Source organism: Heptranchias perlo, chromosome 12 (assembly GCF_035084215.1).
Source record: "Heptranchias perlo isolate sHepPer1 chromosome 12, sHepPer1.hap1, whole genome shotgun sequence".
Taxonomy (NCBI): domain Eukaryota; kingdom Metazoa; phylum Chordata; class Chondrichthyes; order Hexanchiformes; family Hexanchidae; genus Heptranchias; species Heptranchias perlo.
Window position 1 is genome coordinate 1,953,283 of NC_090336.1, and position 144,179 is coordinate 2,097,461.

Sequence of the window (144,179 nt, forward strand, 5' to 3'; positions counted from 1 at the left end):
GAAAGCCCTGACATCATTCTCAATAAGAAGTTCAAACCCAGGCTGTGCCCATAATCATGGGAAAGTCCTGAATCCATACACCATATCCTCATAATATATAGCAAGCACTTAAATAATGGACAGTGTGTATTCCAAGGTTGCAACACACTTCATGAGGCCAAACCACAACAGTGAAGCTTGAGTGGTTTACTTAGTCACCTTAACCCAAAGATTGTTATCGTCTTCAAGATAGCTTTATATCACAGTTGAAATTTTTAATCTCTTCACGCTTTCCCGTTGGAGTTTTACTGTCAAGGTTAGAAGGTAAGAAATTAGAAGGCAAGAATAGGATTGGAGCATTCGACCCAGCCAGCTCAGCTGGCCAGGCCCTACTTTCAGAGCTCGCTTTCATCTCTCTTCAAATGTGACACAAAGACTGTGCCCTAACTTCGCCTGAGTGTGATTAAATGTACAGTGCGGCAACCTCATCCATAAAATTCTGCCCACTGCATAGTGCAGTCCTTTTTAATCGCACTGTCCTTTCATCTCTGGGACTGGAGTTTGAATGTAACCCAGACGGATGGGATAAAAGTCTCTTCTACTGGCTGTGAGGGTTCTACATGAAATGCGTATGAGCAGTGTGGGTGGATCCAGGGTTAGGGGTTAGGGGGTTAGGGTTAGGGTATGCGGTTATGGTTGGGGGTTAGGGGTTAGGGTTAGGGGTTAGGGGTTAGGGTTAAGAAGTTCTTAAGGGGACGCAGGCTTTATGCTTTTTTTGAAAAATTTACAGTATCTTTAAAGACCAGTGTGGGTGGATCCAGTGTACAAAACCATCTCCACATATCACACAGAGACCACAGAATGGCTGGTGAAGGAAATGGGATTGTCTTCTGGGATTGGGCTGATGTACATTGTTGGGATCGTTACTCTGCACCTAACTGAGCTCGATGCTCCCCAAAATGGGAGGCGGTTCCATTTCCCAGCGCTAATATCCTTTGTTTGATCAGCTTAAAAGCTCACCATAAAACAAAAGAAAATAGTTTTATCTTCCAGGTTACAATATGTCAACGGGTGGCTTGGGGACAGTGTAAAAGGAGATTCCTAGCTTTATTTCAGGAGCAGAGGAAAAAGGCTCAGACAGCAGAGTCTCCTGAACCAGACTAACACCAGTGTCACTGCGAAAGGTTACACAGGTAGATTTGAACAAGTACAGAGGCTAGAAGTTATACAGTGGAGGAGGGGATTGTAGATGGTCGTCACAGTTTGAGTGCAGACACTGATGGAACAATGAGGGTGGAAAATGAGGGGAGGGCCACGTCGGGAAATAATGAAAAAAGAAGCCATTCTGAGGAATAGAGCCTCAAAAATCAATAGGTATAAGGCCAGAGTCTCAGAAACAAAATCAGATGGAACTCCAACGATGGAGAGGGAGGGGGGATTTGCAAGGATGTAAACTGCAAGGACAGACAGGATGATGTGGGGTGGGCGGGGGGGTTAGCTTTTTATGTGAAAGTGGAGATGAGGATCACTGAGAGACAACCCTGATATGGTGCATTGGGAGACAGGATCGGTAACGTGAAGGGACAAATCAATTGGGTCTGTTAGAAGTCAGGAAAAGGGATGAAACTTTACAAATTTAAGTAAAGGGAAAGTGTGAGGGATTAAAGATAATTGTTTTGGCAAATTCCAGTTTATCTCAGCGATAAATTGGGAGAGTTACACATTGAGTGGGAGGACCGAGAGCCCAGTGTAGATTTTGTGCACCAGTGGCAAAGGCAGGAGTTTTTTTCCAGACCAAACAAAACTACTGAAAAAAGGCTCAATTTTTCAAATCGGAATTTCACAATACGGTTCAAATAGAAACATCATGACTTCCCTTAATGTAACGATTCAAATAAAGCAACTGAAAAGAAAAAAAACCAGTCTTGTCAGACAAAATCTCTAAAGCAGGACATCCCAATACGGGTTATGTGTTGCTAGTCAGTCAATAACTTTGCTGCGATTCACTGCAGTATCTCAGTGATCAATTAGAAGAGAGGTCCCAACTGACTGGTCGAATTGGGAACTGACCAGTTCTGGAAGAACATGCATTCTTTCTGTGTTCTATTAAGTGATCTCTTGAAAAACAGGGTGGTCCAATTAAAAAACAAATCCTAGAAATTTTGGGGAGTGTTTGAACACTGTAAACATTCTCCCCTCCTGATATAGGCCCATGCTGAGCTCCAGGAGAGCTCGCGCTCCTTGGGAGGGTCAGAGGAGCCACACACGTTGGGAGAAGAGGCCTGACACCTGATGCCCACAGGTCTGGGACTCTGCGGTCTGCTGCATTTTGTGTGTGGGTGTGGGAGAGCGTTTGTGCCCATTTTGTGTCTCAGCCTCTAGTAGGCCCCAGATTTGGTGAAAAATTATTTCAACAAATACCTAGTGCAAACTGTGTGGGGTTTGCCTCGAGTCTGCTGTTTTTAACTTGTGCATCTACTTGGAATGGGAGCAAGTGATGCACCATGGGTTAGGGTTAGGGGTTAGGGGGTTAGGGTTAGGAGTTAGGAGGTTAGGGTTAGGAGTTAGGAGGTTAGGGTTAGGGGTTAGGAGGTTAGGGTTAGGGGTTAGGGGGTTAGGGTTGGGGGTTAGGGGTTAGGGTTATGGTTAGGGGGTTAGGGTTAGGAGTTAGGAGGTTAGGGTTAGGGGTTAGGGGGTTAGGGTTGGGGGTTAGGGGTTAGGGTTAGGTTTAAGAAGCTCTTAAGGGGACGCAGGCTTTATGCTTTATATTGCAAAATTTACAGTACCTTTAAAGATTAGCAATGTTTTTAAACAGGTATTTTTTCAGTATTTCTGAATTATTTTTGAGAGAATGTTTTGTTCGCATCTTTGTTACTCCTTAAGGTTAATGCTGTTTTTAAGTGCCTCAAAACAGTATTTCATGGCTGAGGTGGTACAACATGTAAGAAGGCAGGTCAGGGAGATCGGTGATCAGCAGATCATGGGTGGAATGTTCCGGAGATCCCAACACCGCTGGTGGTGCCTCACACACAATGGACAGCTTATTGGGAACTCGCGGGCGCAGTTCTGACCATTCACTTTCCAATAGGCTGCCCACTTGTGTGTGAGACATCACTGCTGGCATGGAACTTACCCCTTATCTGTGGACCTGTCGACCAATGCAACTGCTTTAGCTTGTTCTGGGCGAGCAGGGAGCCAGTTGGAGAACACTGCCATCTACAGCTAGCTGGCAACATAGGGACAGCACACAGAGTAAGAAAGATCTTGCAATTCTAAAGCACCATTTACCACCTCAGGACATCCCAGTGCTCTTCACAGGCAATGAATTACTTTTGAAGTGTGGTCGCTGTTGTAATGTGGGAAATGCGGCAGCCAATTTGCGCACAGCAAGGTCCCACAAATAACAATGAGATAATGACCAGATAATCTGAGGGAGTGGGACTAATTGAACAGCTCTTTCAAAGACTTTACATAGGCAGGACAGTCCAAAGGGCCTCCCTATGTGCTGTAAGAATCCATGATTCCATGATAATGTGTTTTAGTGATGTTGGTTGAGGGATAAATATTGGCCAGAACACCAGCAGAACTCTCCTGCTCTTCTTCGGAAAAGTGCCATGGGATCTTTTACACCCACCTGTGCACATTCCCTTCACTTCCTCAAAAAATTCAATTCAATTATTCAAGAGTGACCTGCCTTTTACAAATCCTTGCAGAGGCTCCCTGATCAGCACAGAACTTTCTAAATCTTCACTCATTTCATCCGTGTTACGGGCTCTAGAAATTTATCCACAAGTGAGCTAAACCCAACTGGCCCAGGAGTTCCTAGCCTATCCATTTTAGTCCCAACTTTTTAATATTTTTGAACATTTGTCTCTAGTGGTGACTCTTCCATGTCCCTTTCAAGTGCTCCTACAGTCCCAGCGTCATCTTCCTCTGCAAAAACTGAGATCAAATACTTTATAAACAGCTCCACCATCCCCTCGCTCTCATGTACAAGATGGCCTCCTTTATGTCTAGTGGCCCCATCCCTTCTTTTAAATTTCCTTTTTACTCCTACCTATCGATAAAAATCCTAGCTATTCCTTTTATGTTGACTCCCAGTCTGTTTTCTTACATAAGAACATAAGAAATAGGAGTAGGAGTAGGCCTTACGGCCCCTTGAGCCTGCTCCACAATTCAACAAGATCATTGTTGATCTTCAACCTCAACTTCACCTTCCTGCCTGATCCCCATATCCATTAATTCCCCCCGAGTCCAAAAATCTATCGATCTCAGCCTTGAATGTGCTCAATAACTGAGCATCCACAGCCCTCTGGGATAGAGAATTCCAAAGATTCACAACCCCTGAGTGAAGAAATTCCTCCTCATCTCAGTCTTAAATGTCCGACCCCTTATCCTGTGACTATGCCCCCTAGTTCTGGACTCTCCAGTCAGGGGAAACAATCTCTCAGCATCTACCCTGTCAAGCCCCCTCAGAATCTTATATGTTTCAATGAGATCACCTCTCATTCTTCTAAACTCCAGAGAGTATAGGCCCATTCTACTCAATCTCTCTTCATAGGATAACCCTCTTATCCCAGGAATTAATCTAGTGAATCTTCGTTGTACCGCCTCGAAGGCAAGTATATCCTTCCCTAGATAAGGAGACCAAAACTTTACACAGTACTCCAGGTGAGGTCTCACTAAAGCCCTGTATAACTGCAGTAAGACTTCCTTACTCTTGTACTCCAACCCCCTTGCAATAAAGGCCAACATGCCACCTGCTTTCCTAATTGCTTGCTGTACCTGCATGTTAACATTTTGTGTTTCGTGTACGAGGACACCCAAATCTCTCTGAACACCAACATTTAATAGTTTCTCACCATTTAAAAAATATTCTGTTTTTCTGTCCTTCCTACGAAAGTGAATAACCTCACATTTCCCCACATTATACTCCATCTTCCACCTTCTTGCCCACTCACTTAACCTGTCTATATCCCTTTGCAGACTCTTTGTGTCCTCCTCACAGCTTACTTTCCCACCCAGCTTTGTATCATCAGCAAACTTGAATACATTGCACTTGGTCCCTTCATCTAAGTCATTAATATAGATTGTAAATAGTTGAGGCCCAAACACCAATCCTTGCGCTACCCCACTAGTTACAGCCTGAAAATGACCCGTTAATCCCTACTCTCTGTTTTCTGTCCTTTAACCAATCCTCTATCCATGCTAATATATTACCCCCAACCCCATAAGCCCTTATCTTGTGTGACAACCTTTTATGTGGCACCTTATCGAATGCTTTTTGAGAATCCAACTGGTTCCCCTTTATCTACCCTGTTAGTTACATCCTCAAAAAACTCTAATAAATTTGTCAAACATGATTTCCCTTTTCTAAAACCATGTTGTCTCTGCCTAATCATATTATGATTTTCTAAGTACCCTGTTACCACTTCCTCTCATCCCAGGAATGAATCTAGTGAACCTTTGTTGCACCGCCTCTAAGGCAGGTATATCCTTCCTTAGATAAGGAGACCAAAACTGTACACAGATCTTACCCCCCTTAGCCTTCCCAAACACTCTTATTGCTTCCATTCTGTACTGATTATAGCTCTCAATTTTCTTCTATATTAGCCTAGATTAGGCCTACTCCTCTCCACTACTGGCGTACTCTGGCTGCAGTATACACGATTTACAGGATGCACTGCAGCAACTCACCAAAGTCAATTCGACAGAATCTCCCGGCCCCATGACCGGGAAGGACACAGCAGCAGCATTAGGGGAACACGGTCATAGCCAAGTCACACATATCCATCCTGATTTGGACATACATCATCTTCATCGCCATTGGATCAAAATCCCGGAATTCCTAACCTAACAACATTGTGGGAGCACCATCAACCCAAGGACTGCAGCAGTTTAAGGGGATAGCCCGCGAACACTTTTTCAGAGTAACTTGGGAAAGGAAGAAAATGCGGCCTTGCCAGCATCACCCACATCCCGGGAACAAGTAAAAGGCCCCTAAGATATGGAAAGGGGCTACAGAAATTGGGAATGTTTACACTGGGGAAAAGCCTCCAGGGTGATCTTATTGAGGTATGAAAAATTTGAAGGAGTTTAAATTAACTGAAACCTAATCACGATCACAAAATCTGCAACAACACGGACTGCAGCGGTTCAAGAAGGCGGCTCACCACCACCTTCTCGAGGGCAATTAGGGATGGGCAATAAATGCCGGCCTTGCCAGCGACGCCCACAACCCGTGAACGAATAAAAAAAAAACAAGTGCAAAGTAGGAAAGACTTGCATTTATATCGTGCCTTCCATGACCTCAGGACGTCCCAAGGCTCTTCACAGCCAATGAAGGACTTTTGAAGTGTGGTCACTGTTGTAATGTAGGAAATGCAGCAGGTCCCACAAACAGCAATGTGATAATGACCAGATAATCTGTTTTAGTGATGGTTGATGGATAAATATTGACCAGGACACCGAGGAGAATTCATAGAATCATAGAATCATAGAACGGTCCACAGCACAGAAGTAGGCCATTCGGCCCGTCAAGTCCGTGCTGGTTCCCTTACTCTTTTTTGAATAGTGCCTTGGGATCTTTTATGTACACCTGAGAGGGCAGATGTCTCATCTGAAAGACAGCACCTCCGATAGTGCAGCACTCCCTCAGTACTGCACTGGAATGGCAGCCTAGAATTTGTGCTCAAGTCTCTGGAGTGGAACTTGAACCACTGAAGTTGGTACAGACTTGAGCTCAGAAAGGGAAATATGACCAGAATGGTTTACGTGGCGGTCAGTGAATATAGAACAGACTGCCCAGGAAGCCAGTGGAAGCAGGAAGTGTTAGCACATTTAAGAGAAGATTAAATCGACATTTGGCAGAGAAAATGATCAAGGGATATCAGAAATAGACAGCGTAGGGTGGTTTTCCCAGATAAATGGGCAAAACCAGCCAGATACTGGGGTGGAGATCTCCACCTAATTAATGCCATATCCTATTTCCCAGCCCTAAGTGTGAAAAGCACGAGAAGAACCTGCCAGTCTACCTGATCCATGGAACCGAGGTTAAATGATCTCAAACCAAGTCTACCTGCCTTTTAATGAAGGTCTCAGTGTGTTCTATTCCACTATGCTCTGAACTCTGCTGCCTGCTTGCTGCTTTTTCTAGCTCTCAATGTGTTGCAAAGGCTCATTATAAGTTCATAACTGCCAGCCCCATTCAAAAGTAACAGGCTGTCATATTCATAACTGCACCAACTATGAGGTCTGTATATGCTTGAAAATCGTGTGTTAGATAACCTCTGAAGCCTGTTACTCGAGATATGACAACAAACTTTGCATGTAATGAAATAGATTGTTGCTGCAGGTGGGTGTTTAAAGTCTCGTGTATTTTTCCTAAAGTGACAGAAAAACAATACATTTGTCACATCCAATATAGTGATGTTTTGTGCACCCATCCAGGGACCGTGCTATTGGAAGACAGAGAGTACGGATAATCGGCACGTACTCGAATTGGAAGGAAGTGACTAGTGAGGCTCGATTTTAGCACCCGCGATCGGGTGCGTTCCTGGCGGGGGAGCTACGAAAATCGGGGATTCCCGGGGTGGGTCGGGAGCCCGGCTCCAACTCGCCCCATTTCCGGGTTCCCCAGTGACACGCTGACATGCGCACGCAGCCCCCGCATGTGGGACTCCCGCCGTCAATTAAAGCCAGCGGGGTGCCACTTAAGGTATTTATCTAGGTATTTCAGGTCGTTTACAGACCTGATTAATGTGATATTTTAGGAGGGTTGGGATTTTGCAAACAACTGGGACTGTTTCCCGTACTGGGGGAAGCACTCCCAGTTCAAATGGATGTGTTGCAACCTCCAGCCTGTGGCAGCTGCAAAGGTCCATTTGACAGGTTGCAGGGGGAGACCCTCACTCATTGCAGGAGGCCACTCTGTCACTTTGGACAAAATTTGGCCTCCACCACCGTCCTCCTAACAATAAAATTCACCAACTTGCACACTTACCCCGGGGTCCAGAGACATGTACCTACCTTGCGGACCCCCTCAAATGTGCATCTTCCAGATGGGGGCCGCCGTAGCTGCAGTCATGACCTCCTCGGAGGGCGAACAGCATCACCAGCCTCGCCGGCCACGCCGTCCACCTCTGACACGTGGAGCTCCACAACACAGTGCTGTGACACATCCACCTGCACAGCAGGAGGGAGGGCAACCGCAGAGAGAGATGCGTCGCAGAGTGCACTACCTTCGCCACAGGGTCCACAGACCGAGGCTCAGCTTCCTGGACCTCTCTGAGCAGCAGTGCACACGGAGGCTCAGAGTCACTCGACATGTAGCCGTGGACATCTGCAGCCTCCTTCATGCCGAGCTGATCCCGGCTGGCCCGAGCAGCATCTTCTTACCTGTCGCTGTCAAAGTCACCACTGCCCTCAACAACTTCTCCTCCGCATCCTTCCAGAGTGCCACCGGGGACATCGCCGACGTCTCTCAGTCGTCTGCACAAAAGAGCCCTGCAAATACACCTGCACCCACTCTGCAGTGACACAATGGGTGGCATCAGTGGTGGGTCCTCATAGTGATACCCAGGAAAGGACATTATTGCACAAACCAGACAAGATTTGCAAAGACATGGCAGTAGTGGTGACAATATAATATGTAATGTGAGTTGATCAGAAATTAAATATAAGTAAAAACCATGACATACCCTCAAACACCCTTATGCATCCCCTTCATGCTCATGACACGTTTGCCTTACGCTGCCTACTGCACATATGTGATGCATGCCCTGTGGCTGCAGCACAGGTAGTGGCAGGTTGAGTGAGGCTGACTGTGAAAGAGATGCATGAGAGGGTGAGTATGAGATAGAGCCATGAGATTGTATGAGGATTGGGTTGAGTGGTAGTGGCGGGATGAGTACTGGCGAGGTGAGTAAGTGCAGGTAAGATGAGGATGAGGTTTGAGTGGGTGTGAGGTGTGATGTGACAGAGTAGTGTTGGCAGTGCAGAAGGAGATGTGGGGTGGGGGCGGTGATGTGGCAGACGGAGTTTAGGGGAATGAGTAAGTGTACTCACTTTGGATGACCTGGTTAGGTCATTGCAGCGCCTCCTGCACTGTATGCAAGTGGGCGATATGTTGGTGGTGCTGGTGACCTCCTCTGCCACCTCGAGCCAGGCCTTCTTGGTGGCAGAGGCAGGCCGCTTCCTCCCGCCCATCGGGAGGGAAGATCTCTGTCCTACCCCTCCTCCTCACCCCATCCAATAAGAGCTGGAGTGAGGCATCATTAACCTGGGAGCAGCCTTCCCCCTGGGCTGCTCCATGCTGTAATTTTTCCTATTTCTTGCAGCATCAGTCAGTGGAGGACTGCCCCTTTAAATAGAGCTCCTCCAGCTGACAGACCTTACTGTGCATGCGCAGCCCGCCCGACGCACATCCAATATTTCACACTCCTCCTCCTTAACTACAATGTCTACACTAGTATTCATTAAGAACCTTACCAACATCTTCTGCCTCCACACATAGGTTACCTTTTTGGTCTCTAATAGACCCTACTCTTTTTTTAGTTATCCTCTTGCTCTTAATGTATTTATAAAACATCTTTTGGTTTGCCTTGATTTTACTTGCCAATATTTTTTCATGCCCTCTTTTTGATTTCCGAATTTCCTTTTTAATTTCACCCCTGCACTTTCTATACTCTTCTAGGCTTTCTGTAATATTGAGTTCTCGGTGTCTTATATAAGCTTCCCTTTTTTGCCTTATCTTACCCTGTATGCTCCTTGTCATCCGGGGGTTCTAGATTTGGTAGTCCCACCCTTTTTCTTTGTGGGAACATGTTTACTCTGAACCCCTTGAATCTCCCCCTTGAATCCCTCCCACTGCTCCGACACTGATTTACCTTCAAGTAGCTGTTTCCAGTCCATTTTTGCTAAATCATTTCTCAGCTTAGTAAAATTGACCTTTCCCCAATTGAGAACTTTTACTCCTGTTCTATCTTTGTCCTTTTCCATAACTATGCTAAAACTAACTGAATACAGCAAAGGCTATGGGCCCCGACAACATCCCAGCTGTAGTGCTGAAGACTTGTGCTCCAGAACTGGCTGCGTCTCTAGCCAACCTGTTCCAGTACAGCGACAACACTGGCATCTACCCGACAATGTGGAAAATTGCCCAGGTATGTCCTGTCCACAAAAAGCAAGACAAATCCAATCCGGCCAATTACCGCCCTATCAGTCTACTCTCAATCATCAGCAAAGTGATGGAAGGTGTCATTGACAGTGCTATCAAGCGGCACTTACTCACCAATAACCTGCTCACCGATGCTCAGTTTGGGTTCCGGCAGGACCACTCGGCTCCAGACCTCATTACAGCCTTGGTCCAAAAGATGGACAAAAGAGCTGAATTCCAGATGCGAGGTGAGAGTGACTGCCCTTGACATCAAGGCAGCATTTGACCGAGTGTGGCACCAAGGAGCCCTAGTAAAATTGAAGTCAAAGGGAATCAGGGGGAAAAATCTCCAGTGGCTGGAGTCATACCTAGCACAAAGGAAGATGGTAGTGGTTGTTGGAGGCCAATCATCTCAGCCCCGGGGCATTGCTGCAGGAGTTCCTCAGGGCAGTGTCCTAGGCCCAACCATTTTCAGCTGCTTCATCAATGACCTTCCCTCCATCATAAGGTCAGAAATGGGGATGTTCGCTGATGATTGCACAGTGTTCAGTTCCATTCGCAACCCATCAAATAATGAAGCAGCCCGAGCCCGGGTGCAGCAAGACCTGGACAACATCCAAGCTTGGGCTGATAAGTGGCAAGTAACATTCGCGCCAGATAAGTGCCATGCAATGACCATCTCCAACAAGAGAGAGTCTAACTACCTCCCTTTGACATTCAACGGCATTACCATCGCCGAATCCCCCACCATCAACATCCTGGGGGTCACCATTGACCAGAAACTTAACTGGACCAGCCATATAAATACTGTGGTTACAAGAGCAGGTCAGAGGCTGGGTATCCTGTGGCGAGTGACTCACCTCCTGACTCCCCAAAGCCTTTCCACCATCGACAAGGCACAAGTCAGGAGTGTAATGGAATACTCTCCACTTGCTTGGATGAGTGCAGCTCCAACAAGACTCAAGAAGCTCGACACCATCCAAGATAAAGCGGCCCGCTTGATTGGCACCCCATCCACCACCTTAAACATTCACTCCCTTCACCACCGGCGCACTGTGGCTGCAGTGTGTACCATCCACAGGATGCACTGCAGCAACTCGCTAAGGCTTCTTTGACAGCACCTCCCAAACCCACGACCTCTACCACCTAGAAGGACAAGAGCAGCAGGCACATGGGAACAACACCACCTGCACGTTCCCCTCCAAGTCACATACCATCCCGACTTGGAAATATATCGCCGTTCCTTCATCGTCGCTGGGTCAAAATCCTGGAACTCCCTACCTAACAGCACTGTGGGAGAACCGTCACCACACGGACTGCAGCGGTTCAAGAAGGCGGCTCACCACCACCTTCTCAAGGGCAATTAGGGATGGGCAATAAATGCCGGCCTCGCCAGCGATGCCCACATCCCATGAACGAATAAAAAAAATTATGATCATTACCACCAAAATGCTCTCCCACTGATACTCCTTCCACCTGCCCTGCTTCATTCCCTAAAACTAAATCCAGAACTGCCCCCTCTCTTGTTGGGCTTGCTTCATACTCCTGAATGCAATTTAAGAATTTTGTGTTCTCTATACCCTTCACACAGTTTGTATCCCAGTTAATATTAGGGTAGTTGAAATCCTCTACTGTTTTTGCACTTCTCAGAAAGTTGCTCTTCTATCTCCCTCTGACTGTTTGGGGGTCTATAGTACATTCCCAGTCGTGAGACTGCCCCTTTTTTGTTCCTTAGCTCAACCCATATGGCCTCATTGGATGATCATTCAAACATATCATCCTTCCTCACAGCTATAATTGTTGAGTTGAGGTCGAAGATCAGCCATGATCTTATTGGATGGTGGAGCAGGCTTGAGGCGCCATATGACCTACTCCTGAACCTATTTCTCACGTTCTTAGGAAACACTTCTTCACACAAAGGGTTATAGAAGTGTGGAACTGTCTCCCACAAAAAGCAGTAGATGCTAGCTCAATTAATAATTTTAAATCTGAGATCGATAGATTTTTGCTAGCCAAGGGTATTAAGGGATGTGGAGCCAAGGCGGGTAAATGGAGCGAGGGTCCAGATCAGCCATGATCTAATTTAATGACAGAACAGACTCGAGGGGCTGAATGGCCTACTCCTGTTCCTATGGAACAGGGGCTTCTTCACTATAGAAACATAGACCTTGGGAGGATCTGATTGACATCTTTAAAATGATGAAGGGAATAGATTCTGTTTGGGTGGATAGGATATTTGAGCTAGACAGGGAGTGCAGGGTAAGGGGGCATTAATACCAAATGAGTAAACATAAACTTGGGCTGGATGCCAGGAAGTCCTTCTTTTCACAGTGTCATTAATCTCCTTCCCTCCTCCTGTGGCTAAGTGTAGCACCCAGCTGAGATTAGCTAATTCAGTATGGACCAGGATCAAATCTGGGAATTCTGTTTGGCATCGATCAGTGCCGTGCTGGACAGTGCCTTGATCCACACAATCCATCAAATTGTACTACACTGAGAAATGAATAGAATAGAAACAATCTCCTTGAAATCATTTAAATCAATGTTTATTATTCATTCGAGACACCCCAGGATTATCTTTAACAAATAGACATATATGTGCTCCGAAGGAAATGAATAAGAAAGCCAAAGCAAGTAGAGACAAAGATGGTATTCATTCGTTTTAAAATTTCTATCACAATTCACAATTAAGAGCGCTCGCTCTTTATTCTAAAGGCGCAATTATATTGACACATTTGCATTGATGACAAGTGGTTTTGTGTGCATATCCCTCTGGGAAAATGCAGTATTCTATTCTTCTAATGGTAATATTTACAGACATTGTAATTGCATTCACATTCTTGGAATAGGATGTACTCCATGAGCATCATTTGGCCATCTTTACAATTGGCTTGTGCAGTCATTTTTGTGAATTTCTTTGGCACGCAGCAGCCACAGTGTGTTTCGATCTTGTCTGTCACCCTATTATACCTATCAATTAGAAACAGCAGCATCAGTCATTTCATACAGAAGAAAGAGACATTCAAAATTTCACCTTTGCTGCACATATTTTGGTTTTCCTGGGATTGACTGAACAGTTCTTAATGGGGAAAAGAGATCATAAGGATGAGTGATTCTGCAAAGCTGTATACCACTTCCAAATTTTGTGCTCAAAAGCACCTGAATTGTGCTCCACCTGACCTGGCCCAGGCTCTATTTCCAGGTTCAGGTTATCTGCACAGCCCAGCACTGCCCCAGTGCAGGCCTAACTGAGAGGCCTGCAGTAACAGAAATGGCTGCCGGCTTCAAGGCTTTCTGACTGCTGACGTCTTGCTGACAAAAAAGGTATTTTCATTTTTGAGCCCTGTCTCAGATCATCCGATCTGAGGGTCTTGGGTGCAAGCATTATAGAATCATAGAACGATACAGCACAGAAGGAGGCCATTCAGCCCATCCTGCCTGTGCCGGCTCTTTGAAAGAGCTAGCTCTTAGGCATTAAGGGTCACTAACCTTGGGCACTGCTCTGTTTGGGCCTCTGTCAAGTGGAGACCCAGGAAATAAAATGGGGCAGGAGTTGCGGTGATGTCTGTGTCCTGTACAATCTATCTCTATGCTCAATGGGACTCTCGATGGAACTCTCTCCCACAAAAAGCAGTAGATGCTAGCTCAATTAATAATTTTAAATCTGTGATCGATAGATTTTTGCTAGCCAAGGGTATTAAGGGATATGGAGCCAAGGCGGGTAAATGGAGTTAGGGTAAATGATCAGCCATGATCTCATTGAATGGCGGAACAGACTCGAGGGGCTGAATGGCCTACTCCTGTTCCTGTAACAGGGGCTTTTAAGCACAAGCACACCCCCCGGCCCAAACCACTGGATGAAGGAGTGCAGAGTAGAGGGGGCAGAGACCCATTGCTACAGGTTTCCAGATCTCTGTTTTGTGCCCAACAAATCAATATTCCCTGGGCACAAAGCAGAGGAAAATCAACCTTCTAATGTTTAACAATCTAATTGGAATAAAGAGGGAAGAGCTACAAGAAAAACAAGAAAATTGCCAACAAAACATGAAGATGTACTTTCAGCCATCCTCTCTAGGTACTACTGCTGTAATTTGCCTGCAAAGTACCATGTTTGTGATTTGACTCTGGGCTGATTTTGTTGCTTTATATAATTCAATGGTTGTCTTCCATAAATTACTCAAAAATATTTGTGTACCTTTTATATGAAAATGGTTAGAGATGTTAAAAAAATAACCAGTGGCTACTTTCACTTAACTGCTGTCAAGCCTGTACAGACCTCCTCACAGGGGCTGACCAGCACATGCAAAGTGACAACTCACACACATACAAATGGGCCTGATTTACATTTGTATGAGTGTGAGCAGATCACTTTACAAATGTGCTATTGGACCCACTTCATGCTGTGTGCACAGCTTTTCTAAAATCCAGCACAGGGAAACAGGACTTAATCAATTCGGTATTACATCGAGTTATATTGAAACTACAGGCCATTCGGCTCAACTGGTGTGTGCCAGTATTTATGCTCCACACGAGCCTCCTCGTTCCCTACTGCATCTAACCCTATCAACATACCCTTCTATTCCTTTCTCCCTTATGTGTTTGTCTAGCTTCCGTTTAAATACATGCTATTTGCCTCAACTACTCCTTGTGGTAGTGAGTTCCACATTCTCACCACTCTCTGGGTAAAGAAGTTTCTCCTGAATTCTCTATTGGATTTATTAGCGACTATTTTATATTTATGACCTCTAGTTTTGGACTCCCCCACATGTGGAAATATTTTCTCTACCCTATCAAACCCTATCATTATCTTAAAGACCTCTATCAGGTCACCCCTCAGTCTTCTCTTTTCTACAGAAAAAAAGTCCCAGCCTTTTCAGCCTTTCCTGATAAGGATATCCTTTCAATTCTGGTATCATCCTTGTGAATCTTTTTTGCATCCTCTCCAGTGCCTCTATGTCCTTTTTATAATATGGAGACCAGAACTGTGCACAGTACTCCAAGTGTGGTCTAACCAAGATTCTATACAAGTTTAACATAACTTCTATGCTTTTCAAGTCTATCCCTCTAGAAATAAACCCCAGTGCTTGATTTACCTTTTTTATGGCCTTATTAACCTGCGTCGCTATTTTTAGTGATTTGTATATCTGTACCCCCAGATCCCTTTGCTCCTCTACCCCATCTAGACTCTTATTATCCGAACAGTAAGTGATCCCCTTATTCTTCCTATCAAAATGCACCACCTCACACTTATCTATATTGAAATTCATCCATTCTGCAAGTTTATTAATGTCTTCTTGCATTTGGTACATTCTTCCTATGTATTAACTATACCCCCCAATTTTGTGTCGTCCACAAATTTTGAAATTATACTTCTGATTCCCGAATCAAAATTGTTTATGTAAATTGTGAACAACAGTGGTCCCAGCACTGATCCCTGTGGAACATCACTTCCCACCATTTGCCAGTCTGAGTAGCTACCCTTAACCCTACTCTCTGTTTTCTGTTTTGTAGCCAACTTGCTATATTCATTTCTCAAAACTACTGGGCAGTCACTCCCAAAACCATACCGCCTGGTTCAGAACCAGACAGTTGGTTGGCCTGGGATGACTGCTTGAAAAACAAAGCCATTCTATCTGGGATGTGTGGGTCTGACAAGCCTTAAATTAAAACCAAATAGCACTTTAATACCACAAAGCCAGCAGAAGATGTACGAATGGAGGAGGTTTTAATTGTGATGCTAAGTAACCAGAATGTCCCATATGTGTGTTTTTTTCCTCAAATGGAGCACTATCATGTATCATCAAATAGCTCTACATCAAACTGATCTTTAAAATACAGCAAGGGAGCAATGCCGAAGGTGAAATATAATTGGAAATGCAACACTATATCAGATTTTCCAAGTCTTTATCCTGATATCTAAACTCCTTGAGGCCAAGTTTCCTGTTGTCCTCCTCGCTATTAGGAATGTGGAAGGGGGCTCTTCCCCACCTCTTAGTTGAGCCTCGACTCTGGCCAAGTTCCTAGAGTCAGGGGCCGGGACCATTTACGGCGTGGCTGAGTGCCTGACCCTGATAGTGGTGAGGGTGGGAGAGGTGGGAAATTGTTGCTTCCCTTTGCTGCAGCACAGGCTGGTTTGCCCGCTAAAGAAATTGAGAGCGTTTTAAAAGTTGCAAGTTTTCAATTATTCTGGTTTCTCTAATGTAAATCGATTCCTCTGCAATCAGTTGCACGAAGGAAACTGGGATTAAAATTTAACCAGCCCCCCTTTCCAAGGCCCCAAACAGCGCTGGATGTCAGGTGTCCTTTGCACACACCACTGCTAGGCCACAAATTACATATTTCCCTCATCTACATATCATGAAAATATGTACGTGGGCGTATTATGTGACCAGCCCTCTTTCTGGGGGAATTTTTGATGGGCAGGAAAAGAGTGGGGACTTGCCATTAGATGGTCCCAGCCCACTTTGCACTCCCAACTGCCCAGATTACACTGCTTTTGCAGCAAAAATTCAGGCTCCTTATCCGTGACATTCTTCAGATTCATCACTCTGGATTAATCAGAGCTTTGACTGGAGTATTAGAGGGAGTGGCTCTCTTTAAATACAAAGAACTCAACTTATTAACATCTTTCAATCAACATAGAGCTTCCATAGATTAGAATTCAATTCAGTTCTTTGGAGGCAGTTAAATCCACTGTCTGAGTTAACTGAAGTATTTAACTCATTAATAAATATTTGTTGGGTTGTTTAGAAGGAAGAAAAATGAACTTGCATTTATTACAATGCCTTTCATGTCCTAAGTTATTCCAAAGTGCTTCACAACCAATAAGTTACTAATTGAAGTGAATCACTGTCATGCATGTAAACACAGCAGCCAATTTTTGCACAGCAAGGTCCCACAAGCATGATGAAGAAGAAGGTGATGAGGAATGGGTCACACAGCAGTCCTTGGAGCATGATCCTGCCCCACGTTTCACTGCCTCAACGCTTACAGTGTCACTCCCTGCGGCACATGATACTTCACTCCCAGGAACCAGCTCAGATACCTTCAGCTAGGTGGAGGGTGGAATTTAAAATCGGCCCAGATTTTGGTGGAGCAGGGCATCTCACGGTGTACCCTGTTAGTTAGACTTGTTTGTGCATTTTTAGGTCTTAACATTTTTTGCCCACCAAGTTGTTGGAAGTGCGAACTGATACTGGGGTGTGCAGCGAGGGTAACAGGGCATCTAGGACCTCGGTGAACAACGGGACAGTGTGTCTCCTTAAGGATCGAGAAATAAACAGGATGGACTGAGAAGGATGGAGAATTAGAGCGGGTGAATTCAATGTCAAATCAGGTACAGAAAGAGAAATAAAGAGAGGGAAGGAAAGATTGGATTAAGAGAGAGAAAAAAAGAGACAGAAAGGAAAAGGAAGAAAAAACAAATAAATTTGACTTTGTTAAAATCTTCAACAATAATTCACAACCTGAAGGAATGAGACTCGACACTTTAATTGCTCACTTTCTGGGCCAGAGAGGTTGATTGGCAGTCATTAACAATTATCATGTCATTAAAAGGGTACTTACACTATTAATTACTGAACTTTCTGTGGCGAGTTTAATGGACAATTAATGTGCAATTCAGCAACTTCATAAAAATCACTGGTTGGTTAATGGCGAGATGCCGTTTTCGCGAAGCTAACGGCCGAGCAGCACGAATCGTCCAGCAACTTGTGGCAATTCGCAATTGATGGGGTATAATTTTTCAATGGATTTGCACTTTAATAATGGCGTGCGTCATTCACACGCCGTTACTTTTTCAGCAAAATCTGAGCCATTGTGTTTAGTGAGGATGTGGCACTGGGTGACTCACAGAGCATGAGGGAACTGGAGGAGTGGGAAATGGATGGGCCACCTTCCTAGCAGACAATGAGGAGGAGACTGCCCCGGGCTTCAGAGTCGTGGGACCCAGAACTCCTGGGTACTCACCTGAGAAGAATTTTCCCAGAGCTTCTCCTGCTCCGCTGCCATAACTTTGGTGGCAACATTGTTATGCGTGAGTAAGCGGGATTTCTGCCAAACTTCTGTTGAAGTTACAGCATCAGAGTGGCAGAAGCTCTGAGGAGATTGACCCTCTATGTTATATACTCCAGCACTGCTTGACTGTTTTAAACTGCACTGCTGTGTTAACACTGTTACTTTAATGAGAGTTGATATCACTCGAGCAAAGATTCCTTACATGCTTTCTGAATTACAACGCCCTTTGCAACGATTGAGAATGACTTCTACTTCGCAATCATCCTTCCTCAGTGCGACCGTGTCTGCAATAATTGTACACACAGCTGTGAATGGAAATTAGGAAATTGTAAAATAAATATCTTAAGGAATACTTTAACGACGTTCAGGCACTGATTAAAATATCTAAAAATACAGGGCTAGGAATAGGGCCATGTAGTGTCCATTGTATGGGCGCTATGCGGGCTCCTGAGGTCCCAAAATGGCGTCCGGGATGCGCAGACAGGCTTCTAGCATTACGTGCGCCGGACAACATCTTGGTAAAGGGGTTCGCGCAGACACAGATAACGAACGCCGGCAGCATGTAAAGTGAGGAGAATATGTGTTAGATCAGTGTGCAATGCTGATTTAAAGAGATAGATACTATTTTGGCATTCAATGCTCCAGCCAATGCATTGTCTTAACCTTGACCAGCTGAACATGTCGGAGACGGCCTGGAGGACACCCCCACCTGCACTATTTAAAGGGACCATGCAGGATTTACAGATTAGTTGCTGGATTAGTACTTCTGGCTGCTGATGCACTGGTGACTGTTTTTGGACATCTTGTATACTTGAATACTACGACAAGGAGACATAGCCGAACATTTAGAGCCAGGAATTGCAGGAGTGAAGTTAGGAAACATTTACACACACAAAGGGTGGGAGACATTTGAAACGCTCTTCTGCAAGCGGCAATTGATGTTAGCTCAATTGTTAACTTTAAATCTGTGTTTGATGGATTTTTGTTAACCAAAGGTATTAAGGGATATGGGGCTAATGCGGGTAAATGGAGTTAGGTCACAGATCAACTGTGATCTGATTGAATGGCAGAACAGGCTCGAGGGGCTAAATGCCACTGCCATTGCTGCCTTTTCTGCACCACCTCCTCTTGCAAGAAAGCGGGACATGAGTCAGTCAGTGTCCTGCAGGATGTTTGGGTGATGTGCCTGTCATGGTTGAATAGCGTGTGTGGCCTGTGAGTTGTGAGTGTCTGGCTTGCAACAGTGGTAATGTGTGAGGGCGAGAGGAAGCATCTGATTGGAAGAGTTGAGCACTGATTGAAAGAGTTTGTTGGTAGGTGGGTGACGAGGGTGTAGTGCGAGGAGCAGTGGATGTGGCTAGTGGTGCAGTTGGTAGGAGATGCCACTTGGCAGTTGACCTCTCTCTCTTTGACCACTTGTGTCAAAGTATTGAACTTCTTCCTGCACTGCATCCATGTTCATGATGCTGTGCGCCTGACATTGACTTCATCCCCTACTGCCTCCCACTGCCTCTTGAGCATATGTCTGGATGTCCCTCCTTCTGTCCACCTCTTGCACCAAGGCTTCTAGTGCATCAGCAGAGAACCTTGGTGCACGCTCTCTCACAGACCTGGTACCAACTCAGATCGACAGATTGGTGAGGTCTGCTTTGCAAATTGGAGGATGTGCGATTTAGTGGTGCGCAACCTTTATTCAATGTTTTAATGTAACTCATCAGTTTGTAAACATAGGGACGGGAGCTGCATCTGTGTTTTACTTTTGCGATGTCTGATCTCTGTCAAGACTCCGTGCGGACCCACATCTTATATTTTGCACCTAAGAGGTGGAGGCTGCCTTTAAGAGGTGCGAGCAACTCACGCGATATCTGGGTCCTACTGCTGGTGAGAAGCACAAAGCTACTGAGAACATCGCAGACAGGCCTGGCTGCTGCGCGACAATCAGGTAAATGACCAGGCAGCAGGAATCTCACGTGCTGCCCGCATCGGAACCACCAGGCATGGGCTAATCGCGCACTGCATTTAATCCACACATATTCTTAACAATTATTACATTTCATCAATTTATTCATAGGGACCACTTTACGTTCAGTAATTTGAGTTTCTGGGTGGAACTTCCAACTTTAGCGAGGGTGTAAATTGGGTGGGAGCCGATCGGTTGGCAGCTCTATACCCTGGGCAATTCTCCTTTCCATTGAAGTCAAATCAGGGAGCGGCTGATCCGCTGCCGCCCGTTTTATGTCCTCGCTCTAGTTGAGTGTTCCGCCCCCTGTTTGCACTTTTTAAACCTCTGTCCTCAGATGATACGTGGGGGGAAGTTCCACCTTCATCGCTTGAATGGTAATCTGGGGCAGCATTTCGCCTGGCCATGGTAGAACCCACCCAACTTAACAGATAAAGTGAGAGCCAGAGTTACATCAAACCTTTCACATCACAAGAATGGTCATTGAAACATTTCCTGATTTGTGTGAAGAAACTCACAGGTAACAGGTGAAAATTCCTTTTAAATGACAAAAAAAACCCAAAATCACGTACTGTTGCAGTCATATATTTTGCAGCATCCATTCGCATCATATCCTATTGGTATCTGCAAACAAACACAAGTATTTAAGTTCCAGTAACCCCCACGTAATGCTTCACGAGAGATGTTCTCAGCTTTAACCAGGATGCACTCTTGTGGCTATCCCTTCCACTTGAATCCGAGATAAGTCTGACATTTAAATTGTATAATTTAAGTGTTTCCAGATGGTTCTACTTGTGTTTCATTATGAGGTAAAAGTAGGTAAATTTTTTTTTATTCGTTAATGGGATGTGGGCGTCGCTGGCGAGGCCAGCATTTATTGCCCATCCCTAATTGCCCTTGAGAAGGTGGTGGTGAGCCGCCTTCTTGAACCGCTGCAGTCCGTGTGGTGAAGGTTCTCCCACAGTGCTGTTAGGAAGGGAGTTCCAGGATTTTGACCCAGCGACGATGAAGGAACGGCGATATATTTCCAAGTCGGGATGGTGTGTGACTTGGAGGGGAACGTGCAGGTGGTGTTGTTCCCATGTGCCTGCTGCTCTTGTCCTTCGAGGTGGTAGAGGTCGCGGGTTTGTGAGGTGCTGTCGAAGAAGCCTTGGCGAGTTGCTGCAGTGCATCCTGTAGATGGTACACACTGCAGCCACAGTGCGCCGGTGGTGAAGGGAGTGAATGTTTAGGGTGGTGGATGGGGTGCCAATCAAGCGGGCTGCTTTATCTTGGATGGTGTCGAGCTTCTTAAGTGTTGTTGGAGCTGCACTCATCCAAGCAAGTGGACAGCATTCCATCACACTCTTTAACTTGTGCCTTGTCGATGGTGGAAAGGCTTTGGGGAGTCAGGAGGTGAGTCACTCGCCGTAGAATAACCAGCCTCTGACCTGCTCTCGTAGCCACAGTATTTATATGGCTGGTCCAGTTAAGTTTCTGGGAAGAGTAGATACCACCAGTTGAAGAACCAACACAGGCACGATGGGCCAAATAGCTTAATTCTCTGCTGTAAATTCTATGGTGTTTCAGACCCTATATTTATTGGATTATACTTCATGTTCTGCAAAAATAGGGCAGTTGATGACCCAGCAACTGCATGCAGACTCAAAGCAGTCACCGCAGCATGACAGGTCAATGGTTTACACCCATGGTGCTCAGATCAACACTGGAAACATGATTACAGCACCATCTACAGGCCTCATAGGAAATGGTTACACCGAAGCAGAACAGATCGGTGTGGACACATTTAACATGAGAATGTCCTTAGGAGGATATTTACACAGGACTTTTCAATGGAAGGCATGGAGAAGTACTGATTTTAAAAGTACGATAGATAGACAGTACAGCACTTACACAGTTCTGATCTGGTTTAGGCTCATCGCAAGTTTTTGTAACGTTTGTTTTTGTCAGCAGGCACTGGTGATCTCTGTGGACACAGGTTCCAATGACTTTTGTACAGTTGTAAACCTCCAGGATGACACTTTCGCCAGGCTGTGGGAAGAAAAGATTTGATTACTCAGTGAAATGGATGTTTCCATGTTGCAGTAAGTTCTAGGGTTGACATTCTGTAATTACCTTGAGGTACTTTCCATTTACGAAGCACTCTGGAAACAAATTACAAAAAAATTATTTTCAGCTTCAATAAAGTATTATCGAAGTGCACGGTGCTCATAATACAGCCCAGGGGCTAATGGCAGCCTGACTCCTTGACCTGTGCCTCCTGCTGGCTTTGTTGCTCCAATCACTAATCACAAATCACTAAAAGTAGCGACACAGGATAATAAGGCCATAAAAAATGCAAACAAAACATTCGCGTTCATTTCTAGAAGGACAGAATTGAAAAACAATTGAAAATTGTTAAACTTGTACAGAACCTTGTTTAGGTTTATTAGGATGATACCTGAACTGAGAGGTTATACCTATCAGGAAAGATTGAGCAGGCTGGGGCTCTTTTCTCTACAAAAGGGAAGATTGAGGGGTGACCTGATAGAGGTCCCTAAGATTATGATAGGGTTTGATAGGGTAGACATAGAGAAGATGTTTCCACTTGCGGGGCAGACCAGAACGAGGGGCCATAAATATAAGCTAATCACTAATAAATCAAATAGGGAATTCAGGAGAAACTTCTTTACCCAGAGAGTGGTTAGAATGTGGAACTCGCTACCACAAGGAGTAGTTGAGGTGAATAGCATAGATGCATTTAAGGGGAAGCTTGATAAACACATGAGGGAGAAAGGAATAGAAGGATATGCTGATAGGGTTAGATGAGGTAGGGAGGGAGGAGGCTCGTGTGGAGCATAAACACCAGCATAGAGAGTAAGGACAGAGGCGACAAGAAATATATTTATTCAGAGCATTGACTCAGGCAACAGTTGAGATTGAGACCATTGCATCTTTTAAAGGAAAACTGGATAAACATTTGAAGCAGAGGAAGATGCAGGGCGGTGGGATTCGTTATGGATTGTGTAGAAAAGAGCTAGCATAGACACAATGGGCTGAATGACCAGCTTCTGTGCTGTAAACTTCTGTGGTTCGATCAGAGAGTTTGACTCCTCAATTGCTCTGAGAGTCAAACTGCAGTTACACTTCAACAGCAGTGTGGATATGAAGTGAAACCAAAGACAGTTATATTGTAAATGCGCAGTTGGAAAAAGCTAATTAGGTGCCTGCAGGATTCAACAATCCTCCAGCATTATCAGGAACAACAAAACACTCCGGCATCGCAAAAAATAAATTGGAGCTACCTGATTTTGACTTTTTGCTGAGAATGTCTTTGTGATTATGCAGGAGAAGGTAGCAGCAGAGCAAAGTATGTGCCTTGAACACCTCTACTAAATCTCCCCTTAACCTCCTCGGCTGTGGAAAGAAAATCCCAGTTTCTCTAATCAGAACAGCACTCAAACAAGGACGCGAGCCCTGGATCCTCAGAATAAGGGTATTATGTTCCACTGATTGAGCTATCCAGGATCCATTTAAAAGGCCGACTGATACCTGCATATCTAGTGACCAAAAGCTCTTAAAGTGCTCTTGACATACTGTCACTTCAAACTGATCGGACGGACATGTGGGGCAGCAGTGGGGTGAAGTCAGAATGTCTCGAAATCAAAGACATTCAAACTCTGAGTAATACGTTTCTTTACCAGGATCAGGTGTATTGTAATAGTGAGGTTCTTCGAGAAAAAAAGATTCAAATTTAAATTAACATTAAAAATGAAGGAATTGTTGGGTACTCATGTGTTTAAAGAACAGATGGGACAAAAACGAAATAATTTCCTACAAAAAAAACTGAACGATACAAACTGCCAAAGGTCATTTGTTAGAATTCCCAAAATTTTGATAAACAGGAACTAAACTGTCCAGCTGACCTTGAGTGATCTCATGAGGTCGGCTCATTTATATAATTTGTACACAGGTCGAATCACTCTGGCCCAGGTATATATAATCATTGAATGATTCAGCACCGAAGGAGGCCATTCGGCCCATCGTGCCTGTTCTGGCTCTTTGAAAGAGCGATCCAATTAGTGCCATTCAACTGCACTTTCCCCAGAGCCCTGCAAATTTTTCCCCTTCAAGTACTGATACAATTCCCTTCAGATAGATATTATTGAATCTGCTTCCACCACACTTTCAGGCAGTGATTTTCACCAGGTCATAAAAAATCACTGATTATAATTTTGAACAACCCGAATAAATCTCCTCTTTACCTCCTCTGCTCCAAGTAGAAAATAAAAGTTTCTGCAGACAAAGGAGAATCCGAGCGAGGACTTTGACCCTGGGTCCTCAGATTATAAGTCTGATGCTCCACCGACTGAGCTATCCATATAGGGAGCGTATTCAGACCTGCCTATCTAATAATCCAGTCGCTCTTAAAGGGCTCCTGACACACTGTCACTTCAAAATAATTGTACTTGTGGGGTAGAAGTGGGCCAAAGTCAAAACCTCTCAAAATCAAAGATATTCAAACTCTGACTGACATGTTTCTTTACCTGGTTTATAGGAGTAGGGTATTTCTCCTGGAAAAGAAGCATTAAAATTCAATTAACTTTAAAATGGATGGAAATTGTTGGGCACTCACATGTTTCAAGAACAGATTGGACAGACACTAAATAACTTCCAACTCAAAACTGTAAAATTGTGTGGGCGCGATGTGGCCTCCTGAGGTCCCAAAATGGCGTCCGGGATGCGCAGACAGGCTTCTAGCGTTACGTGCGCTGGACGCCGTCTTGGTAAAGGGGTTCGCGCAGACACAGATAACGAACGCCGGCAGCATGTAAAGTGATGAGAATATGTGTTAGATCAGTGTGCAACGTTGATTTAAAGAGATAGATACTATTTTGGCACTCAATGCTCCAGCCAATGCATTGCTTTAACCATGACCAGCTGAACATGTCGTCGACGGCCTGGAGGACCCCCCACCTGCACTATTTAAAGGGACCATGCAGGATTTACAGATTAGTTGCTGGATTAGTACTTCTGACTGTTGATGCACTGGTGGTTATTTATGGACATCTTGTATACTTGAATACTACGACAAGGAGACATAGCCGAACATTTAGAGCCAGGAATTGCAGGAGTGAAGTTAGCAAACATTGACACACACAAAGGGTGGGAGACATTTGAAACGCTCTTCTGCAAGCGGCAGTTGATGTTAGCTCAATTGTTAACTTTAAATCTGTGTTTGATAGATTTTTGTTAACCAAAGGTATTAAGGGATATGGGGCTAATGCGGGTAAATGGAGTTAGGTCACAGATCAACTGTGATCTGATTGAGTGGCAGAACAGGCTCGAGGGGCTAAATGCCACTGCCATTGCTGCCTTTTATGCACCACCTCCTCTTGCAAGAAAGCGGGACGTGAGTCAGTCAGTGTCCTGCAGGATGTTTGGGTGATGTGCCTTTCATGGTTGAATAGCGTGTGTGGCCTGTGAGTTGTGAGTGTCTGGCTTGCAACAGTGGTAATGTGTGAGGGTGAGAGGAAGCATCTGATTGGAAGAGTTGAGTACTGATTGAAAGAGTATGTTGGTAGGTGGGTGACGAGGGTGTAGTGCGAGGAGCAGTGGATGTGGCTAGTGGTGCAGTTGGTAGGAGATGCCACTTGGCAGTTGACCTCTCTCTCCTTCACCACTTGTGTCAAAGTATTGAACTTCTTCCTGCACTGCATCCATGTTCATGATGCTGTGCGCCTGACATTGACTTCATCCCCTACTGCCTCTTGAGCATATGTCTGGATGTCCCTCCTTCTGTCCACCTCTTGCACCAAGGCTTCTAGTGCATCAGCAGAGAACCTTGGTGCACGCTCTCTCACAGGCCTGGTACCAACTCAGATCGGCAGATTGGTGAGGTCTGCTTCGCAAATTGGAGGATGTGCGATTTGGTGGTGCGCAACCTTTATTCAATGTTTTAATGTAACTCATCAGTTTGTAAACATAGGGATGGGAGCTGCATCTGTGTTTTACTTTTGCGACGTCTGATCTCTGTCAAGACTCCGTGTGGACCCACATCTTATATTTTGCACCTAAGAGGTGCAGGCTGCCTTTAAGAGGTGCGAGCAACTCACGCGATATCTGGGTCCTACTGCTGGTGAGAAGCACGAAGCGACTGAGAACATCGCAGACAGGCCTGGCAGCTGCACGACAATCAGGTAAATGACCAGGCAGCAGGAATCTCACGTGCTGCCCGCATCGGAACCACCAGGCATGGGCTAATCGCGCACTGCATTACATCCCCACATATTCTTAAGAATTATTACATTTCATTAATTTATTCATAGGGACCACTTTACGTTAAGTAATTTGAGTTTCTGGGTGGAACTTCCAACTTTAGCGAGGGTGTAAATTGGGTGGGAGCCGATCGGTTGGCAGCTCTATACCCTGTGCAATTTTCCTTTCCATTGAAGTCAAATCAGGGAGCGGCTGATCCGCTGCCGCCCGTTTTATGTCCTCGCTCTAGTTGAGTGTTCCGCCCCCTGTTTGCACTTTTTAAACCTCTGTCCTCAGATGATACGTGGGGGGAAGTTCCACCTTCATCGCTTGAATGGTAATCTGGGGCAGCATTTCGCCTGGCCATGGTAGAACCCACCCAACTTAACGGATAAAGTGAGAGCCAGAGCTACATCAAACCTTTCACATCACAAGAATGGTCATTGAAACATTTCCTGATTTGTGTGAAGAAACTCACAGATAACAGGTGAAAATTCCTTTTAAATGACAAAAAAAAACCAAAATCACGTACTGTTGCAGTCATATATTTTGCAGCATCCATTCGCATCATATCCTATTGGTATCTGCAAACAAACACAAGTATTTCAGTTCCAGTAACCCCCACGTAATGCTTCACGAGAAATGTTCTCAGCTTTAACCAGGCTGCACTCTTGTGTCTATCCCTTCCACTTTAATCCGAGATAAGTCTGACATTTAAATTGTATAATTTAGGTGTTTCCAGATGGTTCTACTTGTGTTTCATCATGAGGTAAAAGCAGGTAAATGGGAAGAGTAGATACCACCAGTTGAAGAACCAACACAGGCACGATGGGCCAAATAGCTTAATTCTCTGCTGTAAATTCTATGGTGTTTGAGACCCTATATTTATTGGATTATACTTCATGTTCTGCAAAAATAGGGCAGTTGATGACCCAGCAACTGCATGCAGACTCAAAGCAGTCACCGCAGCGTGACAGGTCAATGGTTTACACCCATGGTGCTCAGATCAACACTGGAAACATGATTACAGCACCATCTACAGGCCTCATAGGAAATGGTTACACCGAAGCATAACAGATCGGTGTGGACACATTTAACATGAGAATGTCCTTAGGAGGATATTTACACAGGACTTTTCAATGGAAGGCATGGAGATGTACTGATTTTAAAAGTACGATAGATAGACAGTACAGCACTTACACAGTTCTGATCTGGTTTCGGCTCATCGCAAGTTTTTGTAACGTTTGTTTTTGTCAGCTGGCACTGGTGATCTCTGTGGACACAGGTTCCAATGACTTTTGTACAGTTGTAAACCTCCAGGATGACACTTTCGCCAGGCTGTGGGAAGAAAAGATTTGATTACTCAGTGAAATGGATGTTTCCATGTTGCAGTAAGTTCTAGGGTTGACATTCTGTAATTACCTTGAGGTACTTTCCATTTACGAAGCACTCTGGAAACAAATTACAAAAAAATTATTTTCAGCTTCAATAAAGTATTATCAAAGTGCACGGTGCTCATAATACAGCCCAGGGGTTAATGGCAGCCTGACTCCTTGACCTGTGCCTCCTGCTGGCTTTGTTGCTCAAATCACTAATCACAAATCACTAAAAGTAGCAACACAGGTTAATAAGGCCATAAAAAATGCAAACAAAACATTCGCGTTCATTTCTAGAAGGACAGAATTGAAAAGCAATTGAAAATTGTTAAACTTGTACAGAACCTTGTTTAGGTTTATTAGGATGATACCTGAACTGAGAGGTTATACCTATCAGGAAAGATTGAGCAGGCTGGGGCTCTTTTCTCTACAAAAGGGAAGACTGAGGGGTGACCTGATTATGAAAGGGTTTGATAGGGTAGACATAGAGAAGATGTTTCCACTTGCGGGGCAGACCAGAACTACGGGCCTCAGATATAAGATAGTCACGAATAAATCAAATAGGGAATTCAGGAGAAACTTCTTTACCCAGAGAGTGGTTAGAATGTGGAACTCGCTACCACAAGGAATAGTTGAGGTGAATAGCATAGATGCATTTAAGGGGAAGCTAGATAAACACATGAGGGAGAAAGGAATAGAAGGATATGCTGATAGGGTTAGATGAGGTAGGGAGGGAGGAGGCTCGTGTGGAGCATAAACACCAGCATAGACCGGTTGGGCCGAGTGGCCGGTTTCTATGCTGTACATTCTATGTAATTCTATGTAATCATGGCTTGCCCAGCTGTGGGACATTGATCACAGTGAGATTCAGTGCTGTTCCCTTTCTCTTATTCTTCAGCAAAAGAAGTCAGAGCCTTATCTGAGTCGCCAGACAGCAGGTGACATACCCTCTTAAAATAAGACTATTTAAAATAGCTGCAGTTTTCTTTCTTTTCCACTTTCTATCTGTGAGGAAGGTTAGAGGCCGGGGGAAGGGGTAATGGGGAAGGAAGAGCTTAGTAAGAGGTTAGATGAGAGTTAGATCTTGGATAGGGTGGTGGGTGGGGAAGAGATTTGAAAGCTGCTGGATTATGCTGGAATGGAGATGGGGCTCAGATTCAGCAGGATAATGCCAGGGATGGTAAACTGTTATAACAAGAGTCTTGAGATACTGGAACTATTTTCTACTGGAGCAGAGAACGCCGAGAGAAGATTTAGTAAAGATTTTTAAAATTATGAAGGATTATAATAGGGTAAATAAGGAAAGGCTATCTCCTCTGGTTGGGGAGTCAGTGATGAGTATTCATCAATGTAAAATTGTCACTAAGAGAGTAAGGACAGAGGCGACAAGAAATGTATTTATTCAGAGCATGGGATGCATTGACTCAGGCAATAGTTGAGATTGAGACCATTGCATCTTTTAAAGGAAAAGTGGATAAACATTTGAAGCAGAGGAAGATGCAGGGCAGTGGGATTCGTTATGGATTGTGTAGAAAAGAGCTAGCATAGACACAATGGGCTGAATGACCAGCCTCTGTGCTGTAAACTTCTGTGGTTCGACCAGAGAGTTTGACTCCTCATTGCTCTGAGAGTCAAACTGCAGTTACACTTCAACAGCAGTGTGGATATGAAGTGAAACCAAAGACAGTTATATTGTAAATGCACAGTTAGAAAAAGCTAATTAGGTGCCTGCAGGATTCAACAATCCTCCAGCATTATCAGGAACAACAAAACACTCCGGCATCGCAAAAAGGAAATTGGAGCGACCTGATTTTGACTTTTTGCTGAGAATGTCTTTGTGATTATGCAGGAGAAGGTAGCAGCAGAGCAAAGTATGTGCCTTGAACACCTCTACTAAATCTCCCCTTAACCTTCTCGGCTGTGGAAAGAAAATCCCAGTTTCTCTAATCAGAACAGCACTCAAACAAGGACGTGAGCCCTGGATCCTCAGATTAAGGGTATGATGTTCCACTGATTGAGCTATCCAGGCTCCATTTAAAAGGCCGACTGATACCTGCATATCTAGTGACCAAAAGCTCTTAAAGTGCTCTTGACATACTGTCACTTCAAACTGATCGGACGGACATGTGGGGCAGCAGTGGGGTGAAGTCAGAATGTCTCGAAATCAAAGACATTCAAACTCTGAGTAATACGTTTCTTTACCAGGATCAGGTGTATTGTAACAGTGAGGTTCTTCGAGAAAAAAAGGATTCAAATTTAAATTAACATTAAAAATGAAGGAATTGTTGGGTACTCATGTGTTTAAAGAACAGATGGGACAAAAACTAAATAATTTCCTACAAAAAAAACTGAACGATACAAACTGCCAAAGGTCATTTGTTAGAATTCCCAAAATTTTGATAAACAGGAACTAAACTGTCCAGCTGACCTTGAGTGATCTCATGAGGTCGGCTCATTTATATAATTTGTAAACATGTCGAAGCACTCTGGCCCAGGTATATATAATCATTGAATGATTCAGCACCGAAGGAGGCCATTCGGCCCATCGTGCCTGTTCTGGCTCTTTGAAAGAGCGATCCAATTAGTGCCATTCACCAGCACTTTCCCCAGAGCCCTGCAAATTTTTCGCCTTCAACTATTGATACAATTCCCTTCAGATAGTTATTATTGAATCTGCTTCCACCACACTTTCAGGCAGTGATTTTCACCAGGTCATAAAAAATCACTGATTATAATTTTGAACAACCCGAATAAATCTCCTCTTTACCTCCTCTGCTCCAAGTAGAAAATAAAAGTTTCTGCAGACAAAGGAGAATCCGAGCGAGGACTTTGACCCTGGGTCCTCAGATTATAAGTCTGATGCTCCACCGACTGAGCTATCCATATAGGGAGCGTATTCAGACCTGCCTATCTAATAATCCAGTCGCTCTTAAAGGGCTCCTGACACACTGTCACTTCAAAATAATTGTACTTGTGGGGTAGAAGTGGGCCAAAGTCAAAACCTCTCAAAATCAAAGATATTCAAACTCTGACTGACATGTTTCTTTACCTGGTTTATAGGAGTAGGGTATTTCTCCTGGAAAAGAAGCATTAAAATTCAATTAACTTTAAAATGGATGGAAATTGTTGGGCACTCACATGTTTCAAGAACAGATTGGACAGACACTAAATAACTTCCAACTCAAAACTGTAAAATTGTGTGGGCGCGATGTGGCCTCCTGAGGTCCCAAAATGGCGTCCGGGATGCGCAGACAGGCTTCTAGCGTTACGTGCGCTGGACGCCGTCTTGGTAAAGGGGTTCGCGCAGACACAGATAACGAACGCCGGCAGCATGTAAAGTGATGAGAATATGTGTTAGATCAGTGTGCAACGTTGATTTAAAGAGATAGATACTATTTTGGCACTCAATGCTCCAGCCAATGCATTGCTTTAACCATGACCAGCTGAACATGTCGTCGACGGCCTGGAGGACCCCCCACCTGCACTATTTAAAGGGACCATGCAGGATTTACAGATTAGTTGCTGGATTAGTACTTCTGACTGTTGATGCACTGGTGGTTGTTTATGGACATCTTGTATACTTGAATACTACGACAAGGAGACATAGCCGAACATTTAGAGCCAGGAATTGCAGGAGTGAAGTTAGGAAACATTTACACACACAAAGGGTGGGAGACATTTGAAACGCTCTTCTGCAAGCGACAGTTGATGTTAGCTCAATTGTTAACTTTAAATCTGTGTTTGATAGATTTTTGTTAACCAAAGGTATTAAGGGATATGGGGCTAATGCGGGTAAATGGAGTTAGGTCACAGATCAACTGTGATCTGATTGAGTGGCAGAACAGGCTCGAGGGGCTAAATGCCACTGCCATTGCTGCCTTTTATGCACCACCTCCTCTTGCAAGAAAGCGGGACATGAGTCAGTCAGTGTCCTGCAGGATGTTTGGGTGATGTGCTTGTCATGGTTGAATAGCGTGTGTGGCCTGTGAGTTGTGAGTGTCTGGCTTGCAACAGTGGTAATGTGTGAGGGTGAGAGGAAGCATCTGATTGGAAGAGTTGAGTACTGATTGAAAGAGTATGTTGGTAGGTGGGTGACGAGGGTGTAGTGCGAGGAGCAGTGGATGTGGCTAGTGGTGCAGTTGGTAGGAGATGCCACTTGGCAGTTGACCTCTCTCTCCTTGACCACTTGTGTCAAAGTATTGAACTTCTTCCTGCACTGCATCCATGTTCATGATGCTGTGCGCCTGACATTGACTTCATCCCCTACTGCCTCTTGAGCATATGTCTGGATGTCCCTCCTTCTGTCCACCTCTTGCACCAAGGCTTCTAGTGCATCAGCAGAGAACCTTGGTGCACGCTCTCTCACAGGCCTGGTACCAACTCAGATCGGCAGATTGGTGAGGTCTGCTTCGCAAATTGGAGGATGTGCGATTTGGTGGTGCGCAACCTTTATTCAATGTTTTAATGTAACTCATCAGTTTGTAAACATAGGGATGGGAGCTGCATCTGTGTTTTACTTTTGCGACGTCTGATCTCTGTCAAGACTCCGTGTGGACCCACATCTTATATTTTGCACCTAAGAGGTGCAGGCTGCCTTTAAGAGGTGCGAGCAACTCACGCGATATCTGGGTCCTACTGCTGGTGAGAAGCACGAAGCGACTGAGAACATCGCAGACAGGCCTGGCAGCTGCACGACAATCAGGTAAATGACCAGGCAGCAGGAATCTCACGTGCTGCCCGCATCGGAACCACCAGGCATGGGCTAATCGCGCACTGCATTACATCCCCACATATTCTTAAGAATTATTACATTTCATTAATTTATTCATAGGGACCACTTTACGTTAAGTAATTTGAGTTTCTGGGTGGAACTTCCAACTTTAGCGAGGGTGTAAATTGGGTGGGAGCCGATCGGTTGGCAGCTCTATACCCTGGGCAATTTTCCTTTCCATTGAAGTCAAATCAGGGAGCGGCTGATCCGCTGCCGCCCGTTTTATGTCCTCGCTCTAGTTGAGTGTTCCGCCCCCTGTTTGCACTTTTTAAACCTCTGTCCTCAGATGATACGTGGGGGGAAGTTCCACCTTCATCGCTTGAATGGTAATCTGGGGCAGCATTTCGCCTGGCCATGGTAGAACCCACCCAACTTAACGGATAAAGTGAGAGCCAGAGCTACATCAAACCTTTCACATCACAAGAATGGTCATTGAAACATTTCCTGATTTGTGTGAAGAAACTCACAGACAACAGGTGAAAATTCCTTTTAAATGACAAAAAAAAACCAAAATCACGTACTGTTGCAGTCATATATTTTGCAGCATCCATTCGCATCATATCCTATTGGTATCTGCAAACAAACACAAGTATTTAAGTTCCAGTAACCCCCACATAATGCTTCACTAGAGATGTTCTCAGCTTCAACCAGGCTGCACTCTTGTGGCTATCCCTCCCACTTGAATCCGAGATAAGTCTGACATTTAAATTGTATAATTTAAGTGTTTCCAGATGGTTCTACTTGTGTTTCATCATGAGGTAAAAGCAGGTAAATTTTTTTTTGTTCATGGGATGTGGGCGTCGCTGGCGAGGCCGGCATTTATTGCCCATCCCTAATTGCCCTTGAGAAGGTGGTGGTGAGCCACCTTCTTGAACCGCTGCAGTCCGTGTGGTGAAGGTTCTCCCACAGTGCTGTTAGGAAGGGAGTTCCAGGATTTTGACCCAGCGACGATGAAGGAACGGCGATATATTTCCAAGTCGGGATGGGTGTGTGACTTGAAGGGGAACGTACAGGTGGTGTTGTTCCCATGTGCCTGCTGCTCTTGTCCTTCGAGGTGGTAGATGTCGCGGGTTTGTGAGGTGCTGTCGAAGAAGCCTTGGCGAGTTGCTGCAGTGCATCATGTAGATGGTACACACTGCAGCCACAGTGCGCCGGTGGTGAAGGGAGTGAATGTTTAGGGTGGTGGATGGGGTGCCAATCAAGCGGGCTGCTTTATCTTGGATGGTGTCGAGCTTCTTAAGTGTTGTTGGAGCTGCACTCATCCAAGCAAGTGGACAGTATTCCATCACACTCTTTAACTTGTGCCTTGTAGATGGTGGAAAGGCTTTGGGGAGTCAGGAGGTGAGTCACTCGCCGTAGAATAACCAGCCTCTGACCTGCTCTCATAGCCACAGTATTTATATGGCTGGTCCAGTGAAGTTTCTGGGAAGAGTAGATACCACCAGTTGAAGAACCAACACAGGCACAATGGGCCAAATAGCTTAATTCTCTGCTGTAAATTCTATGGTGTTTGAGACCCTATATTTATTGGTAGCCATGATGTGGCGATGCCGGTGATGGACTGGGGTTGACAATTGTAAACAATTTTACAACACCAAGTTATAGTCCAGCAATTTTATTTTAAATTCACAAGCTTTCGGAGGCTTCCTCCTTCCTCAGGTGAACGTTGTTGGAAATCTGCAAAATCTGCAAAAATAGGGCAGTTGATGACCCAGCAACTGCATGCAGACTCAAAGCAGTCACCGCAGCGTGACAGGTCAATGGTTTACACCCATGGTGCTCAGATCAACACTGGAAACATGATTACAGCACCATCTACAGGCCTCATAGGAAATGGTTACACCGAAGCATAACAGATCGGTGTGGACACATTTAACATGAGAATGTCCTTAGGAGGATATTTACACAGGACTTTTCAATGGAAGGCATGGAGATGTACTGATTTTAAAAGTACGATAGATAGACAGTACAGCACTTACACAGTTCTGATCTGGTTTAGGCTCATCGCAAGTTTTTGTAACGTTTGTTTTTGTCAGCAGGCACTGGTGATCTCTGTGGACACAGGTTCCAATGACTTTTGTACAGTTGTAAACCTCCAGGATGACACTTTCGCCAGGCTGTGGGAAGAAAAGGTTTGATTACTCAGTGAAATGGATGTTTCCATGTTGCAGTAAGTTCTAGGGTTGACATTCTGTAATTACCTTGAGGTACTTTCCATTTACGAAGCACTCTGGAAACAAATTACAAAAAAATTATTTTCAGCTTCAATAAAGTATTATCAAAGTGCACGGTGCTCATAATACAGCCCAGGGGCTAATGGCAGCCTGACTCCTTGACCTGTGCCTCCTGCTGGCTTTGTTGCTCCAATCACTAATCACAAATCACTAAAAGTAGCGACACAGGATAATAAGGCCATAAAAAATGCAAACAAAACATTCGCGTTCATTTCTAGAAGGACAGAATTGAAAAGCAATTGAAAATTGTTAAACTTGTACAGAACCTTGTTTAGGTTTATTAGGATGATACCTGAACTGAGAGGTTATACCTATCAGGAAAGATTGAGCAGGCTGGGGCTCTTTTCTCTACAAAAGGGAAGACTGAGGGGTGACCTGATTATGAAAGGGTTTGATAGGGTAGACATAGAGAAGATGTTTCCACTTGCGGGGCAGACCAGAACTACGGGCCTCAGATATAAGATAGTCACTAATAAATCAAATAGGGAATTCAGGAGAAACTTCTTTACCCAGAGAGTGGTTAGAATGTGGAACTCGCTACCACAAGGAGTAGTTGAGGTGAATCGCAAAGATGCATTTAAGGGAAAGCGAGATAAACACATGAGGGAGAAAGGAATAGAAGGATATCCTGATAGGTTTAGATGAGGTCGGGAGGGAGGAGGCTCATGTGGAGCATAAACACCAGCATAGACCGGTTGGGCCCAATGGCCGGTTTCTATGCTGTACATTCTATGTAATTCTGTGTAATCATGGCTTGCCCAGCTGTGGGACATTGATCACGGTGAGATTCAGTGCTGTTCCCTTTCTCTTATTCTTCAGCAAAAGAAGTCAGAGCCTTATCCGAGTCGCCAGACAGCAGGTGACATACCCTCTTAAAATAAGACTATTTAAAAGAACTATTGTTCCTGCAGTTTTCTTTTTTTTCCTCTTTCTATCTGTGAGGAAGGTTAGAGGCCGGGGGAAGGGGTAATGGGGAAGGAAGAGCTTAGTAAGAGGTTCGATGAGAGTTAGATCTTGGATAGGGTGGTGGGTGGGGAAGAGAATTGAAAGCTGCTGGATTATGCTGGAATGGAGATGGGGCTCAGATTCAGCAGGATAATGCCAGGGATGGTAAACTGTTATAACAAGAGTCTTGAGAGACTGGAACTATTTTCTACTGGAGCAGAGAACGCCGAGAGAAGATTTAGTAAAGATTTTTAAAATTATGAAGGATTATAATAGGGTAAATAAGGAAAGGCTATCTCCTCTGGTTGGGGAGTCGGTGATGAGTATTCATCAATGTAAAATTGTCACTAAGAGAGTAAGGACAGAGGCAACAAGAAATGCATTTATTCAGAGCATGGGATGCATTGACTCAGGCAATAGTTGAGATTGAGACCATTGCATCTTTTAAAGGAAAAGTGGATAAACATTTGAAGCAGAGGAAGATGCAGGGCGGTGGGATTCGTTATGGATTGTGTAGAAAAGAGCTAGCATAGACACAATGGGCTGAATGACCAGCCTCTGTGCTGTAAACTTCTGTGGTTCGACCAGAGAGTTTGACTCCTCATTGCTCTGAGAGTCAAACTGCAGTTACACTTCAACAGCAGTGTGGATATGAAGTGAAACCAAAGACAGTTATATTGTAAATGCGCAGTTAGAAAAAGCTAATTAGGTGCCTGCAGGATTCAACAATCCTCCAGCATTATCAGGAACAACAAAACACTCCGGCATCGCAAAAAGGAAATTGGAGCGACCTGATTTTGACATTTTGCTGAGAATGTCTTTGTGATTATGCAGGAGAAGGTAGCAGCAGAGCAAAGTATGTGCCTTGAACACCTCTACTAAATCTCCCCTTAACCTTCTCGGCTGTGGAAAGAAAATCCCAGTTTCTCTAATCAGAACAGCACTCAAACAAGGCGTGAGCCCTGGATCCTCAGATTAAGGGTATGATGTTCCACTGATTGAGGTATCCAGGCTCCATTTAAAAGGCCGACTGATACCTGCATATCGAGTGACCAAAAGCTCTTAAAGTGCTCTTGACATACTGTCACTTCAAACTGATCGGACGGACATGTGGGGCAGCAGTGGGGTGAAGTCAGAATGTCTCGAAATCAAAGACATTCAAACTCTGAGTAATACGTTTCTTTACCAGGATCAGGTGTATTGTAACAGTGAGGTTCTTCGAGAAAAAAAGGATTCAAATTTAAATTAACATTAAAAATGAAGGAAATTGTTGTGTACTCATGTGTTTAAAGAACAGATGGGACAAAAACGTAATAATTTCCTACAAAAGAAACTGAACGATACAAACTGCCAAAGGTCATTTGTTAGAATTCCCAAAATTTTGATTAACAGGAACTAAACTGTCCAGCTGACCTTGAGTGATCTCATGAGGTCGGCTCATTTATATAATTTGTATACATGTCGAAGCACTCTGGCCCAGGTATATATAATCATTGAATGATTCAGCACCGAAGGAGGCCATTCAGCCCATCATGCCTGTTCTGGCTCTTTGAAAGAGCGATCCAATTAGTGCCATTCAACTGCACTTTCCCCAGAGCCCTGCAAATTTTTCCCCTTCAAGTACTGATACAATTCCCTTCAGATAGTTATTATTGAATCTGCTTCCACCACACTTTCAGGCAGTGCATTCCAGGTCATAAAAAATCACTGATTATAATTTTGAACAACCCGAATAAATCTCCTCTTCACCTCCTCTGCTCCAAGTAGAAAATAAAAGTTTCTGCAGACAAAGGAGAATCCGAGCGAGGACTTTGACCCTGGGCCCTCAGATTATCAGTCTGATGCTCCACCGACTGAGCTATCCATATAGGGAGTGTATTCAGACCTGCGTATCTAATAATCCAGTCGCCCTTAAAGGGCTCCTGACATACTGTCAATTCAAAATAATTGCACTTATGGGGTAGAAGTGGGCCAAAGTCAAAACCTCTCAAAATCAAAGATATTCAAACTCAGACTGACATGTTTCTTTACCTGGTTTATAGGAGTAGGGTATTTCTCCTGGAAAAGAAGGATTAAAATTTCAATTAACTTTAAAAAGGAAGGAAATTGTTGGGCACTCACATGTTTCAAGAACAGATGGGACAGACACTAAATAACTTCCAACTCAAAACTGTAAAATTGTGTGGTCACTATGCGGCCTCCTGAGGTCCCAAAATGGCGTCCGGGATGCGCAGACAGGCTTCTAGCGTTACGTGCGCCGGACGCCGTCTTGGTAAAGGGGTTCGCGCAGACACAGATAACGAACGCCGGCAGCATGTAAAGTGAGGAGAACATGTGTTAGATCAGTGTGCAACGTTGATTTAAAGAGATCGATACTATTTTGGCACTCAATGCTCCAGCCAATGCATTGTCTTAACCGTGACCAGCTGAACATGTCGTCGACGGCCTGGAGGACCCCCCCACCAGCACTATTTAAAGGGACCACGCAGGATTTACAGATTAGTTGCTGGATTAGTACTTCTGACTGTTGATGCACTGGTGGTTGTTTATGGACATCTTGTATACTTGAATACTACGACAAGGAGACATAGCCGAACATTTAGAGCCAGGAATTGCAGGAGTGAAGTTAGGAAACATTTACACACACAAAGGGTGGGAGACATTTGAAACGCTCTTCTGCAAGCGGCAGTTGATGTTAGCTCAATTGTTAACTTTAAATCTGTGTTTGATAGATTTTTGTTAACCAAAGGTATTAAGGGATATGGGGCTAATGCAGGTAAATGGAGTTAGGTCACAGATCAACCGTGATCTGATTGAATGGCAGAACAGGCTCGAGGGGCTAAATGCCACTGCCATTGCTGCCTTTTATGCACCACCTCCTCTTGCAAGAAAGCGGGACGTGAGTCAGTCAGTGTCCTGCAGGATGTTTGGGTGATGTGCTTGTCATGGTTGAATAGCGTGTGTGGCCTGTGAGTTGTGAGTGTCTGGCTTGCAACAGTGGTAATGTGTGAGGGCGAGAGGAAGCATCTGATTGGAAGAGTTGAGTACTGATTGAAAGAGTTTGTTGGTAGGTGGGTGACGAGGGTGTAGTGCGAGGAGCAGTGGATGTGGCTAGTGGTGCAGTTGGTAGGAGATGCCACTTGGCAGTTGACCTCTCTCTCCTTGACCACTTGTGTCAAAGTATTGAACTTCTTCCTGCACTGCATCCATGTTCATGATGCTGTGCGCCTGACATTGACTTCATCCCCTACTGCCTCCCACTGCCTCTTGAGCATATGTCTGGATGTCCCTCCTTCTGTCCACCTCTTGCACCAAGGCTTATCGTGCATCAGCAGAGAACCTTGGTGCACGCTCTCTCACAGGCCTGGTACCAACTCAGATCGACAGATTGGTGAGGTCTGCTTCGCAAATTGGAGGATGTGCGATTTAGCGGTGCGCAACCTTTATTCAATGTTTTAATGTAACTCATCAGTTTGTAAACATAGGGATGGGAGCTGCATCTGTGTTTTACTTTTGCGACGTCTGATCTTTGTCAAGACTTCGTGTGGACCCACATCTTATATTTTGCACCTAAGAGGTGCAGGCTGCGTTTAAGAGGTGCGAGCAACTCACGCGATATCTGGGTCCTACTGCTGGTGAGAAGCACGAAGCTACTGAGAACATCACAGACAGGTTTGGCTGCTGCGCTACAATCAGGTAAATGACCAGGCAGCAGGAATCTCACGTGCTGCCCGCATCGGAACCACCAGGCATGGGCTAATCGCGCACTGCATTACATCCCCACATATTCTTAAGAATTATTACATTTCATTCATTTATTCATAGGGACCACTTTACGTTAAGTAATTTGAGTTTCTGGGTGGAACTTCCAACTTTAGCGAGGGTGTAAATTGGGTGGGAGCCGATCGGTTGGCAGCTCTATACCCTGGGCAATTCTCCTTTCCATTGAAGTCAAATCAGGGAGCGGCTGATCCACTGCCGCCCGTTTTATGTCCTCGCTCTAGTTCAGTGTTCCGCCCCCTGTTTGCACTTTTTCAACCTCTGTCCTCAGATGATACGTGGGGGGAAGTTCCACCTTCATCGCTTGAATGGTAATCTGGGGCAGCATTTCGCCTGGCCATGGTAGAACCCACCCAACTTAACGGATAAAGTGAGAGCCAGAGCTACATCAAACCTTTCACATCACAAGAATGCTCATTGAAACATTTCCTGATTTGTGTGAAGAAACTCACAGGTAACAGGTGAAAATTCCTTTTAAATGACAAAAAAAACCCAAAATCACGTACTGTTGCAGTCATATATTTTGCAGCATCCATTCGCATCATATCCTATTGGTATCTGCAAACAAACACAAGTATTTCAGTTCCAGTAACCCCCACGTAATGCTTCACGAGAGATGTTCTCAGCTTTAACCAGGCTGCACTCTTGTGGCTATCCCTTCCACTTTGATCCTAGATAAGTCTGACATTTAAATTGTATAATTTAAGTGTTTCCAGATGGTTCTACTTGTGTTTCATCATGAGGTAAAAGCAGGTAAATTTTTTTTTATTTGTTCATGGGATGTGGGCGTCGCTGGCAAGGCCAGCATTTATTGCCCATCCCTAATTGCCCTTGAGAAGTTGGTGGTGAGCCGCCTTCTTGAACCGCTGCAGTCCGTGTGGTGAAGGTTCTCCCACAGTGCTGTTTGGAAGGGAGTTCCAGGATTTTGACCCAGCGACGATGAAGGAACGGCGATATATTTCCAAGTCGGGATGGTGTGTGACTTGGAGGGGAACGTGCAGGTGGTGTTGTTCCCATGTGCCTGCTGCTCTTGTCCTTCGAGGTGGTAGAGGTCGCGGGTTTGGGAGGTGCTGTCGAAGAAGCCTTGGCGAGTTGCTGCAGTGCATCCTGTAGATGGTACACACTGCAGCCACAGTGCGCCGGTGGTGAAGGGAGTGAATGTTTAGGGTGGTGGATGGGGTGCCAATCAAGCGGGCTGCTTTATCTTGGATGGTGTCGAGCTTCTTAAGTGTTGTTGGAGCTGCACTCATCCAAGCAAGTGGACAGTATTCCATCACACTCTTTAACTTGTGCCTTGTCGATGGTGGAAAGGCTTTGGGGAGTCAGGAGGTGAGTCACTCGCCGTAGAATAACCAGCCTCTGACCTGCTCTCGTAGCCACAGTATTTATATGGCTGGTCCAGTTAAGTTTCTGGGAAGAGTAGATACCACCAGTTGAAGAACCAACACAGGCACGATGGGCCAAATAGCTTAATTCTCTGCTGTAAATTCTATGGTGTTTCAGACCCTATATTTATTGGATTATACTTCATGTTCTGCAAAAATAGGGCAGTTGATAACCCAGCAACTGCATGCAGACTCAAAGCAGTCAACGCAGCGTGACAGGTCAATGGTTTACACCCATGGTGCTCAGATCAACACTGGAAACATGATTACAGCACCATCTACAGGCCTCATAGGAAATGGTTACACCGAAGCAGAACAGATCGGTGTGGACACATTTAACATGAGAATGTCCTTAGGAGGATATTTACACAGGACTTTTCAATGGAAGGCATGGAGATGTACTGATTTTAAAAGTACGATAGATAGACAGTACAGCACTTACACAGTTCTGATCTGGTTTAGGCTCATCGCAAGTTTTTGTAACGTTTGTTTTTGTCAGCAGGCACTGGTGATCTCTGTGGACACAGGTTCCAATGACTTTTGTACAGTTGTAAACCTCCAGGATGACACTTTCGCCAGGCTGTGGGAAGAAAAGATTTGATTACTCAGTGAAATGGATGTTTCCATGTTGCAGTAAGTTCTAGGGTTGACATTCTGTAATTACCTTGAGGTACTTTCCATTTACGAAGCACTCTGGAAACAAATTACAAAAAAATTATTTTCAGCTTCAATAAAGTATTATCGAAGTGCACGGTGCTCATAATACAGCCCAGGGGCTAATGGCAGCCTGACTCCTTGACCTGTGCCTCCTGCTGGCTTTGTTGCTCCAATCACTAATCACAAATCACTAAAAGTAGCGACACAGGATAATAAGGCCATAAAAAATGCAAACAAAACATTCGCGTTAATTTCTAGAAGGACAGAATTGAAAAACAATTGAAAATTGTTAAACTTGTACAGAACCTTGTTTAGGTTTATTAGGATGATACCTGAACTGAGAGGTTATACCTATCAGGAAAGATTGAGCAGGCTGGGGCTCTTTTCTCTACAAAAGGGAAGATTGAGGGGTGACCTGATAGAGGTCCCTAAGATTATGATAGGGTTTGATAGGGTAGACATAGAGAAGATGTTTCCACTTGCGGGGCAGACCAGAACGAGGGGCCATAAATATAAGCTAATCACTAATAAATCAAATAGGGAATTCAGGAGAAACTTCTTTACCCAGAGAGTGGTTAGAATGTGGAACTCGCTACCACAAGGAGTAGTTGAGGTGAATAGCATAGATGCATTTAAGGGGAAGCTTGATAAACACATGAGGGAGAAAGGAATAGAAAGATATGCTGATAGGGTTAGATGAGGTAGGGAGGGAGGAGGCTCGTGTGGAGCATAAACACCAGCATAGAGAGTAAGGACAGAGGCGACAAGAAATATATTTATTCAGAGCATTGACTCAGGCAACAGTTGAGATTGAGACCATTGCATCTTTTAAAGGAAAACTGGATAAACATTTGAAGCAGAGGAAGATGCAGGGCGGTGGGATTCGTTATGGATTGTGTGGAAAAGAGCTAGCATAGACACAATGGGCTGAATGACCAGCTTCTGTGCTGTAAACTTCTGTGGTTCGATCAGAGAGTTTGACTCCTCAATTGCTCTGAGAGTCAAACTGCAGTTACACTTCAACAGCAGTGTGGATATGAAGTGAAACCAAAGACAGTTATATTGTAAATGCGGAGTTAGAAAAAGCTAATTAGGTGCCTGCAGGATTCAACAATCCTCCAGCATTATCAGGAACAACAAAACACTCCGGCATCGCAAAAAATAAATTGGAGCTACCTGATTTTGACTTTTTGCTGAGAATGTCTTTGTGATTATGCAGGAGAAGATAGCAGCAGAGCAAAGTATGTGCCTTGAACACCTCTACTAAATCTCCCCTTAACCTCCTCGGCTGTGGAAAGAAAATCCCAGTTTCTCGAATCAGAACAGCACTCAAACAAGGACGTGAGCCCTGGATCCTCAGATTAAGGGTATGATGTTCCACTGATTGAGCTATCCAGGATCCATTTAAAAGGCCGACTGATACCTGCATATCTAGTGACCAAAAGCTCTTAAAGTGCTCTTGACATACTGTCACTTCAAACTGATCGGACGGACATGTGGGGCAGCAGTGGGGTGAAGTCAGAATGTCTCGAAATCAAAGACATTCAAACTCTGAGTAATACGTTTCTTTACCAGGATCAGGTGTATTGTAACAGTGAGGTTCTTCGAGAAAAAAAGATTCAAATTTAAATTAACATTAAAAATGAAGGAATTGTTGGGTACTCATGTGTTTAAAGAACAGATGGGACAAAAACGAAATAATTTCCTACAAAAAAAACTGAACGATACAAACTGCCAAAGGTCATTTGTTAGAATTCCCAAAATTTTGATAAACAGGAACTAAACTGTCCAGCTGACCTTGAGTGATCTCATGAGGTCGGCTCATTTATATAATTTGTACACAGGTCGAATCACTCTGGCCCAGGTATATATAATCATTGAATGATTCAGCACCGAAGGAGGCCATTCGGCCCATCGTGCCTGTTCTGGCTCTTTGAAAGAGCGATCCAATTAGTGCCATTCAACTGCACTTTCCCCAGAGCCCTGCAAATTTTTCCCCTTCAAGTACTGATACAATTCCCTTCAGATAGATATTATTGAATCTGCTTCCACCACACTTTCAGGCAGTGATTTTCACCAGGTCATAAAAAATCACTGATTATAATTTTGAACAACCCGAATAAATCTCCTCTTTACCTCCTCTGCTCCAAGTAGAAAATAAAAGTTTCTGCAGACAAAGGAGAATCCGAGCGAGGACTTTGACCCTGGGTCCTCAGATTATAAGTCTGATGCTCCACCGACTGAGCTATCCATATAGGGAGCGTATTCAGACCTGCCTATCTAATAATCCAGTCGCTCTTAAAGGGCTCCTGACACACTGTCACTTCAAAATAATTGTACTTGTGGGGTAGAAGTGGGCCAAAGTCAAAACCTCTCAAAATCAAAGATATTCAAACTCTGACTGACATGTTTCTTTACCTGGTTTATAGGAGTAGGGTATTTCTCCTGGAAAAGAAGCATTAAAATTCAATTAACTTTAAAATGGATGGAAATTGTTGGGCACTCACATGTTTCAAGAACAGATTGGACAGACACTAAATAACTTCCAACTCAAAACTGTAAAATTGTGTGGGCGCGATGTGGCCTCCTGAGGTCCCAAAATGGCGTCCAGGATGCGCAGACAGGCTTCTAGCGTTACGTGCGCTGGACGCCGTCTTGGTAAAGGGGTTCGCGCAGACACAGATAACGAACGCCGGCAGCATGTAAAGTGATGAGAATATGTGTTAGATCAGTGTGCAACGTTGATTTAAAGAGATCGATACTATTTTGGCACTCAATGCTCCAGCCAATGCATTGCTTTAACCATGACCAGCTGAACATGTCGTCGACGGCCTGGAGGACCCCCCACCTGCACTATTTAAAGGGACCATGCAGGATTTACAGATTAGTTGCTGGATTAGTACTTCTGGCTGCTGATGCACTGGTGACTGTTTTTGGACATCTTGTATACTTGAATACTACGACTAGGAGACATAGCCGAACATTTAGAGCCAGGAATTGCAGGAGTGAAGTTAGGAAACATTTACACACACAAAGGGTGGGAGACATTTGAAACGCTCTTCTGCAAGCGGCAGTTGATGTTAGCTCAATTGTTAACTTTAAATCTGTGTTTGATAGATTTTTGTTAACCAAAGGTATTAAGGGATATGGGGCTAATGCGGGTAAATGGAGTTAGGTCACAGATCAACTGTGATCTGATTGAGTGGCAGAACAGGCTCGAGGGGCTAAATGCCACTGCCATTGCTGCCTTTTATGCACCACCTCCTCTTGCAAGAAAGCGGGACATGAGTCAGTCAGTGTCCTGCAGGATGTTTGGGTGATGTGCCTTTCATGGTTGAATAGCGTGTGTGGCCTGTGAGTTGTGAGTGTCTGGCTTGCAACAGTGGTAATGTGTGAGGGTGAGAGGAAGCATCTGATTGGAAGAGTTGAGTACTGATTGAAAGAGTATGTTGGTAGGTGGGTGACGAGGGTGTAGTGCGAGGAGCAGTGGATGTGGCTAGTGGTGCAGTTGGTAGGAGATGCCACTTGGCAGTTGACCTCTCTCTCCTTCACCACTTGTGTCAAAGTATTGAACTTCTTCCTGCACTGCATCCATGTTCATGATGCTGTGCGCCTGACATTGACTTCATCCCCTACTGCCTCTTGAGCATATGTCTGGATGTCCCTCCTTCTGTCCACCTCTTGCACCAAGGCTTCTAGTGCATCAGCAGAGAACCTTGGTGCACGCTCTCTCACAGGCCTGGTACCAACTCAGATCGGCAGATTGGTGAGGTCTGCTTCGCAAATTGGAGGATGTGCGATTTGGTGGTGCGCAACCTTTATTCAATGTTTTAATGTAACTCATCAGTTTGTAAACATAGGGATGGGAGCTGCATCTGTGTTTTACTTTTGCGACGTCTGATCTCTGTCAAGACTCCGTGTGGACCCACATCTTATATTTTGCACCTAAGAGGTGCAGGCTGCCTTTAAGAGGTGCGAGCAACTCACGCGATATCTGGGTCCTACTGCTGGTGAGAAGCACGAAGCGACTGAGAACATCGCAGACAGGCCTGGCAGCTGCACGACAATCAGGTAAATGACCAGGCAGCAGGAATCTCACGTGCTGCCCGCATCGGAACCACCAGGCATGGGCTAATCGCGCACTGCATTACATCCCCACATATTCTTAAGAATTATTACATTTCATTAATTTATTCATAGGGACCACTTTACGTTAAGTAATTTGAGTTTCTGGGTGGAACTTCCAACTTTAGCGAGGGTGTAAATTGGGTGGGAGCCGATCGGTTGGCAGCTCTATACCCTGGGCAATTTTCCTTTCCATTGAAGTCAAATCAGGGAGCGGCTGATCCGCTGCCGCCCGTTTTATGTCCTCGCTCTAGTTGAGTGTTCCGCCCCCTGTTTGCACTTTTTAAACCTCTGTCCTCAGATGATACGTGGGGGGAAGTTCCACCTTCATCGCTTGAATGGTAATCTGGGGCAGCATTTCGCCTGGCCATGGTAGAACCCACCCAACTTAACGGATAAAGTGAGAGCCAGAGCTACATCAAACCTTTCACATCACAAGAATGGTCATTGAAACATTTCCTGATTTGTGTGAAGAAACTCACAGATAACAGGTGAAAATTCCTTTTAAATGACAAAAAAAAACCAAAATCACATACTGTTGCAGTCATATATTTTGCAGCATCCATTCGCATCATATCCTATTGGTATCTGCAAACAAACACAAGTATTTCAGTTCCAGTAACCCCCACGTAATGCTTCACGAGAAATGTTCTCAGCTTTAACCAGGCTGCACTCTTGTGTCTATCCCTTCCACTTTAATCCGAGATAAGTCTGACATTTAAATTGTATAATTTAGGTGTTTCCAGATGGTTCTACTTGTGTTTCATCATGAGGTAAAAGCAGGTAAATGGGAAGAGTAGATACCACCAGTTGAAGAACCAACACAGGCACGATGGGCCAAATAGCTTAATTCTCTGCTGTAAATTCTATGGTGTTTGAGACCCTATATTTATTGGATTATACTTCATGTTCTGCAAAAATAGGGCAGTTGATGACCCAGCAACTGCATGCAGACTCAAAGCAGTCACCGCAGCGTGACAGGTCAATGGTTTACACCCATGGTGCTCAGATCAACACTGGAAACATGATTACAGCACCATCTACAGGCCTCATAGGAAATGGTTACACCGAAGCATAACAGATCGGTGTGGACACATTTAACATGAGAATGTCCTTAGGAGGATATTTACACAGGACTTTTCAATGGAAGGCATGGAGATGTACTGATTTTAAAAGTACGATAGATAGACAGTACAGCACTTACACAGTTCTGATCTGGTTTCGGCTCATCGCAAGTTTTTGTAACGTTTGTTTTTGTCAGCTGGCACTGGTGATCTCTGTGGACACAGGTTCCAATGACTTTTGTACAGTTGTAAACCTCCAGGATGACACTTTCGCCAGGCTGTGGGAAGAAAAGATTTGATTACTCAGTGAAATGGATGTTTCCATGTTGCAGTAAGTTCTAGGGTTGACATTCTGTAATTACCTTGAGGTACTTTCCATTTACGAAGCACTCTGGAAACAAATTACAAAAAAATTATTTTCAGCTTCAATAAAGTATTATCAAAGTGCACGGTGCTCATAATACAGCCCAGGGGTTAATGGCAGCCTGACTCCTTGACCTGTGCCTCCTGCTGGCTTTGTTGCTCAAATCACTAATCACAAATCACTAAAAGTAGCAACACAGGTTAATAAGGCCATAAAAAATGCAAACAAAACATTCGCGTTCATTTCTAGAAGGACAGAATTGAAAAGCAATTGAAAATTGTTAAACTTGTACAGAACCTTGTTTAGGTTTATTAGGATGATACCTGAACTGAGAGGTTATACCTATCAGGAAAGATTGAGCAGGCTGGGGCTCTTTTCTCTACAAAAGGGAAGACTGAGGGGTGACCTGATTATGAAAGGGTTTGATAGGGTAGACATAGAGAAGATGTTTCCACTTGCGGGGCAGACCAGAACTACGGGCCTCAGATATAAGATAGTCACGAATAAATCAAATAGGGAATTCAGGAGAAACTTCTTTACCCAGAGAGTGGTTAGAATGTGGAACTCGCTACCACAAGGAATAGTTGAGGTGAATAGCATAGATGCATTTAAGGGGAAGCTAGATAAACACATGAGGGAGAAAGGAATAGAAGGATATGCTGATAGGGTTAGATGAGGTAGGGAGGGAGGAGGCTCGTGTGGAGCATAAACACCAGCATAGACCGGTTGGGCCGAGTGGCCGGTTTCTATGCTGTACATTCTATGTAATTCTATGTAATCATGGCTTGCCCAGCTGTGGGACATTGATCACAGTGAGATTCAGTGCTGTTCCCTTTCTCTTATTCTTCAGCAAAAGAAGTCAGAGCCTTATCTGAGTCGCCAGACAGCAGGTGACATACCCTCTTAAAATAAGACTATTTAAAATAGCTGCAGTTTTCTTTCTTTTCCACTTTCTATCTGTGAGGAAGGTTAGAGGCCGGGGGAAGGGGTAATGGGGAAGGAAGAGCTTAGTAAGAGGTTAGATGAGAGTTAGATCTTGGATAGGGTGGTGGGTGGGGAAGAGATTTGAAAGCTGCTGGATTATGCTGGAATGGAGATGGGGCTCAGATTCAGCAGGATAATGCCAGGGATGGTAAACTGTTATAACAAGAGTCTTGAGATACTGGAACTATTTTCTACTGGAGCAGAGAACGCCGAGAGAAGATTTAGTAAAGATTTTTAAAATTATGAAGGATTATAATAGGGTAAATAAGGAAAGGCTATCTCCTCTGGTTGGGGAGTCAGTGATGAGTATTCATCAATGTAAAATTGTCACTAAGAGAGTAAGGACAGAGGCGACAAGAAATGTATTTATTCAGAGCATGGGATGCATTGACTCAGGCAATAGTTGAGATTGAGACCATTGCATCTTTTAAAGGAAAAGTGGATAAACATTTGAAGCAGAGGAAGATGCAGGGCAGTGGGATTCGTTATGGATTGTGTAGAAAAGAGCTAGCATAGACACAATGGGCTGAATGACCAGCCTCTGTGCTGTAAACTTCTGTGGTTCGACCAGAGAGTTTGACTCCTCATTGCTCTGAGAGTCAAACTGCAGTTACACTTCAACAGCAGTGTGGATATGAAGTGAAACCAAAGACAGTTATATTGTAAATGCACAGTTAGAAAAAGCTAATTAGGTGCCTGCAGGATTCAACAATCCTCCAGCATTATCAGGAACAACAAAACACTCCGGCATCGCAAAAAGGAAATTGGAGCGACCTGATTTTGACTTTTTGCTGAGAATGTCTTTGTGATTATGCAGGAGAAGGTAGCAGCAGAGCAAAGTATGTGCCTTGAACACCTCTACTAAATCTCCCCTTAACCTTCTCGGCTGTGGAAAGAAAATCCCAGTTTCTCTAATCAGAACAGCACTCAAACAAGGACGTGAGCCCTGGATCCTCAGATTAAGGGTATGATGTTCCACTGATTGAGCTATCCAGGCTCCATTTAAAAGGCCGACTGATACCTGCATATCTAGTGACCCAAAGCTCTTAAAGTGCTCTTGACATACTGTCACTTCAAACTGATCGGACGGACATGTGGGGCAGCAGTGGGGTGAAGTCAGAATGTCTCGAAATCAAAGACATTCAAACTCTGAGTAATACGTTTCTTTACCAGGATCAGGTGTATTGTAACAGTGAGGTTCTTCGAGAAAAAAAGGATTCAAATTTAAATTAACATTAAAAATGAAGGAAATTGTTGGGTACTCATGTGTTTAAAGAACAGATGGGACAAAAACTAAATAATTTCCTACAAAAAAACCTGAACGATACAAACTGCCAAAGGTCATTTGTTAGAATTCCCAAAATTTTGATTAACAGGAACTAAACTGTCCAGCTGACCTTGAGTGATCTCATGAGGTCGGCTCATTTATATAATTTGTATACATGTCGAAGCACTCTGGCCCAGGTATATATAATCATTGAATGATTCAGCACCGAAGGAGGCCATTCGGCCCATCGTGCCTGTTCTGGCTCTTTGAAAGAGCAATCCAATTAGTGCCATTCACCAGCACTTTCCCCAGAGCCCTGCAAATTTTTCGCCTTCAACTATTGATACAAATCCCTTCAGATAGTTATTATTGAATCTGCTTCCACCACACTTTCAGGCAGTGCATTCCAGGTCATAAAAAATCACTGATTATAATTTTGAACAACCCGAATAAATCTCCTCTTTGCCTCCTCTGCTCCAAGTAGAAAATAAATGTTTCTGTCGACAAAGGAGAATCCGAGCGAGGACTTTGACCCTGGGTCCTCAGATTATAAGTCTGATGCTCCACCGACTGAGCTATCCATATAGGGAGCGTATTCAGACCTGCCTATCTAATAATCCAGTCGCTCTTAAAGGGCTCCTGACACACTGTCAATTCAAAATAATTGTACTTATGGGGTAGAAGTGGGCCAAAGTCAAAACCTCACAAAATCAAAGATATTCAAACTCAGACTGACATGTTTCTTTACCTGGTTTATAGGAGTAGGGTATTTCTCCTGGAAAAGAAGCATTAAAATTTCAATTAACTTTAAAAAGGAAGGAAATTGTTGGGCACTCACAAGTTTCAAGAACAGATTGGACAGACACGAAATAACTTCCAACTCAAAACTGTAAAATTGTGTGGGCGCGATGTGGCCTCCTGAGGTCCCAAAATGGCGTCCGGGATGCGCAGACAGGCTTCTAGCGTTACGTGCGCTGGACGCCGTCTTGGTAAAGGGGTTCGCGCAGACACAGATAACGAACGCCGGCAGCATGTAAAGTGATGAGAATATGTGTTAGATCAGTGTGCAACGTTGATTTAAAGAGATAGATACTATTTTGGCACTCAATGCTCCAGCCAATGCATTGCTTTAACCATGACCAGCTGAACATGTCGTCGACGGCCTGGAGGACCCCCCACCTGCACTATTTAAAGGGACCATGCAGGATTTACAGATTAGTTGCTGGATTAGTACTTCTGACTGTTGATGCACTGGTGGTTGTTTATGGACATCTTGTATACTTGAATACTACGACAAGGAGACATAGCCGAACATTTAGAGCCAGGAATTGCAGGAGTGAAGTTAGCAAACATTGACACACACAAAGGGTGGGAGACATTTGAAACGCTCTTCTGCAAGCGACAGTTGATGTTAGCTCAATTGTTAACTTTAAATCTGTGTTTGATAGATTTTTGTTAACCAAAGGTATTAAGGGATATGGGGCTAATGCGGGTAAATGGAGTTAGGTCACAGATCAACTGTGATCTGATTGAGTGGCAGAACAGGCTCGAGGGGCTAAATGCCACTGCCATTGCTGCCTTTTATGCACCACCTCCTCTTGCAAGAAAGCGGGACGTGAGTCAGTCAGTGTCCTGCAGGATGTTTGGGTGATGTGCTTGTCATGGTTGAATAGCGTGTGTGGCCTGTGAGTTGTGAGTGTCTGGCTTGCAACAGTGGTAATGTGTGAGGGTGAGAGGAAGCATCTGATTGGAAGAGTTGAGCACTGATTGAAAGAGTTTGTTGGTAGGTGGGTGACGAGGGTGTAGTGCGAGGAGCAGTGGATGTGGCTAGTGGTGCAGTTGGTAGGAGATGCCACTTGGCAGTTGACCTCTCTCTCCTTGACCACTTGTGTCAAAGTATTGAACTTCTTCCTGCACTGCATCCATGTTCATGATGCTGTGCGCCTGACATTGACTTCATCCCCTACTGCCTCTTGAGCATATGTCTGGATGTCCCTCCTTCTGTCCACCTCTTGCACCAAGGCTTCTAGTGCATCAGCAGAGAACCTTGGTGCACGCTCTCTCACAGGCCTGGTACCAACTCAGATCGGCAGATTGGTGAGGTCTGCTTCGCAAATTGGAGGATGTGCGATTTAGTGGTGCGCAACCTTTATTCAATGTTTTAATGTAACTCATCAGTTTGTAAACATAGGGACGGGAGCTGCATCTGTGTTTTACTTTTGCGACGTCTGATCTCTGTCAAGACTTCGTGTGGACCCACATCTTATATTTTGCACCGAAGAGGTGCAGGCTGCCTTTAAGAGGTGCAGGCTGCCTTTAAGAGGTGCGAGCAACTCACGCGATATCTGGGTCCTACTGCTGGTGAGAAGCACGAAGCTACTGAGAACATCGCAGACAGGCCTGGCTGCTGCGCGACAATCAGGTAAATGACCAGGCAGCAGGAATCTCACGTGCTGCCCGCATCGGAACCACCAGGCATGGGCTAATCGCGCACTGCATTTAATCCACACATATTCTTAAGAATTATTACATTTCATTCATTTGTTCATAGGGACCACTTTACGTTAAGTAATTTGAGTTTCTGGGTGGAACTTCCAACTTTAGCGAGGGTGTAAATTGGGTGGGAGCCGATCGGTTGGCAGCTCTATACCCTGGGCAATTCTCCTTTCCATTGAAGTCAAATCAGGGAGCGGCTGATCCGCTGCCGCCCGTTTTATGTCCTCGCTCTAGTTGAGTGTTCCGCCCTCTGTTTGCACTTTTTAAACCTCTGTCCTCAGATGATACGTGGGGGTAAGTTCCACCTTCATCGCTTGAATGGTAATCTGGGGCAGCATTTCGCCTGGCCATGGTAGAACCCACCCAACTTAACGGATAAAGTGAGAGCCAGAGTTACATCAAACCTTTCACATCACAAGAATGGTCATTGAAACATTTCCTGATTTGTGTGAAGAAACTCACAGGTAACAGGTGAAAATTCCTTTTAAATGACAAAAAAAAACCCAAAATCACGTACTGTTGCAGTCATATATTTTGCAGCATCCATTCGCATCATATCCTATTGGTATCTGCAAACAAACACAAGTATTTAAGTTGCAGTAACCCCCACGTAATGCTTCACTAGAGATGTTCTCAGCTTTAACCAGGCTGCACTCTTGTAGCTATCCCTTCCACTTGAATCCCAGATATGTCTGACATTTAAATTGTATAATTTAAGTGTTTCCAGATGGTTCTACTTGTGTTTCATCATGAGGTAAAAGCAGGTAATTTTTAAAAAATTTGTTCATGTGATGTGGGCGTCGCTGGCAAGGCCAGCATTTATTGCCCATCCCTAATTGCCCTTGAGAAGGTGGTGGTGAGCCGCCTTCTTGAACAGCTGCAGTCCGTGTGGTGAAGGTTCTCCCACAGTGCTGTTTGGAAGGGAGTTCCAGGATTTTGACCCAGCGACGATGAAGGAACGGCGATATATTTCCAAGTCGGGATGGGTGTGTGACTTGGAGGGGAACGTGCAGGTGGTGTTGTTCCCATGTGCCTGCTGCTCTTGTCCATCGAGGTGGTAGAGGTCGCGGGTTTGTGAGGTGCTGTCGAAGAAGCCTTGGCGAGTTGCTGCAGTGCATCCTGTAGATGGTACACACTGCAGCCACAGTGCGCCGGTGGTGAAGGGAGTGAATGTTTAGGGTGGTGGATGGGGTGCCAATCAAGCGGGCTGCTTTATCTTGGATGGTGTCGAGCTTCTTAAGTGTTGTTGGAGCTGCACTCATCCAAGCAAGTGGACAGTATTCCATCACACTCTTTAACTTGTGCCTTGTAGATGGTGGAAAGGCTTTGGGGAGTCAGGAGGTGAGTCACTCGCCGCAGAATAACCAGCCTCTGACCTGCTCTCGTAGCCACAGTATTTATATGGCTGGTCCAGTTAAGTTTCTGGGAAGAGTAGATACCACCAGTTGAAGAACCAACACAGGCACAATGGGCCAAATAGCTTAATTCTCTGCTGTAAATTCTCTGGTGTTTCAGACCCTATATTTATTGGATTATACTTCATGTTCTGCAAAAATAGGGCAGTTGATGACCCAGCAACTGCATGCAGACTCAAAGCAGTCACCGCAGCGTGACAGGTCAATGGTTTACACCCATGGTGCACAGATCAACACTGGAAACATGATTACACCACCATCTACAGGCCTCATAGGAAATGGTTACACCGAAGCAGAACAGATAGGTGTGGACACATTTAACATGAGAATGTCCTTAGGAGGATATTTACACAGGACTTATCAATGGAAGGCATGGAGATGTACTGATTTTAAAAGTACGATAGATAGACAGTACAGCACTTACACAGTTCTGATCTGGTTTAGGCTCATCGCAAGTTTTTGTAACGTTTGTTTTTGTCAGCAGGCACTGGTGATCTCTGTGGACACAGGTTCCAATGACTTTTGTACAGTTGTAAACCTCCAGGATGACACTTTCGCCAGGCTGTGGGAAGAAAAGGTTTGATTACTCAGTGAAATGGATGTTTCCATGTTGCAGTAAGTTCTAGGGTTGACATTCTGTAATTACCTTGAGGTACTTTCCATTTACGAAGCACTCTGGAAACAAATTACAAAAAAATTATTTTCAGCTTCAATAAAGTATTATCGAAGTGCACGGTGCTCACAATACAGCCCAGGGGCTAATGGCAGCCTGACTCCTTGACCTGTGCCTCCTGCTGGCTTTGTTGCTCCAATCACTAATCACAAATCACTAAAAGTAGTGACACAGGATAATAAGGCCATAAAAAATGCAAACAAAACATTCGCGTTCATTTCTAGAAGGACAGAATTGAAAAACAATTGAAAATTGTTAAACTTGTCCAGAACCTTGTTTAGGTTTATTAGGATGATACCTGAACTGAGAGGTTATGCCTATCAGGAAAGATTGAGCAGGCTGGGGCTCTTTTCTCCACAAAAGGGAAGACTGAGTGGTGACCTGATTATGAAAGGTTTTGATAGGGCAGACATAGAGAAGATGTTTCCACTTGCGGGGCAGACCAGAACTACGGGCCTTAGATATAAGATAGTCACTAATCAATCAAAGAGGGAATTCAGGAGAAACTTCTTTACCCAGAGAGTGGTTAGAATGTGGAACTCGCTACCACAAGGAGTAGTTGAGGTGAATAGCATTGATGCATTTAAGGGGAAGCGAGATAAACACATGAGGGAGAAAGGAATAGAAGGATATCCTGATAGGGTTAGATGAAGTAGGGAGGGAGGAGGCTCATGTGGAGCATAAACACCAGCATAGACCGGTTGGGCCGAATGGCCGGTTTCTATGCTGTACATTTTATGTAATTCTATGTAATCATGGCTTGCCCAGCTGTGGGACATTGATCACGGTGAGATTCAGTGCTGTTCCCTTTCTCTTATTCTTCAGCAAAAGAAGTCAGAGCCTTATCCGAGTCGCCAGACAGCAGGCGACATACCCTCTTAAAATAAGACTATTTAAAAGAACTATTGTTCCTACAGTTTTCTTTCTTTTCCTCTTTCTATCTGTGAGGAAGGTTAGAGGCCGGGGGAAGGGGTAATGGGGAAGGAAGAGCTTAGTAAGAGGTTCGATGAGAGTTAGATCTTGGATAGGGTGGGGGGGTGGGGAAGAGATTTGAAAGCTGCTGGATTATGCTGGAATGGAGATGGGGCTCAGATTCAGCAGGATAATGCCAGGGATGGTAAACTGTTATAACAAGAGTCTTGAGATACTGGAACTATTTTCTACTGGAGCAGAGAACGCCGAGAGAAGATTTAGGAAAGATTTTTAAATTATGAAGGATTATAATAGGGTAAATAAGGAAAGGCTATCTCCTCTGGTTGGGGAGTCAGTGATGAGTATTCATCAATGTAAAATTGTCACTAAGAGTGTAAGGACAGAGGCGACAAGAAATGTATTTATTCAGAACATGGGATGCATTGACTCAGGCAATAGTTGAGATTGAGACCATTGCATCTTTAAAAGGAAAACTGGATAAACATTTGAAGCAGAGGAAGATGCAGGGCAGTGGGATTCATTATGGATTGTGTAGAAAAGAGCTAGCATAGACACAATGGGCTGAATGACCAGCTTCTGTGCTGTAAACTTCTGTGGTTCGACCAGAGAGTTTGACTCCTCATTGCTCTGAGAGTCAAACTGCAGTTACACTTCAACAGCAGTGTGGATATGAAGTGAAACCAAAGACAGTTATATTGTAAATGCGCAGTTAGAAAAAGCTAATTAGGTGCCTGCAGGATTCAACAATCCTCCAGCATTATCAGGAACAACAAAACACTCCGGCATCGCAAAAAATAAATTGGAGCTACCTGATTTTGACTTTTTGCTGAGAATGTCTTTGTGATTATGCAGGAGAAGGTAGCAGCAGAGCAAAGTATGTGCCTTGAACACCTCTACTAAATCTCCCCTTAACCTTCTCGGCTGTGGAAAGAAAATCCCAGTTTCTCTAATCAGAACAGCACTCAAACAAGGACGTGAGCCCTGGATCCTCAGATTAAGGGTATTATGTTCCACTGATTGAGCTATCCAGGATCCATTTAAAGGTCCGACTGATACCTGCATATCTAGTGACCAAAAGCTCTTAAAGTGCTCTTGACATACTGTCACTTCAAACTGATCGGACGGACATGTGGGGCAGCAGTGGGGTGAAGTCAGAATGTCTCGAAATCAAAGACATTCAAACTCTGAGTAATACGTTTCTTTACCAGGATCAGGTGTATTGTAACAGTGAGGTTCTTCGAGAAAAAAAGGATTCAAATTTAAATTAACATTAAAAATGAAGGAATTGTTGGGTACTCATGTGTTTAAAGAACAGATGGGACAAAAACTAAATAATTTCCTACAAAAAAAACTGAACGATACAAACTGCCAAAGGTCATTTGTTAGAATTCCCAAAATTTTGATAAACAGGAACTAAACTGTCCAGCTGACCTTGAGTGATCTCATGAGGTCGGCTCATTTATATAATTTGTATACATGTCAAAGCACTCTGGCCCAGGTATATATAATCATTGAATGATTCAGCACCGAAGGAGGCCATTCGGCCCATCGTGCCTGTTCTGGCTCTTTGAAAGAGCGATCCAATTAGTGCCATTCACCAGCACTTTCCCCAGAGCCCTGCAAATTTTTCGCCTTCAACGATTGATACAATTCCCTTCAGATAGTTATTATTGAATCTGCTTCCACCACACTTTCAGGCAGTGCATTCCAGGTCATAAAAAATCACTGATTATAATTTTGAACAACCCGATTAAATCTCCTCTTTACCTCCTCTGCTCCAAGTAGAAAATAAATGTTTCTGTAGTCAAAGGAGAATCCGAGCGAGGACTTTGACCCTGGGTCCTCAGATTATCAGTCTGATGCTCCACCGACTGAGCTATCCATATAGGGAGCGAATTCAGACCTGCCTGTCTAATAATCCAGTCGCTCTTAAAGGGCTCCTGACATACTGTCACTTCAAAATAATTGGACTTATGGGGTAGAAGTGGGCCAAAGTCAAAACCTCTCAAAATCAAAGATATTCAAACTCTGACTGACATGTTTCTTTACCTGGTTTATAGGAGTAGGGTATTTCTCCTGGAAAAGGATTAAAATTTCAATTAACATTAAAAAGGAAGGAAATTGTTGGGCATTCACTTGTTTCGAGAACAGATGGGACAGACACTAAGGGGTCAATTTTCGGATGGCCAAGCGCGTGCGTTCATGGCGGGGGGTCTCCTAAAATTGGGGATTTCCGGAGCGGGTCCGGAGCCCGGCTCCAACCCGCCCAATTCCAGGTTCCCAATGACGCGAATCCATGCGTGTGCAGCCCCCCCATGCGGGACTCCCACCGGCAATCAAAGCAGACGGGATCCCACTTAAGATCATTATCTGGGTACATGAGGTCGTTTACACACCTCATTAGTTGGAGATTTCAGGAGGATTTGGATTTTGGACGATCCAGAGTGTGTTTCCCATGCTGGGGGAAACACTCCCTGTTTAAACAGACATGTTGTAACCAGCAGCCAGTGGCAGCTGCAAAGGTCCATTTAACAGGTGCGGGGTAAACCCTCATTCATTGCAGCAGGGCACTCGGTCACCTCAGACAAAGTTTTGCCTGCCACAATGTTGTCTCCACACTCCAAATTATTAAATCATTCCATAAACTCTGCTGTCCAAACACATTTACCTACTTTGTGGACCCCCTCACACTCACACTGTCAGGATTGGGGAGGGTCCATTGCTGCATTCATCACTCCATTGGAGGACGAGCAACATCACCAGCCTCGCCAGGCATGCCGTCCACCTCCGCCACGTGGAGCTACACAACACAGTGCTGTGCAACAGGCACCTGCACAAAGTAGTCGTGCAACTACACATACTCCCATTGTAGGGTGACCCAATGGGTGGCATCAAGGGTGTTCATGGAGAACCTCATGAAAAGGCATTATTGCACAAGCCAGTCAAGAATGGCCAAGACGTGGCAGTAGTGGTGACAATATAATATGTAATGTGAGTTGATCAGAAATCAAATATAAGTAAAAACCATGACAAACCCTCAAACACCCTTGTGCATCCCCTTCATGCTCACGACACGTTTGCCTTACATGATGTGGAGATGCCGGTGATGGACTGGGGTTGACAAATGTAAAGAATCTTACAACACCAGGTTATAGTCCGACAATTTTATTTGAAAATCTTTATGTTTCAAATAAAATTGTTGGACTATAACCTGGTGTTGTAAGATTCTTTACATCCCTCCGACACATATGTGGTGCATGCCCTGTGGGGTCAGGCTGACCTTCAAAGAGATGCATGAGAGGTTGAGTATGAGACAGAGCCATGAGATCGTATTAGGATTGGGTTGAGTGGTAGTGGTGGGATGAGTACTGGCGAGGTGAGTAAGTGCAGGTAAGATGAGGATGAGCTTTGAGTGGGTGTGGGCCCCGACAACATCCTGGCTGTAGTGCTGAAGACTTGTGCTCCAGAACTAGCCGCGCCTCCAGCCAAACTGTTCCAGTACAGCTACAACTCTGGCATCTACCCGACAATGTGGAAAATTGCCCAGGTATGTCCTGTCCACAAAAAGCAGAACAAATCCAATCCGGCCAATTACCGTCCCATCAGTCTACTCTCAATCATCAGCAAAGTGATGGAGGGTGTCATCGACAGTGCTTTCAAGCAGCACTTACTCACCAATAACCTGCTCACCGATGCTCAGTTTGGGTTCCGCCAGGACCACTCGGCTCCAGACCTCATGACAGCCCTGGTCCAAACATGGACAAAAAAGCTGAATTCCAGAGGTGAGGTGAGAGTGACTGCCCTTGACATCAAGGCAGCATTTGACCGAATGTGGCACCAAGGAGCCCGAGTCAAACTGAAGTCAATGGGAATCAGGGGGAAAACTCTCCAGTGGCTGGAGACATACCTAGTACAAAGGAAGATGGCAGTGGTTGTTGGAGGCCAATCATCTCAGCCCCAGGACATTGCTGCAGGAGTTCCTCAGGGCAGTGTCCTAGGCCCAACCATCTTCAGCTGCTTCCTCAATGACCTTCCCTCCATCATAAGGTCAGAAATGGGGATGTTTGGGAGGGAAAGTAGAGAGTGAGGAGGACATAAAAAACCTACAAGGAGATATAGACAGGCTGGGTGAGTGGGCGGAGATTTGGCAGATGCAATACAATATTGGAAAATGTGAGGTTATGCACTTTGGCAGGAAAAATCAGAGAGCAAGTTATTATCTTAATGGCGAGAAACTGGAAAGTACTGCAGTACATCGGGATCTGGGGCTGCTAGTGCAAGAAAATCAAAAAGTTAGTATGCAGGTGCAGCAGGTGATCAAGAAGGCCAACGGAATGTTGGCTTTTATTGCTAGGGGGATAGAATATAAAAACAGGGAGGTATTGCTGCAGTTATATAAGGTATTGGTGAGACCGCAACCTGGAATACTGCATAAAGCTTTGGCGTCCATACTTAAGAAAAGACATACTTGCTCTCGAGGCAGTACAAAGAAGGTTCACTCGGTTAATCCCGGGGATGAGGGGGTGGACATATGAGGAGAGGTTGAGTAGATTGGGACTCTACTCATTGGAGTTCAGAAGAATGAGAGGCGATCTTATTGAAACATATAAGATTGTGAAGGGGCTTGATCGGGTGGATGCGGTAAGGATGTTCCCAAGGATGGGTGAAACTAGAACGAGGGGGCATAATCTTAGAATATGGGGCTGCTCTTTCAAAACTGAGATGAGGAGAAACTTCTTCACTCAGATTATGGGCCCGATTTTAGCACCCGCTGCCGGGTGCGTTCTCGGCGGGGGGGCCCCGAAAATCCCGAAATCCCGGAGCGGGACCGGATCGCGCCTCGATCCCGCCCACGTCCGGGTTCCGCGCTGACGTGCGGGGGTGCGTGCGCAGCCCCCGCTGGTGGGAATCCTGCAGGCAATTAAAGCCAGCGGGATGCCACTTGAGTGTATTTACTTTGGTTGTTCAGGTCATTAACTAACCTGATTAAGGGATTGTGTATGATTTTGGACAAACATGGGACTGTTTCACACACTGGGGGAAACACTCCCAGTTGAAATGGACGTGTTGCAGCCGTCAGCCTGTGTCAGCTGCAAAAGTCCATTTGACAGGTGGGGTGGGGGAGACCCTCAGCCATTGCAGGAGGCCGCTCTGTCACTTGGGACAAAGTTTGGCCTCCACCACCCTCCTCCTGATGGTCGAAGTCACCAACCTGCACACTTACCCCGGGGTCCGAAGACATGTACCTACCTTGCGGACCCCCTCAGATGTGCATCTTGCGGATGGGGGCCGCCGTAGCTGCAGTCATGACCTCCTCGGAGGGCGAACAGCATCACCAGCCTCACCAGCCTCGCCGTCCACCTCTGACATGTGGAGCTCCACAACAGCGTGCTGTGACACATCCACCTGCACAGCAGGAGGGAGGGCTACCGCAGAGAGAGCTGCATCGCAGAGGGCACTACCCTCGCCACAGGGTCCACAGACCGAGGCTCAGCCTCCTGGACCTCTCTGAGCAGCAGTGCACACGGAGGCTCAGAGTCACTCGACATGTAGCCGTGGACATCTGCAGCCTCTTTCATGCCGAGCTGCTCCTGGCTGGCCCGTGCACCATCTTCCTACCTGTCGCTGTCAAAGTCACCACTGCCCTCCCGAACTTCTCCTCCACAGCCTTCCAGGGTGCAACCGGGGACATCGCCGATGTCTCTCAGTCGTCTGCGCAGAAGAGCCCTGAAAATACACCTACACCCACTCTGCAGTGACACAATGGGTGGCATCAGTGGTGGGTCCTCATAGTGATACCCAGGAGTGGGCATTATTGCACAAACCAGACAGGGTTCGCGAAGACATGGCAGTAGTGGAGCCAATATAATGTGTGATGTGAGTTGTTCTTTAATTCAATAGAAGTACGAACCATGACAATCCCTCAAACACCCTTGTGCATCCCCTTCATGCTCACGGCACGTTTGCCTTACGCTGCCTACTGCACATATGTGATGCATGCCCTGTGGCTGCAGCACAGGTGGTGGCAGGTTGAGTGAGGCTGGCCGTGAGAGAGATGCACGAGAGGGTGAGTATGGGATAGAGCCATGAGATTGTGTGAGGATTGGGTTGCGTGGTAGTGGCGGGGTGAGTACTGGCGAGGTGAGTAAGTGCAGGTAAGTTGAGGATGAGGTTTGTGTGGGTGTGAGGGGTCATGTCACAGATTAGTGTTGGCAGTGCCGAAGGAGATGTGGGGTGGGGGCAGTGTTGTGGCAGACGGAGTGCAGGGGAAAGACTACGTGTTCTCACTGTGGCTGACCGACTGAGGTCATTGGAGCGCCTCCTGCACTGTATGCAGGTGGGCGATATGTTGGTGGTGCTGGTGACCCCCTCTGCCACCTCGAGCCAGGCCTTCTTGGTGGCAGAGGTGGGCCGCTTCCTCCCGCCCGCCGGGGGGAAGATCTCTGTCCTCCCCCTCCTCCTCACCTGGGGTGAGGCATCATTAAACTGGGAGCAGCCTTCCCCCTGGGCTGCTCCATGCTGTAATTTTTGCTGTTTGTGGCAGCATCTGTCAGTGGAGGACTGCCCCTTTAAATAGAGAGCCTCCAGCTGACAGATCTTACTGCGCATGTGCAGCCCGGCCGACGCGCAGATCAGCAGCGGGGAACCCGGAGGAGCAGGTAAGTGGATCCAATTAGTGGGTTGCCTGCTACGATCGCGCGGGCAACCCACTAATTTCACCGGGCGCATTGCCCACGCGCCCGCTGGCCTACCCGCCGAGAACCCGCACCCCTGGTAAAATCGGGCCCTATAAGTCTGATGCTCCACCGACTGAGCTATCCATATAGGGAGCGTATTCAGACCTGCCTATCTAATAATCCAGTCGCTCTTAAAGGGCTCCTGACAGACTGTCACTTCAAAATAATTGGACTTATGGGGTAGAAGTGGGCCAAAGTCAAAACCTCTCAAAATCAAAGATATTCAAACTCAGACTGACATGTTTCTTTACCTGGTTTATAGGAGTAGGGTATTTCTCCTGGAAAAGAAGGATTAAAATTTCAATTAACATTAAAAAGGAAGGAAATTGTTGGGCATTCACGTGTTTCAAGAACAGATGGGACAGACACTAAATAACTCCCTGCTCAGAAACTGTAAAATACAAACAGTCCCTGCTCGTTTGTTAGAACTGGCAAAACTTAGAGCAACAGAAAGTAAAGTTTGCGGACAGGCCCGAGGGGCTGAATGATCTATTCCAGTTCCTATATTCCTGTGTGAAGTACAATGTTTGGGAGACTCGATACCAGATAGGCACCAATCAGACACATGATTGATTCTGATCGAAGCAAAGCATCAAATGTAACGAATCAAACCTCACTCATTAATTAAAATGTCTCACTGATCCAATCCTGGGGCAGTGTTCAATGACATCGGCCCTGAAATTCCCCAGTCCCATCACTGATCTCCTCCTGTAATTTTGGTGGGAGACTGGAAGAAATCCCAAAGTATGGAAAGAGATATTTGTCCTCACCTGAGTGTAAAATGTAAGTCACTGTCCAGTTTATAACATTCACTACAACAAATATAATGAATGCTCTGTCCAGGGTCAGCGGACGGTGGATTATCCGGTCTCAGTACAGAGCCAGATCTCAGGTTGCTCGCCCATTTATACAGTCCAGCTGACCTTGAGTGATCTCATGAGGTCAGCTCATTTAAATAATTTGTTCAAATGCCTGAACACTCTGTCCCAGGTACATATTTGCATTGACTGATTCAACACGGAAGGAGGCCATTCGGCCCATTGTGCCAGTTCTGGCTCTTTGAAATAGTGATCCAATTAGTGCCATTCACCTGCACTTTCCCAGAGCCCTGCAAATTTTTCCCCTTCAAGTACTGATACAATTCCCTTTCGATAGTTATTATTGAATCTGCTTCCACCACACATTCAGGCAGAGCATTGCAGATTTTAACAACTTGCTGATTATAATTTTGAACAACTCTATTAAATCTCCTCTTTACCTTCTCTGCTCAAAGGAATAAATACCAGTTTCTGGGGTAGAAGTGGGCCAAAGTCAAAACCTCACAAAATCAAAGATATTCAAACTCAGACTGACATGTTTCTTTACCTGGTTTATAGGAGTAGGGTATTTCTCCTGGAAAAGAAGGATTAAAATTTCAATTAACATTAAAAAGGAAGGAAATTGTTGGGCATTCACGTGTTTCAAGAACAGATGGGACAGACACGAAATAACTCCCTGCTCAGAAACTGTAAAATACAAACAGTCCCTGCTCGCTTGTTGGAACTGGCAAAACTTAGAGCAACAGAAAGTAAAGTTTGCGGACAGGCCCGAGGGGCTGAATGATCTATTCCAGTTCCTATATTCCTGTGTGAAGTACAATGTTTGGGAGACTCGATACCAGATAGGCACCAATCAGACACATGATTGATTCTGATCGAAGCAGAGAACCAAATGTAACGAATCAAACCTCACTGGTTTTATGAAGGGGAAATCATGTCTGACAAATTTATTCGAGTTCTTTGAGGAAGTAACGGGCAGGGTGGATAAAGGGGAACCAATGGATGCAGTATATTTGGATTTCCAAAAGGCATTCGATAAGGTGCCACATAAAAGATAACTGCACAAGATAAGAGCTCATGGTGTTTGGGGTAATCTACTGGCATGGATAGAGGATTGGCTAACTAACAGAAAACAAAGAGTCGCGATAAAAGGGTCATTTTCAAAATGGCAATCTGTAACTAGTGGGGTGCCGCAGGGCTCAGTGCTGGAGCCTCAACTATTTACAATATATATCAATGACTTGGATGAAGGAACAGAGTGTCTTGTGGCCAAATCTGCTGATGATACAAAGATAGATGGAAAAGCAAGTTGCGATGAGGACACAAAGTGTCTGCAAAGGGATAGTGACAGGTTTAGCGAATGGGCAAAAATTTGGCAGATGGAATATAATGTGGGAAAATGTGAAGTCGTCCACTTTGGGAGGAAAAATAAAAAAACAAAATATTATTTGAATGGAGAAATACTACAAAATGCTGCGGTAAAGAGGGATCTGGGTGTCCTCGTACATGAAACGCAAAAAGTCAACATACAGGTGCAGCAGGTAATCCGGAAGGCAAACGGAATATTGGCCTTTCTTTCAAGTGGGATGGAGTATAAAAGCAGGGAAGTCATGCTACAACTGTACAGGGTGCTGATGAGACCACACCTGGAGTACTGCGTACAGTTCTGGTGCCCTTGTTTAAGGAAGGACATACTTTCATTGGAGGCAGTTCAGAGAAGGTTCACAAAATTGATTCTGGGTATGGAAGGGTTGTCTTATGAGGAAAGATTGAACAGGTTGGGTCTATACTCATTGGAGTTTAGAAGAATGAGAGGAAATCTTATTGAAACGTTCAAGATTCTGAGGGGACTCAATAGGGTAGATGCTGAGAGGATGTTACCCCTCATGGGGGAATCTAAAACTAGGGGGCATAGTCTCAGAATAAGGGGTCATAGGAACATGGGAAGATAGGAACATCGGAACAGGAGTAGGCCATTCAGCCCCTCGTGCCTGCTCCGCCATTTGATGAGATTATGGCTGATCTGTGATCTAACTCCATATATCTGCCTTTGGCCCATATCCCTTAATACCTTTGGTTGCCAAAAAGCTATCTATCTCACATTTAAATTTAGCAATTGAGCTAGCAGCAATTGTCGTTTGCAGAAGAGAGTTCCAAACTTCTGCAACCCTTTGTGTGTAGAAATGTTTTCTAACCTCGCTCCTGAAAGGTCTAATTTTTAGACTGTGCCCCCTACTCCTAGAATCCCCAACCAGCGGAAATAGTTTCTCTCTATCCACCCTATCTGTTCCCCTTAATATCTTATAATCTTCAATCAGATCACCCCTTATCCTTCGAAACTCTAGAGAATACAACCCCAATTTGTGTAATCTCTCCTCGTAACTTAACTCTTGAAGTCCGGGTATCATTCTAGTAAACCTACGCTGCACTCCCTACAAGGCCAATATGTCCTTCCGAAGGTGCGGTGCCCAGAACTGCTCACAGTACTCCAGGTGGGGTCTAACCAGGGTTTTGTATAGCTGCAGCATAACTTCTGCCCCCTTGTACTCCAGTCCTCTAGATATAAAGGCCAGCATTCCATTAGCATTACTGATTATTTTCAGCACCTGTTCATGACACTTCAATGATCTGTGTACCTGAACCCCACAGTCCCTTTGGACATCCACTGTTTTTAACTTTTTACCATTTAGAAAGGACCCTGTTCTATCCTTTTTTGGTCCAAAGTGGATGACCTCACATTTGTCTACATTGAATTCTGTTTGCCACAGTTTTGCCCATTCACCTAATCTATCAATATCACTTTGTAATTTTATGTTTTCATCTACACTGCTTACAATGCCACCAATCTTTGTGTCATCAGCAAACTTAGACATGAGACTTTCTATGCCTTCATCTAAGTCGTTAATAAATATTGTGAATAATTGAGGCCCCAAGACAGATCCCTGCAGGACTCCACTAGTCACATCCTGCCAATATGAGTACCTACCCATTATCCCTACTCTCTGTCGCCTTTCGCTCAGCCAACTTCCTAACCAATTCCGTACTTTTCCCTTGATTCCATGGGCTTCTATCATAGCTAACAGTCTCTTATGTGGGACCTTATCAAATGCCTTCTGGAAGTCCATATAAATAACATCCATTGACATTCCCCTGTCCACTACTTTAGTCACCTCTTCAAAAAATTCAATCAGATTTGTCAGGCACGACCTACCTTTCACAAATCTATGCTGGCTCTCTCTGATTAACTGAAAATTCTCGAGGTGTTCAGTCACCCTATCCTTAATTATAGACTCCAGCATTTTCCCCACAACAGATGTTAGGCTAACTGGTCGATAATTCCCCGGTTTCCCTCTTTCTCCTTTCTTAAAAAGCGGAGTGACATGTGCAATTTTCCAATCGAGAGGGACAGTTCCTGAATCTAGAGAACTTTGAAAGATTATAGTTCAGGCATCTGCAATGTGCTCACCTACTTCCTTTAAAACCCTGGGATGGAAACCATCAGGTCCTGGGGATTTGTCACTCTTTAGTGCTATTAATTTCTTCATTACTGTTGCTTTACTTATATTAATTTTATCGAGTCCCTGTCCCCGATTCAATACAAGTTTTCTTGGGTTGTCCGGCATGCTATCCTCTTTTTCTACTGTAAATACTGTCTCTGTCTCATCCCATTGAAGTCGGCCTTGCCCAAGTCTAGAATCTTAGCAGCTGATTCACTTTTTTCCCTTTCAAACACTACATTGAATTCGATCATGTTATGATCACTATTGGATAGATGTTCACGCACAGTTAAGCTGTTAACTAAATCTGGTTCATTACTCATTACTAAATCTAGTATGGCTTGCCCCCTTGTTGCATCTTGGACATACTGCTGTAGAAAACTATCCCGGACTCACTCAAGAAATTCACTACCTTTCTGACAGTTGCTAGTTTGCTTTTCCCAATCTATGTGAAGGTTAAAGTCCCCCATTAAGACCACTATGCCTTTCTTACACGCTTGTCTAATCTCTGCATTTATACAATCTAGCACTTCAGAGCTGCTGCCAGGGCTCCTATATACAGCTCCCACTATAGTCTTAGATCCTTTCCTATTTCTCAATTCAACCCATAAGGTCTCTGTTGGCTGCTTACCTCTCGTTATATCCTCCTTTATCATTGAAGTGATTTCATCTCTGATCATTAAGGCTACTCCTCCCCCTCTTCCATTTTCCCTATCTCTCCTGTAGACCTTATAACCCAGTATAATTAGTTCCCAATCCTGACCATCCTGCAGCCATGTCTCAGTAATAGCTTTCATGTCATACCCTCCAATTTGAATTTGTACCTGTCGTTCATTTAATTTATTCCTTATACTCCGTGCATTTGTATATATAGAACTCTTAGTTGGGCCACACACCCGAGCCTGACCTTCAGCTTTGATGCTGGGTAAATCGCCTTACGCCTTCTAGTTTGTATTTTATCTGTCGTGCCTAAAGTACACTTTCTTTCCGCTGCTCTACGCTTTCCCCTTTCACTTGTTCTTGAACAACTGTTTGTACAATTTGTATTGTAGATTTCCACTGGGTTTTCCCTTCTCTTGCTGCTCTCAACTTTATTCCCTTCTGACTCCCCACTCAGGTTCCCATCCCCCTGCCACTCTAGTTTAAACCTTCCCCAACAGCCCATAAAAGACGGAAATGAGGAGGAATTTCTTCTCCCAGAGGGTCGTGAATCTTTGGAATTCTTTACCCCAAAAAGCTGTGGAGGCTGAGTCATTGAATACATTCAAGGCTGAGTTAGACAAATTTTTGATCAGCAAGGGAGTCAAAGGACCTGGGGAAAAGGTGGGAAAGTGGAGTTGAGGTAAAAATCAAATCAGCCATGATCTCATTGAATGGCGGAGCAGGCTCGAGGGGCCGAATGGCCTACTCCTGCTCCTATCTCTTATGGTCTTATGGTCTCTTATGGTCACTCATTAACGACAATCTCTCACTGATCCAATCCTGGGGCAGTGTTCAATGACATCGGCCCTGAAATTCCCCAGTCCCATCACTGATCTCCACCTGCAATTTTGGTGGGAGACGGGAAGAAATCCCAGACAAAGGGCCTAAATAGACATTTGGTCCTCACCTGAGTGTAAAATGTAAGTCACTGTCCAGTTTATGACATTCACGACAACAAATATAATGAATGCTCTGTGCAGGGTCAGCGGACGGTGGATTATCCGGTCTCAGTACAGAGCCAGATCTCAGGTTGCTCGCCCATTTATACAGTCCAGCTGACCTTGAGTGATCTCATGAGATCAGCTCATTTAAATAATTTGTGTACATGTTTAGACACTCAGGCCCAGGGATATATAATCATTGAATGATTCAGCACAGAAGGAGGCAATTTGGTCTATCGTGCCTGTCCTGGCTCCTTGAAAGAGCGATCCAATTAGTGCCATTTACCTGCACTTTCCCAGAGCCCTGAAAGTTCTTCCCCTTCAAGAACTGATAAAATTCCCTTTCGATAGTTATTATTGAATGGGCTTCCACCACACTTTCAGGCAGCACAATCCAGATTTTAACACTTGTTTATCATAATTTTGAACCACTCTATTAAATCTTCTCTTTACCTTCTCTGCTCTGAGGAGAAAATAAAAGTTTCTGCGGACAAAGGAGAATCCGAGCGAGGACTTTGACCCTGGGCCCTCAGATTATAAGTCTGATGCTCCACCGACTGAGCTATCCATATAGGGAGCGTATTCAGACCTGCCTATCTCATAATCCAGTCGCTCTTAAAGGGCTCCTGACAAACTGTCACTTCAAAATAATTGGACTTATGGGGTAGAAGTGGGCCAAAGTCAAAACCTCTCAAAATCAAAGATATTCAAACTCAGACTGACATGTTTCTTTACCTGGTTTATAGGAGTAGGGTATTTCTCCTGGAAAAGAAGGATTAAAATTTCAATTAACATTAAAAAGGAAGGAAATTGTTGGGCATTCACTTGTTTCAAGAACAGATGGGACAGACACTAAATAACTTCCTGCTCAGAAACTGTAAAATACAAACAGTCCCTGCTCGCTCGTTAGAACTGGCAAAACTTAGAGCAACAGAAACTAAAGTTTGCGGACAGGCCCGAGGGGCTGAATGATCTATTCCAGTTCCTATATTCCTGTGTGAAGTACAATATTTCGGAGACTCGATACCAGATAGGCACCAATCAGTCACATGATTGATTCTGATCGAAGCAGAGCATCAAATGTAACGAATCAAACCTCACTGGTTTTATGAAGGGGAAATCATGTCTGACAAATTTATTAGAGTTCTTTGAGGAAGTAACGGGCAGGGTGGATAAAGGGGAACCAATGGATGCAGTATATTTGGATTTCCAAAAGGCATTCGAAAAGGTGCCACAGAAAAGATTACTGCACAAGATAAGAGCCCATGGTGTTTGGGTTAATATACTGGCATGGATAGAGGATTGGCTAACTAACAGAAAACAAAGAGTCGGGATAAAAGGGTCATTTTCAAAATGGCAATCTGTAACTAGTGGGGTGCCGCAGGGCTCAGTGCTGGGGCCTCAACTATTTACAATATATATCAATGACTTGGATGACGGAAAAGAGTATCTTGTGGAAAACTTTGATGATGTTACAAAGATAGATGGAAAAGCAAGTTGAGATGAGGACACAAAGTGTCTGCAAAGGGATTGTGACAGGTTAAGCGAATTGGCAAAAATTTGGCAGATGGAATATAATGTGGGAAAATGTGGAGTCATCCACTTTGGGAAGAAAAATGAAAAAGCAAAACATTATTTGAATGGAAAAGTACTGCAAAATGCTGCGGTACAGATGGATCTGGGTGTCCTCATACATGAAACACAAAATGTCAACATACAGGTGCAGCAGGTAATCCGGAAGGCAATTGGAATATTGGCCATTATTTCTAGGGGGATGGAATATAAAAGCAGGGAAGTCATGCTACAACTGTACAGGGTGCTGGTGAGACCACACCTGGAGTACTGCGTACAGTTCTGGTGCCCTTATTTAAGGAAGGACATACTTTCATTGGAGGCAGTACAGAGAAGGTTCACTAGGTTGATTCCGGGTATGGAAGGGTTGTCTTATGAGGAAAGATTGAACAGGTTGGGTCTATACTCATTGGAGTTTAGAAGAATGAGAGGAGATCTTATTGAAACGTACAAGATTCTGAGGCGACTCGATAGGGTAGATACTGAGAGGATGTTACCCCTCATGGGGGAATCTAAAACTAGGGGGCATAGTCTCAGAATAAGGGGTCGCCCATTTAAGATGGAAATGAGGAGGAATTTCTTCTCCAAGAGGGTCGTGAATCGTTGGGATTCTTTACCCCAAAAAGCTGTGGAGGCTGAGTCACTGAATACATTCAAGGCTGAGTTAGACAAATTTTTGATCAGCAAGGGAGTTGAGATTAAAATCAGATTAGCCATGATCTCATCGAATGGCGGAGCAGGCTCGAGGGGTCAAATGGCCTACTCCTGCTCCTATCTCTTATGGTCTTATGTTCTCTTATGGTCACTCATTAGTTACATTCTCTCACTGATCCAATCCTGGGGCAGTGTTCAATGACATCGGCCCTGAAATTCCCCAGTCCCATCACTGATCTCCTCCTGTAATTTTGGTGGGAGATGGGAAGAAATCCCAGACAAAGTGCGGAAATGGACATTTAGTTCTCACCTGAGTGTAAAATGTAAGTCACTGTCCAGTTTATAACATTCACTACCACAAATATAATGAATGCTCTGTCCAGGGTCAGCGGACGGTGGATTATCCGGTCTCAGTACAGAGCCAGATCTCAGGTTGCTCGCCCATTTATACAGTCCAGCTGATCTTGAGTGATCTCATGAGGTCAGCTCATTTAAATAATTTGTATACACGCCTGAGCACTCTGTCCCAGGTATATATTAGCATTGAATGATTCAGCATGGAAGGAGGCCATTCGGCTCATTGTGCCTGTACTGGCTCATTGAAAGAGCGATCCAATTGGTGCCAATCACCTTCACTTTCCCTCGAGCTGTGCGAATGTTTCCCCTTCAAGTACTGATACAATTCCCTTTCGATAGTTATTATTGAATCTGCTTCCACCACACTTTCAGGCAATTCCAGATTTTAACAACATGCTTATTATAATTTGGAACAAGTCGATTAAATCTCCTCTTTACCTCCTCCGCTCTAAGGAGAAAATACCAATATCTGTAGAAAAAGGAGAATCCGAGCGAGGACTTTGACCCTGGGTCCTCAGATTATAAGTCTGATGCTCCACCGACTGAGCTATCCATATAGGGAGCGTATTCACACCTGCCTATCTAATAATCCAGTCGCTCTTAAAGGGCTCCTGACACACTGTCACTTCAAAATAATTGGACTTATGGGGTAGAAGTGGGCCAAAGTCAAAACCTCTCAAAATCAAAGATATTCAAACTCAGACTGACATGTTTCTTTACCTGGTTTATAGGAGTAGGGTATTTCTCCTGGAAAAGAAGGATTAAAATTTCAATTCACATTAAAAAGGAAGGAAATTGTTGGGCATTCACTTGTTTCAAGAACAGATGGGACAGACACTAAATAACTTCCTGCTCAGAAACTGTAAAATATAAACAGCTTGTTAGAACTGGCAAAACTTAGAGCAACAGAAAGTAAAGTTTGCGGACAGGCCCGAGGGGCTGAATGATCTATTCCAGTTCCTATATTCCTGTGTGAAGTACAATGTTTGGGAGACTCGATACCAGATAGGCACCAATCAGACACATGATTGATTCTGATTGAAGCAGAGAACCAAATGTAACGAATCAAACCTCACTGGTTTTATGAAGGGGAAATCGTGTCTGACAAATTTATTAGAGTTCTTTGAGGAAGTAACGGGCAGGATGGATAAAGGGGAACCAATGGATGCAGTATATTTGGATTTTCAAATGGCATTCGATAAGGTGCCACATAAAAGATAACTGCACAAGATAAGAGCTCATGGTATTTGGGGTAATATACTGGCATGGACAGAGGAATGGCTAACTAACAGAAAACAAAGAGTCGGGATAAAAGGCTCATTTTCATAATTCAATCTCAGACTGACATGTTTCTTTACCTGGTTCATAGGAGTAGGGTATTTCTCCTGGAAAAGAAAGATTAAAATTTCAATTAACATTAAAAAGGAAGGAAATTGTTGGTCATTCACTTGTTTCAAGAACAGATGGGACAGACATTAAATAATTTGATAATCACAAACTGTAAAATACAAACAGTCCCTGCTCCCTTTTCGAACTGGCAAAACTTAGAGCAACAGAAAGTAAAGTTTGCGGACAGGCCCGAGGGGCTGAATGATCTATTCCAGTTCCTATATTCCTGTGTGAAGTACAATGTTTGGGAGACTCGATACCAGATAGGCACCAATCAGATACATGATTGATTCTGATCGAAGCAAAGCATCAAATGTAACAAATCAAACCTCACTCATTAATTAAACTACTAACGGGAGGAGGAGGCTCTGTAAACATCCAAATCCTCAACGATGGCGGAGTCCAGTGAGTGCAAAAGACAAGGCTGAAGTGTTTGCAACCATCTTCAGCCAGAAGTGCCGAGTGGATGATCCATCTCGGCCTCCTCCCGATATCCCCACCATCACAGAAGCCAGCCTTCAGCCAATTCGATTCACTCCACGTGATGTCAAGTAATGGCTGAGTGCACTGGATACAGCAAAGGCTATGGGCCCCGACAACATCCCAGCTGTAGTGCTGAAGACTTGTGCTCCAGAACTAGCTGCGCCTCTCGCCAAGCTGTTCCAGTACAGCTACAACACTGGCATCTACCCGACAATGTGGAAAATTGCCGAGGTATGTCCTGTCCACAAAAAGCAGGACAAATCCAATCCAGCCAATTACCGCCCCATCAGTCTACTCTCAATCATCAGCAAAGTGATGGAAGGTGTCGTTGACAGTGCTATCAAGCGGCACTTACTCACCAATAACCTGCTGACCGATGCTCAGTTTGGGTTCTGCCAGGACCGCTCGGCTGCAGACCTCATTACAGCCCTTAACTGGACCAGCCATATAAATACTGTGGCTACAAGAGCAGGTCAGTTGAGTTTCTGGTCAATGGTGACCCCCAGGATGTTGATGGTGGGGGACTCGGCGATGGTAATGCCTTTGAATGTCAAGGGGAGGTGGTTCGACTCTCTCTTGTTGGAGATCGTCATTGCCTGGCACTTGTCTGGCGCGAATGTTACTTGCCACTTATCAGCCCAAGCCTGGATGTTGTCCTGGTCTTGCTGCATGCGGGCTCGGACTGCCTCATTATTTGAGGGGTTGCGAATGGAACTGAAAACTGTGCAATCATCAGCGAACATCCCCATTTCTGACCTTATGATGGAGGGAAGGTCATTGATGAAGCAGCTGAAGATGGTTGGGCCTCGGACACTGCCTTGAGGAACTTCTGCAGCAATGCCCTTGGGCAGAGATGATTGGCCTCCAACAACCACTACCATCTTCCTTTTTACTAGGTATGACTCCAGCCACTGGAGAATTTTCCCTCTGATTCCGATTGACTTCAATTTTACTCGGGCTCATTGGTGTCACACTCTGTCAAATGCTGCCTTTACGTCAAGGGCAGTCACTCTCACTTCACCTCTGGAATTCAGCTCTTTTGTCCATGTTTGGACCAAGGCTGTAATGAGGTCTGGAGCCGAATGGTCCTGGCGGAACCCAAACTGAGCATCGGTGAGCAGGTTATTGGTGAGTAAGTGCCGCTTGATAGCACTGTCGATGACACCTTCCATCACTTTGCTGATGATTGAGAGTAGACTGATGGTGCGGTAATTGGCTGGATTGGATTTGTCCTGCTTTTTGTGGACAGGACATACCTGGGCAATTTTCCACATTGTCGGGTGGATGCCAATGTTGTAGCTGTACTGGAACAGCTTGGCTGGAGGCGCAGCTAGTTCTGGAGCACAAATCTTCAGCACTACAGCTGGGATGTTGTCGGGGCCCATAGCCTTTGCTGTATCCACTGCACTCAGCCATTACTTGACATCACGTGGAGTGAATCGAATTGGCTGAAGGCTGGCTTCTGTGATGGTGGGGATATCGGGAGGAGGCCGAGATGGATCATCCACTCGGCACTTCTGGCTGAAGATGGTTGCAAACACTTCAGCCTTGTCTTTTGCACTCACTGGACTCCGCCATCGTTGAGGATGCGGATGTTTACAGAGCCTCCTCCTCCCGTTAGTTTAATTGTCCACCACCATTCACGACTGGAATTCACTGTGTTCTTATGTTCTTATGTATGTTCTGACCGCAGAGCTTTGATCTGATCCGTTGGTTGTGCAATCGCTTCGCTCTGTCTATAGCATATTGCTTCCACTGTTTAGCATGCATGTAGTCCTGAGTTGTAGCTTCACCAGGTTGGCACCTCATTTTTCGGTGCGCCTGGTGCTGCTCCTGGCATGCTCTTCTACACTCCTGATTGAACCAGGGTTGATCCCCTGGCTTGTTGGTAATGGTAGAGTGAGGAATATGCCGGGCCATGAGGTTACAGATTGTGCTGGAATACAATTCTGCTGCTGCTGATGGCCCACAGCACCTCATGGATGCCCAGTTTTGAGCTGCTAGATCTGATCTGAATCTATCCCATTTAGCACGGTGGTAGTGCCACACAACACGTTGGATGGTGTCCTCAGTGCAAAGACGGGACTTTGTCTCCACGAGTACTGTGCGGTGGTCAGTCCTACCAATACTGTCATGGACAGATGCATTTGCGACAGGTAGATTGGTGAGGACAAGGTCAAGTAAGTTTTTCCCTTGTGTTGGTTCGCTCACCACCTGCCGCAGGCCCAGTCTGGCAGCTATGTCCTTCAGGACTCGGCCAGCTCGGTCAGTAGTGGTGATACCGAGCCACTCTTGGTGATGAACATTGAAGTCCCCCAACCAGAGTACATTCTGTGCCCTTGCTACCCTCAGTGCTTCCTCCAATAGGTGTTCAACATGGAGGAGGACTGATTCATCAGCTGAGGGAGGACGGTCGGTGGTAATTCACTCCAACAAATATAATTAATGCTCTGTGCAGGGTCAGCGGACGGTGGATTATCCGGTCTCAGTACAGAGCCAGATCTCAGGTTGCTCGCCCATTGATACAGTGCAGCTGACCTTGAGTGATCTCATGAGGTCGGCTCATTTAACTAACATGTGTACATGTCAAAGCACTCTGGTTCAAATATATATGTAATCATTGAATGATTCAGCACTGAAAGAGGCCATTCGGCCCAGAGTGACTATTCTGGCTCTTTGAAAGAGTGATCCAATTAGTGCCATTCACCTGCTCATTTCTCAGAGCCCGGAAAATTTTTCCCCTTCAAGCACTGATACAGTTCCCTTCAAATAGTTATTATTGAATCTGCTTCCACCACATTTTCAGGCAGCATATTCCAGATATTAACAACTTGCTGATTATAATTTTGAACAACCCGATTAAATCTCCTCTTTACCTTCTCTGCTCTAAGGAGTAAATATCAGTTTCTGGGGTAGAAGTGGGCCAAAGTCAAAACCTCTCAAAATCAAAGATATTCAAACTCAGACTGACATGTTTCTTTACCTGGTTTATAGGAGTCGGGTATTTCTCCTGGAAAAGAAGGAATAAAATTTCAATTAACGTTAAAAAGGAAGTATATTGTTGGGCATTCTCTTGTTTCAACAACAGATGGGACAGACACTAAGGGCCCGATATTAGGAGGGAGTTGGGTTGTCAGCGGGGGGTCGACTGGGCGGGTGGGTAACGCGCCCAGTGAATTCGGGGTGCTCCGCACGCGATCGCAGCCTAATTGAAGGTACTTACGTGTGGCTTCCGGGTTTCCCGTTCCAGACCTGCGCAGTGGGCGCACTGCACACCCGCATCACAGGCTGTCAGCAGGAGGAGCCCGATTTAAAGGGGCAGTCCTCCAATGCTCCTCCTGCAGCAAAGAAACATTTTTGTAGCATGAAGCAGGCCAGAGGCAAGGCTGCTCCAAGGTTCTCAGACTCCTCACTCCAGGTGCTGCTCGATGGGGTCAGGAGGAGGAGGGAAATTCTGTTTCCATCTGATGGGTGGAGGTGGCCTCCCTCTCCCACCAAGAAGGCCTGGCTGGAGCTGGCCGAGGAGGTCAGCAGCAGCGGCAATGTGTGTCGAACCTGGGTCCAGTGCAGGAAGAGATTTAATGACCGAACCAGGTCAGCCAAAGTGAGTACACTTACGCATTCTCCCACACTCCGTCTTCCACATCACCTCCACCACCACACAACTCCTTCTGCACTGCCTCCACAATGCTCTCACATCACTCCTCGCATCCTTTCAACCATCATCCTCACCGTGCCTGCACATACTCACCGCCCCTGTCCCCATTCGAACACTACCACGCAACCCAATCCTCATACAATCTCATGGCGATGTCTCACACACACCCTCCCATGCATCTCCCTCATGGTCACCCCCACCCACACCAATTCATGCAGCAGGTCACCATGCAACCATCACTCAATCACGCCTGTGTTTAGCCTTGATAGGAGAAGAGATGCCAGAATGCCCGGGAGAGGGCACAGACCGGAGGGGGCCCGCCACACCAGGTGGCATTAACAGATGTGGAGCAACAGGCACTCGAGATAAGCCGCACGCTGGAGTGTCTGTCCGTGGCGGACGCCGAGACTGGGAGCACACAAGCGGCTGGTGACAGAAATCTAACACTCAGCACTCATGATAGTGAATGATCTTAGCATCACTTGGCATCTGCAGCACCTCAACATCTGTCCACATGCTTAATATTGCTTTCTGTTCTTTTGCAGGGCCATCGGCGAGCACCGTGACTGTGGAGGGCGATTCCTCAGAGGACCTGCCGGCCTCTGAGGGGGCACCGTCACATCTGAGCCAGCCATCCACCAGCGCAGATACACACACCTCGGTGGGTCCCCGTCCTCACTTAGTTGGGCTTGCACATGGTGAGTCACCACGCACATGTGAGCACGAGCAGACCTTGGTGGCAGGGTCAGTCGTGGAGAGTCCGCGTCGGTGGGAGCACTCTTCTCCAGGCTTTGCTCAGCTGGACACAGATGCTGAACCCTGGGGGGCCAGCCATGAAAAGGAGAGCCATCGAGGGGCAGGAGCACATTGCCAAGGTACTGGAACATTTGCCACACGCACTCTCCACAATCGCGCAGAGGATGGAGGAATCCAACTCCTGCATGAGTGGAATACTGTCACAGGGACGTGAAGGCATCTCTGAGATAGTGTCGTGGGTAGGTGCAGGAATGTCTGCGATTGAGGAATGGCTAGCTTCCATCGAGCTTCAAGCACGGCTCAACAATGAGTCCATTCAGGCCCTGACAACGGCCCTTCGGATTCAGTTGTAAGGTATCTGCTGCCTCAAAGAGGCTGACAGATACCTTAGAACTGGCCTTCCAAGACTTCACACAAGTCCTCCAAACTGTCATCCAGCAGGGTGGAAGGAGTGATGAGGGCCTGGGCCAGGAGAAGGATGTTGGTGAAAGGAGACATGGAAGTGGGGACGCCACTCAAAGCGCCCCCATGTCTCACCCATTGCCCCCCTCTCAACCAGTACCCGCGATGCTGCCTCCTCTCCAGGTGGCTGAGTCTGCCCCTGCACAGGTTCAGGTGGAGCAGTCTTTGGAGGGGCCCTCACGGGCACCGAAACCCAGAGAGCGTCCGCGCAAAGCATCTCATCGGTCAGGGCATGGACACGAGCAACCCGCCACTACCTCTGCTGAAGCCAAAGGGGTAGCACCACGTAAGGGTTCCCGTAAACGTAAGGCAAAGGTTTTGTGAGCACAAAGGGGATGCACAAGGGTGTTTGACGATTTGTCATGTTTTTTATTTATTTTTGTTTTCATCCACATTCACAATAAATATTATTATTATCACCACTACTGCCATGTCTTGCCCATTCTTGACTGGCTTGTGGAATAGGTCCCTTTGATGAGGTTCACCATGAACACCCACACTTGATGCCACTCATTAGGTCATTCTACAGTTTTGTGCAGGGGGCCAGGGGAGGGTGCTGGTGTGGCCGCTCCTCTGTCCAGGTTGTGAGGACTGGACTCTTCTCATTTTCTGATGTTAGGAGAACCGTTCACACATCAGTGATTCCCTGGCCTGACGAGCAGCCAGGTGAGCCGCTGTTCTGCCCATGGGTTGCTCCACCTCCTACCCCTCCTCAATGTGGGTGGCAGATGTGAATGGGGCCTCCTCCAGCGGCACCCCTCTGTTGTGCCATGTTGTGCAGGACACAACGCACGACTATAATGCATCCCACTCTGTCTGGTGCATATTGAAGCCCTCCCCGAGGACGATCAAGGCACCTGAAGTGCATCTTGAGCACCCTATAGCTTGCTCAATTGTAGATCAAGTAGTGATGTGGCTGTCGTTATATCGACTTGTTGCTCGGTGGTGGGGTTCCTCAAAGGTGTCATGAGCCGCGTGTGCAGGTTGAGGGCAGTGGTGACTTTGACAGCGACAGGTAAGAAGATGCTGCTCGGGCCAGCCGGGAGCAGCTCGTTATTCAGGAGGCTGCAGATGTCCACGACTACCTGGCGACTGACTCTGAGCCTCCGTGTGCACTGCTCCTCAGAGAGGTCCAGGAAGCTGAGCCTCGGTCTGTAGACTCTGTGGCGAGGGTAGTGCACTCTGCGACGCGTCTCTCTCTGCGGTAGCCCTCCCTCCTGCTGTGCAGGTGGATGTGTCACAGCACTCTGTTGTGGAGCTCCACATGTCAGAGGTGGACAGCGTGGCCGCCGAGGCTGGTGGTGCTGTTCGTCCTCCGAGGAGGTCATGACTGCAGCTACGGCGGCTCCCATCTGGAAGATGTCCATTTGAGGGGGTCCGCAAGAAAGGTAAATGTGTCTGGACACCGGGGTTGAGGTTCCAAGTTGGTGAATTTTAATGTTAGGAGGAAGATGGTGGAGGCCAAACTTTGTCCAAAGTGACAGAGTGGCCTCCTGCAGTGAGTGAGGGTCTCACGCAACAAACTGTCAAATGGATCTTTGCAGTTCCCACAGGCTGATGGCTGCAACACGTCCATTTGAACTGGGAGTGTTTCCCCCAGTACGGGAAACAGTCTCAGTTGAGTTGAAAATCCCACCCCTCCTAAAATATCATGTCAATCAGGTGTGTAAACGACCTGAAGTATCGACATAATTAGTTTAAGTCGATTCTTCCCCAGTCCCATCACTGATCTCCCCCTGTAATTTTAGTGGGAGACGGGAAGAAATCCCAGACAAAGGGCCGAAATGGACATTTGGTCCTCACCTGAGTGTAAAATGTAAGTCACCGTCCAGTTTATAACATTCACTACAACAAATATAATGAATGCTCTGTCCAGTGTCAGCGGACGGTGGATTATCCGGTCTCAGTACAGAGCCAGATCTCAGGTTGTTCGCCCATTTATACTGTCCAGCTGACCTTGAGTGATCTCATGAGGTCAGCTCATTTAAATAATTTTGGTACATGTTTATACACTCTGGCCCAGGTATATATAATCATTGAATGATTCAGCACAGAAGGAGGCCATTCGGCCCATCGTGCCTGTCCTGGCTCATTGAAAGAGCGATCCAATTAGTGCCTTTTACCTGCACTTTCCCCAGAGCCCTGCAAATTTTTCCCCTTCAAGCACTGATACAATTCCCTTTCGATAGTTATTATTGAATCTGCTTCCACCACTCTTTCAGGTAATTCCAGATTTTAACAACTTGCTGATTATAATTTTGAACAACTCGATTAAATCTCCTTTTTAGCTTCTCCGATCGAAAGAGGAAATAAAAGTTTGTGTAGACAAAGGAGAATCCGAGCAAGGACTTTGACCCTGGGTCCTCAGATTATCAGTCTGATGCTCCGCCGACTGAGCTATCCATATAGGGAGCGTATTCAGACCTGCCTATCTAATAATCCAGTCGCTCTTGAAGGGCTCCTGACAGACTGTCACTTCAAAATAATTGGATTTATGGGGTAGAAGTGGGCCAAAGTCAAAACCTCTCAAAATCAAAGATATTCAAACTCAGACTGACATGTTTCTTTACCTGGTTTATAGGAGTAGGGTATTTCTCCTGCAAAAGAAGGATTAAAATTTCAATTCACATTAAAAAGGAAGGAAATTGTTGGGCATTCACGTGTTTCAAGAACAGATGGGACAGAGAATAAATAACTTCCTGCTCAAAAACTGTAAAATACAAACAGTCCCTGCTCGCTTGTTGGAACTGGCAAAACTTAGAGCAACAGAAAGTAAAGTTTGCGGACAGGCCCGAGGGGCTGAATGATCTATTCCAGTTCCTATATTCCTGTGTGAAGTACAATATTTGGGAGACTCGATACCAGATAGGCACCAATCAGACACATGATTGATTCTGATCGAAGCAGAGCATCAAATGTAACGAATCAAACCTCACTGGTTTTATGAGGGGGAAATCGTGTCTGACAAATTTATTAGAGTTCTTTGAGGAAGTAACGGGCAGGGTGGATAAAGGGGAACCAATGGATGCAGTATATTTGGATTTCCAAAAGGCATTCGATAAGGTGCCACATAAAAGATAACTGCATAAGATAAGAGCTCATGGTGTTTGGGGTGATGTACTGGCATGGATAGAGGATTGGCTAACTAACAGAAAACAAAGAGTCGGGATAAAAGGGTCATTTTCAAAATGGCAATCTGTAACTAGTGGGGTGCCACAGGGATCAACTATTCACAATATATATCAATGACTTGATGAAGGAACAGAGTGTCATGTGGCCAAGTTTGCTGATGATACAAAGATAGGTGGAAAAGCAAGTTGCGATGAGGACACAAAGTGTCTGCAAAGGGATAGTGACAGGTTAAGCGAATGGGCAAAAATTTGGCAGATGGAATATAATGTGGGAAAATGTGAAGTCATCCACTTTGGGAGGAAAAATAAAAAAGCAAAATATTATTTGAATGGAGAAATACTACAAAATGCTGGGGTGCAGAGGGATCTGGGTGTCCTCGTACATGAAACACAAAAAGTCAACATACAGGTGCAGCAGGTAATCCGGAAGGCAAACGGAATATTGGCCTTTATTTCTCGCGGGATGGAGTATAAAAGCAGGGAAGTCATGCTACAACTGTACCGGGTGCTGGTGAGACCACACCTGGAGTCATGCACACAATTCTGGTGCCCTTATTTAGGGAAGGACATATTTGCATTGGAGGCAGTTCAGAGATGGTTCACTAGGTTGATTCCGGGTATGGAAGGATTGTCTTATGAGGAAAGATTGAACAGGTTGGGTCTATACTCATTTGAGTTTAGAAGAATGAGAGGAGATCTTATTGAAACGTTCAAGATTCTGAGGGGACTCGATAGGGTAGATGCTGAGAGGATGTTACCCCTCATGGGGGAATCTAAAACTAGGGGGCATAGTCTCAGAATAAGGGGTCGCCCATTTAAGACGGAAATGAGGAGGAATTTCTTCTCTCAGAGGGTTGTGAATCTTTGGAATTCTTTACCCCAAAAAGCTGTGGAGGCTGAGTCATTGAATACATTCAAGGCTGAGTTAGACAAAATTTTGATCAGCAAGGGAGACAAAGGATATGGGGAAAAGGTGGGAAAGTGGAGTTGAGGTAGAAATCAGAGCAGCCATGATCTCATTGAATGGCGGAGCAGGCTCGAGGGGCCGAATGGCCTACTCCTGCTCATATCTCTTATGCTCTTATGGTCTCTTCTGGTCACTCATTAATTACAATCTCTCACTGATCCAATCCTGGGGCAGTGTTCAATGACATCGGCCCTGAAATTCCCCAGTGGCATCACTGATCTTCTCCCGTAATTTTGGTGGGAGACGGGAAGAAATCCCAGACAAAGTGCGGAAATCGATATTTGGTCCTCACCTGAGTATAAAAATAAGTCACTGTCCAGTTTATAACATTCACGACAACAAATATGATGAATGCTCTGTCCAGGGTCAGCGGACGGTGGATTATCCGGTCTCAGTACAGAGCCAGATCTCAGGTTGCTCGCCCATTTATACAGTCCAGCTGACCTTGAGTGATCTCATGAGGTCAGCTCATTTAAATAATTTGTGCACATGTTTATACACTCTGGCCCAGGTATATATAATCATTGAATGATTCAGCACGGAAGGAGGCCATTTGGTCTATCATGCCTGTGCTGGCTCATTGAAAGATCGATCCAATTAGTGCCATTCAGCTGCACTTTCCCCAGAGCCCTGCAAATTTTTCTCCTTCAAGTACTGATACAGATCCCTTTCGATAGTCATTATTGAATCTGCTTCCACCACACTTTCAGGCAGCACATTCCAGATCTTAACAACTTGCTTATTATAATTTGGAACAACTCGATTGAATCTCCTATTTACCTCCTCTGCTCCAAGGAGAAAATACCAATATCTGTGGTCAAAGGAGAATCCGAGCGAGGACTTTGACCCTGGGTCCTCAGATTATCAGTCTGATTCTCCGCCGACTGAGCTATCCATATAGGGAGCGTATTCAGACCTGCCTATCTAATAATCCAGTCGCTCTTAAAGGGCTCCTGACACACTGTCAATTCAAAATAATTGGACTTATGGGGTAGAAGTGGGCCAAAGTCAAAACCTCTCAAAATTAAAGATATTCAAACTCAGACTGACATGTTTCTTTACCTGGTTTATAGGAGTAGGGTATTTCTCCTGCAAAAGAAGGATTAAAATTTCAATTCACATTAAAAAGGAAGGAAATTGTTGGGCATTCACGTGTTTCAAGAACAGATGGGACAGAGAATAAATAACTTCCTGCTCAAAAACTGTAAAATACAAACAGTCCCTGCTCGCTTGTTGGAACTGGCAAAACTTAGAGCAACAGAAAGTAAAGTTTGCGGACAGGCCCGAGGGGCTGAATGATCTATTCCAGTTCCTATATTCCTGTGTGAAGTACAATGTTTGGTGGACTCGATACCAGATAGGCACCAATCAGACACATGATTGATTCTGATCGAAGCAGAGAACCAAATGTAACGAATCAAACCTCACTCGTTAATTACAATCTCTCACTGACCCAATCCTGGGGCAGTGTTCAATGACATCGGCCCTGAAATTCCCCAGTCCCATCACTGATCACCTCCTGTAATTTTGGTGGGAGACTGGAAGAAATCCCAGACAAAGGGCCGAAATAGATATTTGGTCCTCACCTGAGTGTAAAATGTAAGTCACTGTCCAGTTTATGACATTCACTGCAACAAATATAATGAATGCTCTGTCCAGGGTCAGCGGACGGTGGATTATCCGGTCTCAGTACAGAGCCAGATCTCAGGTTGCTCGCCCATTTATACAGTCCAGCTGACCTTGAGTGATCTCATGAGGTCAGCTCATTTAAATAATTTGTGTACATGCCTGAACACCCTGGCCCAGGCATATATAATCATTGAATGATTCACCACGGAAGGAGGCCATTTGGTCTATCGTGCCTGTACTGGCTCATTGAAAGAGTGCTCCAGTTAGAGCCAATCACCTGCACTTTCCCAGAGCCCTGCAAATTTTTTCCCTTCAAGTACTGATACAATTCCCTTTAGATCGTTATTATTAAATCTGCTTCCACCACACTTTCAGGCAGTGCATTCCAGATATTTACAACTTGCTTATTATAATTTTGAACAACTCTCTTAAATCTCCTCTTCACCTTCTCTGCTCAAAGGAATAAATACCAGTTTCTGGGGTGGAAGTGGGCCAAAGTCAAAACCTCTCAAAATCAAAGATATTCAAACTCTGACTGACATGTTTCTTTACCTGGTTTATAGGAGTAGGGTATTTCTCCTGGAAAAGAAGGATTCAAATTTCAATTAACATTAAAAAGGAAATTGTTGAGCATTCACTTGTTTCAAGAACAGATGGGACAGACACTAAATAACTTCTTGCTCAGAAACTGTAAAATATAAACAGTCCCTGCTCGCTTGTTAGAACTGGCAAAACTTAGAGCAACAGAAACTAAAGTTTGCGGACAGGCCCGAGGGGCTGAATGATCTATTCCAGTTCCTATATTCCTGTGTGAAGTACAATGTTTGGTGGACTCGATACCAGATAGGCACCAATCTGACACATGATTGATTCTGATCGAAGCAGAGTACCAAACACAACAAATCGAACCTCACTCATTAATTAAACAACTAACGGGAGGAAGAGGCTCTGTCAACATCCCCATCCTCAACGATGGCTGAGTCCAGCACGTGAGTGCAAAAGACAAGACTGAAGCGTTTGCAACCATCTTCAGCCAGAAGTGCCGAGTGGATGATCCATCTCGGCCTCCTCCCGATATCCCCACCATCACAGAATTCAGTCTTCAGTCAGACCGAGTGTGGCACCAAGGAGCCCGAGTAAAATTGAAGTCAATGGGAATCAAGGGGAAAACTCTCCAGTGGCTGGAGACATACCTAGCACAAAGGAAGATGGCAGTGGTTGTTGGAGGCCAATCATCTTAGCACCAGGACATTGCTGCAGGTGTTCCTCAGGGCAGTGTCCTAGGCCCAAACATCTTCAGCTGCTTCATCAATGACCATCCCTCCATCATAAGGTCAGAAATGGGGATGTTCGCTGATGATTGCACAGAGTTCAGTTCCATTCGAAACCCCTCAGATAATGAAGCAGTCCGTGCCCGCATGCAGCAAGACCAGGACAACATCTAGGCTTGGGCTGATAAGTGGCAAGTAACATTCACGCCAGACAAGTGCCAGGTAATGACCAAATCCAAAAAGAGAGAGTCGAAACACCTCCCCTTGACATTCAACAGAATTACCATTGCCGAATCCCCCACCATCAACATCCTGGAGGTCACCATTGACCAGAAACTTAACTGGACCTGGCATATAAATACTGTGGCTACAAGAGCAGGTCAGAGGCTGGGTATTCTGCGGCGAGTGACTCACCTCCTGACTTCCCAAAGCCTTTCCACCATCTGCAAGGCACAAGTCAGGAGTGTGATGGAATACTCTCCACTTGCCTGGATGAGTGCAGCTCCAACAACACTCAAGAAGCTCGACACCATCCAAGATAAAGCAGCCTGCTTGAGTGGCACCCCATCCACCACCCTAAACATTCACTCCCTTCACCACCGGTGCACTGTGCCTGCAGTGTGTACCATCCACAGGATGCACTGCAGCAACTCGCCAAGGCTTCTTCGACAGCACACCCCAAACCCGCGACCTCCACCACCGAGAAGGACAAGGGCAGTAGGCACATGGGAACAACACCACCTGCATGTTCCCCTCCAAGTCATACACCATCCTGACTTGGAAATATATCGCCGTTCCTTCATCGTCGCTGGTTCAAAATCCTGGAACTCCCTTCCTAACAGCACTGTGGGTGAACCTTCACCACACGGACTGCAGCGGTTCAAGAAGGCGGCTCACCACCACCTTCTCAAGGGCAATTAGGGATGGGCAATAAATGCCAGCCTCGCCAGCGACGCCCACATCCCATGAATGAATAAAAAAAATTAAAATCTCTCACTGATCCAATCCTGGGGCAGTGTTCAATGACATCGGCCCTGAAATTCCCCAGTCCCATCACTGATCGCCTCCCGTAATTTTGGTGGGAGACTGGAAGAAATCCCAGACAAAGTGCGGAAATAGTTATTTGGTCCTCACCTGAGTGTAAAATGTAAGTCACTGTCCAGTTTATAACATTCACGACAACAAATATGATGAATGCTCTGTCCAGGGTCAGCGGACGGTGGATTATCCGGTCTCAGTACAGAGCCAGATCACAGGTTGCTCGCCCATTTATCCAGTCCAGCTGACCTTGAGTGATCTCATGAGGTCAGCTCATTTAAATAACGTGCGGACATGTCTTAGCACTATATATAATCAATGAATGAATCAGCACAGAAGGAGGCCATTCGGCCCATTATCACTGTTCTCGCTCTTTGAAAGAGCGATCCAATTAGTGCCAATCACCTGCACTTTCCCCAGAGCCCTGAAAATTTTTGCCCTTCAAGTACTGATACAGTTCCCTTTGGATCGTTATTTTTGAATCTGCTTCCACGACATTTTCAGGCAATGCATTCCAGATTTTAACAACTTGTTTATTATAATTTTGAACAACTCGATTAAATCTACTTTTTAACTTCTCTGCTCCAAGGAGAAAATAAAAGTTTCTGTAGACAAAGGAGAATCCGAGCGAGGACTTTGACCCTGGGCCCTCAGATTATAAGTCTGATTCTCCACCGACTGAGCTATCCATATAGGGAGCGTATTCACACCTGCCTATCTAATAATCCAGTCGCTCTTAAAGGGCTCCTGACATACTGTCACTCCAAAATAATTGGACTTATGGTGTAGAAGTGGGCCAAAGTCAAAACCTCTCAAAATCAAAGATATTCAAACTCAGACTGACATGTTTCTTTACCTGGTTTATAGGAGTAGGGTATTTCTCCTGGAAAAGAAGGATTAAAATTTCAATTAACATTAAAAAGGAAGGAAATTGTTGGGCATTCACATGTTTCAAGAACAGATGGGACAGACACTAAATAACTTCCTGCTCAGAAACTGTAAAATACAAACAGTCCCTGCTCGCTTGTTGGAACTGGCAAAACTTAGAGCAACAGAAAGTAAAGTTTGCGGACAGGCCCGAGGGGCTGAATGATCTATTCCAGTTCCTATATTCCTGTGTGAAGTACAATGTTTGGTGGACTCGATACCAGATAGGCACCAATCAGACACATGATTGATTCTGATCGAAGCAGAGCATCAAATGTAACGAATCAAACCTCACTGGTTTTATGAAGGGGAAATCATGTCTGACAAATTTATTAGAGTTCTTTGAGGAATTAACAGGCAGGGTGGATAAAGGGGAACCAATGGATGCAGTATATTTGGATTTCCAAAAGGCATTCGACAAGGTGCCACATCAAAGATAACTGCACAAGATAAGAGCTCATGGTGTTTGGGGTAATATACTGGCATGGATAGAGGATTGGCTAACTAACAGAAAACAAAGAGTCGGGATAAAAGGGTCATTTTCAAAATGGCAATCTGTAACTAGTGGGGTGCCGCAGGGCTCAGTGCTGGGGCCTCAACTATTTACAATATATATCAATGACTTGGATGAAGGATCAGAGTGTCTTGTGGAAAAACTTGCTGATGATACAAAGATAGGTGGAAAAGCAAGTTGCGATGAGGACACTAAGGGCCTGATACGAGGAGGGAGGCGGGTTTGCAGCGGGGGGTCGACTGGGCGCGTGGGTAACGAGCCCAGTGAAATCGGGGTGCTCCGCATGCAATTGCAGGATAATTGATGCCACTTACCATTGCTTCCGGGTTTCGCGCTGGAAAGCTGCGCAGTGGGCGGACTGCACAATCGCAGCATAGGCTGTCAGCTGGAGGAGCTCTATTTAAAGGGGCAGTCCTCCACTGACTGATGCTGCAGAAAATAGGAAAAATTACAGCATGGAGCAACCCAGGGAGAAGGCTGCTCCCTGTTTTACTGATGCCTCTCTCCAGGTCTTATTGGATGGGGTGAGGAGGAGGGGGAGGACAGAGATCATCCCCCCACCGGGCGGGAGGATGTGGCTTGCCTCTGCCACCAAGAAGGCCTGGCTCGAGGTGGCAGAGGAGGTCACCTGCACCACCAACATATCGCGCACCTGCATACAGTGCAGGAGGCGCTTCAATGACCTAAGTAGGTCAGCCGAAGTGAGTACACTTACTCATTCCCCTACACTCCGTCTGCCACATCACTGCCCCCACCCCACATCTCCTTCTGCACTGCCAACACTACTCTGTCACATCACCCCTCACACCCACTCAAACCTCATCCTCATCTTACCTGCACTTACTCACCTCGCCAGTACTCATCCCGCCTCTACCACTCAACCCAATCCTCATACAATCTCATGGCTCTATCTCATACTCACCCTCTCATGCATCTCTTTCGCAGTCAGCCTCACTCAACCTGCCACTACCTGTGCTGCAGCCACAGGGCATGCATCACATATGTGCAGTAGGAAGCATAAGGCAAACGAGTTGTGAGCATGGAGGGGATGCACAAGGATGTTTGAGGGTATGTCATGGTTTTTACTTCTATTTAATTTCTGATCAACTCACATTCCATATTATATTGGCACCACTACTGTCACGTCTTTGCGAATCTTTTCTGGTTTGTGCAATAATGTCCTTTCCTGAGGATCACTATGAAGACCCACAACTGATGCCACCCATTATGTCACTGCAGAGTGGGTGCAGGTGTATTTGCAGGGCTCTTTAGTGCAGACGACTGAGAGACGTCGGCGATGTCCCCGGTGGCACCCTGGGAGGATGTGGAGGAGAAGTTGTTGAGGGCAGTGGTGACTTTGACAGCGACAGGTAAGAAGATGGTGCTCGGGCCAGCCGGGAGCAGCTCGGCATGAAGGAGGCTGCAGATGTCCATGACTACATGTCGAGTGACTCTGAGCCTCCGTGTGCACTGCTCCTCAGAGAGGTCCAAGTAGCTGAGCCTCGGTCTGTGGACCCTGTGGCGAGGGTAGTGCCTTCTGCGATGCGTCTCTCTCTGCGGTTGCCCTCCCTCCTGCTGTACAGGTGGATGTGTCTCAGCACTGTGTTGTGGAGCTCCACGTGTCAGAGGTGGACGGCGTGGCCGGCGAGGCTGGTGATGCTGTTCGCCCTCCGAGGAGGTCATGACTGCAGCTGCAGCGGCCCCCATCTGGAAGATGTACATTTGAGGGGGTCCACAAGGTAGGTAAATGTGTCTGTACACTGGGGTTGAGGTTCCAAGTTGGTGAATTTTAGTGTTAGGAGGAGGGTGGTGCGGGCCAAACTTTGTCCAAAGTGACAGAGTGGCCTCCTGCAGTGAGTGAGGGTCTCACACAACAAACTGTCAAATGGATCTTTGCAGTTCCCACAGGCTGGTGGCTGCAACACGTCCATTTGAACTGGGAGTGTTTCCCCCAGTACGGGAAACAGTCTCAGTTGAGTTGAAAATCCCACCCCTCCTAAAATATCATGTCAATCAGGTGTGCAAACGACCTGAAGTATCGACATAATTCGTTTAAGTCGATTCTTCCCCAGTCCCATCACTGATCTCCCCCTGTAATTTTGGTGGGAGACGGGAAGAAATCCCAGACAAAGGGCCCAAATGGATATTTGGTCCTCACCAGATTGTAAAATGTAAGTCACTGTCCAGTTTATAACATTCACGACAACAAATATAATGAATGCTCTGTCCAGGGTCAGCGGACGGTGGGTACGGTAGCGTAGTCGTTCTGTTCCTGGGCTAGTAATCCAGAGGCCTGGACTAAAATCCAGAGTCACGAGTTCAAATCCCGCCACGGTGGCTGGCGAATTTAAATTCAATTAATTAAATAAAAATCTGGAATTAAAAATACTAGTATCAGTAATGATAGCCATGAAACTACCGGATTGTCGTAAAAACCCATCTGGTTCACTAATGTCCTTCAGGGAAGGAAACCTGCCGTCCTTACCCGGTCTGGCCTATATGTGACTCCAGACCCACAGCAATGTGGTTGATTCTTAATTGCCCTCTTAGGGATGGGCAATAAATGCTGGCCTTGCACGCCCACATCCAGTGAACGAATAAAAAAAAAATAAAAAAAATCTGGTCTCAGTACAGAGCCAGATCTCAGGTTGCTCGCCCATTTATACAGTCCAGCTGACCTTGAGTGATCTCATGAGGTCAGCTCATTTAAATAACGTGCGGACATGTTAATACACTCTGGCCCAGGTATATATAATCATTGAATGATACAGCAACAAAGGAGGCCATTCAGCCCACAGTGACTGTTCTGGCTCTGTGAAAGAGTGATCCAATTAGTGCCATTTACCTGCACTTTCCCCAGAGCCCTGCAAATTTTTCCCCTTCAAGCACTGATACAATTCCCTTTCGATCGTTATTATTGAATCTGCTTCCACCACACTTTCAGGCAATTCCAGATTTTAACAACTTGCTGATTATAATTTTGAACAACTCGATTAAATCTCCTTTTTAGCTTCTCCGATCGAAAGAGGAAATAAAAGTTTCTGTAGACAAAGGAGAATCCGAGCGAGGACTTTGACCCTGGGTCCTCAGATTATCAGTCTGATGCTCCACCGACTGAGCAATCCATATAGGGAGCGTATTCAGACCTGCCTATCTAATAATCCAGTCGCTCTTAAAGGGCTCCTGACACACTGTCACTTCAAAATAATTGGAATTACGGGGGAGAAGTGGGCCAAAGTCAAAACCTCTCAAAATCAAAGATATTCAAACTCAGACTGACATGTTTCTTTACCTGGTTTATAGGAGTAGGGTATTTCTCCTGCAAAAGAAGGATTAAAATTTCAATTCACATTAAAAAGGAAGGAAATTGTTGGGCATTCACGTGTTTCAAGAACAGATGGGACAGAGACTAAATAACTTCCTGCTCAAAAACTGTAAAATACAAACAGTCCCTGCTCGCTTGTTAGAACTGGCAAAACTTAGAGCAACAGAAACTAAAGTTTGCGGACAGGCCCGAGGGGCTGACTGATCTATTCCAGTACCTGTATTCCTGTGTGAAGTACAATATTTCGGAGACTCGATACCAGATCGGCACCAATCAGACACATGATTGATTCTGATCGAAGCAGAGAACCAAATGTAACGAATCAAACCTCACTGGTTTTATGAAGGGGAAATCATGTCTGACAAATTTATTAGAGTTCTTTGAGGAAGTAACGGGCAGGGTGGATACGGGGAACCAATGGATGCAGTATATTTGGATTTCCAAAAGGCATTCGACAAGGTGCCACGTAAAAGATAACTGCACAAGATAAGAGCCCATGGTGTTTGGGGTAATCTACTGGCATGGACAGAGGATTGGCTAACTAACAGAAAACAAAGAGTCGGGATAAAAGGGTCATTTTCAAAATGGCAATCTGTAACTAGTGGGGTGCCGCAGGGCTCAGTGCTGGAGCCTCAACTATTTACAATATATATCAATGACTTGGATGAAGGAACAGAGTGTCTTGTGTCCAAATTTGCTGATGATACAAAGATAGGTGGAAAAGCAAGTTGCGATGAGGACACAAAGTGTCTGCAAAGGGATATTGACAGGTTTAGCGAATGGGCAAAAATTTGGCAGATGGAATATAATGTGGGAAATGTGAAGTCATCCACTTTGGGAGGAAAAATAAAAAAGCAAAATATTATTTGAATGGAGAAATACTACAAAATGCTGGGGTGCAGAGGGATCTGGGTGTCCTCGTACATGAAACACAAAAAGTCAACATACAGGTGCAGCAGGTAATCCGGAAGGCAAACGGAATATTGGCCTTTATTTCTTGCGGGATGGAGTATAAAAGCAGGGAAGTCATGCTACAACTGTACCGGGTGCTGGTGAGACCACACCTGGAGTACTGCGTACAGTTCTGGTGCCCTTATTTAAGGAAGGACATACTTGCATTGGAGGCAGTTCAGAGAAGGTTCACTAGGTTGATTCCGGGTATGGAAGGGTTGTCTTATGAGGAAAGATTGAACAGGTTGGGTCTGTACTCATTGGAGTTTAGAAGAATGAGAGGAGATCTTATTGAAACGTACAAGATTCTGAGGCGACTCGATAGGGTAGATGCTGAGAGGATGTTACCCCTCATGGGGGAATCTAAAACTCGGGGGCATAGTCTCAGAATAAGGGGTCGCCCATTTAAGATGGAAATGAGGAGGAATTTCTTCTCTCAGAGGGTCGTGAATCTTTGGGATTCTTTACCCCAAAAAGCTGTGGAGGCTGAGTCACTGAATACATTCAAGGCTGAGTTAGACAAATTTTTGATCAGCAAGGGAGTTGAGATTAAAATCAGATTAGCCATGATCTCATTGAATGGCGGAGCAGGCTCGAGGGGCCGAATGGCCGACTCCTGCTCATATCTCTTATGCTCTTATGGTCTCTTCTGGTCACTCATTAATTACAATCTCTCACTGATCCAATCCTGGGGCAGTGTTCAATGACATCGGCCCTGAAATTCCCCAGTGGCATCACTGATCTTCTCCCGTAAATTTGGTGAGAGACGGGAAGAAATCCCAGACAAAGTGCGGAAATAGATATTTGGTCCTCACCTGAGTATAAAAAGTAAGTCACTGTCCAGTTTATAACATTCACGACAACAAATATGATGAATGCTCTGTCCAGGGTCAGCGGACGGTGGATTATCCGGTCTCAGTACAGAGCCAGATCTCAGGTTGCTCGCCCATTTATACAGTCCAGCTGACCTTGAGTGATCTCATGAGGTCAGCTCATTTAAATAATTTGTGCACATGTTTATACACTCTGGCCCAGGTATATATAATCATTGAATGATTCAGCACAGAAGGAGGCCATTCGGCCCATCGTGCCTGTTCTGGCTCATTGAAAGATCGATCCAATTAGTGCCATTCACCTGCACTTTCCCCAGAGCCCTGCAAATTTTTCTCCTTCAAGTACTGATACAGTTCCCTTCAGATAGTTATTATTGAATCTGCTTCCACCACACTTTCAGGCAGCACATTCCAGATCTTAACAACTTGCTTATTATAATTTGGAACAACTCGATTGAATCTCCTCTTTACCTCCTCTGCTCCAAGGAGAAAATACCAATATCTGTAGTCAAAGGAGAATCCGAGCGAGGACTTTAACCCTGGGTCCTCAGATTACAAGTCTGATGCTCTACCGACTGAGCTATCCATATTCAGACCTGCCTATCTAATAATCCAGTCGCTCTTAAAGGGCTCCTGACATACTGTCACTTCAAAATAATTGGATTTATGGGGTAAAAGTGGGCCAAAGTCAAAACCTCTCAAAATTAAAGATATTCAAACTCAGACTGACATGTTTCTTTACCTGGTTTATAGGAGTAGGGTATTTCTCCTGGAAAAGAAGGATTAAAATTTCAATTAACATTAAAAAGGAAGGAAATTGTTGGTCATTCACTTGTTTCAAGAACAGATGGGACAGACAGGAAATAATTTGATAATCACAAACTGTAAAATACAAACAGCCACTGCTCCCTTTTCGAACTGGCAAAACTGAGAGCAACAGAAAGTAAAGTTTGCGGACAGGCCCGAGGGGCTGAATGATCTATTCCAGTTCCTATATTCCTGTGTGAAGTACAATGTTTGGGAGACTCGATACCAGATAGGCACCAATCAGACACATGATTGATTCTGATCGAAGCAGAGAACCAAATGTAACGAATCAAACCTCACTCGTTAATTACAATCTCTCACTGATCCAATCCTGGGGCAATGTTCAATGACATCGGCCCTGAAATACCCCAGTCCCATCACTGATCTCCTCCCGTAATTTTGTTGGGAGACGGGAAGAAATCCCAGACAAAGGGCCGAAATAGATATTTGGTCCTCACCTGAGTGTAAAATGTAAGTCACTGTCCAGTTTATAACATTCATTGCAATAAATATAATGAATGCTCTGTCCAGGGTCAGCGGACGGTGGGTTATCCGGTCTCAGTACAAAGCCAGATCTCAGGTTGCTCGCCCATTTATACAGTCCAGCTGACCTTGAGTGATCTCATGAGGTCAGCTGATTTAAATAATTTGTGTACATGCCTGAACACCCTGGCCCAGGTATATATAATCATTGAATGATTCACCATGGAAGGAGGCCATTTGGTCTATCCTGCCTGTACTGGCTCATTGAAAGAGTGATCCAGTTAGAGCCAATCACCTGCACTTTCCCAGAGCCCTGCAAATTTTTTCCCTTCAAGTACTGATACAATTCCCTTTCGATAGTTATTATTGAATCTGCTTCCACCACACTTTCAGGCAGTGCATTCCAGATATTAACAACTTGCTGATTATAATTTTGAACAACACTATTAAATCTCCTCTTTACCTTCTCTGCTCAAAGGAATAAATACCAGTTTCTGGGGTAGAAGTGGGCCAAAGTCAAAACCTCTCACAATCAAAGATATTCAAACTCAGACTGACATGTTTCTTTACCTGGTTTATAGGAGTAGGGTATTTCTCCTGGAAAAGAAGGATTAAAATTTCAATTAACATTAAAAAGGAAGGAAATTGTTGGGCATTCACGTGTTTCAAGAACAGATGGGACGGACACTAAATAACTTCCTGCTCAGAAACTGTAAAATACAAACAGCCCCTGCTCGCTTGTTTGAACTGGCAAAACTTAGAGCAACAGAAACTAAAGTTTGCGGACAGGCCCGAGGGGCTGAATGATCTATTCCAGTTCCTATATTCCTGTGTGAAGTACAATGTTTGGGAGACTCGATACCAGATAGGCACCAATCAGACACATGATTGATTCTGATCGAAGCAGAGCATCAAATGTAACAAATCAAACCTCACTCATTAATTAAACTACTAACGGGAGGAGGAGGCTCTGTAAACATCCAAATCCTCAATGATGGCGGAGTCCAGCACGTGAGTGCAAAATACAAGACTGAAGCGTTTGCAACCATCTTCAGCCAGAAGTGCCGAGTGGATGATCCATCTTAGACTCCTCCCGATATCCCTACCATCACAGAAGCCAGTCTTCAGCCCATTCGATTCACTCCACGTGATATTAAGAAACGGCTGAGTGCACTGGATACAGCAAAGGCGATGGGTCCCGACAACATCCCAGCTGTAGTGCTGAAGACTTGTGCTCCAGAACCAGCTGCGCCTCTAGCCAAGCTGTTCCAGTACAGCCACAACACTGGCATCTACCCGACAATGTGGAAAATTGCCGAGGTTTGTCCTGTCCACAAAAAGCAGGACAAATACAATCCGGCCAATTACCGCCCCATCAGTCTACTCTCAATCATCAGCAAAGTGATGGAAGGTGTCGACGACAGTGCTATCAAGCGGCACTTACTCACCAATAACCTGCTCACCGATGCTCAGTTTGGGTTCCGCCAGGACCACTCGGCTCCAGACCTCATTACAGCCTTGGTCCAAACATGGACAAAAAAGCTGAATTCCAGAGGTGAGGTGAGAGTGACTGCCCTTGATATCAAGGCAGCATTTGACCGAGTGTGGCACCAAGGAGCCCGAGTATAATTGAAGTCAATGGGAATCAGGGGGAAAACTCTCCAGTGGCTGGAGTCATACCTAGCACAAAGGAAGATGGTAGTGGTTGTTGGAGGCCAATCATCTCAGCCCCAGGACATTGCTGCAGGAGTTCCTCAGGGCAGTGTCCCAGGGCAAACCATCTTCAGCTGCTTCATCAATGACCATCCCTCCATCATAAGGTCAGAAATGGGGATGTTCGCTGATGATTGCACAGAGTTCAGTTCCATTCGAAACCCCTCAGATAATGAAGCAGTCCGTGCCCGCATGCAGCAAGACCAGGACAACATCTAGGCTTGGGCTGATAAGTGGCAAGTAACATTCACGCCAGACAAGTGCCAGGTAATGACCAAATCCAAAAAGAGAGAGTCGAAACACCTCCCCTTGACATTCAACAGAATTACCATTGCCGAATCCCCCACCATCAACATCCTGGAGGTCACCATTGACCAGAAACTTAACTGGACCTGGCATATAAATACTGTGGCTACAAGAGCAGGTCAGAGGCTGGGTATTCTGCGGCGAGTGACTCACCTCCTGACTTCCCAAAGCCTTTCCACCATCTGCAAGGCACAAGTCAGGAGTGTGATGGAATACTCTCCACTTGCCTGGATGAGTGCAGCTCCAACAACACTCAAGAAGCTCGACACCATCAAAGATAAAGCAGCCTGCTTGATTGGCACCCCATCCACCACCCTAAACATTCACTCCCTTCACCACCGGTGCACTGTGCCTGCAGTGTGTACCATCCACAGGATGCACTGCAGCAACTCGCCAAGGCTTCTTCGACAGCACATCCCAAACCCGCGACCTCCACCACCGAGAAGGACAAGGGCAGTAGGCACATGGGAACAACACCACCTGCATGTTCCCCTCCAAGTCATACACCATCCTGACTTGGAAATATATCGCCGTTCCTTCATCGTCGCTGGTTCAAAATCCTGGAACTCCCTTCCTAACAGCGCTGTGGGAGAACCTTCACCACACGGACTGCAGCGGTTCAAGAAGGCGGCTCACCACCATCTTCTCAAGGGCAATTAGGGATGGGCAATAAATGCCGGCCTCGCCAGCGACGCCCACATCCCATGAATGAATAAAAAAAATTAAAATCTCTCACTGATCCAATCCTGGGGCAGTGTTCAATGACATCGGCCCTGAAATTCCCCAGTCCCATCACTGATCGCCTCCCGTAATTTTGGTGGGAGACTGGAAGAAATCCCAGACAAAGTGCGGAAATAGTTATTTGGTCCTCACCTGAGTGTAAAATGTAAGTCACTGTCCAGTTTATAACATTCACGACAACAAATATGATGAATGCTCTGTCCAGGGTCAGCGGACGGTGGATTATCCGGTCTCAGTACAGAGCCAGATCTCAGGTTGCTCGCCCATTTATCCAGTCCAGCTGACCTTGAGTGATCTCATGAGGTCAGCTCATTTAAATAACGTGCGGACATGTCTTAGCACTATACATAATCATTGAATGATTCAGCACAGAAGGAGGCCATTCGGCCCATTGTCACTGTTCTCGCTCTTTGAAAGAGCGATCCAATTAGTGCCATTCACCTGCACTTTCCCCAGAGCCCTGAAAATTTTTGCCCTTCAAGTACTGATACAGTTCCCTTTGGATCGTTATTATTGAATCTGCTTCCACGACATTTTCAGGCAATGCATTCCAGATTTTAACAACTTGTTTATTATAATTTTGAACAACTCGATTAAATCTACTTTTTAACTTCTCTGCTCCAAGGAGAAAATAAAAGTTTCTGTAGACAAAGGAGAATCCGAGCGAGGACTTTGACCCTGGGTCCTCAGATTATAAGTCTGATGCTCCACCGACTGAGCTATCCATATAGGGAGCGTATTCACACCTGCCTATCTAATAATCCAGTCGCTCTTAAAGGGCTCCTGACATACTGTCACTCCAAAATAATTGGACTTATGGTGTAGAAGTGGGCCAAAGTCAAAACCTCTCAAAATCAAAGATATTCAAACTCAGACTGACATGTTTCTTTACCTGGTTTATAGGAGTAGGGTATTTCTCCTGGAAAAGAAGGATTAAAATTTCAATTAACATTCAAAAGGAAGGAAATTGTTGGGCATTCACGTGTTTCAAGAACAGATGGGACAGACACTAAATAACTTCCTGCTCAGAAACTGTAAAATACAAACAGTCCCTGCTCGCTTGTTGGAACTGGCAAAACTTAGAGCAACAGAAAGTAAAGTTTGCGGACAGGCCCGAGGGGCTGAATGATCTATTCCAGTTCCTATATTCCTGTGTGAAGTACAATGTTTGGTGGACTCGATACCAGATAGGCACCAATCAGACACATGATTGATTCTGATCGAAGCAGAGCATCAAATGTAACGAATCAAACCTCACTGGTTTTATGAAGGGGAAATCGTGTCTGACAAATTTATTAGAGTTCTTTGAGGAAGTAACGGGCAGGGTGGATAAAGGGGAACCAATGGATGCAGTATATTTGGATTTCCAAAAGGCATTCGACAAGGTGCCACATCAAAGATTACTGCACAAGATAAGAGCTCATGGTGTTTGGGGTAATATACTGGCATGGATAGAGGATTGGCTAACTCACAGAAAACAAAGAGTCGGGATAAAAGGGTCATTTTCAAAATGGCAATCTGTAACTAGTGGGGTGCCGCAGGGCTCAGTGCTGGGGCCTCAACTATTTACAATATATATCAATGACTTGGATGAAGGATCAGAGTGTCTTGTGGAAAAACTTGCTGATGATACAAAGATAGGTGGAAAAGCAAGTTGAGATGAGGACACTAAGGGCCTGATACGAGGAGGGAGGCGGGTTTGCAGCGGGGGGTCGACTGGGCGCGTGGGTAACGAGCCCAGTGAAATCGGGGTGCTCCGCATGCAATTGCAGGATAATTGATGCCACTTACCATTGCTTCCGGGTTTCGCGCTGGAAAGCTGCGCAGTGGGCGGACTGCACAATCGCAGCATCGGCTGTCAGCTGGAGGAGCTCTATTTAAAGGGGCAGTCCTCCACTGACTGATGCTGCAGAAAATAGGAAAAATTACAGCATGGAGCAACCCAGGGAGAAGGCTGCTCCCTGTTTTACTGATGCCTCTCTCCAGGTCTTATTGGATGGGGTGAGGAGGAGGGGGAGGACAGAGATCATCCCCCCACCGGGCGGGAGGATGTGGCTTGCCTCTGCCACAAAGAAGGCCTGGCTCGAGGTGGCAGAGGAGGTCACCTGCACCACCAACATATCACGCACCTGCATACAGTGCAGGAGGCGCTTCAATGACCTAAGTAGGTCAGCCGAAGTGAGTACACTTACTCATTCCCCTACACTCCGTCTGCCACATCACTGCCCCCACCCCACATCTCCTTCGGCACTGCCAACACTACTCTGTCACATCACCCCCTCACACCCACTCAAACCTCATCCTCATCTTACCTGCACTTACTCACCTCGCCAGTACTCATCCCGCCTCTACCACTCAACCCAATCCTCATACAATCTCATGGATCTGTCTCATACTCACCCTCTCATGCATCTCTTTCGCAGTCAGCCTCACTCAACCTGCCACTACCTGTGCTGCAGCCACAGGGCATGCATCACATATGTGCAGTAGGAAGCATAAGGCAAACGAGTTGTGAGCATGGAGGGGATGCACAAGGATGTTTGAGGGTATGTCATGGTTTTTACTTCTATTTAATTTCTGATCAACTCACATTCCATATTATATTGGCACCACTACTGTCACGTCTTTGCGAATCTTTTCTGGTTTGTGCAATAATGTCCTTTCCTGAGGATCACTATGAAGACCCACAACTGATGCCACCCATTATGTCACTGCAGAGTGGGTGCAGGTGTATTTGCAGGGCTCTTTAGTGCAGACGACTGAGAGACGTCGGCGATGTCCCCGGTGGCACCCTGGGAGGATGTGGAGGAGAAGTTGTTGAGGGCAGTGGTGACTTTGACAGCGACAGGTAAGAAGATGGTGCTCGGGCCAGCCTGGAGCAGCTCAGCATGAAGGAGGCTGCAGATGTCCACGACTACATGTCGAGTGACTCTGAGCCTCCGTGTGCACTGCTCCTCAGAGAGGTCCAAGTAGCTGAGCCTCGGTCTGTGGACCCTGTGGCGAGGGTAGTGCCTTCTGCGATGCGTCTCTCTCTGCGGTTGCCCTCCCTCCTGCTGTACAGGTGGATGTGTCTCAGCACTGTGTTGTGGAGCTCCACGTGTCAGAGGTGGACGGCGTGGCCGGCGAGGCTGGTGATGCTGTTCGCCCTCCGAGGAGGTCATGACTGCAGCTGCAGCGGCCCCCATCTGGAAGATGTACATTTGAGGGGGTCCACAAGGTAGGTAAATGTGTCTGTACACTGGGGTTGAGGTTCCAAGTTGGTGAATTTTAGTGTTAGGAGGAGGGTGGTGCGGGCCAAACTTTGTCCAAAGTGACAGAGTGGCCTCCTGCAGTGAGTGAGGGTCTCACACAACAAACTGTCAAATGGATCTTTGCAGTTCCCACAGGCTGGTGGCTGCAACACGTCCATTTGAACTGGGAGTGTTTCCCCCAGTACGGGAAACAGTCTCAGTTGAGTTGAAAATCCCACCCCTCCTAAAATATCATGTCAATCAGGTGTGCAAACGACCTGAAGTATCGACATAATTCGTTTAAGTCGATTCTTCCCCAGTCCCATCACTGATCTCCCCCTGTAATTTTGGTGGGAGACGGGAAGAAATCCCAGACAAAGGGCCCAAATGGATATTTGGTCCTCACCAGATTGTAAAATGTAAGTCACTGTCCAGTTTATAACATTCACGACAACAAATATAATGAATGCTCTGTCCAGGGTCAGCGGACGGTGGGTACGGTAGCGTAGTCGTTCTGTTCCTGGGCTAGTAATCCAGAGGCCTGGACTAAAATCCAGAGTCACGAGTTCAAATCCCGCCACGGTGGCTGGCGAATTTAAATTCAATTAATTAAATAAAAATCTGGAATTAAAAATACTAGTATCAGTAATGATAGCCATGAAACTACCGGATTGTCGTAAAAACCCATCTGGTTCACTAATGTCCTTCAGGGAAGGAAACCTGCCGTCCTTACCCGGTCTGGCCTATATGTGACTCCAGACCCACAGCAATGTGGTTGATTCTTAATTGCCCTCTTAGGGATGGGCAATAAATGCTGGCCTTGCACGCCCACATCCAGTGAACAAATAAAAAAAAAATAAAAAAAATCTGGTCTCAGTACAGAGCCAGATCTCAGGTTGCTCGCCCATTTATACAGTCCAGCTGACCTTGAGTGATCTCATGAGGTCAGCTCATTTAAATAACGTGCGGACATGTTAATACACTCTGGCCCAGGTATATATAATCATTGAATGATACAGCAACAAAGGAGGCCATTCAGCCCACAGTGACTGTTCTGGCTCTGTGAAAGAGTGATCCAATTAGTGCCATTTACCTGCACTTTCCCCAGAGCCCTGCAAATTTTTCCCCTTCAAGCACTGATACAATTCCCTTTCGATCGTTATTATTGAATCTGCTTCCACCACACTTTCAGGCAATTCCAGATTTTAACAACTTGCTGATTATAATTTTGAACAACTCGATTAAATCTCCTTTTTAGCTTCTCCGATCGAAAGAGGAAATAAAAGTTTCTGTAGACAAAGGAGAATCCGAGCGAGGACTTTGACCCTGGGTCCTCAGATTATCAGTCTGATGCTCCACCGACTGAGCAATCCATATAGGGAGCGTATTCAGACCTGCCTATCTAATAATCCAGTCGCTCTTAAAGGGCTCCTGACACACTGTCACTTCAAAATAATTGGAATTACGGGGGAGAAGTGGGCCAAAGTCAAAACCTCTCAAAATCAAAGATATTCAAACTCAGACTGACATGTTTCTTTACCTGGTTTATAGGAGTAGGGTATTTCTCCTGCAAAAGAAGGATTAAAATTTCAATTCACATTAAAAAGGAAGGAAATTGTTGGGCATTCACGTGTTTCAAGAACAGATGGGACAGAGACTAAATAACTTCCTGCTCAAAAACTGTAAAATACAAACAGTCCCTGCTCGCTTGTTAGAACTGGCAAAACTTAGAGCAACAGAAACTAAAGTTTGCGGACAGGCCCGAGGGGCTGAATGATCTATTCCAGTTCCTGTATTCCTGTGTGAAGTACAATATTTCGGAGACTCGATACCAGATCGGCACCAATCAGACACATGATTGATTCTGATCGAAGCAGAGAACCAAATGTAACGAATCAAACCTCACTGGTTTTATGAAGGGGAAATCATGTCTGACAAATTTATTAGAGTTCTTTGAGGAAGTAACGGGCAGGGTGGATACGGGGAACCAATGGATGCAGTATATTTGGATTTCCAAAAGGCATTCGACAAGGTGCCACGTAAAAGATAACTGCACAAGATAAGAGCCCATGGTGTTTGGGGTAATCTACTGGCATGGACAGAGGATTGGCTAACTAACAGAAAACAAAGAGTCGGGATAAAAGGGTCATTTTCAAAATGGCAATCTGTAACTAGTGGGGTGCCGCAGGGCTCAGTGCTGGAGCCTCAACTATTTACAATATATATCAATGACTTGGATGAAGGAACAGAGTGTCTTGTGTCCAAATTTGCTGATGATACAAAGATAGGTGGAAAAGCAAGTTGCGATGAGGACACAAAGTGTCTGCAAAGGGATATTGACAGGTTTAGCGAATGGGCAAAAATTTGGCAGATGGAATATAATGTGGGAAATGTGAAGTCATCCACTTTGGGAGGAAAAATAAAAAAGCAAAATATTATTTGAATGGAGAAATACTACAAAATGCTGGGGTGCAGAGGGATCTGGGTGTCCTCGTACATGAAACACAAAAAGTCAACATACAGGTGCAGCAGGTAATCCGGAAGGCAAACGGAATATTGGCCTTTATTTCTTGCGGGATGGAGTATAAAAGCAGGGAAGTCATGCTACAACTGTACCGGGTGCTGGTGAGACCACACCTGGAGTACTGCGTACAGTTCTGGTGCCCTTATTTAAGGAAGGACATACTTGCATTGGAGGCAGTTCAGAGAAGGTTCACTAGGTTGATTCCGGGTATGGAAGGGTTGTCTTATGAGGAAAGATTGAACAGGTTGGGTCTGTACTCATTGGAGTTTAGAAGAATGAGAGGAGATCTTATTGAAACGTACAAGATTCTGAGGCGACTCGATAGGGTAGATGCTGAGAGGATGTTACCCCTCATGGGGGAATCTAAAACTCGGGGGCATAGTCTCAGAATAAGGGGTCGCCCATTTAAGATGGAAATGAGGAGGAATTTCTTCTCCAAGAGGGTCGTGAATCTTTGGGATTCTTTACCCCAAAAAGCTGTGGAGGCTGAGTCACTGAATACATTCAAGGCTGAGTTAGACAAATTTTTGATCAGCAAGGGAGTTGAGATTAAAATCAGATTAGCCATGATCTCATTGAATGGCGGAGCAGGCTCGAGGGGCCGAATGGCCGACTCCTGCTCATATCTCTTATGCTCTTATGGTCTCTTATGGTCACTCATTAATTACAATCTCTCACTGATCCAATCCTGGGGCAGTGTTCAATGACATCGGCCCTGAAATTCCCCAGTGGCATCACTGATCTTCTCCCGTAATTTTGGTGAGAGACGGGAAGAAATCCCAGACAAAGTGCGGAAATAGATATTTGGTCCTCACCTGAGTATAAAAAGTAAGTCACTGTCCAGTTTATAACATTCACGACAACAAATATGATGAATGCTCTGTCCAGGGTCAGCGGACGGTGGATTATCCGGTCTCAGTACAGAGCCAGATCTCAGGTTGCTCGCCCATTTATACAGTCCAGCTGACCTTGAGTGATCTCATGAGGTCAGCTCATTTAAATAATTTGTGCACATGTTTATACACTCTGGCCCAGGTATATATAATCATTGAATGATTCAGCACAGAAGGAGGCCATTCGGCCCATCGTGCCTGTTCTGGCTCATTGAAAGATCGATCCAATTAGTGCCATTCACCTGCACTTTCCCCAGAGCCCTGCAAATTTTTCTCCTTCAAGTACTGATACAGTTCCCTTCAGATAGTTATTATTGAATCTGCTTCCACCACACTTTCAGGCAGCACATTCCAGATCTTAACAACTTGCTTATTATAATTTGGAACAACTCGATTGAATCTCCTCTTTACCTCCTCTGCTCCAAGGAGAAAATACCAATATCTGTAGTCAAAGGAGAATCCGAGCGAGGACTTTAACCCTGGGTCCTCAGATTACAAGTCTGATGCTCTACCGACTGAGCTATCCATATTCAGACCTGCCTATCTAATAATCCAGTCGCTCTTAAAGGGCTCCTGACATACTGTCACTTCAAAATAATTGGATTTATGGGGTAGAAGTGGGCCAAAGTCAAAACCTCTCAAAATTAAAGATATTCAAACTCAGACTGACATGTTTCTTTACCTGGTTTATAGGAGTAGGGTATTTCTCCTGGAAAAGAAGGATTAAAATTTCAATTAACATTAAAAAGGAAGGAAATTGTTGGTCATTCACTTGTTTCAAGAACAGATGGGACAGACAGGAAATAATTTGATAATCACAAACTGTAAAATACAAACAGCCACTGCTCCCTTTTCGAACTGGCAAAACTGAGAGCAACAGAAAGTAAAGTTTGCGGACAGGCCCGAGGGGCTGAATGATCTATTCCAGTTCCTATATTCCTGTGTGAAGTACAATGTTTGGTGGACTCGATACCAGATAGGCACCAATCAGACACATGATTGATTCTGATCGAAGCAGAGCATCAAATGTAACGAATCAAACCTCACTCATTAATTACAATCTCTCACTGACCCAATCCTGGGGCAGTGTTCAATGACATCGGCCCTGAAATTCCCCAGTCCCATCACTGATCTCCTCCCGTAATTTTGTTGGGAGACGGGAAGAAATCCCAGACAAAGGGCCGAAATAGATATTTGGTCCTCACCTGAGTGTAAAATGTAAGTCACTGTCCAGTTTATAACATTCATTGCAATAAATATAATGAATGCTCTGTCCAGGGTCAGCGGACGGTGGGTTATCCGGTCTCAGTACAAAGCCAGATCTCAGGTTGCTCGCCCATTTATACAGTCCAGCTGACCTTGAGTGATCTCATGAGGTCAGCTGATTTAAATAATTTGTGTACATGCCTGAACACCCTGGCCCAGGTATATATAATCATTGAATGATTCACCATGGAAGGAGGCCATTTGGTCTATCCTGCCTGTACTGGCTCATTGAAAGAGTGATCCAGTTAGAGCCAATCACCTGCACTTTCCCAGAGCCCTGCAAATTTTTTCCCTTCAAGTACTGATACAATTCCCTTTCGATAGTTATTATTGAATCTGCTTCCACCACACTTTCAGGCAGTGCATTCCAGATATTAACAACTTGCTGATTATAATTTTGAACAACACTATTAAATCTCCTCTTTACCTTCTCTGCTCAAAGGAATAAATACCAGTTTCTGGGGTAGAAGTGGGCCAAAGTCAAAACCTCTCACAATCAAAGATATTCAAACTCAGACTGACATGTTTCTTTACCTGGTTTATAGGAGTAGGGTATTTCTCCTGGAAAAGAAGGATTAAAATTTCAATTAACATTAAAAAGGAAGGAAATTGTTGGGCATTCACGTGTTTCAAGAACAGATGGGACGGACACTAAATAACTTCCTGCTCAGAAACTGTAAAATACAAACAGCCCCTGCTCGCTTGTTTGAACTGGCAAAACTTAGAGCAACAGAAACTAAAGTTTGCGGACAGGCCCGAGGGGCTGAATGATCTATTCCAGTTCCTATATTCCTGTGTGAAGTACAATGTTTGGGAGACTCGATACCAGATAGGCACCAATCAGACACATGATTGATTCTGATCGAAGCAGAGCATCAAATGTAACAAATCAAACCTCACTCATTAATTACACAACTAACGGGAGGAGGAGGCTCTGTAAACATCCAAATCCTCAATGATGGCGGAGTCCAGCACGTGAGTGCAAAATACAAGACTGAAGCGTTTGCAACCATCTTCAGCCAGAAGTGCCGAGTGGATGATCCATCTTAGACTCCTCCCGATATCCCTACCATCACAGAAGCCAGTCTTCAGCCCATTCGATTCACTCCACGTGATATTAAGAAACGGCTGAGTGCACTGGATACAGCAAAGGCGATGGGTCCCGACAACATCCCAGCTGTAGTGCTGAAGACTTGTGCTCCAGAACCAGCTGCGCCTCTAGCCAAGCTGTTCCAGTACAGCCACAACACTGGCATCTACCCGACAATGTGGAAAATTGCCGAGGTTTGTCCTGTCCACAAAAAGCAGGACAAATACAATCCGGCCAATTACCGCCCCATCAGTCTACTCTCAATCATCAGCAAAGTGATGGAAGGTGTCGACGACAGTGCTATCAAGCGGCACTTACTCACCAATAACCTGCTCACCGATGCTCAGTTTGGGTTCCGCCAGGACCACTCGGCTCCAGACCTCATTACAGCCTTGGTCCAAACATGGACAAAAAAGCTGAATTCCAGAGGTGAGGTGAGAGTGACTGCCCTTGATATCAAGGCAGCATTTGACCGAGTGTGGCACCAAGGAGCCCGAGTATAATTGAAGTCAATGGGAATCAGGGGGAAAACTCTCCAGTGGCTGGAGTCATACCTAGCACAAAGGAAGATGGTAGTGGTTGTTGGAGGCCAATCATCTCAGCCCCAGGACATTGCTGCAGGAGTTCCTCAGGGCAGTGTCCCAGGGCAAACCATCTTCAGCTGCTTCATCAATGACCATCCCTCCATCATAAGGTCAGAAATGGGGATGTTCGCTGATGATTGCACAGAGTTCAGTTCCATTCGAAACCCCTCAGATAATGAAGCAGTCCGTGCCCGCATGCAGCAAGACCAGGACAACATCTAGGCTTGGGCTGATAAGTGGCAAGTAACATTCACGCCAGACAAGTGCCAGGTAATGACCAAATCCAAAAAGAGAGAGTCGAAACACCTCCCCTTGACATTCAACAGAATTACCATTGCCGAATCCCCCACCATCAACATCCTGGAGGTCACCATTGACCAGAAACTTAACTGGACCTGGCATATAAATACTGTGGCTACAAGAGCAGGTCAGAGGCTGGGTATTCTGCGGCGAGTGACTCACCTCCTGACTTCCCAAAGCCTTTCCACCATCTGCAAGGCACAAGTCAGGAGTGTGATGGAATACTCTCCACTTGCCTGGATGAGTGCAGCTCCAACAACACTCAAGAAGCTCGACACCATCAAAGATAAAGCAGCCTGCTTGATTGGCACCCCATCCACCACCCTAAACATTCACTCCCTTCACCACCGGTGCACTGTGCCTGCAGTGTGTACCATCCACAGGATGCACTGCAGCAACTCGCCAAGGCTTCTTCGACAGCACATCCCAAACCCGCGACCTCCACCACCGAGAAGGACAAGGGCAGTAGGCACATGGGAACAACACCACCTGCATGTTCCCCTCCAAGTCATACACCATCCTGACTTGGAAATATATCGCCGTTCCTTCATCGTCGCTGGTTCAAAATCCTGGAACTCCCTTCCTAACAGCGCTGTGGGAGAACCTTCACCACACGGACTGCAGCGGTTCAAGAAGGCGGCTCACCACCATCTTCTCAAGGGCAATTAGGGATGGGCAATAAATGCCGGCCTCGCCAGCGACGCCCACATCCCATGAATGAATAAAAAAAATTAAAATCTCTCACTGATCCAATCCTGGGGCAGTGTTCAATGACATCGGCCCTGAAATTCCCCAGTCCCATCACTGATCGCCTCCCGTAATTTTGGTGGGAGACTGGAAGAAATCCCAGACAAAGTGCGGAAATAGTTATTTGGTCCTCACCTGAGTGTAAAATGTAAGTCACTGTCCAGTTTATAACATTCACGACAACAAATATGATGAATGCTCTGTCCAGGGTCAGCGGACGGTGGATTATCCGGTCTCAGTACAGAGCCAGATCTCAGGTTGCTCGCCCATTTATCCAGTCCAGCTGACCTTGAGTGATCTCATGAGGTCAGCTCATTTAAATAACGTGCGGACATGTCTTAGCACTATACATAATCATTGAATGATTCAGCACAGAAGGAGGCCATTCGGCCCATTGTCACTGTTCTCGCTCTTTGAAAGAGCGATCCAATTAGTGCCATTCACCTGCACTTTCCCCAGAGCCCTGAAAATTTTTGCCCTTCAAGTACTGATACAGTTCCCTTTGGATCGTTATTATTGAATCTGCTTCCACGACATTTTCAGGCAATGCATTCCAGATTTTAACAACTTGTTTATTATAATTTTGAACAACTCGATTAAATCTACTTTTTAACTTCTCTGCTCCAAGGAGAAAATAAAAGTTTCTGTAGACAAAGGAGAATCCGAGCGAGGACTTTGACCCTGGGTCCTCAGATTATAAGTCTGATGCTCCACCGACTGAGCTATCCATATAGGGAGCGTATTCACACCTGCCTATCTAATAATCCAGTCGCTCTTAAAGGGCTCCTGACATACTGTCACTCCAAAATAATTGGACTTATGGTGTAGAAGTGGGCCAAAGTCAAAACCTCTCAAAATCAAAGATATTCAAACTCAGACTGACATGTTTCTTTACCTGGTTTATAGGAGTAGGGTATTTCTCCTGGAAAAGAAGGATTAAAATTTCAATTAACATTAAAAAGGAAGGAAATTGTTGGGCATTCACATGTTTCAAGAACAGATGGGACAGACACTAAATAACTTCCTGCTCAGAAACTGTAAAATACAAACAGTCCCTGCTCGCTTGTTGGAACTGGCAAAACTTAGAGCAACAGAAAGTAAAGTTTGCGGACAGGCCCGAGGGGCTGAATGATCTATTCCAGTTCCTATATTCCTGTGTGAAGTACAATGTTTGGGAGACTCGATACCAGATAGGCACCAATCAGACACATGATTGATTCTGATCGAAGCAGAGCATCAAATGTAACGAATCAAACCTCACTGGTTTTATGAAGGGGAAATCGTGTCTGACAAATTTATTAGAGTTCTTTGAGGAAGTAACGGGCAGGGTGGATAAAGGGGAACCAATGGATGCAGTATATTTGGATTTCCAAAAGGCATTCGACAAGGTGCCACATCAAAGATTACTGCACAAGATAAGAGCTCATGGTGTTTGGGGTAATATACTGGCATGGATAGAGGATTGGCTAACTCACAGAAAACAAAGAGTCGGGATAAAAGGGTCATTTTCAAAATGGCAATCTGTAACTAGTGGGGTGCCGCAGGGCTCAGTGCTGGGGCCTCAACTATTTACAATATATATCAATGACTTGGATGAAGGATCAGAGTGTCTTGTGGAAAAACTTGCTGATGATACAAAGATAGGTGGAAAAGCAAGTTGAGATGAGGACACTAAGGGCCTGATACGAGGAGGGAGGCGGGTTTGCAGCGGGGGGTCGACTGGGCGCGTGGGTAACGAGCCCAGTGAAATCGGGGTGCTCCGCATGCAATTGCAGGATAATTGATGCCACTTACCATTGCTTCCGGGTTTCGCGCTGGAAAGCTGCGCAGTGGGCGGACTGCACAATCGCAGCATAGGCTGTCAGCTGGAGGAGCTCTATTTAAAGGGGCAGTCCTCCACTGACTGATGCTGCAGAAAATAGGAAAAATTACAGCATGGAGCAACCCAGGGAGAAGGCTGCTCCCTGTTTTACTGATGCCTCTCTCCAGGTCTTATTGGATGGGGTGAGGAGGAGGGGGAGGACAGAGATCATCCCCCCACCGGGCGGGAGGATGTGGCTTGCCTCTGCCACCAAGAAGGCCTGGCTCGAGGTGGCAGAGGAGGTCACCTGCACCACCAACATATCACGCACCTGCATACAGTGCAGGAGGCGCTTCAATGACCTAAGTAGGTCAGCCGAAGTGAGTACACTTACTCATTCCCCTACACTCCGTCTGCCACATCACTGCCCCCACCCCACATCTCCTTCGGCACTGCCAACACTACTCTGTCACATCACCCCCTCACACCCACTCAAACCTCATCCTCATCTTACCTGCACTTACTCACCTCGCCAGTACTCATCCCGCCTCTACCACTCAACCCAATCCTCATACAATCTCATGGCTCTATCTCATACTCACCCTCTCATGCATCTCTTTCGCAGTCAGCCTCACTCAACCTGCCACTACCTGTGCTGCAGCCACAGGGCATGCATCACATATGTGCAGTAGGAAGCATAAGGCAAACGAGTTGTGAGCATGGAGGGGATGCACAAGGATGTTTGAGGGTATGTCATGGTTTTTACTTCTATTTAATTTCTGATCAACTCACATTCCATATTATATTGGCACCACTACTGTCACGTCTTTGCGAATCTTTTCTGGTTTGTGCAATAATGTCCTTTCCTGAGGATCACTATGAAGACCCACAACTGATGCCACCCATTATGTCACTGCAGAGTGGGTGCAGGTGTATTTGCAGGGCTCTTTAGTGCAGACGACTGAGAGACGTCGGCGATGTCCCCGGTGGCACCCTGGGAGGATGTGGAGGAGAAGTTGTTGAGGGCAGTGGTGACTTTGACAGCGACAGGTAAGAAGATGGTGCTCGGGCCAGCCTGGAGCAGCTCAGCATGAAGGAGGCTGCAGATGTCCACGACTACATGTCGAGTGACTCTGAGCCTCCGTGTGCACTGCTCCTCAGAGAGGTCCAAGTAGCTGAGCCTCGGTCTGTGGACCCTGTGGCGAGGGTAGTGCCTTCTGCGATGCGTCTCTCTCTGCGGTTGCCCTCCCTCCTGCTGTACAGGTGGATGTGTCTCAGCACTGTGTTGTGGAGCTCCACGTGTCAGAGGTGGACGGCGTGGCCGGCGAGGCTGGTGATGCTGTTCGCCCTCCGAGGAGGTCATGACTGCAGCTGCAGCGGCCCCCATCTGGAAGATGTACATTTGAGGGGGTCCACAAGGTAGGTAAATGTGTCTGTACACTGGGGTTGAGGTTCCAAGTTGGTGAATTTTAGTGTTAGGAGGAGGGTGGTGCGGGCCAAACTTTGTCCAAAGTGACAGAGTGGCCTCCTGCAGTGAGTGAGGGTCTCACACAACAAACTGTCAAATGGATCTTTGCAGTTCCCACAGGCTGGTGGCTGCAACACGTCCATTTGAACTGGGAGTGTTTCCCCCAGTACGGGAAACAGTCTCAGTTGAGTTGAAAATCCCACCCCTCCTAAAATATCATGTCAATCAGGTGTGCAAACGACCTGAAGTATCGACATAATTCGTTTAAGTCGATTCTTCCCCAGTCCCATCACTGATCTCCCCCTGTAATTTTGGTGGGAGACGGGAAGAAATCCCAGACAAAGGGCCCAAATGGATATTTGGTCCTCACCAGATTGTAAAATGTAAGTCACTGTCCAGTTTATAACATTCACGACAACAAATATAATGAATGCTCTGTCCAGGGTCAGCGGACGGTGGGTACGGTAGCGTAGTCGTTCTGTTCCTGGGCTAGTAATCCAGAGGCCTGGACTAAAATCCAGAGTCACGAGTTCAAATCCCGCCACGGTGGCTGGCGAATTTAAATTCAATTAATTAAATAAAAATCTGGAATTAAAAATACTAGTATCAGTAATGATAGCCATGAAACTACCGGATTGTCGTAAAAACCCATCTGGTTCACTAATGTCCTTCAGGGAAGGAAACCTGCCGTCCTTACCCGGTCTGGCCTATATGTGACTCCAGACCCACAGCAATGTGGTTGATTCTTAATTGCCCTCTTAGGGATGGGCAATAAATGCTGGCCTTGCACGCCCACATCCAGTGAACGAATAAAAAAAAAATAAAAAAAATCTGGTCTCAGTACAGAGCCAGATCTCAGGTTGCTCGCCCATTTATACAGTCCAGCTGACCTTGAGTGATCTCATGAGGTCAGCTCATTTAAATAACGTGCGGACATGTTAATACACTCTGGCCCAGGTATATATAATCATTGAATGATACAGCAACAAAGGAGGCCATTCAGCCCACAGTGACTGTTCTGGCTCTGTGAAAGAGTGATCCAATTAGTGCCATTTACCTGCACTTTCCCCAGAGCCCTGCAAATTTTTCCCCTTCAAGCACTGATACAATTCCCTTTCGATCGTTATTATTGAATCTGCTTCCACCACACTTTCAGGCAATTCCAGATTTTAACAACTTGCTGATTATAATTTTGAACAACTCGATTAAATCTCCTTTTTAGCTTCTCCGATCGAAAGAGGAAATAAAAGTTTCTGTAGACAAAGGAGAATCCGAGCGAGGACTTTGACCCTGGGTCCTCAGATTATCAGTCTGATGCTCCACCGACTGAGCAATCCATATAGGGAGCGTATTCAGACCTGCCTATCTAATAATCCAGTCGCTCTTAAAGGGCTCCTGACACACTGTCACTTCAAAATAATTGGAATTACGGGGGAGAAGTGGGCCAAAGTCAAAACCTCTCAAAATCAAAGATATTCAAACTCAGACTGACATGTTTCTTTACCTGGTTTATAGGAGTAGGGTATTTCTCCTGCAAAAGAAGGATTAAAATTTCAATTCACATTAAAAAGGAAGGAAATTGTTGGGCATTCACGTGTTTCAAGAACAGATGGGACAGAGACTAAATAACTTCCTGCTCAAAAACTGTAAAATACAAACAGTCCCTGCTCGCTTGTTAGAACTGGCAAAACTTAGAGCAACAGAAACTAAAGTTTGCGGACAGGCCCGAGGGGCTGAATGATCTATTCCAGTTCCTGTATTCCTGTGTGAAGTACAATATTTCGGAGACTCGATACCAGATCGGCACCAATCAGACACATGATTGATTCTGATCGAAGCAGAGAACCAAATGTAACGAATCAAACCTCACTGGTTTTATGAAGGGGAAATCATGTCTGACAAATTTATTAGAGTTCTTTGAGGAAGTAACGGGCAGGGTGGATACGGGGAACCAATGGATGCAGTATATTTGGATTTCCAAAAGGCATTCGACAAGGTGCCACGTAAAAGATAACTGCACAAGATAAGAGCCCATGGTGTTTGTGGTAATCTACTGGCATGGACAGAGGATTGGCTAACTAACAGAAAACAAAGAGTCGGGATAAAAGGGTCATTTTCAAAATGGCAATCTGTAACTAGTGGGGTGCCGCAGGGCTCAGTGCTGGAGCCTCAACTATTTACAATATATATCAATGACTTGGATGAAGGAACAGAGTGTCTTGTGTCCAAATTTGCTGATGATACAAAGATAGGTGGAAAAGCAAGTTGCGATGAGGACACAAAGTGTCTGCAAAGGGATATTGACAGGTTTAGCGAATGGGCAAAAATTTGGCAGATGGAATATAATGTGGGAAATGTGAAGTCATCCACTTTGGGAGGAAAAATAAAAAAGCAAAATATTATTTGAATGGAGAAATACTACAAAATGCTGGGGTGCAGAGGGATCTGGGTGTCCTCGTACATGAAACACAAAAAGTCAACATACAGGTGCAGCAGGTAATCCGGAAGGCAAACGGAATATTGGCCTTTATTTCTTGCGGGATGGAGTATAAAAGCAGGGAAGTCATGCTACAACTGTACCGGGTGCTGGTGAGACCACACCTGGAGTACTGCGTACAGTTCTGGTGCCCTTATTTAAGGAAGGACATACTTGCATTGGAGGCAGTTCAGAGAAGGTTCACTAGGTTGATTCCGGGTATGGAAGGGTTGTCTTATGAGGAAAGATTGAACAGGTTGGGTCTATACTCATTGGAGTTTAGAAGAATGAGAGGAGATCTTATTGAAACGTACAAGATTCTGAGGCGACTCGATAGGGTAGATGCTGAGAGGATGTTACCCCTCATGGGGGAATCTAAAACTCGGGGGCATAGTCTCAGAATAAGGGGTCGCCCATTTAAGATGGAAATGAGGAGGAATTTCTTCTCCAAGAGGGTCGTGAATCTTTGGGATTCTTTACCCCAAAAAGCTGTGGAGGCTGAGTCACTGAATACATTCAAGGCTGAGTTAGACAAATTTTTGATCAGCAAGGGAGTTGAGATTAAAATCAGATTATCCATGATCTCATTGAATGGCGGAGCAGGCTCGAGGGGCCGAATGGCCGACTCCTGCTCATATCTCTTATGCTCTTATGGTCTCTTATGGTCACTCATTAATTACAATCTCTCACTGATCCAATCCTGGGGCAGTGTTCAATGACATCGGCCCTGAAATTCCCCAGTGGCATCACTGATCTTCTCCCGTAATTTTGGTGAGAGACGGGAAGAAATCCCAGACAAAGTGCGGAAATAGATATTTGGTCCTCACCTGAGTATAAAAAGTAAGTCACTGTCCAGTTTATAACATTCACGACAACAAATATGATGAATGCTCTGTCCAGGGTCAGCGGACGGTGGATTATCCGGTCTCAGTACAGAGCCAGATCTCAGGTTGCTCGCCCATTTATACAGTCCAGCTGACCTTGAGTGATCTCATGAGGTCAGCTCATTTAAATAATTTGTGCACATGTTTATACACTCTGGCCCAGGTATATATAATCATTGAATGATTCAGCACAGAAGGAGGCCATTCGGCCCATCGTGCCTGTTCTGGCTCATTGAAAGATCGATCCAATTAGTGCCATTCACCTGCACTTTCCCCAGAGCCCTGCAAATTTTTCTCCTTCAAGTACTGATACAGTTCCCTTCAGATAGTTATTATTGAATCTGCTTCCACCACACTTTCAGGCAGCACATTCCAGATCTTAACAACTTGCTTATTATAATTTGGAACAACTCGATTGAATCTCCTCTTTACCTCCTCTGCTCCAAGGAGAAAATACCAATATCTGTAGTCAAAGGAGAATCCGAGCGAGGACTTTAACCCTGGGTCCTCAGATTACAAGTCTGATGCTCTACCGACTGAGCTATCCATATTCAGACCTGCCTATCTAATAATCCAGTCGCTCTTAAAGGGCTCCTGACATACTGTCACTTCAAAATAATTGGATTTATGGGGTAGAAGTGGGCCAAAGTCAAAACCTCTCAAAATTAAAGATATTCAAACTCAGACTGACATGTTTCTTTACCTGGTTTATAGGAGTAGGGTATTTCTCCTGGAAAAGAAGGATTAAAATTTCAATTAACATTAAAAAGGAAGGAAATTGTTGGTCATTCACTTGTTTCAAGAACAGATGGGACAGACACGAAATAATTTGATAATCACAAACTGTAAAATACAAACAGTCCCTGCTCCCTTTTCGAACTGGCAAAACTTAGAGCAACAGAAAGTGAAGTTTGCGGACAGGCCCGAGGGGCTGAATGATCTATTCCAGTTCCTATATTCCTGTGTGAAGTACAATGTTTGGGAGACTCGATACCAGATAGGCACCAATCAGACACATGATTGATTCTGATCGAAGCAGAGAACCAAATGTAACGAATCAAACCTCACTCATTAATTACAATCTCTCACTGATCCAATCCTGGGGCAGTGTTCAATGACATCGGCCCTGAAATTCCCCAGTCCCATCACTGATCTCCTCCTGTAATTTTGTTGGGAGACTGGAAGAAATCCCAGACAAAGGGCCGAAATAGATATTTGGTCCTCACCTGAGTGTAAAATGTAAGTCACTGTCCAGTTTATGACATTCACTGCAACAAATATAATGAATGCTCTGTCCAGGGTCAGCGGACGGTGGGTTATCCGGTCTCAGTACAAAGCCAGATCTCAGGTTGCTCGCCCATTTATACAGTCCAGCTGACCTTGAGTGATCTCATGAGGTCAGCTGATTTAAATAATTTGTGTACATGCCTGAACACCCTGGCCCAGGTATATATAATCATTGAATGATTCACCATGGAAGGAGGCCATTTGGTCTATCCTGCCTGTACTGGCTCATTGAAAGAGTGATCCAGTTAGAACCAATCACCTGCACTTTCCCAGAGTCCTGCAAATTTTTTCCCTTGAATTACTGATACAATTCCCTTTCGATAGTTATTATTGAATCTGCTTCCACCACACTTTCAGGCAGTGCATTCCAGATATTAACAACTTGCTGATTATAATTTTGAACAACACTATTAAATCTCCTCTTTACCTTCTCTGCTCAAAGGAATAAATACCAGTTTCTGGGGTAGAAGTGGGCCAAAGTCAAAACCTCTCACAATCAAAGATATTCAAACTCAGACTGACATGTTTCTTTACCTGGTTTATAGGAGTAGGGTATTTCTCCTGGAAAAGAAGGATTCAAATTTCAATTAACATTAAAAAGGAAGGAAATTGTTGGGCATTCACGTGTTTCAAGAACAGATGGGACGGACACTAAATAACTTCCTGCTCAGAAACTGTAAAATACAAACAGCCCCTGCTCGCTTGTTTGAACTGGCAAAACTTAGAGCAACAGAAAGTAAAGTTTGCGGACAGGCCCGAGGGGCTGAATGATCTATTCCAGTTCCTATATTCCTGTGTGAAGTACAATGTTTGGGAGACTCGATACCAGATAGGCACCAATCAGACACATGATTGATTCTGATCGAAGCAGAGCATCAAATGTAACAAATCAAACCTCACTCATTAATTACACAACTAACGGGAGGAGGAGGCTCTGTAAACATCCAAATCCTCAATGATGGCGGAGTCCAGCACGTGAGTGCAAAATACAAGACTGAAGCGTTTGCAAACGTCTTCAGCCAGTAGTGTCGAGTAGATGATCCATCTCGGCCTCCTCCCGATATCCCCACCGTCACAGAAGCCAGTCTTCAGCCCATTCGATTCACTCCACGTGATATTAAGAAACGGCTGAGTGCACTGGATACAGCAAAGGCGATGGGTCCCGACAACATCCCAGCTGTAGTGCTGAAGACTTGTGCTCCAGAACTAGCTGCGCCTCTAGCCAAGCTGTTCCAGTACAGCCACAACACTGGCATCTACCCGACAATGTGGAAAATTGCCGAGGTTTGTCCTGTCCACAAAAAGCAGGACAAATACAATCCGGCCAATTACCGCACCATCAGTCTACTCTCAATCATCAGCAAAGTGATGGAAGGTGTCGACGACAGTGCTATCAAGCGGCACTTACTCACCAATAACCTGCTCACCGATGCTCAGTTTGGGTTCCGCCAGGACCACTCGGCTCCAGACCTCATTACAGCCTTGGTCCAAACATGGACAAAAAAGCTGAATTCCAGAGGTGAGGTGAGAGTGACTGCCCTTGATATCAAGGCAGCATTTGACCGAGTGTGGCACCAAGGAGCCCGAGTATAATTGAAGTCAATGGGAATCAGGGGGAAAACTCTCCAGTGGCTGGAGTCATACCTAGTACAAAGGAAGATGGTAGTGGTTGTTGGAGGCCAATCATCTCAGCCCCAGGACATTGCTGCAGGAGTTCCTCAGGGCAGTGTCCCAGGGCAAACCATCTTCAGCTGCTTCATCAATGACCATCCCTCCATCATAAGGTCAGAAATGGGGATGTTCGCTGATGATTGCACAGAGTTCAGTTCCATTCGAAACCCCTCAGATAATGAAGCAGTCCGTGCCCGCATGCAGCAAGACCAGGACAACATCTAGGCTTGGGCTGATAAGTGGCAAGTAACATTCACGCCAGACAAGTGCCAGGTAATGACCAAATCCAAAAAGAGAGAGTCGAAACACCTCCCCTTGACATTCAACAGAATTACCATTGCCGAATCCCCCACCATCAACATCCTGGAGGTCACCATTGACCAGAAACTTAACTGGACCTGGCATATAAATACTGTGGCTACAAGAGCAGGTCAGAGGCTGGGTATTCTGCGGCGAGTGACTCACCTCCTGACTTCCCAAAGCCTTTCCACCATCTGCAAGGCACAAGTCAGGAGTGTGATGGAATACTCTCCACTTGCCTGGATGAGTGCAGCTCCAACAACACTCAAGAAGCTCGACACCATCAAAGATAAAGCAGCCTGCTTGATTGGCACCCCATCCACCACCCTAAACATTCACTCCCTTCACCACCGGTGCACTGTGCCTGCAGTGTGTACCATCCACAGGATGCACTGCAGCAACTCGCCAAGGCTTCTTCGACAGCACATCCCAAACCCGCGACCTCCACCACCGAGAAGGACAAGGGCAGTAGGCACATGGGAACAACACCACCTGCATGTTCCCCTCCAAGTCTCACACCATCCTGACTTGGAAATATATCGCCGTTCCTTCATCGTCGCTGGTTCAAAATCCTGGAACTCCCTTCCTAACAGCACTGTGGGAGAACCTTCACCACACGGACTGCAGCGGTTCAAGAAGGCGGCTCACCACCACCTTCTCAAGGGCAATTAGGGATGGGCAATAAATGCCGGCCTCGCCAGCGACGCCCACATCCCATGAATGAATAAAAAAAATTAAAATCTCTCACTGATCCAATCCTGGGGCAGTGTTCAATGACATCGGCCCTGAAATTCCCCAGTCCCATCACTGATCGCCTCCCGTAATTTTGGTGGGAGACTGGAAGAAATCCCAGACAAAGTGCGGAAATAGTTATTTGGTCCTCACCTGAGTGTAAAATGTAAGTCACTGTCCAGTTTATAACATTCACGACAACAAATATGATGAATGCTCTGTCCAGGGTCAGCGGACGGTGGATTATCCGGTCTCAGTACAGAGCCAGATCTCAGGTTGCTCGCCCATTTATCCAGTCCAGCTGACCTTGAGTGATCTCATGAGGTCAGCTCATTTAAATAACGTGCGGACATGTCTTAGCACTATACATAATCATTGAATGATTCAGCACAGAAGGAGGCCATTCGGCCCATTGTCACTGTTCTCGCTCTTTGAAAGAGCGATCCAATTAGTGCCATTCACCTGCACTTTCCCCAGAGCCCTGAAAATTTTTGCCCTTCAAGTACTGATACAGTTCCCTTTGGATCGTTATTATTGAATCTGCTTCCACGACATTTTCAGGCAATGCATTCCAGATTTTAACAACTTGTTTATTATAATTTTGAACAACTCGATTAAATCTACTTTTTAACTTCTCTGCTCCAAGGAGAAAATAAAAGTTTCTGTAGACAAAGGAGAATCCGAGCGAGGACTTTGACCCTGGGTCCTCAGATTATAAGTCTGATGCTCCACCGACTGAGCTATCCATATAGGGAGCGTATTCACACCTGCCTATCTAATAATCCAGTCGCTCTTAAAGGGCTCCTGACATACTGTCACTCCAAAATAATTGGACTTATGGTGTAGAAGTGGGCCAAAGTCAAAACCTCTCAAAATCAAAGATATTCAAACTCAGACTGACATGTTTCTTTACCTGGTTTATAGGAGTAGGGTATTTCTCCTGGAAAAGAAGGATTAAAATTTCAATTAACATTAAAAAGGAAGGAAATTGTTGGGCATTCACATGTTTCAAGAACAGATGGGACAGACACTAAATAACTTCCTGCTCAGAAAATGTAAAATACAAACAGTCCCTGCTCGCTTGTTAGAACTGGCAAAACTTAGAGCAACAGAAAGTAAAGTTTGCGGACAGGCCCGAGGGGCTGAATGATCGATTCCAGTTCCTATATTCCTGTGTGAAGTACAATGTTTGGTGGACTCGATACCAGATAGGCACCAATCAGACACATGATTGATTCTGATCGAAGCAGAGCATCAAATGTAACAAATCAAACCTCACTGGTTTTATGAAGGGGAAATCGTGTCTGACAAATTTATTAGAGTTCTTTGAGGAAGTAACGGGCAGGGTGGATTAAGGGGAACCAATGGATGCAGTATATTTGGATTTCCAAAAGGCATTCGACAAGGTGCCACATCAAAGATTACTGCACAAGATAAGAGCTCATGGTGTTTGGGGTAATATACTGGCATGGACAGAGGATTGGCTAACTAACAGAAAACAAAGAGTCGGGATAAAAGGGTCATTTTCAAAATGGCAATCTGTAACTAGTGGGGTGCCGCAGGGCTCAGTGCTGGGGCCTCAACTATTTACAATATATATCAATGACTTGGATGAAGGATCAGAGTGTCTTGTGGAAAAACTTGCTGATGATACAAAGATAGGTGGAAAAGCAAGTTGCGATGAGGACACTAAGGGCCTGATACGAGGAGGGAGGCGGGTTTACAGCGGGGGGTCGAGTGGGCGCGTGGGTAACGAGCCCAGTGAAATCGGGGTGCTCCGCATGCAATTGCAGGATAATTGATGCCACTTACCATTGCTTCCGGGTTTCGCGCTGGAAAGCTGCGCAGTGGGCGGACTGCACAATCGCAGCATAGGCTGTCAGCTGGAGGAGCTCTATTTAAAGGGGCAGTCCTCCACTGACTGATGCTGCAGAAAATCGGAAAAATTACAGCATGGAGCAACCCAGGGAGAAGGCTGCTCCCTGTTTTACTGATGCCTCTCTCCAGGTCTTATTGGATGGGGTGAGGAGGAGGGGGAGGACAGAGATCATCCCCCCACCGGGCGGGAGGATGTGGCTTGCCTCTGCCACCAAGAAGGCCTGGCTCGAGGTGGCAGAGGAGGTCACCTGCACCACCAACATATCGCGCACCTGCATACAGTGCAGGAGGCGCTTCAATGACCTAAGTAGGTCAGCCGAAGTGAGTACACTTACTCATTCCCCTAAACTCCGTCTGCCACATCACTGCCCCCACCCCACATCTCCTTCTGCACTGCCAACACAACTCTGTCACATCACTCCTCACACCCACTCAAACCTCATCCTCATCTTACCTGCACTTACTCACCTCGCCAGTACTCATCCCACCACTACCACTCAACCCAATCCTCATACAATCTCATGGCTCTATCTCATACTCACCCTCTCGTGCATCTCTCTCACGGCCAGCCTCACTCAACCTGCCACTACCTGTGCTGCAGCCACAGGGCATGCATCACATATGTGCAGTAGGAAGCATAAGGCAAACGAGTTGTGAGCATGAAGGGGATGCACAAGGATGTTTGAGGGTTTGTCATGGTTTTTACTTCTATTTAATTTCTGATCAACTCACATTACATATAATATTGGCACCACTACTGTCAAGTCTTTGCGAATCTTGTCTGGTTTGTGCAATAATGTCCTTTCCTGAGGATCACTATGAAGACCCACAACTGATGCCACCCATTGTGTCACTGCAGAGTGGGTGTAGGTGTATTTGCAGGGCTCTTTAGTGCAGACGACTGAGAGACATCGGCAATGTCCCCGGTGGCACTCTGGAAGGATGCGGAGGAGAAGTTGTTGAGGGCAGTGGTGACTTTGACAGCGACAGGTAAGAAGATGGTGCTCGGGCCAGCGGGAGCAGCTCGGCATGAAGGAGGCTGCAGATGTCCACGACTACATGTTGAGTGACTCTGAGCCTCCGTGTGCACTGCTCCTCAGAGAGGTCCAAGAAGCTGAGCCTCGGTCTGTGGACCCTGTGGCGAGGGTAGTGCCCTCTGCGATGCGTCTCTCTCTGCGGTAGCCCTCCCTCCTGCTGTACAGGTGGATGTGTCTCAGCACTGTGTTGTGGAGCTCCACGTGTCAGAGGTGGACGGCGTGGCCGGCGAGGCTGGTGATGCTGTTCGCCCTCCGAGGAGGTCATGACTGCAGCGACAGCGGCCCCCATCTGGAAGATGTCCATTTGAGGGGGTCCGCAAGGTAGGTAAATGTGTCTGTACACTGGGGTTGAGGTTCCAAGTTGGTGAATTTTAGTGTTAGGAGGAGGGTGGTGCGGGCCAAACTTTGTCCAAAGTGACAGAGTGGCCTCCTGCAGTGAGTGAGGGTCTCACACCCCAAACTGTCAAATGGACCTTTGCAGTTCCCACAGGCTGGTGGCTGCAACACGTCCATTTCAACTGGGAGTGTTTCCCCCAGTACGGGAAACAGTCTCAGTTGAGTTGAAAATCCCACCCCTCCTAAAATATCATGTCAATCAGGTGTGTAAACGACCTGAAGTATCGACATAATTCGTTTAAGTCGATACTTCCCCAGTCCCATCACTGATCTCCTCCTGTAATTTTGGTGGGAGACGGGAAGAAATCCCAGACAAAGGGCCTAAATGGATATTTGGTCCTCACCAGATTGTAAAATGTAAGTCACTGTCCAGTTTATAACATTCACAACAACAAATATAATGAATGCTCTGTCCAGGGTCAGCGGACGGTGGATTATCCGGTCTCAGTACAGAGCCAGATCTCAGGTTGCTAGCCCATTTATACAGTCCAGCTGACCTTGAGTGATCTCATGAGGTCAGCTCATTTAAATAACGTGTTCACATGTCGAAGCACTCTGGCCCAGGTATATATAATCATTGAATGATACAGCAACAAAGGAGGCCATTCAGCCCACAGTGACTGTTCTGGCTCTTTGAAAGAGTGATCCAATTAGTGCCATTTACCTGCACTTTCCCCAGAGCCCTGCAAATTTTTCCCCTTCAAGGACTGATACAATTCCCTTTCGATCGTTATTATTGAATCTGCTTCCACCACACTTTCAGGCAATTCCAGATTTTAACAACTTGCTGATTATAATTTTGAACAACTCGATTAAATCTCCTTTTTAGCTTCTCCGATCGAAAGAGGAAATTAAAGTTTCTGTAGACAAAGGAGAATCCGAGCGAGGACTTTGACCCTGGGTCCTCAGATTATAAGTCTGATGCTCCACCGACTGAGCTATCCATATAGGGAGCGTATTCAGACCTGCCTATCTAATAATCCAGTCGCTCTTAAAGGGCTTCTGACACACTGTCAATTCAAAATAATTGGATTTATGGGGTAGAAGTGGGCCAAAGTCAAAACCTCTCAAAATCAAAGATATTCAAACTCAGACTGACATGTTTCTTTACCTGGTTTATAGGAGTAGGGTATTTCTCCTGCAAAAGAAGGATTAAAATTTCAATTAACATTAAAAAGGAAGGAAATTGTTGGGCATTCACGTGTTTCAAGAACAGATGGGACAGAGACTAAATAACTTCCTGCTCAGAAACTGTAAAATACAAACAGTCCCTGCTCGCTTGTTGGAACTGGCAAAACTGAGAGCAACAGAAAGTAAAGTTTGCGGACAGGCCCGAGGGGCTGAATGATCTATTCCAGTTCCTATATTCCTGTGTGAAGTACAATGTTTGGGAGACTCGATACCAGATAGGCACCAATCAGACACATGATTGATTCTGATCGAAGCAGAGAACCAAATGTAACAAATCAAACCTCACTGGTTTTATGAAGGGGAAATCGTGTCTGACAAATTTATTAGAGTTCTTTGAGGAAGTAACGGGCAGGGTGGATAAAGGGGAACCAATGGATGCAGTATATTTGGATTTCCAAAAGGCATTCGATAAGGTGCCACATCAAAGATTACTGCACAAGATAAGAGCTCATGGTGTTTGGGGTAATCTACTGGCATGGAAAGAGGATTGGCTAACTAACAGAAAACAAAGAGTCGGGATAAAAGGGTCATTTTCAAAATGGCAATCTGTAACTAGTGGGGTGCCGCAGGGCTCAGTGCTGGGGCCTCAACTATTTACAATATATATCAATGACTTGGATGAAGGAACAGAGTGTCTTGTGGCCAAATTTGCTGATGATACAAAGATAGGTGGAAAAGCAAGTTGCGATGAGGACACAAAGTGTCTGCAAAGGGATATTGACAGGTTTAGCGAATGGGCAAAAATTTGGCAGATGGAATATAATGTGGGAAAATGTGAAGTCGTCCACTTTGGGAGAAAAAATAAAAAAGCAAGATATTATTTGAATGGAGAAATAGTACAAAATCTTGGGGTGCAGAGGGATCTGGATGTCCTCGTACATGAAACACAAAAAGACAACATACAGGTGCAGCAGGTAATCTGGAAGGCAAACGGAATATCGGCCTTTATTTCTCACGGGATGGAGTATAAAAGCAGGGAAGTCATGCGACAACTGTACCGGGTGCTGGTGAGACTACACCTGGAGTCATGCACACAGTTCTGGTGCCCTTATTTAAGGAAGGACATATTTGCATTGGAGGCAGTTCAGAGAAGGTTCACTAGGTTGATTCCGGGTATGGAAGGATTGTCTTATGAGGAAAGATTGAACAGGTTGGGTCTATACTCATTGGAGTTTAGAAGAATGAGAGGAGATCTTATTGAAACATACAAGATTCTGAGGGGACTCGATAGGGTAGATGCTGAGAGGATGTTACCCATCATGGGGGAATCTAAAACTAGGGGGCATAGTCTCAGAATAAGGGGTCGCCCATTTAAGACGGAAATTAGGAGGAATTTCTTCTCTCAGAGGGTTGTGAATCTTTGGAATTCTTTACCCCAAAAAGCTGTGGAGGCTGAGTCATTGAATACATTCAAGGCTGAGTTAGACAAAATTTTGATCAGCAAGGGAGACAAAGGATATGGGGAAAAGACGGGAAAGTGGAGTTGAGGTAAAAATCAGATCAGCCATGATCTCATTGAATGGCGGAGCAGGCTCGAGGGGCCGAATGGCCTACTCCTGCTCCTATCTCTTATGGTCTTATGGTCTCTTATGATCATTCATTAGTTACAATCTCTCACTGATCCAATCCTGGGGCAGTGTTCAATGAATTCGGCCCTGAAATTCCCCAGTCCCATCACTGATCTCCTCCTGTAATTTTGTTGGGAGACGGGAAGAAATCCCAGACAAAGGGCCGAAATAGATATTTGGTCCTCACCTGAGTGTAAAATGTAAGTTACTGTCCAGTTTATAACATTCACTACAACAAATATAATGAATGCTCTGTCCAGGGTCAGCGGACGGTGGATTATCCGGTCTCAGTACAGAGCCAGATCTCAGGTTGCTCGTCCATTTATACAGTCCAGCTGACCTTGAGTAATCTCATGAGGACAGCTCATTGATATAATTTGTGTACATGCCTGAACACCCTGGCCCAGGTATATATAATCATTGAATGATTCACCATGGAAGGAGGCCATTTGGTCTATCGTGCCTGTACTGGCTCATTGAAAGAGTGCTCCAGTTCGAGCCAATCACCTGCACTTTCCCAGAGCCCTGCAAATTTTTCCCCTTCAAGTACTGATAGAATTCCCTTTCGATAGTTATTATTGAATCTGCTTCCACCACACTTTCAGGCAGTGCATTCCAGATATTAACAACTTGCTTATTATAATTTTGAACAACTCGATTAAATCTCCTCTTTACCTTCTCTGCTCAAAGGAATAAATACCAGTTTCTGGGGTAGAAGTGGGCCAAAGTCAAAACCTCTCACAATCAAAGATATTCAAACTCAGACTGACATGTTTCTTTACCTGGTTTATAGGAGTAGGGTATTTCTCCTGGAAAAGAAGGATTAAAATTTCAATTAACATTAAAAAGGAAGGAAATTGTTGGGCATTCACGTGTTTCAAGAACAGATGGGACGGACCCGAAATAACTTCCTGCTCAGAAAATGTAAAATACAAACAGTCCCTGCTCGCTTGTTCGAACTGGCAAAACTTAGAGCAACAGAAAGTAAAGTTTGCGGACAGGCCCGAGGGGCTGAATGATCTATTCCAGTTCCTATATTCCTGTGTGAAGTACAATGTTTGGTGGACTCGATACCAGATAGGCACCAATCAGACACATGATTGATTCTGATCGAAGCAGAGCATCAAATGTAACGAATCAAACCTCACTCATTAATTAAACTACTAACGGGAGGAGGAGGCTCTGTAAACATCCAAATCCTCAATGATGGCGGAGTCCAGCACGTGAGTGCAAAAGGCAAGACTGAACCGTTTGCAAACGTCTTCAGCCAGAAGTGCCGAGTGGATGATCCATCTTCGACTCCTCCCGATATCCCCACCATTACAGAAGCCAGTCTTCAGCCCATTCGATTCACTCCACGTGATATTAAGAAACGGCTGAGTGCACTGGATACAGCAAAGGCTATGGGCCCCGACAACATCCCAGCTGTAGTGCTGAAGACTTGTGCTCCAGAACCAGCTGCGCCTCTAGCCAAGCTGTTCCAGTACAGCTACAACACTGGCATGTACCCGACAATGTGGAAAATTGCCCAGGTTTGTCCTGTCCACAAAAAGCAGGACAAATCCAATCCAGCCAATTACCGCCCCATCAGTCTACTCTCAATCATCAGCAAAGTGATGGAAGCTGTCATCGACAGTGCTATCAAGCGGCACTTACTCACCAATAACCTGCTCATCGATCCTCAGTTTGGGTTCCGCCAGGACCACTCGGCTCCAGACCTCATTACAGCCTTGGTCCAAACATGGACAAAAAAGCTGAATTCCAGAGGTGAGGTGAGAGTGACTGCCCTTGACATCAAGACAGCATTTGACCAAGTGTGGCACCAAGGAGCCCGAGTATAATTGAAGTCAATGGGAATCAGGGGGAAAACTCTCCAGTGGCTGGAGTCATACCTAGTACAAAGGAAGATGGTAGTGGTTGTTGGAGGCCAATCATCTCAGCCCCAGGACATTGCTGCAGGAGTTCCTCAGGGCAGTGTCCCAGGGCAAACCATCTTCAGCTGCTTCATCAATGACCTTCCCTCAATCATAAGGTCAGAAATGGGGATGTTCGCTGATGATTGCACAGTGTTCAGTTCCATTCGCAACCCCTCAGATAATGAAGCAGTCCGTGCCCGCATGCAGCAAGACCTGGACAACATCCAGGCTTGGGCTGATAAGTGGCAAATAACATTCACGCCAGACAAGTGCCAGGCAATGACCACCTCCAACAAGGGAGAGTCGAACCACCACCCCTTGACATTCAACAGCATTACCATCGCCGAATCCCCCACCATCAACATCCTGGGGGTCACCATTGACCAGAACTTAACTGGACCAGCCACAGAAATCCTTTGGCTTCAAGAGCAGGTCAGAGGTCATCTACACTTTACCTTCTCTGCTCTAAGGAGTAAATACAAGTTTCTAGGGTAGAAGTGGGCCAAAACCTCTCAAAATCAAAGATATTCAAACTCAGACTGACATGTTTCTTTACCTGGTTTATAGGAGTAGGGTATTTCTCCTGGAAAAGAAGGATTAAAATTTCAATTAACTTTAAAAAGGAAGGAAATTGTTGGGCATTCTCTTGTTTCAACAACTATGTGAAGTACAATGTTTGGGAGACTCGATACCAGATCGGCACCAATCAGACACATGATTGATTCTGATCGAAGCAGAGCATCAAATGTAACGTATCAAACCTCACTGGTTTTATGAGGGGGAAATCGTGTCTGACAAATTTATTCGAGTTCTTTGAGGAAGTAACGGGCAGGGTGGATAAAGGGGAACCAATGGATGCAGTATATTTGGATTTCCAAAAGGCATTCGATAAGGTGCCACATAAAAGATAACTGCACAAGATAAGAGCCCATGGTGTTGGGGGTAATATACTGGCATGGACAGAGGATTGGCTAACTCACAGAAAACAAAGAGTCGGGATAAAAGGGTCATTTTCAAAATGGCAATCTGTAACTAATGGGGTGCCGCGGGGCTCAGTGCTGGGGCCTCAACTATTTACAATATATATCAATGACTTGGATGAAGGAACAGAGTGTCTTGTGGCCAAATTTGCTGATGATACAAAGATCGGTGGAAAAGCAAGTTGCGATGAGGACACAAAGGGCCCCATTTTAGCAGGGCTGCGGGTTCTCTGCTGATGGGCTAGCGGGCGCGTGGGCAATGCGCCCGGTGAAATTAGTGGGTTTCCCGCGCGATCGCAGCAGGCAAACCACTAATTGGATCCACTTACCTGCTCCTCCGGGTTCCCCACTGCTGATCTGCGCGTCGGGCGGGCTGCACATGCGCAGTAAGATCTGTCAGCTGGAGGCGCTCTATTTAAAGGGGCAGTCCTCCACTGACAGATGCTGCAACAAATAGCAAAGATGACTGCATGGAGCATCCCAGGGGGAAGGCTGCTCCCAGTTTAATGATGCCTCACCCCAGGTATCAATACATGGGGTGAGGAGGAGGGGGAGGACAGAGATCTTCCCCCCCGGCGGGCGGGAGGAAGCGGCCCGCCTCCGCCACCAGGAAGGCCTGGCTCGAGGTGGCAGAGGGGGTCACCTGCGCCACCAACATATCGCCCACCTGCATACAGTGCAGGAGGCGCTCCAATGACCTCAGTAGGTCAGCCAAAGTGAGTACACGTAGTCTTTCCCCTGCACTCCGTCTGCCACATTACTGCCCCCACCCCACATCTCCTTCGGCACTGCCAACACTACTCTGTCACATCACCCCTCATACCCACTCAAACCCCATCCTCATCTTACCTGCACCTACTCACCTCGCCAGTACTCATCGCACCACTACCACTCAACCCAATCCTCATACAATCTCATGGCTCTATCCCATACTCACCCTCTCGTGCATCTCTCTCACGGCCAGCCTCACTCAACCTGCCACCACCTGTGCTGCAGCCACAGGGCATGCATCACATATATGCAGTAGGCAGCGTAAGGCAAACGTGTCGTGAGCATGAAGGGGATGCACAAGGGTGTTTGAGGGTTTGTCATGGTTGTTACTTATATTGAATTTCAGAACAACTCACATCACACATTATATTGGCACCACTACTGCCATGTCTTTGCGAATCCTGTCCGGTTTGTGCAATAATGCCCGCTCCTGGGTATCACTATGAGGACCCACCACTGATGCCACCCATTGTGTCACTGCAGAGTGGGTGTAGGTGTATTTTCAGGGATCTTCTGCGCAGACGACTGAGAGACATCGGCGATGTCCCTGGTTGCACCCTGGAAGGCTGTGGAGGAGAAGTTCGGGAGGGCAGTGGTGACTTTGACAGCGACAGGTAGGAAGATGGTGCTCGCGCCAGCCGGGAGCAGCTTGGCATGAAAGAGGCTGCAGATGTCCACGGCTACATGTCGAGTGACTCTGAGCCTCCGTGTGCACTGCTGCTCAGAGAGGTCCAGGAAGCTGAGCCTCGGTCTGTGGACCCTGTGGCGAGGGTAGTGCCCTCTGCGACGCATCTCACTCTGCGGTAGCCCTCCCTCCTGCTGTACAGGTGGATGTGTCACAGCACGCTGTTGTGGAGCTGCACATGTCAGAGGTGGACGGCGTGGATGGCGAGGCTGGTGAGGTTGGTGATGCTGTTCGCCCTCCGAGGAGGTCATGACTGCAGCTATGGCGGCCCCCATCTGGAAGATGTCCATCTGAGGGGGTCCGCAAGGTAGGTACATGTCTCTGGACCCCGGGGTAAGTGTGCAGGTTGGTGACTTTGACTGTCAGGAGGAGGGTGGTGGAGGCCAAACTTTGTCCCAAGTGACAGAGCGGCCTCCTGCAATGGGTGAGGGTCTCCCCCACCCCACCTGTCAAATGGACCTTTGCAACTGCCACAGGCTGACAGCTGCAACACGTCCATTCGACCTGGGAGTGTTTCCCCCAGTGTGGGAAACAGTCCCATGTTGATCAAAAATCACACACAGTCCCTTAATCAGGTCAGTTAATGACCTGAAATAGCAAACTAAATAGCGTCAAGTGGAACCCCGCTGGCTTTAATTGCCTGCGGGATTCCCACCAGTGGGGGCTGCGCGCGCACGCCAGCGCGTCAGCGGGGAACCCGGAAGTGGGTGGGATCGAGGCGCGATACGGTCCCGCTCCTGGATTTCGCGATTTTCAGAGCCCCCCCGCTGAGAACGCACCCGATAGCGAGTGCTAAAATCGGGCCCAAAGTGTCTTCAAAGGGATAGTGACAGGTTAAGTGAATGGGCAAAAATTTGACAGATGGAATATAGTGTGGGGAAATGTGAAGTCATCCACTTTGGAAGGAAAAATAAAAAAGCAAAATATTGTTTGAAAGGAGAAATACTACAAAATGCTGGGGTACAGAGGGATCTGGATGTCCTCGTACATGAAACACAAAAAGTCAACATACAGGTGCAGCAGGTAATCCGGAAGGCAAATGGAATATTGGCCTTTATTTCGAGGGGGACGGAGTATAAAAGCAGGGAAGTCATGCTACAACTGTACCGGGTGCTGGTGAGACCACAACTGGAGTCATGCACACAGTTCTGGTGCCCTTATTTAAGGAAGGACATACTTGCATTGGAGGCAGTTCAGAGAAGATTCACTAGGTTGATTCCGGGTATGGAAGGATTGTCTTATGAGGAAAGATTGAACAGGTTGGGTCTATACTCATTGGAGTTTAGAAGAACGAGAGGAGATCTTATTGAAACGTTCAAGATTCTGAGGGGACTCGTTAGGGTAGATTCTGTGAGGATGTTACCCCTCATGGGGGAATCTAAAACTAGTGGACATAGTCTCAGAATAAGGGGTCGCCCATTTAAGACGGAAATGAGGAGGAATTTCTTCTCTCAGAGGGTCGTGAATCTTTGGAATTCTTTACCCCAAAAAGCTGTGGAGGCTGAGTCATTGAATACATTCAAGGCTGAGTTAGACAAATTTTTGATCAGCAAGGGAGTCAAAGGATATGGGGAAAAGGCGGGAAAGTGGAGTTGAGGTAAAAATCAGATCAGCCATGATCTCATTAAATGGCGGAGCAACCTCGAGGGGCCGAATGGACTACTCCTGCTCCTATCTTTTATGGTCTTATGGTCTCTTATGGTCACTCCTTAATTCCAATCTCTCACTGATCCAATCCTGGGGCAGTGTTCAATGACATCGGCCCTGAAATTCCCCAGTCCCATCACTGATCTCCTCCCGTAATTTTGGTGGGAGACGGGAAGAAATCCCAGACAAAGTGCGGAAATCGATATTTGGTCCTCACTGTCCAGCTTATAACATTCACTACAACAAATATGATGAATGCTCTGTCCAGGGTCAGCGGACGGTGGATTATCCGGTCTCAGTACAGAGCCAGATCTCAGGTTGCTCGCCCATTTATACAGTCCAGCTGACCTTGAGTGATCTCATGAGGTCAGCTCATTTAAATAATTTTGGTACATGTTTATACACTCTGGCCCAGGTATATATAATCATTGAATGATTCAGCACGGAAGGAGGCCATTCGGACCATCGTGCCTGTCCTGGCTCTTTGAAAGATCGATCCAATTAGTGCCATTTACCTGCACTTTCCCCAGAGCCCTGCAAATTTTTCCCCTTCAAGTATTGATACAATTCCCTTTCGATAGTTATTATTGAATCTGCTTCCACCACACTTTCAGGCAATTCCAGATTTTAACAACTTGCTGATTATAACTTTGAACAACCCGATTAAATCTCCTCTTTACGTCCTCTGCTCTAAGGAGAAAATAAAAGTTTCTGTAGACAAAGGAGAATCCGAGCGAGGACTTTGACCCTGGGCCCTCAGATTATAAGTCTGATGCTCCACCGACTGAGCTATCCATATAGGGAGCGTATTCAGACCTGCCGATCTAATAATCCAGTCGCTCTTAAAGGGCTCCTGACACACTGTCAATTCAAAATAATTGGATTTATGGGGGAGAAGTCAAAACCTCTCAAAATCAAAGATATTCAAACTCAGACTGACATGTTTCTTTACCTGGTTTATAGGAGTAGGGTATTTCTCCTGGAAAAGAAGGATTAAAATTTCAATTAACATTAAAAAGGAAGGAAATTGTTGGGCATTCACTTGTTTCGAGAACAGATGGGACAGACACTAATGGGTCAAATTTCGGATGGCCGAGCGGGTGCATTCGTGGCGGGGGGTCTCCTAAAATTGGGGATTCCTGGAGCGGGTCCGGAGCCCGGCTCCAACCCGCCCAATTCCAGGTTCCCCAATCGGTGCGTGTGCAGCCCCCCCATGCGGGACTCCCACCGGCAATCAAAGCAGACGGGATCCCACTTAAGATCATTATCTGGGTACATGAGGTCGTTTACACACCTCATTAGTTGGAGATTTCAGGAGGATTCGGATTTTGGACGATCCAGAGTGTGTTTCCCATGCTGGGGGAAACACTCCCTGTTTAAACAGACATGTTGTAACCAGCAGCCAGTGGCAGCTGCGAAGGTCCATTTAACAGGTGCGGGGTAAACCCTCATTCATTGCAGCAGAGCACTCGGTCACCTCAGACAAAGTTTTGCCTGTCACACCGTTGTCTCCACACTCCAAATTATTAAATCATACCCTAAACTCTGCTGTCCAAACACATTTACCTACTTTGTGGACCCCCTCACACTCACACTGTCAGGATTGGGGAGGGTCCATTGCTGCATTCATCACTCCATTGGAGGACGAGCAACATCACCAGCCTCGCCAGGCATGCCGTCCACCTCTGCCACGTGGAGCTACACAACACAGTGCTGTGCAACAGGCACCTGCACAAAGTAGTCGTGCAACGACACATACTCCCATTGTAGGGTGACCCAATGGGTGGCATCAAGGGTGTTCATGGAGAACCTCATGAAAAGGCATTATTGCACAAGCCAGTCAAGAATGGCCAAGACGTGGCAGTAGTGGTGACATTGTAATATGTAATGTGAGTTGATCAGAAATCAAATATAAGTAAAAACCATGACAAACCCTCAAACACCCTTGTGCATCCCCTTCATGCTCACGACACGTTTGCCTTACACTTCCTACTGCACATATGTGATGCATGCCCTGTGGCTGTAGCACAGGTAGTGGCAGGTTGCTCTTGTCCATGCTCTGACCAATGAGATGCTTTGTGCGGACGCCCTCTGGCTTTCGGTGCCTGTGAGGGCCTCTCCAAAGACTGCTCCACCTGCACCTGTTCAGGGGTAGACTCGGCCACCTGGAGAGGAGGCAGCATTGTGGATACTGGTTGAGAGGGGGGCAACGGGTGAGACATGGGAGCTCTTTGAGTGGCGTCCCCACTTCCATGTCCCCTTTCGCCATCATCCCTCTCCTGGGCCAGGCCCACATCACTCCTTCCACCCTGCTGGATGACAGTTTGGAGGACACGTGTGATGCCTTGGAAGCCCAGTTGTGAAGTTTCTGTCTGCCTGTTTAAGGCGGCAGAATGTTGTTCACCGTGGGTCCGCACGGCCGTTGTCAGGGCCTGAATGGACTCATTGGTGAGCTGTGCTTGAAGCTCGATGGAGGCTAACCTTCCCTCCATCGCAAATATTCCCGCACTTACCTGCGACACTATCTCAGCCAGTTGCTCACGTCCCTGCGACACTATCTCAGCGATTCCCTCCCGTACCTGTGCCATCATTCCACTCATGCAGGAGTTGGACTCCTCCATCCTCTGCGCGATTGTGCAGAGTGCGAGTGGCACCTGTTCCAGCACCTCGCAAATGTGCTGCTGTCCCTCGATCATTCTCCTTTTAAAGGATGGCCCCCAGGGTTCAGCATCTGCGTCCAGCTGAGCAGAGCCTGGAGAGGAGTGCTCCCACCGACACAGACTCTCCACAGCTGCCCCTGCCATCAGTGTCTGCTCGTGCTCACTTGTGTGTGGTCACTCACCAGGTGCCAACCCAACTAACTGAGGACTAGGACCTACTGAGGTGTGAGTATCTGCGCTGGTGGATGGCTCACTCAGATGTGACGGTGCGCCCTCAGAGGTCTGTAACTCCTCTGAGGAATCGCCCTCTGCCATCACTGCAGTGGTTGAAGGGCCGGTAAGAGAACAGAAGTCAATATTAAGCATCATCACAGATGTGTCATGTTGCGATGAGCATACTGAGGTGTTCAACATGCCAATCATTGTTAACATCAATTCATATTGTGTGTGATGAATGTTAAAGTTGTGTCACCAGACGTTTGTGGGGTGCCAGTCTCGGCATCCCCGACGGACAGGCACTCGAGGGTGTGGCTCAGCTCCAGCGCCTCCGACTCTGCCTCTGTGAGGACCACTATTTGTTGTGGCCCCCCTCCAGTCCTCGCCCTCTCGCGTGCATTTTGCGCTCTCTTCTTCCAGAAGGGGAGAAAGAACAGACGTGTGAGTGAGTGATGGTGAAGTGGCCAACCAATGAATGCATTGGTTTGGGTGAGGCTGACACCGTGAAAGAGATGCATCAGAGGGTGAGTGAGACAGAGACATCACATTGGATCAGGATTGGGATGAGTGGTAGTGGTGGGGTCACAAATGGGGAGGTGAGGAACTGCTCAGGAAGTGAAGGTAAGTTGAGGATGAGCTTTGAGTGGGTGTGAGGAGTGATGTGATAGAGTAGTGTTGGCAGTGCAGAATGAGTTGTGGGGTGGGTGCCGTGATGTGGAAGACGGAGTGTAGGAGAATCAGTAAGTGTATTCACTTTTGCTGACCTAGTTAGGTCATTGAAACGCTCCCTGCACTGGATCCAGGTATGGGAGATGTTACTGCTGGTGGTGACCTTCTCTGCCACCTCGAGCCAGGCCTTCTTGGCGGCACAGGCAGGCCACTTCCTCCCGTCCGCAGGGTAAAACACATCCCTCCTCTTCCTCACTCCACCCAGTAGCACCTGGAGTGAGGCCTCATTATACCTTGGAGCAGCCTTGCCCCTGAGCTGCTCCATTATGGTTTCTGGGTCTTTGCTCCAGCAAAAGCCTTTGGAGCAATGGCCCTTTAAATCCAGCTCCTCCAGCTGACAGCCCGTGATGCGGGTGCTCAGTCCGCCCACTGCGCAGCTTCCGGACGGCAAACCCGGAAGCCACGGTAAGTGGCACCAATTGAATCGCGATTGCGTGGGAAACGGACATGTTTTATTGGTCGGGTTACCCACGCGGCCAATCACCTCCCTGCTGCCAGCCCGCCTCCGTTCTAATATCGAGGCCAAAGAGTTGATGTGGGCCGAAGTCAAAACCTCTCAAAACCAAAGAGATTCAAACTCAGACTGACATGTTTCTTTACCTGGTTTATAGGAGTAGGGTATTTCTCCTGGAAAAGAAGGATTAAAATTTCAATTAACATCATAAAGGAAGGAAATTGTTGGGCATTCACGTGTTTCAAGAACAGATGGGACAGACACTAAATAACTTCCTGCTCAGAAACTGTAAAATACAAACAGTCCCTGCTCGCTTGTTAGAATATCTGGAATAAATCCCTGCAGGGTGGTGGGAAGCCATCGCATGGTTCCCTGAAGAATGGAGCATGGCTGTTCCTGAACTGAATCGATTCTGAATGGATTTGTTCGAGAGTTAAAACCTTTGTGTATGTGGAGGGGGACCTGGAAGCAGCAGTGTTCACCTCAATTCTGCTCAGCAGGTGCAGTGAGTGTATGGATGATGCATGACAGGAAACAGCATGACCACAATGCACAAAACCCTCGGAAGGATGACAACTACCTCAAATCTATCTGTTTGAAAGGGTCTTTTTAGTCCTCTGAGGAAGAGGTCCTCGGAGGTATGATATTAACAGGCCGATCTCTGTGTACCTCGTGTAGAGTGGCATTTCTTTCTGACTGATGCCTGGGAATGCTCAACTGGGTTGATTTCGAGATATCGAGAGATATCTGTCTTGGCAGCCTTGCTAGTCGTCTGTTTGTCAAGAGTGCACTGATATCTTAAGTACTTGGCTTCTCTTGACCTGAATCAATTGGTTTTAGTCTCATCTAAAGCTGGCCGGCGGGTGGGGGGAGGTGCAGTTCATTTATAATGCCCAATAAGGCAAGGCTGGGATAATGTACTCAGTTCACTCCATCTGAAGTAGATCTTGTTTTACTCATGCAAGGCCTCTGTGGGTGGTACTTGACCTCTGATTATCTTCGCACCTCACCCAACTGGCATCAGAAAACTCTCAGGAATTCATAGCTGGAAGTGGCCAAAATCATAAGGACTTGACATTCCTGATTGGGACTGCCCTCCTTCTTTTGCCACTTACAGCTCTTTCTATAAATCTGCTCCTGTAAAATGTGGGACGTTTGGTTGTGCGCTGAGGTCCCGGGGCAGGTATGGCAGGAATAGGTGCCATGCTTGGGTGACAAACAATTCAAGTAGCCGTTATGCCCATCATCAGTCGTTCTACTTTGCACAGTGTTTAAAACCTTTGGCAGAAGCACTGACCCATCAGCCTGACGTACAGATGCATTGATAAATATTGCAGGCATTACAGAAAGGACAGTAAAGCCATAGGGAAGGGATGGTAAGATTTACCAGCATGGTATCAGGAATAAGAAACTACCGGTACATGGGCAAATGTGAGATACTGGGAACTATTCGAGCAGGAGCAGAGAGGGCTAAGCAGAGAATTAATAGACATTCCCACAATTTTGGTAGGTTGACTCGAGAAAAACTATTTCCTCTGGTTGGGAAGTGAAGGGTTACCAATTTAAGAGAATGAGGTTGAAGGTTAGGAGAAATTTCTAAATGCAGAAAGTTATTAGAGCATTAAATACTTTACCTCAGGAAATAACTGAGGCTGAGGTCATTGCATCAAGTCCAGGGAACTATAGACCAGTTAGCTTAACGTCGGTGGTAGGAAAGATAATGGAATCCTCACTCAAAGATGTAATAGAAAAACATCCAGAAACCAAAAATATAATAAAGAATAGTCGGCACAAGTTTCAAAAGGGAAGGTTATGTTTGACCAACCATATTGAATTCTTTGAAGAAGTGTCAGAAAGAGTAGACAAGGGGTAATGTAGTAGATGTAATATTCTTGGATTTTCAAAAGTCCTTTGATAAGGCATTGCATTGACTAAGGTCAGAGCATGTGGAGTCAGGGGACGGGTAGCAGAATGGATAGCAAGCTGGCCACAAAAACAGAAAACAGAGAGTTGGGGTTAAAGGTAGTTACTCAGACTGGGGAAGTGGTGTTCCACAGGGATTGGTGTTGGGACCACAGTCGTTCACCATTTACACAAATGATTTGGACTCGGGAATCGGAAGTTCAACTTCAAAATTTGCAGACAACAGCAAATTGAGGTGTATAGTTAATACTGAGGAAGACTGCGACAACAGACAAGAAGACATTAACAAACTCGCAGAATGGGCATGTAAATGGCAAATGAATTTCAACACCACCACAACAACAACAACTTGTATTTATGTAGCACCTTTAACATAGTAAAACATCCCAAGGTGCTTCACAGGAGCGATTATCAAACAAAATTTGACACCGAGCCACATAAGACAGGTAAAGAGGTAGGTTTTAAGGAGCATCTTAAAGGAGAAGAGAGAGGTAGAGAGGCGGAGAGTTATAGGGAGGGAGTTCCAGAGCTGAGGGCCTAGGCAGCTGAAGGCACGGCCGCCAATGGTGGAGCGATTAAAATCGGGGATGTGCAAGAGACAAGAATTGGAGGAGTGCAGAGATCTCGGAGGGTTGTAGGGCTGGAGGAGGTTGCAGAGATAGGGAGGGGTGAGGCCATGGAGGGATTTGAAAACAAAGATGAGAATTTTAAAATCAAGACGTTCCCGAACCGGGAGCCATTGTAGGTCAGCGAGCACTGGGGGTGATGGGAGAACGGGACATGGTACGAGTTAGGATACGGGCCAACCAGGAGAGCATTGGAATAGTCAAGTGCAGAGGTAACAAAGGCATGGATGAGGGTTTCAGCAGCAGATGAGCTGAGGAAGTGACGGAGAGGGGTGATGTTACTGAGGTGGGAGTAGGCGGTCTTGGTGATGGAGCAGATATGTGGTCGGAAGCTCATCTCAGGGTCAAATAGGATGCCAAGGTTGCAAACGGTGTGGTTCAGCCTCTGACAGTGACGAGGGAAAAGGATGGAGTCGGTGGCTGGGGAATGGAGTTTGTGGCGGGGACTGAAGAAATGCCTTCGGTCCTCCCAATATTTCGTTGGAGGAAATTTTTGCTCATCCAGTCGGACAAGCAGTGTGGCAAATCAGATATAGTGAAGGGGTTGCGCAAAATAGTGGTGAGGTAGAGCTGGGTGTTGTCAGCGTACATGTGGAACCTGACATGTTTTCGGATGATGTCGCCGAGGGGCAGCATGTAGATGAGAAATAGGAGGGGGCCCAGGATAGATCCTCGGGGGGACTCCAGAGGTAACGGTGCAGGAGTGGGAAGAGAAGCCATTGCAGGTGATTCTCTGACTACAGGTGGAGACGGATGAGGGAGTATAGTTTACCATGGTCAGTCACATAGGATGTCAGTTGTGACTTTAATAAGGGCTGTTTCAGTGTGAGGTGATGCATTTTGGTCGGAGGATAAGGAGGCCACCTGCTCTTTGGAAAATAATAGTCTAAATGGGATAGAGGAGAAAAAGGATCTGGGCGACAGATACACAAATCACTAAAAGTATCAACGCAGGTGAACAAAGCCAGAAAAAAGGCAAACAAAGCACAGGGGTTCATTTCAAGAGGAATAAAATTCAAAAGCAGAGAGGTTATATTAAACTCATACAGAATCTTAGTGAGATCACACTGAGAGTACTGTGCTCAGTTCTGGACTCCATGTTACAAAAAAGGATACGGAGGCACTAGAGATGGTGCAAAAAAGATTTACAAGAATGATACCAGAACTGAGAGGTTATTTATTTTTTATTTTTTTATTCGTTCATGGGATGTGGGCGTCGCTGGCGAGGCCAGTATTTATTGCCCATCCCTAATTGCCCTCGAGAAGGTGGTGGTGAGCCGCCTTCTTGAACCGCTGCAGTCCGTGTGGTGACGGTTCTCCCACAGTGCTGTTAGGAAGGGAGTTCCAGGATTTTGACTCAGCAATGATGAAGGAACGGTGATATATTTCCAAGTCGGGATGGTGTGTGACTTGGAGGGGAACGTGCAGGTGGTGTTGTTCCCATGTGCCTGCTGCTCTTGTCCTTCTAGGTGGTAGAGGTCACGGGTTTGGGAGGTGCTGTCGAAGAAGCCTTGGCGAGTTGCTGCAGTGCATCCTGTGGATGGTACACACTGCAGCCACAGTGCGCCGGTGGTGAAGGGAGTGAATATTTAGGGTGATGGATGGGGTGCCAATCAAGCGGGCTGCTTTGTCCTGGATGGTGTCGAGCTTCTTGAGTGTTGTTGGAGCTGCACTCATCCAGGCAACTGGAGAGTATTCCATCACGCTCCTGACTTGTGCCTTGTAGATGGTGGAAAGGCTTTGGGGAGTCAGGAGGTGAGTCACTCGCCACAGAATACCCAGCCTCTGACCTGCTCTCGTAGCCACAGTATTTATATGGCTGGTCCAGTTCAGTTTCTGGTCAATGGTGACCCCCAGGATGTTGATGGTGGGGGATTCGGCGATGGTAATGCCGTTGACTATCAGGAAAGATCAAGAATAGAGCCCCAGCCTGTACGGTCTTTCCTGATAGTATAACTATCAGGAAAGACCGTACAGGCTGGGGCTCTATTCTCTAGAAAGGAGAAGGTTGAGAGGTGAACTGATGGAGGTCTTTAAAATTATGAAGGGATACAATAGGGTGGATGTAGAGAAGATGATTCCACCTGTGGGGGAGACCAAAACTAGGGCCCATAAATAGAAGATAATCACCAATAAATCCAATAAGGAATTCAGGAGAAACTTCTTTACTCAGAGAGTGGTTAGTATGTGGAACCGAGAGTGCAAGGAGCAGGGCTAGTGACCGAGAGCAGGGCGTGGATATAAAGGAGCGGGAGCAGGGACCGAGAGCAGGAGGAGAGGGACCAGTGACCGAGAGCAGGAGGAGAGGGACCAGTGACCGAGAGCAGGAGGAGAGGGACCAGTGACCGAGAGCAGGAGGAGAGGGACCAGTGACCGAGAGCAGGAGGAGAGGGACCAGTGACCGAGAGCAGGAGGAGAGGGACCAGTGACCGAGAGCAGGAGGAGAGGGACCAGTGACCGAGAGCAGGAGGAGAGGGACCAGTGACCGAGAGCAGGAGGAGAGGGACCAGTGACCGAGAGCAGGAGGAGAGGGACCAGTGACCGAGAGGAGGAGGAGAGGGACCAGTGACTGAGAGCAGGAGGAGAGGGACCAGTGACCGAGAGGAGGAGGAGAGGGACCAGTGACCGAGAGGAGGAGGAGAGGGACCAGCGACCGAGAGCAGGAGGAGAGGGACCAGTGACCGAGAGCAGGAGGAGAGGGACCAGTGACCGAGAGCAGGAGGAGAGGGACCAGTGACCGAGAGCAGGGCGGGGATATAAAGCTGAGAACAACGCAAACACAGGCAGAGGTTTGAAAGAGTGACATCCGAGGACAGCAGGTTGGTGACTGGTGGTGAGTAATACATTTTTTGCTCTCGAAGCTGGAGGAGTGGTTTAAACTAGGAGCAAATATGTAAGGAGATTACAGACAGCTGCAAGAAAAATACGGTGGTAATAGTTGGGGACTTTAACTTTCCCAACATTGACTGGGACAGCCATAGCATTAGGGGCTTGGATGGAGAGAAATTTGTTGAGTGTATTCAGGAGGAATTTCTCATTCAGTATGTGGATGGCCCGACTAGAGAGGGGGCAAAACTTGACCTCCTCTTGGGAAATAAGGAAGGGCAGGTGACAGAAGTGTTAGTGAGGGATCACTTTGGGACCAGTGATCATAATTCAATTAGTTTTAAGATAGCTATGGAGAATGATAGGTCTGGCCCAAAAGTTAAAATTCTAAATTGGGGAAAGGCCAATTTTGATGGTATTAGACAGGAACTTTCAGAAGTTGATTGGGAGAGTCTGTTGGCAGGCAAAGGGACGTCTGGTAAGTGGGAGGCTTTCAAAAGTGTGTTAACCAGGGTTCAGGGTAAGCACATTCCTTATAAAGTGAAGGGCAAGGCTGGTAGAAGTAGGGAACCTTGGATGACTCGGGAGATTGAGGCCCTAGTCAAAAAGAAGAAGGAGGCATATGACATGCATAGGCACTTGGGATCAAGTGGATCCCTTGAAGAGTATAGAGATTGCCGGAGTAGAGTTAAGAGAGAAATCAGGAGGGCAAAAAGGGGACATGAGATTGCTTTGGCAGATAAGGCAAAGGAGAATCCAAAGAGCTTCTACAAATACATAAAGGGCAAAAGAGTAACTAGGGAGAGAGTAGGGCCTCTTAAGGATCAACAAGGTCATCTATGTGCGGAACCACAAGAGATGGGTGAGATCCTAAATGAATATTTCACATCGGTATTTACGGTTGAGAAAGGCATGGATGTTAGGGAACTTGGGGAAATAAATAGTGATGTCTTGAGGAGTGTACATATTACAGAGAGGGAGGTGCTGGAAGTCTTAACGTGCATCAAGGTAGATAAATCTCCGGGACCTGATGAAATGTATCCCAGGACGTTATGGGAGGTTAGGGAGGAAATTGCGGGTCCCCTAGCAGAGATATTTGAATCATCCACCGCTACAGGTGAGGTGCCTGAAGATTGGAGGGTAGCAAATGTTGTGCCTTTGTTTAAGAAGGGCGGCAGGGAAAAGCCTGGGAACTACAGACCGGTGAGCCTGACATCTGAAGTGGGTAAGTTGTTAGAGGGTATTCTGAGAAACAGGATCTACGGGCATTTGGAGAGGCAGGGACTGATTAGGAACAGTCAGCATGGTTTTGTGAGAGGAAAATCATGTCTCACGAATTTGATTGAGTTTTTTGAAGGGGTAACCAAGAAGATAGATGAGGGCTGTGCAGTAGACGTGGTCTACATGGACTTTAGCAAAGCCTTTGACAAGGTACCGCATGGTAGGTTGTTACATAAGGTTAAATCTCACGGGATCCAAGGTGAGGTAGCCAATTGGATACAAAATTGGATTGACGACAGAAGAGGGTTGTAGAGGGTTGTTTTTCAAACTGGAGGCCTGTGACCAGCGGTGTGCCTCAGGGATCGGTGCTGGGTCCGCTGTTATTTGTTATTTATATGAATGATTTGGATGAGAATTTAGGAGGCATGGTTAGTAAGTTTGCAGATGACACCAAGATTGGTGGCATTGTGGACAGTGAAGAAGGTTATCTAGGATTGCAACGGGATCTTGATAAATTGGGCCAGTGGGCCGATGAATGGCAGATGGAGTTTAATTTAGATAAATGTGAGGTGATGCATTTTGGTAGATCGAGTCGGGCCAGGACCTACTCCGTTAATGGTAGGGTGTTGGGGAGAGTTATAGAACAAAGAGATCTCGGAGTACAGGTTCATAGCTCCTTGAAAGTGGAGTCACAGGTGGATAGGGTGGTGAAGAAGGCATTCAGCATGCTTGGTTTCATTGGTCAGAACATTGAATACAGGAGTTGGGATGTTTTGTTGAAGTTGTACAAGACATTAGTAAGGCCACACTTGGAATACTGTGTACAGTTCTGGTCACCCTATTATAGAAAGGATATTATTAAACTCGAAAGAGTGCAGAAAAGATTTACTGGGATGCTGCCGGGACTTGATGGTTTGACTTATAGGGAGAGGTTGGTTGGACTGGGACTTTTTTCCCTGGAGAGTAGGAGGTTTAGGGGTGATCTTATAGAAGTCTATTAAATAATGAGGGGCATAGATAAGGTAGATCGTCAAAATCTTTTCCCAAAGGTAGGGGAGTCTATAACGAGGGGGCATAGATTTAAGGTGAGAGGGGAGAGGTAAAAAAGGGTCCAGAGGGTCAATTTTTTCACTCAAAGGGTGGTGAGTGTCTGGAACGAGCTGCCAGAGGCAGTAGTGGAGGTGGGTACAATTTTGTCTTTTAAAAAGCATTTGGACAGTTACATGGGTAAGATGGGTATAGAGGGATATGGGCCAAGTGCAGGCAATTGGGACTAGCTTAGTGGTATAAACTGGGCGACATGGACATGTTGGGCCGAAGGGCCTATTTCCATGTTGTAAACTTCTATGATTCTATGATTCTATGATTCTAGGAACCTATAACTTGCTAATACTTTATTAAATTAATAACAAACTCGATAAATTAATTTAAAAATAACTAAAAATAAACCAAGTGAATTATATCCATAAAAACTTTAAGTAAATAAATAAAACAAAGTTAGATTGGGAAGGCAGTGCAGGTGGTGTGTCGTAACTGCAGCATGTGGGAGTTTGTGGAGAGCAGCGGGATCCCAGGGAACCACATCTGCAACAAGTGTCCGCAACTCGAGGAACTTTGGCTCAGAGTTGTTGAGTTGGAGTTCGGGGTGCAGAGATTGTGATGCTTCAGGAAGGGAGAGGAGTTACCTGGACACTATGACCTAGGAGGCAGTGTAAGATTCTCAAAATTTACAGATCCCCCAAAACCCTGAAGAAATTCACCTTTTCCCTGAGTATGGAAAACTTTGGCCATTGACTCAAATCCTAAGATGGAAGGATAGATGAGAGGTCACCAGATGAATCAACAACACACACAGTGGAATGTGGGAGAATTTCTGCTTCAGACATGTCTCTGTTTTAATGCAAAACTGACAGCAGGTGGTCAACACTCACTGCCATTGAAAGAGGCAACTGCTCCAGACCGTGGGGCCATGTCTTTGTTTTAAAGCAAAACCGATCAACACCTAGGACGTTGGATACAAAAGGAAGCCTTGTGTGACAAGCTCTAAAAATCGGAATTAACAATGACCCATCGGGAGAAGCAATTGCAACATGATGAGGGACCATCAAAAAGCCATCAAAGATTCTTAAGGACTTTGTAAGAACTGTTTAAACAGACATGAAGTGTTTTTTTTTAAAGTGACGAAGACCATTGTAAGAGAGGGATATAGAAGTGGAAACTCGAAACCGCTCTCTCTCTCTCTCTCTCTCTCTGGCTCTTGCTGGCTCTGGTGGGCTGCTTCTCTTGTTCTGCCTGTCTCTGGAAGGAAGAGCAGCTTCCAGCGAACAACAAGGCAAGGGGGCAACAGGAAAGCAGTTCGACAGGGAAGGTCAGCAGCTCGAGAAGCAGGCCGACACACAAGAAGAAACCAGAGCAACAGCCCCAGTGACCATCAGACACCTCGCGGCAACAAGGGCCTTACGAAACAAACAACCAAATATTGCCACCATCCAACCGGGTAATATTGGGCCACCGCGACCAAAGAAAACCAACTCGGGAGAAAACTGAAGATCCGCAAAGTTTCCACTCTACGATCTATTCCTGACTTACCTCTGGGTGAATTACTGTCAAGGATTCGTTTGGTGAGCATTATCTCTGGCCCTTTAGAGTCCAACTTAGCTGGTACAGTGGGATTGGGAGGGGTGAGGTATCTTTCTACTGTAATTTCCCTTGTGTGTACCGAAGTGTTCCCCATTTTATTAGAGTGTTAAGATTGTTGTGTTGTATTTTCTCTTGAATAAAGGTCAAAGTTTCTTGCACCAAAACCAGTTGTCTGCTGCACTTTGTCACAACCCCCAAATAAGTCCAAGGTCTAGAACCCAGGGAGTGGGAGCGATTCGAACCGCTCAGAAGTCAGAGGTGAAGCTGACACACACCACCACCCCCTACAGTTTCAGTGGCTGGGAAGCAGCGGCTGATATTACGGAGTTCGAAGTCGGCAGCATTGATTGTGCTAATTAGAAATATAATCAGTGAATTAACCCGATGGTCTGTACTTTTCCAATGTTTCTGGAAACGAAAGGTCAAGAGTTTAAATAATGTAGGTCAGCGAGGACGGCGTAATGAACAATTTGAATTTGGTGTGGAACAACATGGAAATGGCATAGTTATGGATGAACAGGAGTTTACGGAATGTATTGGAAGCAAAGCCAAACAGCGGAGTCTGTGAGTAATTGAATCTGAAGGTAACAATGGTAAGTGTTAATGTTTCCCTGACTGGGATGGGGAAGAGACGGGCAATGTTACAGAGGTGGAAATAGGCAGTCTTTTTGATGGAGAGGTTATGGGGTCGGAAGCTCAGGTCAAATAGATCTGAGGTTGCAAACTGTCTGGTGGAGGTTGGAGTTGATCTCGTTAGCAAAGAGTTTGTGGAGAGGAGGAGCAAGATGATTGCTGTGGTTACCCCAAAGTTCAGCTCTGGGAAATTACGGCTCATCCAAGACAGAAAGTGTGAGAAATATTCTGCTAGCCTAAAAGCGGTGCAGGGTTTGAAGGAGGAGTTGGAGAGGGAGAGCTGAGCTTTGTCACAATAGCTATGGAAGTTGACTCCGTTTCTGTGAGTAGCCACAGTGAGGTGAGGAAGAGGAGTGGGACAAGGATGGTTCATGGAAGGATTCCATTAGAGACCGGGGACTTCAATACAAATAATATGTGACTCATTTTGCAGCTAAGCATGAATGGCAGTTGGATTTCTCTTCCCCCACTCTCCTGAAGGGTGCTGACTGCTCACAGCAATATAGTTCCACAGGATGAGAATGAGTCATTTTGGAGAATTTAGATGGTCAATGAGTTGTTGACGAACATCTCTGGCTACAGGCTAATGTTGGAGACCTCCTGATGTTGCATCTACTGGCTCATTCAGCTTCCTCATCTTCATGCGGCGGATGGTCCTCTTTATCTGTCACCAACAGTAGCTCTCCAATTGCATGGCACAGGTATGCAAGAGGCAGTGCAACACCACTATTATCAATACTGTCCCAGTGCTGTACATAGGAACATAGGAACAGGAGTAGGCCATTCACCCCCTCGTGCCTGCTCCGCCATTTGATAAGATCATGGCTGATCTGTGATCTAATTCCATATACCTGCCTTTGGCCCATATCCCTTAATACCTTTGATTGCCAAAAATGCTATCTATCTCAGATTTAAATTTAACAATTGAGCTAGTATCAATTGCCATTTGCGGAAGAGAGTTCCAAACTTCTACCACCCTTTGTGTGTAGAAATGTTTTCTAATCTCATTCCTGAAAGGTCTGGCTCTAATTTTTAGACTGTGCCCCCTACTCCTAGAATCCCCAACCAGTGGAAATAGTTTCTCTCTATCCACCCTATCCGTTCCCCTTAATATCTTATAAACTTCGATCAGATCACCCTTTAACCTTCTAAACTCTAGAGAATACAACCCCAATTTGTGTAATCTCTCCTCGTAACTTAACCCTTGAAGTCCGGGTATCATTCTAGTAAACCTACGCTGCACTCCCTCCAAGGCCAATATGTCCTTCCAAAGGTGCGGTGCCCAGAACTGCTCACAGTACTCCAGGACCATTCAGAGCAGCAGAATTGTTGTTTAAAGACCCCTACGGACTGCTCAATGCCTGCTCTGTTTGAGGCGTGATCAATGTTGCTTCTGATCTCTGCTGGCGTCCTTGGGTTTCATAGTGGGGTCATCAGCCAAGTCTGGAGC

At 45.8% G+C, this 144,179-nt stretch overlaps 1 protein-coding gene across 1 annotated transcript; it reads right to left on the reverse strand.

The window, feature by feature from the left end:
* Window positions 1-12,695: 12,695 nt before the first annotated feature.
* Window positions 12,696-76,601, reverse strand: LOC137328114 (intestinal mucin-like protein). Its single transcript, XM_067994294.1, has 29 exons — window positions 76,526-76,601; window positions 74,951-74,977; window positions 71,454-71,480; window positions 56,867-56,893; window positions 53,858-53,886; window positions 53,636-53,773; window positions 52,314-52,365; window positions 50,049-50,075; window positions 47,048-47,076; window positions 46,826-46,963; window positions 46,158-46,209; window positions 43,915-43,941; window positions 41,504-41,532; window positions 41,282-41,419; window positions 39,961-40,012; window positions 37,706-37,732; window positions 34,697-34,725; window positions 34,475-34,612; window positions 33,017-33,068; window positions 30,774-30,800; window positions 27,771-27,799; window positions 27,549-27,686; window positions 26,881-26,932; window positions 24,638-24,664; window positions 22,227-22,255; window positions 22,005-22,142; window positions 20,684-20,735; window positions 18,354-18,456; window positions 12,696-13,105 (listed from the first exon to the last, which is right to left on the reverse strand). Exons 1-29 carry the CDS (start codon window positions 76,599-76,601, stop codon window positions 12,934-12,936), a joined length of 1,881 nt encoding a protein of 626 aa, XP_067850395.1. The 3' UTR covers window positions 12,696-12,933.
* Between the last annotated feature and the right edge of the window lie 67,578 nt (window positions 76,602-144,179).

What these genes read in the sequence shown, in the direction of transcription:
- LOC137328114 (XM_067994294.1), bottom strand. Translation starts at nt 76,601, where the DNA reads ATGCCTTCACGTCCCTGTGACAGTATTCCACTCATGCAGGAGTTGGAT. An exon ending in CAAAATATATGACTGCAACA is followed by an intron (nt 43,942 to 46,157) that starts GTATGTGATTTT and finishes CTTCTTTTCCAG; the next exon opens with GAGAAATACCCTACTCCTAT. An exon ending in CAAAATATATGACTGCAACA is followed by an intron (nt 24,665 to 26,880) that starts GTACGTGATTTT and finishes CTTCTTTTCCAG; the next exon opens with GAGAAATACCCTACTCCTAT.